The 111215-nt window shown below is 45.9% G+C and overlaps 2 protein-coding genes across 2 annotated transcripts; both read left to right on the forward strand.

Annotated features, from left to right (window-relative positions):
- Positions 1-427: 427 nt before the first annotated feature.
- On the forward strand, positions 428-61760 carry PINX1 (PIN2 (TERF1) interacting telomerase inhibitor 1). The gene is made up of 7 exons (XM_064709947.1): positions 428-461; positions 7380-7489; positions 9233-9325; positions 9645-9723; positions 13430-13522; positions 16029-16105; positions 60764-61760. The coding sequence occupies exons 1-7, from the start codon at positions 443-445 to the stop codon at positions 61367-61369; spliced, it is 1077 nt and encodes a 358-aa protein (XP_064566017.1). The 5' UTR covers positions 428-442; the 3' UTR covers positions 61370-61760.
- A 7869-nt stretch (positions 61761-69629) lies between these two features.
- On the forward strand, positions 69630-74020 carry SOX7 (SRY-box transcription factor 7). The gene is made up of 2 exons (XM_064707145.1): positions 69630-69858; positions 71856-74020. Exons 1-2 carry the CDS (start codon positions 69633-69635, stop codon positions 72779-72781), a joined length of 1152 nt encoding a protein of 383 aa, XP_064563215.1. The 5' UTR covers positions 69630-69632; the 3' UTR covers positions 72782-74020.
- The last annotated feature ends 37195 nt before the right edge of the window (positions 74021-111215 follow it).

The following is a 111215-nucleotide window of genomic DNA, read 5'->3' on the forward strand; positions in this document are numbered from 1 at the left end:
GTTCATTTCTTCTGATAATAGAGCAATAAATTCTCTTTCTCTGAAAGATTTAAGTGTCCTGTGGCTGCTATCTGGTATGAGTACCTCATTCCTTTCTTAAAAAAATATCTCACATATATAGTTTCTGTTTTAACATTATGCTATAACCTAAAACTGTATTTAACACACTATTTTAAAAAAATCATCCAGCATAACTGTCCAACATAACACATATAATATTCATTTTAATATTTGCGAAAAGCCAATCATATAATACGCATTTTTCACCATTAGAATTGTAGCAAATTTGCAAACTTTATGTTCCTTTTTTTTTCTAATTTTCACTTTGGCGGCCTCCGCGCTCTCCTGTTTTAAATTTTTTTTTAAATCAGGCGCTACTCACGCCGCCCTTTTTATGCGCCGGTAGTCACCAAAGTCCCCTGCACAGAGAAAGGCCCCCAAGATGGCGATGCTGGCAGAGCGTGAGTGCCCATCCCGGCGGGAATGCAGCGGGAATGGGGACGAGCCGGTGCCCCGGGAGCGGCCTCAGCCCCTCCCCACAGCCCTGCCTGAGGGCTCCGGGCCGCGCTGCCCCTCCCGATGGCTGCGGGGGTGTCCCAGGGCCGGATAAAGGGGTTCGGGGGGTTCCGGAGTTAATGCAAGGAGCGTGCAGGGACTGGGAGAGGTGGGATGAGGGGTCTCTCTGTCCGGGAAATTGGATTCCCTGTGTCAGGGGAATGGCGTCATGGCGAGGGGAGACCCCGGGATGGTGGGAAAGTGGTTCAGGAGCTCCCGGTGTTGAAGAAAGGCGGGAATGGGGGTTCAGAGGGGCTCGGTGTGGGAAATCGGAGGGGTCTGGGGCTGGGTGACCCAGTCTGGGGTGGCAAAAGGGGCTCAGGAGGTCCCCGATGTTGGAGAACGAGGGGATTGGGGTCTGAGAAAGGCGGGATGGGAGTGTGGGGGATCCCAGGGCCGAGCAAAAGGGGGGCTGGGGGGCTGAGGCACAGGAGGCGCTCCAGGGGTCCAGATTGGGGTCTGAGAAAGGTGGGATGGGAGTGTGGGGGATCCCATAGGAAAAGAGGGGCTGGGGGGGCTGAAGCAGAGGAGGCGCTCCAGGGGTCTCTGGGGGTGGGAAATGGAGGATCTGGGGGCTGGAAAGGCAGGAAGGGGCATCCACAGGGTCCCAGGGTAAGGAAAAGGTGGGGCCTGGAGGATGAGGGGGTGCAAAAGGGTACCAGGGGGACATTGGTGCAGAACTGGGGGTGCAGGGGGTTCTTTGTGGGGTCTGTGTGTCCCAGGCAGGGCAGGAGCAGTGGGAATGTCCCTTGGACACCTTTAGGGACAGCTCATCCTGTCAGTGCTTGGGACCATCTCTGGCCGTGTGTTTGAGGGGAGACACCTCCAGCATGGGGGTGTGGGTGCTGGGGACACCCAGGGGACATGGCAGGGCCAGGTGTGGGTGCTGGGGACACTGAGGGGAGGTGGCAGAGCTGTGTGTTGGGTGCTGGGGACACCCAAGGGAGGTGACAGAGCCAGGTGTGGGTGCTGGAGACGCCCATGGGACATGGCAGGACCGGGTGTCAGTGCTGGGGATATTGAGGGGACATGGCAGGGCTGGATGTGGGTGCTGGGGACACCCAGGAGATGTGTCAGGGCCAGATGTTGGTGACACTGAGGGGATGTGGCAGGGCCGGGTGTGGGTGCTGGGGACACTCAGGGGAGGTGGCAGAGCTGGGTGTAGGTGCTGGGGACACTGAGGGGACATGGCAGGGCCAGGTGTGGGTGCTGGGGACACTCAGGGGAGGTGGCAGAGCTGGGTGTGGGTGCTGGGGACACCCAGGGGACATGGCAGGGCCAGGTGTGGGTGCTGGGGACACCCAGGGGACACGGCAGGGCCAGGTGTGGGTGCTGGGGACACTCAGGGGAGGTGGCAGAGCTGGGTGTAGATGCTGGGGACACTGAGGGGACATGGCAGGGCCAGGTGTGGGTGCTGGCGACAGCTAGGGGATGTGACAGGTTTGGGTGTTGGTGCTGGGGACACCCAGGAGATGTGGCAGGGCCAGGTGTGGTGCTGGGGACACTGTGGGGACATGGCAGGGCCAGATGTGGCTTTTGAGTTTTGTTCTTGTGTCATTTCTGGGGCAGAGCTGGAGCTGAGCTCACCCTGTGCCAATCTCCAGCTTCTGGGGACTCTCCAGAGGAGGATTTGGAGGTGGGGAAGGGTCTGGAGGGACCAAATGAGCAGTGACCAAGCACACTGGGTTTGCTCAGGAGGGGACCAAGTGCAGAAAGAGGGGGTGGACTGAAGAGTTTAAAATACGATTTATTGCAAAATCAGTCATGGAAGGGTGGGACTGTGAGGTTGTTGTATCCAAATCCATGACATCAGAAACCATAATTCTAGTTATGATGCCTTTTATAAGGCATTTATTGTCCAGATTTCTGATTTCTGATCCAATCAGCTGCTTCCACAAAGTTCATTTGCATCTTCATAACCAATTGCTAATTGCTACTATAATGTTGCTACTATAATAGCCAATACTACAATAGCCAATGCTATAATAGGCAATTGCTAATTGCTATTATAATTCTAGTTATAATGCCTTTTATCAGGCATTTATTATCCAAATTTCTGATTTCTTTTATAAGGCTTTTTATAAGACTTTTATAAGGCTTTAGTTTTCCAGATTTCTGATTCATTAGCATCTTCATAACCAATTGCTAATTGCTACATTTTGCATGGTTTACCCCAATTTCTCTCTCTCTATCCATAGAAAAAGATAAATATCATCTCTATCATTATAGATATCATAAATATCTGTCATTTCTATCATATAACTACAGAAACTCCTGCTGTATCTTCTACTTTTTATCAACTCTACAACAAGTTCTATTGTTAAATTTGAATTGTTTTCTGCTACCTTGCTTAGCAGAAAGAGGGGGTGGACTGAAGAGTTTAAAAGATGATTTATTGCAAAATCAGTCATGGAAGGGTGGGACTGTGAGGTTCTTACATCCAAACCCATCACATCAGAAACCATAATTCTAGTTATATTGCCTTTTATAAGGCATTTATTATCCACATTTCTGATTTCTTTTATAAGGCTTTTTATAAGACTTTTATAAAGCTCTAGTTATCCTGATTTCTGATTCATTAGCATCTTCATAACCAATTGCTACATTTTACATGATTTACCCCAATTTATCTTTTTCTATCCATGGAAAAAGATAAATATAATATCTGTCATTATAGATATCATAAATATCATTTATTTCTATCATATAACTACAGAAACTCCTGCTGTATCTTCTACTTTTTATCAACTCTTCAACCAGTTCTATTGTTAAATTTGAATTTTTTTCTGCTGTCCTGCTTAGCATATTTGTTCACTTATATGAAGCCTATATCTACTTGCTTAAAACATATTTCTACTTAAACTGCAAATCTTTATTCTTATTTTGGGTCTGTTTCACTACTCTAAAGCTTTAAACCTTGTCCAAGGCCTTAAATCAAACTCTGTGTCCATCTCTGAGCCTCAGAGCTCCCCAGGGCTGCAGCTTCTCCTGAGGGACAGCTCCAATTTCTGTTCCCTGGGACAGGGACAGGAGCCAGGAATGGCTGGGGCTGTGTCAGGTTTGGGTTGGAGATCAGGGAAAGGAGGATGTGGGGCACTGGAACAGCTCCCCAGGGAATGGTGACATTCCCAAGGCTGCCAGAGCTCCAGGAGAGTTTGGACAATGCTCCCAGGGGGGGTTATTGAGGTGTCTGTGCAGGGCCAGGAGTTGGACTGGATGATCCTTGTGGGTCCCTTCCAGCTCAGGATATCCCATAATTCCGTGAATTTTGTTGAAATTTCCCCGATATTGGAAACAAAGAGCTTCAGTTTTGCCACTGAGGGGATTGGGAATTTTGGCTCCCCATTTCTGACAGAACACCCTTGACCAAGAGCTCAGGGTCTGGTGAGTTTCTTTGCTGAGCTGCAGGAAATATGGACAATGCAAATAACAAATATGGTGTACAGTGGGAAATAAAGGTGTGATTTTAGGGAAACAAATCTGCATTTGCACATGGAATCTTGAAGGTATTTTCAGTGCAAACTTTAGTGTAATTTTTTCAGAATTTGTTAATTATTTTTTATTGGACATGTCAATAATGGACTCATTTGGAGTGGAAGGGCCCTTAAAGCCCATCCAGTTCCACCCCCTGCCATGGGCAGGGACACCTTCCACTATCCCAGGGTGCTCCAAGCCCCATCCAGCCTGGCCTTGGACACTTCCAGGGATCCAGGGGCAGCCACAGCTCCTCTGGGCACCCTGTGCCAGGGCCTCACCTCCCTCACAGGGAACAATTCCTTCCCAATATCCCATCCATCCCTGCAATCTGGCAGTGTGCAGCCATTCCCTGTGTCCTGTTCCTCCATCCCTTGTCCCCAGTCCCTCTCCAGCTCTTCTGGAGCCCCTTTAGGCACTCTCAGGTCACCCTGGATCCTTCTCTTCTCCAGTTGAGCACCCCCAGTTCTCCCAGCCTGGTTCCAGAGCTTTGTCCTTCCTGTGCCCCCTCAGACCATCTCTGGCACACAGCAGGGGCTTGGATGGGAAATTTCATAAATTATAATTAAAAACATGCTCCAGGCATAGAATTCATCTTGGAAAAGGGATTAGTAACAGATCTTTTCCAGATCATAGAATATCTGAGTGATGGAGTTGAGTTGTCCAGCTCTGGCACAGCTGCCCAGGGCAGTGAGGGGTCCCCATCTCTGGATGGATTTAAAATCCATGTGGATGTGGCACTTGGGGATATGGCTCAGTGCTGGCCTTGACAGTGCTGGGGGGTGCTTGGACCTGGTGATCTCAGAGATATTTTCCAACCTCAGTGGTTCTGTGATTCACTAAAGAAATGTGGATTTTCTCCACTGGATGGTGCTGCTCTCCCAGAGTTCCATCACTGTCTGTGGCATCATTTTTGAAGCAGCCCAGAAAACTGGTGTTAAATTAGGAGCTGAATCTTGTACCTGGTTTCCTTGCCCACTCTAAAGACATCAGTGAACAAATTTACATTTCTGATAAATTATTGACTAATTAGTGGATTTTGTTGTTTGGAAAGGGAAGATGATTTTATGTTTTCTGTAGATAGCATGGAGCTGTTCCTGGCTTTCTTAATTACTTCTCTAAAGATGAAAGAAAGTTTGTTTGGGGTTTTTTCCTGCATCTAACTCACACTATTTAAAATTCAGAGTATGTTAACCTGGCAGAAACATGAGGATTAATCCCACAGTGTAGCTAAGAAGGTTGCAATGCTTAGATTGAAAGTGCTGGGAAAGTAAATGTCTCTTAATTTCAAGTTTGATGCCCTTGTGCTTTGTTACCAACAACCTCCGGGGAGTAAAACATCTCAGGGTCTTGTCCATAGGGAGAAATATTCAGGAAAAACCACAGAAATTCACTTTTGAAGCTGTGATTGAAAAGAAGGGCAGCTGCTCAGCTGGGGAATGTAAGATCTGCTGGAACCCTTGAACCAGAATCACTGAGGCTGGAAAAGATCTCCAAGACCACCAAGTCCAAGCATCTCCCAGCACTGCCAAGGCCACCACTGCCCCATGTCCCCAAGTGCCACATCCACAGGGCTCTGAAGTCCCTCCAGGGATGGGGACTCCACCACTGCCCTGGGCAGCTGTTCCAATGTCTGATCACCTTTTTCATGAAGGATTTTTTCCCTCATGTTCAGTCTGAACCTCCCCTGGCAGAACTTGAGGCCACTTCCTCTGCTCCTGTCCCTGTTCCCTGGGAGCAGAGCCTGACCCCTCTGGCTGTCCCCTCCTGTCAGGAGTTGTGCAGAGCCACAAGGTCCCCCCTGAGCCTCCTTTTCTCCAGGCTGAGCCCTGTGGTTCTCTATGGGGCAGCAGGGAATCCCAGTTTATTTGGGAGTTTAAAATTACAGACCACACTGCTGGTTCCCCATCTTTTTTTGGCACCACGGGCAGGGCTTGGAGGAGTTGCTGCTCTCAAGGTTTCCTGGTGGGAATAATCACAGAATCCCAGGATGGTTTGGGATGGAAGGGACCTTAAAGCTCATCCCATTCCACCCCTATCCATGGGCAGGGACACTTCCCACTATCCCAGGCTGCTCCAAACCCATCCAGCCTGGACTTGGACACTTGCAGGGACCCAGGAGCAGCCACAGCCCCTGAGGTTAATAAGTTGTTTCCTGTAGAGAAGTGAACCAGGCAAAGTTTGGATTCCCCTCACAGCCCTCAGGCCTTTAACCCAGTTAAAAACTGTTCAGGGACCGTTTGGAGCTTCAAAGTTTCGGAAGTAAAGATAAAAAAAGCCCCCACCTTGAATTCTGACAGTCTCAGTTCCTTAAAAATGAAACAAAACTGGGCAAAAAAATGAGTCAAACATCCCTGTAATATTCAATCCCTCTGGCCCAAATCCCAAATCTTGTCTTTTAGGGAACGATGACTTCCTGATTGCATTGAAAACACCTCGTTGGATTTGGCTTCTCCCTGCCTTGTGTGGCCTTGGGTTAAAAAGTCATTTTTGATCCAGCATTTCCCATGGTGTTTAATGAAGTTTGTGATCTTCCTGTCTCCCATTCTTTGTTTGTCTTGTTTATTTAGGTTCTCTTCCTGCCTGGGCTTAGGTGCACACGTGGAGTGACTGGTTAACTGGGCTGGCTGCTCTTCCTTGATTTCAAGGAAGCTCTTCCTGGTGGGAAAGGCAACATGTGGGTCTGGGAATCTGTCATTTCTATAGGAATCCACACAGGACAAAGGAGCTTTGATTCTTCTTTGGATCTCTTAATTCCTGCAATAATTTCTGGCAGCTTTTCAGTTTCCTCATAAATCATTTTTGAGAAATCCAAAAGCTGAAATCCCACAGTTTTCTGTTCTGTCATTCCCTTTCTCTGATCACTTACATTGGATTTTTCATTTGGCTTTTGTTAGGAAGCCACATATTAAAATTTCTGGGTTCTGGTTAAAGGGAATCCTGGAGAATTGATTTTGTCCAGAACTGGGAAAGCAGCTTCATAATTTCCTCCTCTGTAGACTCCATGCTGAAGCCAGATGTAAAACAAAATTGGAATCAATATGGAATTCACACCTAAATGTTAATCCTTAAAGCCTTCCCTAAACTGCAGCCCATCCTGAGGGACAGCAACTTCCACAGCAATCCCACTTTGGCATCTTCCCATTAATAATTAACATTTTCACTGTGCTTTTATTGTTGTTGGTGAGTTTTTTCATTTAGTAAAATTAACCCCCAAAATCTGTCATGTCTGATATAAGTTCTGGGGTGGGTTTTTTTTGCAATGAAGAGCAAAAATTTGACTGATTCAATGCCAAGAACTCTCTGGGAATGCCACTAAAGCCTGTGTGAATTTTCCCTTCCTGCTGCAGCCCGGAGAAAGCAGAAGTGGTCTGTGGATCCACGGAACAGCGCTTGGAGCAACGATGACTCCAAATTTGGCCAGAAGATGCTGGAAAAGATGGGCTGGTCCAAAGGAAAGGTAGGATCTAAAGGAGAACAGTGTAGCTGACGGGTCTAAAACTGCCAGGGGACAGTTTTGATGTATTCTCTTAAGTGCACAGGGAATTTGAGCAGTGATAGATTTCTACACTTTGTTACAAAGTCTTGTTTGTGCCTCTCCTGCTTTCCAGCTTCTCTCCATTCTTTGACAATCTAAATTCCCAAGTGAGAGCAGGAGCTGGAACATATAATCAGGTTAAAGGTTTTAAGCTACCTTTAAACCCTCAATTCTCTCCCTGCTTTTGATATTCTTTAAAATAACTCCAGTGACTTATTTAGTCTTTCAGTTTTAAGATTTTTTTTCTGATCTGTTCATTGAACCCCCAAAATGCTGTGAGCTGTGTCCCTTCCCAGCTCCAGCCAGGACCTGTGGGTGAGGGGACTGATTTCTGGCACTAATAAAGACCTCCAGGTCAGCACAGACACCTGCAGACTGCAGGTTTAATTCCACAGAGGTGCCTCAGCAAAACCTGGGGCTGCACATCAGAGTGTTTAGTGACAAGAATCCCCACAAAACCCCCACTACCTTTAATTATTCTTCTAGATTTCCTCTTCCAGACTTTCCTTAAAAGGCATAAAATTAGGATCATTCTCAATTATGTAAATGCTTTAAAACCTATTTTTGGATTTAAACTGTTGCCTCAGTTGTCTCACAACATTTCCCACTCAAGATAGTGGATCTTCCTGGCCAACAGTTGTACAAGAAGGATTTATGTCTCCATTCCATTCCAATCTTGGGCAAATGGAACTTTCTCTTGGTCCAATTAAGGGGCAAAAGCCCATCTGGGCAGTGAAATTAGGCTGCTTAACAACAATCCTGCAAATGGGGAATTGGGTCAGGGAAGGATGTGTGGCCAGGTGTCCTGTTTGCTTCCATACTTTTAAGTCAGCAGAAGTTCCAAGGCAAATTTTCCACTCCATTGACCAAATAAACTCTTCTTTGTTTGTAACAGCAACAGCATTTTCTAAATAGGCCTCATCCCTTCGAATCTTCCATATCCCAGGATGTGTCTGCAGGGCTTCTCTCCACTGCAGCACCTTATAAATGTTTATTAATTCCAACACATTTGGCTGTTGATTTGTGACAGATGAGGCAAAAAGCAGATCAATACCAGGAACAAAGTCTTAAACCCAAAGCTTTGCCTGTTAATTTTTAGCCTTGACCATACAGTTGGAAAGATAACCCTGGACCTGAATATTGCTGAATATTAAAAGCCCCAAAGTTGTTTGCTCCAATATTTTCATCCACTTATGAGGTGGAAGGAGTTGTGAATGCCCTGCTTCTCCCCTGCCTGCTCTCCTTCCATATAAATTTGGTTTGGATTGTGTGCTCTATGTGGATCTGCCTCGTTTGCATTACCCTTCCCAGTGGCAGAGACATTTTTGGGGTGAGGCACGTTCTCCTTATGTAGAGTCTTGTTTGAAAACTGTAAACAATTTGGGCTTGCATAGGAATGTCAGGTGGCTTCCTGATTAATCACCCAACTACTTAATGTTGTTGCTATTTTAGTGTTTATAATGCTTTGCTGGAGGCTTAAGTAGTAAATTTAAAAAAACTTTGTGTGTTGTGTGGTAATGCCTGTGAATGAATTCAGCTACAAGCAGGCAATCTAACAGGAAGTTGTTATTTTTTTGCTGTATTTCCTTGTGAACTGTCTCACAATCCAAAAGCTCAAATTGCTGCTGTGAAATCCTTACATTCTTACCCTCAAATCCTCCTTAGGGTCTCGGGGCTCAGGAGCAAGGAAATCCAGAACACATCAGGGTTAAGGTGAAAAATGACGTGCTGGGATTAGGAGCTACCATCAATCATGAGGTGAGCACGGGACCCAGGGCAGGGAATGGATCCCATTTTAGCAAAAATACAATTATTTGAATGGAATATTAGAGAAATCTGTAGTCACAGCTGCTGGTAGCATGTACCAAACAGGATTGTTTAGGATTTCCAAGACAACCCTTTTAATTTCATTTCACTTTGGGGTGACCGTAGGGGCTGTGGTTGGTGTTACCACTCCCACCAACAAGGATTGGATATAACCAATTAATTTAGTTCTAAGAGTCTTAATATCTGTTTTGTAAAACTTGTGTTATTTCTGAAGACTTCTGCCTTGTATTCATGTGGGTGATATTTACAGGACAACTGGATTGCTCATCAGGATGACTTCAACCAGCTTCTGGCTGAGCTGAATAACTGCCATGGACAGGGTGAAACAGGTAGGTTCATGCTTGGCTCAATCAGATGCTGGGAGCTCTGAAGCAGAGTTTCCATTCTGTGTCTTTAAAAAGTTCCTGAGGCCCAGTTTGTGATGCAAATAATATTTTGGATAGGATTGAGAACTCCTTCCCCAAAATCACTAGGAGCCAAAGGATGTGTTGCCATCCATGAGCATGGATTTGTGGATCTCAGTGGATCAGTTTTGCTCTCAGCACTCAAAGAAAGGCTTTTTCTTGAGGAAAGAAAACATAAAATGTTTAACCTGTTTATTTCATCCAGGATCACAATATTTGAGACATTTTCCCTGGGCTGTACCTAGAGGAATATTTCTTTCTTCATAAAGAGCCCAGATTCTGTCTGAAGGCTCACAATCACTCAGCACTGCAATGCTTTGCCCTCCTTTTGCTGATGAACTGTCACACTTTGCTTCCATGCTCCAGTGGCTTCTTAAATACCTCCTTTTCCTGTCCATGGAGAGCTGCTCTGTAGCTTTTGCCTCAGAGTTCTACGTCTCTGCTTTGAGTGTGGCATAAAGTGATTTTTGTAGCTCTGGTGTTGAGCACACAAGTGGGGAAACTTTCCCAAAAGGGCTATTTTTAAAGTTTTCTATTTTTGAAATGCTTCTTACAAACTTACCTTGCTTTGTGCATATGAAGTTAGGAAGTTGTGATGGGTGTGAACTTAGAGAAGGAATTGGTTTATCAAGTGATTTATCATCTCTCCTTTAGTTAAATGCAGTTTAAACTCTGGTTTTGTGTCTGAACACCTCTCTGGAGTGTTGTTAAACCAAAGGCTCCTGTTTGGACACAGCTTGTCCTTGTGCTGCTGGGGCAGAATTGCCAGATTAGTGAATTTAGCAACTCTTCATTCATTCATTCTTAACCTTTGAGCACTGACTTTTCTACGAGAGAAAAATGTAGAAAGAAGAGGAGGAAAACCAGTTAGCAAGGAAGTTTTCTAATCCTGGAGTAATAGGATTAAAATTTTGAGCCTGATGCCTCAAAACATCTTCTTGAACTTGCTGTGCAAGCTGTCCTTGTGAAATCATGAGGCCACCCAGGACTCGGTGCTGTCACTCAGCTCCTGGAGAGGTAGGAGAGCATTTCATGGGGAAATTCCACAAGTTCCTGTCTCTCTGGAGAACTAAATCCTGCCCAAGTTGCAACTTGAGCCCTGGGAAGATCAGGGAGGTGGAACTGGTGGGAAACCTGCAGATGAGCAGGGAGCCAAAATGACTTGCCCAGGGCCGCAGTGAGTCAGCAGAGGCAGGTTCAGGGAGCAAGGCTTGGCCCTAAGCTCTGCTCTCTTCCCTGGGTCACCTCATGCAAAGTGACCCTTGAGAGCTCTTACTTCTCCCTGTTTCACTCAGTTCCTTTGGTTCTTTTAGGAGGTGGGACAAGTTTTCAATCACTGAGAACAAATTTGGGTGCACCTTGGAAATTCCAGGTCAGAGTCACATTCGGTGATTTACAGAAAGGCATCGCTCTGAAACTTGTTTTTTTTGCAATTGTTGAAGCTGGCAAAACTCATCCAGGAAAAGACTCTCCCTGCAGCTGTGCTGCAGGAGCAAATGTAACATTATTGGCCCCCCTCCAGTTTCAAACTGCATTAAAAGTCAGCTGAAAAACTTCATTGTTCTTAAAGAACCGGTGCAGTTGCCAGAGCTGGATTGCAATTAGAGGTTGGAAAGGAAGGGCCCCGTGGAGGTTGATGCCAGCATTCAGATACCCTCAGTGTCTGTAGCTTTAGCTGTCTTTTCCTTTTTGTTTTCCCTAGCTGGGCACTGAGTGAGGGCAGGTTTAGATTAGATTAAATATTAGGAAGAAATTCAGCTGCTGGTGGTGGGGCCCTGGCACAGGTTGCCCAGAGAAGCTGTGGATCCCTGGAAGTGTCAAAGGACAGGGCTTGGAGCAACCTGGAAAAGTGGAAGAGATTTGGGACTCCGTGGTCTTTTCCTACCCAAACCACTTTATAATTCCTGGCTTTTTTGCTGGGATCCTCTGTGGTGGTGACTGTCCCTTTCCCATGGATAAAAAGTGGGAACAACACCCTGCAGTGCTTTGGTACATCCACCTTGATCACATTTCCTGCAGAAATGCCACTTTGGTGCTTGTATTTCCCTGACTAAATTGCTTTAAAAAGCACCTTAATACCTCTGCAGCGCTTGCTCAGTTTATCAGAGGATTTTCCAGCCCCTGGAAGACACAGGGATGTATTTCCCTGCCCACTGCAAGTGCCTGCACGTTCTGTAGTGAAATTCCTCCCTGCAGGCAGCAGGCGGTGCTGCTGCCCCTTTCCCTGTAGGAATAACGTGGAGGAGGAAGGCTCTGTGGAAACCTTTTGCTGTGTAATGCTCCTTTTGCTACCAGGAGATTGGAAACCAGGCTCAAAGTGCTGCATGGTTGTCAGGATATTTTAGTTGTGATCCTTACTTTTCCCACAGACCCTTTTTATTGAGGATTTTTTTTGTTACAAACTGAATTTGCTCGTCCTTTATCTTCCTATTAGTGTGGGAGACTGGGATTCAGCCTGCTGGCCCTCAGCTCTCCCACTGCAGGCTGAGGATTTCAGTTTTACCTCATGGATTCATCAGGTGGTACTGCCTTTCAAACAGGGAAATGCTGGAGTTCCAGTGTCAGAAAAGCTTGGGCAGCAGAGCTTTCCAGGGTGGGATCATGTGAAAAAGGTGACTCAACTTGGCCCTCAGGGTATGGGTTGATTTCCCTACCCATCCCACAGGCAGGAAAAAAACCACCTCACCATAGTAACCCTCTGTGGAGTTACAGAGCAGAGACTCCTGTGGTGCCTCTTTTCAAGACTAGTAAGGCAGTCATTAACTGTACTACAGGTTAGTTCTCTCTTTCTGGCAATGTTTTGTAAATTAGCAGGTTCTGTGGCTGCAAAGAGAACATTTGTACCCCCAAAATAACCTGCCACAGAAGAGGAACGTGATCTCTGTGCTGTTTAATAGTGAGCTTAATCCTTCACGTGGCCTTAACCTGCTCACAGTCTCCCAAAGTACTGCTGAGTGACTCTGGGACTGAGCCAGCCCCAGAAACCATTCCCAGAGGACAGTTTAGATGCAGTCCCTCTTCTGGAAGCCTGGAAAATGAGATAATAGGGATGTGGCAATTTGTTCTAGCTGGCCTTAGGGACAGAAAAGCTTTGTCACCATTCAGTTTCCTTACACAGATGCATCAGCTTATGTCCAAATAAAGGTATGTTGTGTAGGGTTAGAAATTAAAATCCTGTGCTTCCCCCCTTTTTATTTCTGCTCAGTCAATATTTCTAATGTTTCTTACATCTTTCTCAGACTCTGGTGCTGGAGATACTCTATGAAAAACAGCACTATTATTATTTTCATACCACAGAGATGGATTTACCTTTGACCTGGAGTACCTGTATCTGCATTTTCAAATTACATTTATTGGAAATGGGAAAGAAAGGGGATGGGGCAAAAAAAAAATCAAGCATTGACATATTTCAGACAAAACTTAAGAGTGCTTTCTTCAGTAATACTTTATGATATGTTGTTGACTGGATTTTGAGAGAGGGCATAGGTTGGACTTGATGATCTTTGGGGTCTCTTCCAACCTCATTATTCTTTGATTCTGTGAGAAAGTTAATTACACTGATGTTTGAATTTAGTGCTTAAGTGCCTCTAACAGAACTGGACTCTGTTTGCTTGGGGTCTGTTTTTTTTAGAGTCCTCAGTGAAAAAGCAGAAAAAGACATTCAGCCTCGAAGAAAAATCCAAATCTTCCAAGAAACGTGTCCATTATATGAAGTTTGCCAAAGGTAAGAGGAGTTTTGTTGTTTCATAAGCCCTGGCCAAGATTAGAGCAAACCCTGCTCAAGGTGATCTGTTGCCTTGTGCAGTCTAAATTTGGCAAGTAAAACCTGGGTTTAGAAACACTCCCCTGCAGCTACTTGCTTAAAGCTCTAATGTTGCTGTTCCTCTTTATTTTGGGCAATTTTGGGTGGCCTTAGGCTGCTGATGTTGGGAATAAAACAATTCCCTAGTGAAGGAACTGAATAAAGGAGCAGCAAATATTCCAAGTGGGCAGGGATGGGAGCAGAAGGCAAAGGTGAGATGGGAGTGACTTGGGCATCTGTGTGGCACTAACCCTGCAATCCCCAGTAACCCCCGCTCAGGGATCATGTGGATGGGATCAGGGATCAGATTAAACCTGCATGAAGGCAGAGGAAAGCCCTCTTACATCGACCAGGTACTTCATGGGATAAATTAGGGCAGCCAGAAAAACTGTCAAGAATTTGTAGAGTTTAGTAATTTCTTTCTTTCTTGGAGTGATGACATTATTTCAGTCAGGCCAGGTTCTGGCCCTTGACAGCTGTTGAGTCCTTTCCCTTTTGCTCTGTTCCCCTTTCACACGGTGTGTGCCCATTTCAGGGCATGGATAGGATCAGTTTCCACTAATGGCTGATTTATTAAACTGAAAGCTCTGTGTAATGTTTTCTGACAGCAAATGCCTCTGCTAAAACAGAGCTAATTGATACCTGAATGGAGGCCAAATTTTCATATCAGGCTTTGAGAGTTTTGGTGAAATAATTCGACCTTGAAGTCCAAGCTGTTAACATGAGCCTGCCACTTTATGACATTAAACAATTAAATTGGTTCAGGGCTTGCAAGTACAAAGGCCGTGGCCTGTGTGAGCAAAGAGGATTTATTTTGATTTGGATTTAACCTTTTACTAAATATAGAGGAAAAAAAGAAGTGTCTTTTGAGCATGTAAAATACAGCTCAAGGCTTTCATATTCACAATATCCCCAATTTGTTTGGTCACGTTTCCACAAGGCAGCCCCTCATTTGCTTGTACCTTCTGTGGCTGACACAGGGAAATTGTCCTTTTTCAGAGAAAGAGGAAAAGTTATTTGAGAAAGGCTCATGGTGTCGTGGCCCTTGTTGTTGAATCCAGTCCTGCTTCCTTTCAGACTAAACAAGACAAGCTCACACAAAAGGGGGAGAAGGGAACAGCGACGGCACCGAACGCGGCTTCCGCTCCCGGGGCTGCTTTGGAGCCTCTCTGCTGGAGGAACAGCCACCCCTGGGTCTGGGAAATACACCCCAAGTTCAGATTAAATCAGCTGCTTTTCTAGCAGCTGCTCCCCTGTGATGCTGCAGGAGATTGGGGCTGTGAGCTGAGCTGGTTTTCTGTTAGAGGAAAAATGGGGGTTATGTCCAGGGGGAGGCACGGAAAGGAAGCATAGCCTGAAAATGGGAGCAGGAGGATTTTAGGTGTCACATTCCAAGCCTTGGCCAAGAGAAAGCTGAGAGCAGCCCCAGTCACTTCCAGCTTGCTTGGATAAGGCCATTTTGAGGCAGTGCAGTGAGGCAGCAGGAAGCTGGGGAACACTTGCTCCTCTAGGCTGATGTGTCTCTTTACCCTCCAGGGACAGTTAAGGATCCTAGGAAAAAGAAGAAGTCAGATTTGGGAATTTTTTTTTTTTTGAGTTTTTTTTTGAGGTTTTTTTTGTTGTTTTTGTTTTGTTTTGTTTTGGGTTTTTTTGGCCATTACAAGATTCATTTTGAGGTCACTGATTTTCAAGTGACTGAGACCCCAGCAGAGTCTTAACAAGTTGACCTGTCTGGGTTAATTTTCTTTAACTTTTGCTGACCTTTTCCAAAAGAATTTTCTGACAGAGCCAGTGGACAACTCAACAACTCCTGCACTGTGGAATTGGTTAAACCCTTGCCTGTATCTCTGAATATCACATCACACTCTCCTGCTTCCCTCTCCTTGCTCCATGTCTGATATCCAGCTCACCACAATCAGATGGGAATAATGGCCCTCCTGGAAATCTTTGCTTCACCCTTTAAGTACTTTTGAGTTGGAATAACCCAGTGGGTGGCAGAGGTGGAGGTTTTGCTTTTCAGGAGCAACATCAGAAATCAGAGAAAAGTCCCCACTGAGTAAAAGTGGATCTTTTTTCATTGTGTGGAGGAGCTGTAACTCTCTAATTCTGTCAGAAATGGGGAATCCTCATGAGAATCCAAATGCATACACACATTTCTTCTTGTGTACCTTCATTTAGTGGCCTTGGCATAGAACCACAGCATGATTTGGGACTGAAGGGACCTTACAGTTCATCTAATTCCATCCTCCTGCCATGGCAGGGACACCTTCCACTATCCCAGGTTACTCCAAACCCCATCCAACCTGGACTTCCTGATTTTTGTTTATGTCCAAGAGCAGTTCCTCTCTGTCTGTGGGTCACCTGTTACCAAAATGCATCCTCAGGTGTGAAGGTTTTGGGGTGTTTCCCTCTCTTTTCCCCCTTCCAGGTAAGGATCTCTCATCTCGCACTGAACACGACCTGTCCTGCATTTTTGGGAGAAGGCAGAAGAGTGCCAAGACCCAGGTAAAGAAGAATCTTCTCCTTTCTCTTATTTCCTTGTTTATTATCCCAATAACAAAATGTCCAAATGTCTTATGCCAATTTGTTTTTTCTACTTGAAGTGCTGTGCTTGAATACTAAGGAAATAAGAGTAAATTTAATCCCTGTTTTTGTGGATTATCATGATATAACTTCTTTGGAGATGGGGAACTCCAGTATTTTAATTTTTTGGTAGGAAATGTACATCCCAAAGAAGAATTTTGCTTGACCTGAAAGGTCAGAGGTTGGACTTGATACTCTCAGAGGTCTTTTCCAACCTAAATGATTCTGTGAAAGATCCATGAATATCCAAAATAAAATTGGGCATTCAGTAGCAACTGGGCAATCTCCACAAACTGCCCTTGTTTTCATAAAAATTTGGAAAGGCTGAGCAGCTGCAAAAGATTCAGAAGTGGCCTGAAAAGTGATAAATATTTGATTAGAAGACCTTTCCCCGGACTTTGGGTAATGAGATCCAAGTTTGGACCGGTTTTTATTTTATTTATGTGTTAATTAGCATTTTCACTTGCAGAGCACAGACCAGCTCTATCAGTGGATAAAATAACTGTGACATGACCAACATAAGCAGAAAAATTCTTTGGAAAAAATAACATCTGGAAAAGCAGAAATGAATATATTGCAGGAATTGTCCAGTGGGTTCCAAGTTCTTGTAAATCTCTGGTTTAAGGGAAAGATAGGGCTTGAAATGGAGTGGAAATTTCTGGAATACCCTGCAGTGTGTGACACCTTGCTCCTTGTGCTCTTGGAAGTTGTTGTGGAACTTCACTGCAGGTCACTGGGAGCTGAAATAAGGATTTGGGAATTTGTCTGTGAGAGCTGTTGGAACTCTCACATCCTGTGGCTAAACTTGTACCAGGGATCCCTCTTGGTTCTGATCACATAAATACACCCTGGACCTTCTCCGTGACCCCCTTGCTGTCACAACTATGGAAAGCAAAACTGGGATTTAAAGGGACAAACTGGGATTTAAAGGGACAAATTGGGATTTAAATCTGCTCAGCACTGCTGGGGTTGAGGGAGCAGATTTTGCCCACTCATGAGTTGTCTCAAATAGTTGGTATTGTTTTCTCTCTATGTTCTACATCTTTTGAAATTCAGAGTTAGAAAGCTGCTTCTTCTGGGACTTTTTCCTGCAGATCAGTTGCTCTTTGGTGGATAAACACTGCAAATCACATGGATTTTATGAAGGGTGTCTAAGTTTGTGCATGTTTTTGCCAATCCTCTTGACAGATGCAGCGGTTGGCTGATGGCTGCTGTGCAGATTTCCTGAAATGGTTCAACATTCTGGCAGAAAAGTCACAGACTGTTCCCTCCTAAGCACCCAAATTTCCTCATGCAAATCCAGGCAGGAGGGCACAGAATTTGGAGCTGCATTGTTGTCTTCTGGGGAGGAAGCCAGAGGCAGCACAATTGCTTCCCCCAGCTCCCCCTTCTCCTTCTCTTCATGGATCAGAGATCTGTGGAGTTTGCACAGAACAGAAGTGCATTGCTCAGGCCCTCCAGCTCTGAGCAGTTTCATTGCACTGCACCCATGAACTCTTATGATCCCTTCCCATCATGTTCTGGGGCCTGCTCCTTAAGGTGGCACAGAGGGAAATGCCCTGTGAGGCTTTGCAGGAATTCTCTGTGTTTGCCTTCTGGTTTGAAATTCCTGAGGAATTTCCTTCCTGCAGGAGCAGGAGGGTGCTGCCATTCCCCTGGAATTGAGTTGTTCTTACATGGAGATGAGGTAGGAAGGGCCCTGGTGCCCAGCAGAGCCCTGGGTTTTCCTGTAGGTTGGACCCCAGTTCCCTTCAAATTTCAGCTCCTACAGCCCTGGGCTGCTTTCCTTGGTGACAGGATAAGTATTTCCATACTTCCAGAGGAGCCAGAGCTGCTCCTATCCATGAATCTGATTGCAGGTTCCCAGCTGTGGGTGCAATGGAGATGATCCATGGAAGTTCCCCTGTTGATCCTGGAAAAGCTGGAGCAGTGGCCACAGGAATCTCATGGATTTTAAAAGACCAAGTGCTGGTGCTGCATCTGGATCAGGGCAACCCCTGGGATCAATCCAGTCTGGGGATGAACGGATGGAGCAGCCCTGGAGAAAGGGTTGGGGGTGGTGGGAAGTGGAGCCAGCCCAGAACCCTGAGCTGTTGGAAATCCAGGGAGGACCAGATGATCAGAGGGATGGAGCAGCTGTGGGCAAAGACTGAGGAATGGATTGTTCACTGAGAGAGAACTTGTGAGCTGATTGTGCCTGCATACTGAAAGGACTACAGAGATGGAGAGAGACATTTACAGGACTGGGAAGACACAGAATGGCTTCAAACTTAAAAAAGACAGAATTAGATGGGATTTGGGAAGGAATTTTTCCCTGTGAGGCTGAGGAGGCCCTGGCACAGGTTGCTCAGAGAAGCTGTGGCTGCCCCTGGATCCCTGGAAGTATCCAAGGCCAGGTTGGATGGGGCTTGGAGCAACCTGGGATAGTGGAAGGTGTCTCCTGCCCATGGCAGGGGGTGGATCTGGATGATCTCTGAGGTCCCACCCAACCCAACCCATTCCATGATTTTATAGCTTCAAGTCCTGTCTCTGAGGCTCTTTCTGAGGCACCATCTCCCTCCTCTGTTCTCAGAGATGCAGTTTCAGCACACATTTGATGTGCATTGAATGACCCCAACAGAGCTACCATTCCACTCTTGATCTTTTGACAGAGATTTTCATCTTAAATCTTTTCCCCTTATTTCTATTTGTTTCTGTCTGGGATCAGAAAAACGTGAGTGTAACTTCATGGGAAGATACAGGAACTGCTTTTCACAGAATTACAGAATTGCTGGGGCTGGAGGAGACCTGGACATCTCCAGAGGAGTCACCTGCTCAGAGCAGGGGTGGCATGGCAATTTCTTCAGGAGTTTGTCCAGAGTTCTGGTTATCAGCCTTCCCTAATGCCTCCAGTTTAAACCCATGAAAAAATTTCAGTGGTGGATAAAAGAGGTCACTTAAGGGGCAGAAGAGATCATGGAATTGTTAAGGCTGGAAAAGACCTTTACAATCCTCAATTCCAACCCTGTTCACCACTTAGCCGTGTACTATAGCCACATTTCTTGAACACTTGCAGGGATGGTGACTCCTCCACTTCCCTGAGCAGCCTTTTCCAGTCCTAGACAAACCTTTTCCATGAAGAAATTTTTCATAAATCCATTCTAAGCCTCCCCACTGTTGCATTAGGCCTGGCTGGTTGGCTGGTGTCACACCAAACTACCTGTAGAGGTTAGGAAAAGAGAAGAAAAAAGCAAAACACAGGGAATTCCATCTGTGCTTATGCTCCAATGGGAATTAGTGGGAGAACTCAAGGCTCAGTGATGGTCTCTGGACCAAGAAGATAATCCTGGCTCTTGAAGTGCTTGTCAAAAATCTGTCACCCCTGAACTGCTGCAGGGATAAACAGGGTCTCAGCAAATCAGATGTGTCACTGTTCCAGTCAGTGCTGCCCACTCTTTTCCAGTGTGGTCATTAGCTGTCATTCCATGATCTTGACTGTGCAAGGAGCCTTTGACAGGAGATGCTCTGTGTGAGCTGAGTCTGAGCTCTCTGAACTGTGGGGCTGATCTCAAACTCCCTTTTTATCTGTCTCAGTGGCCAGGGATTGGCCTGGTAATGGATCCTTTCTCTGGTTCCACACCAGCTCTGCAGCAGTGAGTGGGGAATGCTGAAACTTGGATTATCTACCTTATCAAAGGAAGAGGGAGTTGGCCAGAGGACTGTAAAGATTGCAAAAGAGGGGAATTGCAAAGGATGTGGAAGGAAATGCTGTTTGCCCCCGAAGGTCAAAAGGAGTTTCTCTAGAAGTAATAAAACTACAATGCTGTTGTTTTGATGGTCCTGGGATATGTGTTACTAATCAGAGGCAATTGCAACCTTTAATTCTCCTGAATGTTCAACATAACAGTCCTTTTTTAAAAATTATTTTTGATAAATCATGTGTCCAACTCAAACCTCCTTAATAAACTACACAGGGACCTTTGTTTAAAACAGAAAAAAAAAATACAAGTCAAAAAAACGAGGTGGGGAAGAAAACAATGGCTGGGCTTCAGAGTGGACCTAAATTGAAAACGTCTGCAGTTTTTCCCAGGGAGAGCAAGTGATCGAAAATATTGAATTGTAATTATGATGCTCTCTGGAGACCTGCAGTGAGGACCTGTTTTGCAGGCTAAGATCTGCCAGACTTGTTTTTTTGCCACCACTTTTCCCCGTGATTTTCTCACTTGCTTAGGAACAACTGGGAGCTGGGGAGACAGAAAAACAAATTCCATTAGTTCCTATCTGGTTGAACTTCCTGGAACCCCCACTATTTTTTTTTTTTTGCTTCTCAGAATTTCCTTCCTCCATCCAGCTGTGTTTCCTGATGGAGCCTTATCACTGGAGAAAATGCTCCTGAGTGAAGCTGAGGATTTGGGAATGAGTTGCAGACAGTCCCAACTTGGTTGCTGAACAACATGATTCTGGCACTGATTTCACTCTGGGGGCTGGGGGAAGCAGCTCTGATTTGCTCAAACCCTTGTTGGAGATGCATAAAAACCTGAGTGTTTTGCATCCATCTCACACATGCATGGATCAGGCCATTCCATGAGTAATCTGCTTCCTCCAAGTTTGTGTAACTTGGATGGAAACCTGCGTAAGTTCCCTTCAGCCACCCAATCCAAGTAGCCCGAAAGTCTCAGGCTTGCAGTGATTTCTTCCTTGTTAGGCATTAGAAATGGAACTGTCCACCCCTGGTGCTTTTTCATTTTTTTTTTTTTTTTTTTAATCAGGAAATTGTCTTCTGACACATTTTGCAGAACTTCCTCAACTGATTTATATTTCCCAGCACTTATCAGAAAAGCATGTTGGCTAATCTTAAGGGACATAGCTGAAAATCCATTAAAGTCTGGCTTTGCCCTGGGCTCCCTGAAGTTATGGGTGAAGTGATACCATTCCCTGCACCTCAACTTTCTCTCTGCAAAATGCCAATCATGATATTGGTGTTTGTAGGGTTTCACAATTGTGACTTTTAGGCAAGTTGCAAGTTAAATCTTTTTTTTTTTTTTACCTGTGACCAAATTTGTTGCAGGGTTAGCACATAAATTAATTTGCTGCACCCTTTTTTGGCAATGTCAGGGAAGGGAAAAAAAGCCTGCAGAAGAGGAAAATGAGTTACAAATTAACACAGATTTTTCACTGTTCTGCTTTAGAGACCACAGTTAGCATGAGGTATTTGGGACTGAGAAGCAGAACAGAAAAAAAAAAAATACATCAAAAACCTGGAGAGAGTCCAAAAGGATTTAGTAAAATGGGAGACAGGGTTAGAGGGCATGTCCTAGAAGGAGAGAGTGGAGGAACTGGATACGTTCATCTCAGAAAAGAGGCAGAAAAAAGATGACCTCTCTGCCTATAAATACCTGGGGGTCATGGGGAGGGAGGAGCAGAGGAAGGGAAGGGACAGTAATCAGAGTAGGCAAAAGCCAGGAACGGGACTGGGGGGTGAGAACTTCAATTAGAAAAAGGAAGACTCGGACTTACTCTTCAGCAGGCTTCCTCACAGTGATGTCAGCAGGGCACTGGAGGAGTCTCCTGAGGGAAATCCCAGCTCCTCAGTGAGTGACGCCAAGAAAAAAGATGAGTTTAACACTTTTAGACCCGTTGGGATGGACAGAGATGGATCAGTTTAAGTAAAACAGCTCCCAGAAACTGTTCTGTGAGTGGCTCCAGTATTGAAGTTGGATTCCTGTGGTTGTTTGGATTCTTTGTGGCTAAAGAAGATGAGCTCATGCAGGAATCCCTGTCCTTGTGCACGTGGATCTCTTGGCCTTCCCTGTTCAGTCATGAAATATTTTGGAGTCTCAATATCTTTGAAACCTCTGCTGCTTCAACCAGCACATTTTACTTCCTTCAGAATTTTAGTCCCAAGTGGTAGGACAAGGGGAAATGATCTTGAGATGAGGCAGGGGAGGTTCAGATGAGATATGAGGAAAAATTGTTCCCTGTGAGGGTGGTGAGGCCCTGGCACAGGGTGCCCAGAGAAGCTGTGGCTGCCCCTGGATCCCTGGAAGTGTCCAAGGCCAGGTTGAATGGGGCTTGGAGCAACCTGGGATAGTGGGAGGTGTCCCTGCCTGTGGAAAAGGGTGGAATGGTTTAAGGTCCTTTCCCACCCAAACCATTCTGTGATTATTATCAAGGGATTTTTACAGCTTCTGCAGGAACTTTGGCCTCTCCAGTTCTGCTCTGCACCCCACCATGGACTCTTAACAGCCAAAAGGGTCAAAAAGAAGAGAAAAAACAACCCCAAACCAGATTCTGCCAGCACTGAGCAGTGCAAGGCATTTTCCTGTGCCTGAGGAGCAGCCAGGGCAGGCTGGTGACAGCAGGACAGTACAGCTGAAGGGCTAAATCACAGAACCACAGAATGGTTTGGGTTGGATGGAACCTTAGAGCTCATCCAGTTCCAACCCCCTGCACAGCTGGTACAGATAGAGCAAATCTGGCAGCACAGACCAGTGGAAAGCTGATCTAAAGCTCTAAAGCTTTGAGTTGGTAACTTGCAACGTCCTACATAGCAAATCATAAAATTAATTAGGCTCAAGGTGTTAATTTGGGCCTTATATTTAATATTTTTCCATGAATATGAGAGTGTTTCAAGAACACCAGGAAGAATTTCCTTTACCCAGCATTCTGTCCTAGTTGTGCTTTTGATAAAAAAAAAAGAGGAAGAGCAAAGTATTGATGTTTTGTTGCCTATTCTATAAGCACCTTGTTAATCAACTGGAGGATAAATTATTGCTGTCCAGATATCAGGAGAGAGGGAGAGGAGGAGATATCTCCCAATCTGGAAGTAAAGGTGCTTTTTCTTCTTCTCTTCATTGGAGAAGTCTTGCCTCCACATTTGTTCCTTGGGGGGGTTGTTAAGGAACAGAAACAAAACTGGGGGGAGCTCTTCTTGATTTATTTTCTCTCCTTCCCTTTTGGTCACTTCCAGAGGCTTAAAGAGCCAAGTTGGCTTTAATGTGTTACCATTAGAGACCAGGCATTAGCTGGAATAACCCATCCTGCCTCACAGTGAAAAATATCCCTTGATTGGCTAATTAATCAGTCAAAGGGGAATGACATGGCCCTCTGCTTGAGGGACTCTGCTGCACAGGTAAACAGGTCATTGATAAATGGTTTATCCACAAATTCATATATCAAGAAAACTTAGTCATTTTTTAACTACACTTGGTGTGAAAGCTGTGCTGTGTGTTTTTTGGAGGTGGATTTTTGCTGCCTTTGCTTTTTTTTTGCATCGTGGAAGCTTTTAGGCTGTGGTAGTTTGTGAGAGGAAAAGGCCAATCAGAACTTTGTCACAATTGGAGTATTTCTGGGTGTTTTGTTGTTTTTTTGGGGTTTTTTGTTGTTTTTTTTTTTGTTGTTTTTTTTTTTTTGTTTTTGGGGTTTTTTTTTGTTTGTTTTTTTTTGTTTTTTTTTTTTTTTTTTGGAAGAAAAAAAATCAGTAATTTTTTTCCCCTCTCAAAAAGAGGAAATCATTGACATGACTTTGTGTTGAGATTGAGTGGGTCTGAAATCAGGATGGCTCAGTTGCTTTTGTCATTTAAAAATCCTGAGGTTGCTCAGTTGGTCATATCCAGTCCTCAGGCACTGCATGGACAAATAAATATATCCATAAATGGATCTGATGAAATAATTGGGGAAAATCTGTGGTGTAAGAGGCAGATCTGTGTTGGTAAAAGGCTTTAACTGAGCTGATTTCCTATTGGCTTTTGGCATTTCTGTGCTGGACCTTGTCATCTGTATATTTTATAACACTTTATCCTGCAAAGGTGGTTCTCCAGTGGGATTTTTCACTGAGATTTAGAGAAAAAATGAGGGGAAAAGAAAGAAAATTAAAAGGGGAAGGAAGGAAATCCAGCTCTAAATGAAACTGCATAAAAATGTGATTTAGAAACACTTTTATCCATGAGGTAAATAGGGTTAAAGCAGTGGAATCGTGTAAGGGACCACAAAACAATGTTCGGCATAGCTGCCTAACTGGGTGCTCAAAACAAATCCTAATTGTGCTTTTTTTCTTGCAATTGTCTTTTTTTTCTCTTTTTTAAACTGTGTATTATGTGAGAAAGTAACACACCAGTACCTAAGAACATGGGTTTGGCTTCTAGGGAATAAACCTCACCTTATTTTTTGTCCTATGTAATCCCTTCCTCCCAAGCAGCCCTTGCCATGAGCCTGAGCTTTATAGACCAGCTTTGTTTTGTTTTTCCTTTTAAAAATATTTGTCTGATCAAAGAGCTTTCCTTAAAAATAAAAAAAAAAATTGAAAAAAAAATTGCAGTGCAGCAGTTCAAAACAAGGAAAAGTACCTTTTTTTGATCCTATCATAACAGGATTTGTATATGGAAGTGTGAAGTAAGCAGGTGGCTTCCTGTTGATTTTTAAGCCAGGTGGGCAAGTTCTTGATGATGAGTTGGTCTCCCTCCCTGCCCTGCTTTCCCTGGGGCAGGAATTTACTTATTCCTGTGTCTGGAGAAGTGGAATTTGGGCTGACAACTTGTGGGGATAATGCTGCTGTGGGAAACAGCAGCTTGGTCTCTCTCAGAAATCAGGGATTAGATACATTTTATTACCTCCATCTATTCAAGCAGCCTGCAAGGACTGGGTGTTCACAGCAATCTGATTTTTGCTGACTTAGTGTCATTAAAGGGTGTCTAACCTTCCTCCAAGGGTGTCTTCTGATTTTTGCCTCATCAAACTGGTTATGAAACTGCTGGTTGGTTCAGATGGGTTAAACAAACCAGAAGCTGGAGCAAAGGAAATGATTCAGCCTGAGAAAGTGCTTAAAATCTAAAGAAACAAGCTTTTCCACTTCCAATCCAGTATTTCAGCTTCTCTGCTGGATCATTCTTTCTTCAGCTGTGAAAATTTGATTTTTTAACTCTCTAGTAAGGAGAAATATCTGGTGCAGGACAGTAACTTGGTGGTAAAATTCCCCACCAGTGTCCAAACTGGTTCTTTGTCCTCTCTGAGCTCTCTCCAGCTCCCTGGCGTGTTTGCAAACTTGGCCATTTGAATTTAGTTTGGGTTTATTTGAGTTTTCCCAAGATTAAGACAAGGTTAAGAAATCCACTGTCTGTTTTTCACTAAATCTGCAGCCTCCCTCTGCAAACCACCATCAATCCCAGCGTGTTTCCTTTAAACAATTATGGTGTTGCCTTAGAGAGAGGGACAAATGTGACAAAAATGCTGATTAATGTCATTAATTTGACCTTCTGTTAATAACTGTGCATATCCCTGAGATAAGGAAAGAGGAAGAGGATGATGGGGAGGACAAATCATGCAGGGGGAAGGTGGTGCCTTCTCTGCTCAGGTGGCTTCAGCATCAGCTTTGAAAGTTGTGTCCCATGTCAGGATCCTGGTGATGAGGACTTGCTGTTCTCCCTCATGGGATATGCTGTGGGAAAGGTCTCAGATTTGGAATTACGGGTGAATATTGTCCTGGTTTGATTTGTTGAGAGGAGAGAGCAGGGACTTGTGGACCTGTTAGAATGTTAAAGTCATAAGGATGATCCCAGGGCTGGAGCCCCTCTGCTCTGGAGCCAGGCTGGGAGAGCTGGGGGTGCTCACCTGGAGAGGAGAAGGATCCAGGGAGAGCTCAGAGCCCCTTCCAGGGCCTAAAGGGGCTCCAGGAGAGCTGGAGAGGGACTGGGGACAAGGGATGGAGGGACAGGACACAGGGAATGGCTTCCCACTGCCAGAGGGCAGGGATGGATGGGATATTGGGAAGGAATCAATCCTTCCCTGTGAGGGTGGGGAGGCCCTGGAAAGGTTGGCCAGAGAAGCTGTGGCTGCCCCTGGATCCCTGGAAGTGTCCAAGGCCAGGTTGGAGCAACCTGGGACAGTGGGATGTGTCCCTGACCATGGCAGGGGGTGGAACTGGGTGATTTAAGGTCCTTTCCCACCCAACCCATTCCATGATAACAACTGAAATCAGCCACAGAAAACTCAAGAGTTTTGTGGGGTTGGACAGAGTTTGGATATTCTGCTGAAAAGATCCCAAAATTTCCATGCATGCAGCAGGGTCTGAAGTCTTCCCTGCACTGGATTAAGGGATGTGATCCATCTGTGGTGTGTAGTTTGTCCCTTCTCTCCTTGGGGACAGTTGGTTGTGCCCAAGGGTGTTTGGATTTGCAGACTCACAGCGCTATAAACCCAGTGGGTGTGGGGAGTAGAGGCTGGAGCTTGGTCTGGCTTTGGAGCAGGAGGTGCTGCTGTCTGTGATCACAGACACATTTTCTGAAAAATCCTTTGCTTAGGATTTTTCCTCCTGAGAAGCTGGGAGGCCTCAGGAACAAAATGTAAACAACAATTATCTGCTGCTGTGGAATGCAACAGGTGCAGCTGTGATTGGTCTCATGTGGTTGTTTCTAATTAATGGCCAATCACAGCCCAGCTGGCTCAGACTCTCTGTCCAAGCCACAAGCCTTTGTTATCATTCTTTCTTTTTCTATTCTTAGCCAGCCTTCTGATGAAGTCCTTGCTTCTATTCTTTTAGTATAGTTTTAATATAATATATATTATAAAATAATAAATCAGCCTTCTGAAACATGGAATCAGATCCTCGTCTCTTCCCTCATCCTAAGACCCCTGTGAACACCATCACAGTCTGTGATCATTAATCCTTCAGAAATTCTTGGTTGTAGCCTGGAGATTGACCTCCCAAAGGTTCTGCTTTGATGATCCTGGTGGAAAGTTCTGGAGTCCCTCAGGATCCAGAATTCCCAGGGTGGTTTGGTGGCCACCTTGCAACTGGCGTTAAAATCCAGCATGTGTTGGGTAAACTTTCAGCTCCCACAAAAAGTCAGGATCAAAGATAATTTCACCCCAAATAGTAGAGTGGACAGAGGCTGAGAAGTTTGCCTGTCCACAGCATTCAATTTTTCATTTTTTATTTACTGGGATTTATTTTAAACCTGCTCTGTTTCACCAGGAGCTGACTTTTCCCAAGTGCTGGGAAATGTTTTTGACATCAAAATCCAGCCCAGTAACACTGATCCTGTGTCACCTGTGTGGTACAGGTTGTTTTTTAACAAATGAAGGGAAGATCAAAAATATTGCATGCCCTAAAATCCTGTTTTCCAGAATATTGAAGAATTTAAATGTCACTCAGTGTTTCAATACTTGAAAGAAAATTATTTATTCTCAATATTTTTTACAAAGAAATATCTGAGCTTGGGAGCAGAAGAAAGTTTTCTGTAGTACAAGGTAGTCAAAGGCTAATGCTAATTAGGAAATGTTTTCTAGTTCACAGAAAACACAATTTCTTTTTCTTAAAATTTCTAAAAAATATATTTTAATTTCAAATTGTCAGCTTGTGTATTTTGCAATGAATATTTGCAGGTACAAAAATAGTAATTGCTACAAACTTCTTGTTGTGGTCAAGTGCAAGCTGGAAGGTGCTTTTTTATTATTCATTAAACCACTATCTCATAAGGGAGTAAAAAAATCTTAGATGAGGGAAAAAATCAAGCAATTTTATTATTTTAGGAAACCCTTTATTTATATATTTATTCTTTGATGTCTCATAATATGGATATGGGGTTTATGTTTAGTGGAGAAAAAGAGGAACAGTTCAGGTAAATAAACACAAGGTTTTTGTTGGTTCTCTCCAAATCTCATCTACTGCTTAAACTCTTAAAAATATTGAAAAAGCACCAAACACTCCGAGTGCCTGGAAAAATTCTCAGGTTTCATGAAATATTTGTGAAGTCCTCTGGGTATCAGTGGATGTGGAATTTCTCTCCAACTACTAATGGATTAAAGAAATTTAATATGAAATATGTCAAAGACAACATCCCAAATTCTGTCTTGGTGCATTTTGGGGTGGCTGACTCTCCATGTCCCTGATGTCACATCCAAGCAAAACCTGTTCCTCCAACAATTCCCAAATTATTTTAGAGCTTCAGATCTTTATTGACTTGCCTGGCTCAGCTCATCGCAGTATCAGCTCCTTAATCAGTTTGTAAACACCACATTTAGCCCAGTGGATCATTAAGTTTTCTAAATATCTCCTCTTTCTAAGGACTCAGTGCTGTGTAGTACCAGTTCAAAACTCCAGTTGTTCCATGAAGACCACCCTAATATATAAATTATATAAATTATATAAACATCCAGGTGCTGCTCAGCTCCAGTCTGGGGCAGTGATATAACAAAGCACTTGGCTCTCGAGTTATCCAACTCTCAAATTGCTTCCCCTAAAAATATTTCTCCTCCTGACTTAAAGAGTGAATGTTCTGTGGGGAACAGTTCAGCCTTGGCCAAAGTGACCTAAATTCAGCCTTTTAATATCTGTGTCTATGCTGATGCTGGGAGCTTAAGCATTCATTTACATTTCATCTTGAGAGCAATGAGAACGCTGGGCCAAGCTTTGAGGTGATGAGAGAAAATTGGGTAATCCTACACGTCAGCAAGCAGCTGGAAGAGGAAGTTTTTTGTTGGAACTTGCACACTGAGAAGGCACAATGTCCCTGTTTTAACTTCTGCTTGCTAAGCCTCCTATTAATCACTGCTTTAGAACTCCTCTCTGCCAGCCCCTCTGGATTTGGAGGATGGGATTTGTCTGTAGTGGATCCCAGGAATCTGGCTCAGGAGTTGGTTCCCTTTCACCACTTGCTGTGCAGCCTTGGGTCAAGTTTGCCTCTCAATTTCCCAACCATTAAACCCAGGGATTATTCACATGGTATCAGCCTAATTTGTGTTGTGTGTGGTTCTTCATGAAGTGCATTGAAATACTGACATGATAACTGAGAATTTTGAAGTGCAAAGTGTATCACCCAAGTTTCTCCCAATGGTTATTTCTGGCAGAGCTGTTAGAATTGTTCTTTGCTTCTTTATTTTAACTTCTGCCTTGCTAAGCCTCCTATTAATCACTGCTTTTGAACTTCTCTCTGCCAGCCCCTCTGGATTTTGAGGATGGGATTTGTCTGTAGTGGATCCCAGGAATCTGGTTCAGGTGAGCCACTGCCAGGCTTTGGTTCCTTTTCACCACCTGCTGGGCAGCCTTGGGTCAGGTTTGCATCCCAGTTTCCCAACCATTAAGCCCAGGGATTATTCTCATGGTATCAGCCTAATTTGTGTTGTGTGTGGTTCTCCATGAAGTGCATTGAAATACTGAGATGATAATTGAAAATTTTGAAGTGCAAAGTGTATCACCCAGGTTTCTCCCAGAGATTATTCACATGGTATCAGCCTAATTTGTGCTGTGTGTGGTTCTTCATAAAGTGCATTGAAATTCTGAGATGATAATTGAGAATTTTGAAGTGCAAATCGTATCACCCAGGTTTCTCCCAATGGTCATTTCTGGCAGAGCTGTTGGAAGTGTTCTGTGCTTCTCTATTTACCTTTTGAACTTTATAGCCACAGTGCCCATATTGTGGTTTTAAGACATTGCAGCTTAATTAAACTTTCACAGAGTCCTGGAGCGTGACTGTCTCCAGCTTTCCTGAAATCCCTGCAGAAGCAGGGCTGTTTACATAGAATCTGGGTGGGAGAGGGGTGCTGTGCTCCAGAGCATCCCCTGAGGGCACCGCTGAGGGTGAGGGTGTGTAACCCCAGAGATTTGTGGATCTTGGGAAGCTGAGCTCAGGCAAGAAGTGCAGGAGTATCTCACCTGCAGGAGTGTTTGTGTAAGTGGTCAAATGGAGCAACAGCCTTTTTTTTTTTTTTGACAGCCAGGACTTCATGCATCCCTTGTGCTGCTGATTCCCTGCCCTCCTTTCATTCCAGCAGTCCCCTCTGCCCAAGCTTTCCCACCTGGAGCGCTGCAGGCTCGGGGTTTTTTCCCCAACAGCAGGGTCAAGTTTTTTCCCCTTTTTTTTTAATAAGCCTGGTGTTTGTCAGTTACCAAATGGCAAAGGAATGCTGTGTGTAGCAACTGTGATGGATGTGGTCCAAAGGCAGGGAGCGTGGCCCGTTCCTTTTTCCGGCGTTGTCGTAGGGAAATGGGCGTCTCCAAGAGACGCCCAGCACTGAGCCCTCGCTCCGCAGCTCCGCCGGCCCGGGGCTTCTGATCTGAGCGCTTGCTCCTGGAAAACAGAGCTTTGTCACTCCTGGCAACTGGCTGTACAAAAACACTGATAACAATAAAGGGCTCCCTGCCCAGGCCAGGCTTGCTCTTGCTTTCTGGGAATCTTCCAGCTTAGAGGAGATGCTGCCCCTCTGCTTTAACCCGCAGTGGGTTTTTGTAGGGCCCTTCTGCTCCCAAATTCTCAGACATAAAACCTTTCAGGGCTGTGGCAGATCCTCTTCCAATCACAGAATTTTGAGTCTTGAACTCCTTTATTTCCTGTATCAGCAGAAGAAAATGCCTTTTACCTTTACAGAGTGTCTGAAGGGATGGGAACTGTTCACAATCTCAGAGGAAGCTTAGGAAATAGGAAAGTTATCTCAAGTTCATGTCAGGCAACAAAATATTAGAATTTTGCCATGACATCTGTAAAGCACTTTTGGTACTAATTTTCCAATAAGTTTTTATTGTTGAAAGTTTTGGACTGAAAGCTGCAAAACTCTTTTATCCTAATTAGTAACTGATTTTTCTGGAACTAAGATTGTCAGGCTGTCAGACTCTGTTTTCCTGAGTCTCAAGTCCTTGAAAGAAAAGATGAGATTGCACCCAAGGGGGAATTGTGGGGTTTGACACCACTTAAGAGCCCTGAAAAAAATCACCTTCAGGTGATGCAGGAGATGCCCACTTGGCTTCTTGTTTTGTCCTTCGGGATACCTTGTTGCTGTGGAGATTTGCTGATCCTGATTGATTCAAGGCAATATTCTCCAATTGTTGCAGAGTTAAGCTAAATGCCTGAAGGAGAGGGAGATTAATCCCCACTGAGAGGTTAAATACAGTGATGTAACATCTAAGTAGCAGGGGAAGAGAAAAGCTCCAGTGAAGGGCCATTTAACCTGCTTAAGGTGTGAGCTGTGCATTTGAGGGTCACCTCTCTCCACTGGATGTGAAGATTTGAGACTCCACATGTAAAGCTTCCACTAAATATTAAATATTTGTTTTGAGCTTAAGGTACAAAGCTCTTGGTTTATAATCATATATTGCAAATATATAAAAGCTTTATATTATTTTTATTTCCATATAGATACTTAGCAAGGCAATATGCTTTTGACAGTTTCTGTCTTATATTTTTGATAGAGCAGAATGGTTTGGGTTAGAAGGGACCTGAAAAATTATCTCATTCCAACCCCCTGCCATGGCCAGGGGTTCACATTTTTAGTGCTTCTAAAAGGATTCAGTCCCAGAACATGGCTAGGACCTAAAGGAACATTGGAAGGGATCACATGTACAGAAATTATTCTGTAGATTAATGCCACTTCCTAACTTATCCTTAGATAAATGATCTTTCTGTCACTTCTGATTGCTTTCCTTTTCCAAGTTCTGCAAATAAAAATACCTTTCTGTAGGAGATACAAGCAGAAATCCTTTTTAAGGCAGGAGTTTTATGTGTCCAGGAATTTATAGGCATCTTTTCCCCAGTGTGCAGCTCTAAATCGGTACCTGGCTCTTATTTAGGAGGGCATATTATTCACTTTCCTCCAATATTTGGGAAAACAGGACATGCTGCTCATTTGAAAATCATACCAGCTCCTTTATCACTGCCAGTCACAGTCAGCAACGCTGCATTCCCAGCTTGACACCGAGGAGGAGGTTTGCCCTGAATAAATAGAGGAGATAAATGGTCTTTCTGTTCCTCAGAGGAATTTGGGCCACTTCTCAAAGTTGGTGCCAGGAGTACAGTAGCAGAGTGGCATGGTTAAAGTTAATTGCCCTCAGATTTTAGTTAAAAGTCTAACTAGCTTGTCAGCTTTGAATTTATATTTTCACAGTTCACTAGGGAGTGATAATAGGGAGGCTTTGATGTAGCTGCCTGGTTTTTGCTTTGTACGAAATGCTCCCAAGTTTAGTAAATAAACTTTTATTGAGAGGGGGCAGGATTGGCAGCTTAGAGCCAGCCAGGAATCACAGATATCCCCTCACTGAGGGGCAGAGGGGCAGCAGGACATTGGGGCTTCGTGGCTGGAATGATAAAGGAGATTTTCGTGGAGCACTGTGCTGAGCTCTCTAAGAAACAGCTCATCAGAGATTTGTTAATTAGGTGTCACTCGAGACTTGCTGAAACAGTGAAGCTGCACAAAGCACTACCTAATTAACTCTTTAATAGCCCTGGAATACACTTGCTAGCTCCCTCCACCAGGGAAAGTGAGGAATGCTGGATTAATCCCCTAGGGCTGCCCAAGGTTGTCCTGAACAGTATTAGAGGGAATAGAGAGACTGATTCAGAACTTGTAACAGAAGACTGTGGTTTCTAAACCAAAAAAAAGCCTCACCAAATTAATTGATTACAAAGATGTTCATTCTGGCTTTAACTGGAAGCAACATATGTTTTCTTTTTTGTTGTTGGTTTTTTTTTTATTTTAATTTCTGATGACTCTTGCTCTATACTGTACCTCTGTCCTATAGCCAGCTAGGAGAGACCTGAGCTGTTCAGTAATTTTTCAAGTACAGAAGCAAAAAGGCACATTCAAAAGCATTTAAAGGATTTGCTACACCTTATTCTAATATTATTATCTTATTCAAGGTTACCTAATAATGTCACTCAGAGGGTGGTGAGGCCCTGGCACTGGTTGACCAGAGCAGCTGTGGCTTCCCCATCCCTGGGAGTGCCCAAGGTTGGATAGGGCTTGGAACAACCTGGGATGGTGGAAGATGTCCCTGCCCATGGTATGGGGCTGGAAATGGGTAATTTTTAAAGTCCCTTCCAACCCAAACCATTCTGGGATTCTGTTATTGGTTAACTTTCTAGTCACAACATTATTGGGGTTGATGCCTTCCAGGCAGCTGTTCTCTGGTTGAAGGGCAGATCGACTCCAAGAAATTGGAATGCTCCCCCTAATTCTTGCTAAAATCATTCTTGGGACACTTTTTAATTTTAATACATTTTTAATCCTTTCACATTAAATGAGTAGGAATAACTTACTCTCCTGTTTCACCTGGTGATATGCAATCAAACCATTGAGCTCCTTGGAGGTGCAAGTGGTTTTCTTGGCTTTGGAGCCAGGGTGGATGAATTCCATTGCCAGGATCTTGCTGCCATACAAACCTTGTCTCAGTGGGCTGCTGGTTTTTGTAATCTTTTTGTTTTGAGCTGCTCTTTTCACTGCAGGTGGTTCTGCAGAGTGAGCTGGCTGCATTTGGACACAGAGATAAACTTGTGCCTTTGTGCCTGAGCTTACACAAGCACAGATCACCTGCTGGCCACCAGGAATGTGGTCTGATCTTGTTCTGGCTGACCCCAGTGAAAATGGGAACTTGCATTGCCAAAACTATTGGAGCATCCAGTGGCTCCAAGGAGTCCCAACAGGCTGCACACAGGTTTGAACCGTCTGAGTGGGAAGGGACTTTATTTTTTTTCTTTCTTTCTTTTTGCAAGCCCTGCAGTATTGATTTCAGCACTGCCTGGCTGGGGCAGAGGAAATGTCAGCTCCTGGAGGAATAGCTGGGGCTCTGCCTGAAGGAAAACTTGGGGGTTTTCCACTCTGAAACCATAAAAGTAAAAATGGTATTTCCTTCAGAAAGTTCTTAAAGGAGCATTTGAAGAAAAGAATCCCATTTGTAAAGCAAACAATGAAATAGTTAAATGTAAAAAGCCATTATTGCTTTAACATAAAATCATGGAATCACAGGAAGGTTTGGGTTGGAACTGACCTTAAGTTAATCCAGTTCCACCCCCTGCCATGGGCAGGGGCACCTCCCACTATCCCAGGTTGTTCCAAGCTCCATCCAACCTGGCTTTGGATGTAAATGTCCTCCTAATTGGAAAATTACTAATTTTTAGTAAAGAGTATGTTTCAGTTTTGGTTGAACTCAAAATTCTGGACTGTTTCACAGTTTCTGCCTGGTGTCATAAGCACTGTATTTGAAAATTATTTGTTTGAGGGACAGGATGTTCCCCTTGGGTTTTTATGGCAAATTTTTGAAAGACATATCTCTTTAAATATGCCTTTGGACTGTCTTGAAAATACTTGATAAATACAATTCTGCAGTCCTGGAATGGTTTGGATTTCAGGGACCTTAAAGCTCCTCCAGTTCCACCCCTCTGCCATGGGCAGGGACACCTTCTGCTATCCCAGATTGCTCAGGGCCTCATCAAGCTGGGCCTTGGACACCAATTAATAAAATCCGTCAAAATTTTGGGGGATTTTCCTTTCATAAGGATCCCATACAAGGAATATTTAGGCCTCTGAGGCTTTCAGTGCTTGTACTTCCTTCAGGCTGGAATTGCAAGTTCTCCCAGAGAGATTTTGGGCTGCTTGTGCTGGAGTTGGTTGAGTGGATCAGGCCATGTCTCCTAGAGGCCTTTATACAGTGCCCTTCTTGTACAGTCAGGAGTTCGAGGTTTATTTTATCTTTTTTTTCTCTTCTCTGTAATGTCACTTCTCCACATATTATACTGAACCTTATTCAAGTACCAATTTGTGTAAAAAAAAAAGAAAAAAACACCAAACAAAAAGTCCCCTAGAAATGCTGAATCTGAGCTTGATCGTGTAACTCGACTCTCTCCAACCCTACAATGAGATTATTTAGACAATCATAATTGTTAATTACATAATTATGTGCTGTTCATTTCTCTGGAAATGGTACTCACATCATGAACAGCTATTGAGTTTTTTGGGTTTTTTTTTCTTTTTGGGTGTGCCCTTGGTCTTTATTTACTACATTCAATTCAAATGCTGTTTAGAAGACAGGATTTGGAATATTCTTGCTATGAGTTTGGGAATATTCTTTCTATGTTGTTTACTGCAGTTTTATCTTCATCCTTTCTGGTCTGGGGATGGTATCAGGTACTTGTAGAGGACAGTTTGTTAAGTGCTGAAGAACAAATCAAAATCTGGAATTTGGGTCCAGCTGCCCCACAAGACAATATAGATATTTACTGATTTTAGGTTTGCAGGTTGAGACGGCTGAGAACTCAGCTCTTTCTTCAAATGGTTGAGTTTGAGCCCAAATTCACACATCTGGAACTGAAAAAATTTGTATTTTCACTATCAATCTCTGGTGAGATAACTGAAGTACTAAAGAAGAGACAGTTGCTGATGTCAGCCCTGCTGCTTTGCTGTTCGTTTGTCATACATGGGAATGCTTTTCTCATCCTTCCACATACTCCTGGATTAAAGGAATAAGCATTACTTCAGGTGATATTATTCATGACAGCACAGTGGGAAGTTATTGTTTTATTAGAGAAGCAAATTATACCTCAGGGAAATATTCTGGTCATATCACCTTCCATTTAGAAAGCTATTGCATATCTGACATGTCTGCAAACAAAACAGACAAATTTGGATTTTTTTTTCCACTATTAAAATATTTTTTTTTATGTATTGACACTTCTGCCTTTTTTGGGAGGGATTACAGTCTCTTAGATCGGTAGAGTCAGCTGGCTCACAAGGGAAGGGATATAAATACCTGGCTGGGATCTCAGCCTCTGGAGTTGCTCTGTTAATTCATGCCATCCATCTGGGATGCTGCTGATGGATGTCACCTTGTGAACAATGCAGGTGGGAAAATGGAGCATGAGAGCTTTCCAGACAGAGTTTCCCGTGAAAATACCAGTTGATATTTTCAGGGGCCTTTGGCTACCTGAGCATAAATGATGTCCTTGTGTGTAACACACACAAGCCTGGTGCTTGTCTGTGTGCCTGGAAGTGCTTGTGAGCACAAATTCGCAGCTTGTGCCTTGCTGGCATGTTTAATTAATCAGATCCAATTCATGGCACTCACTGGGAATTCCCTGTGAGCACTTCAGAGTGCTCCATGCACAGATTTGGATTGCTCATACTTCCATCAGGCTGGAATTGTGTGTGTGTGTGATTCCTGGTGCATTCCATGTGGTGGTGTGGCCTGAAGGCTTCTGGAGTCTGCAGAGTTCCTCATTTGGGATGGACAAAGGTGCTCAGGTACAGAGGGATTCTGTCCTCTGCCCCACTCAGGTGAGACCTCACCTGCAGAGCTGCCCCAGCCCTGGGGCCCAGCACAGGAAGGACCTGGAGCTGCTGGAACAAGTCCAGAGGAGACACCAGGATGATCAGAAGGATGGAGCAGATCTGATGTGGGAAAGGCTGAGGGAACTGGGCTTGATCAGGAGAAGAGAAAGCTTCAAGGTCACCTGATTGTCCCTTCCAGTGCCTGAAGAGAGGCTACAGGAAAGATGGAGAGAGACTTTGGACAATGGCATGGAGGGAGAGGACACAGGGAGTGGTTTCCTACTAGCAGAGAACAGGGATGGATGGGATATTGAGAAGGAATTCTTCCCTGTGAGGGTGGGGAGGGCCTGACACAAGTTCCCCAGAGAAGCTGTGGCTGCCCCATCTCTGAAAATGTTCCAGGCCAGGTTGGATGGGGCTTGGAGCAACCTGGGGATAGTGGAAGTGTCCCTGCCTATGTCAGAGGGGAACTGAATGGTTTTCAAGGTCCCTTCCAACCCAAACCATTCTGGGATTCTGGGATTTTGGGACTCTGGGATTGATTCTGTGATCAAGCAAAGCACTTTGCTTGATGCACTTGGGTTACACAGAGAAAAGCATCTCTGTGTGTTTGCTCAGTGGTCTCTTCCTACTCTGATTTCCATGGTTGCACCCTAAACCTTTTTCCAGTTTCCCACCTTACCCATATTTCTAGCATTCCAATCATTTCTGATGTTCTCATTTAATATGAAACATGCCACAGTGGCAGTGTAGCAATCATACAGAGTTTAGACCTCACTGAAATACCTCAAAATATCCATTTTTGTGGATGCACAAACCATTTTCTTGTTATGAGTGTGGAGTATTTTAAGAGTAGCAGCAGGAGGAGTATCTGTGGGTCAGGTGAAAGTTTCTTGTGCCAGGGTGTAAAAGCATCAATTATTTGTCAGTATTATGAGATTCAGTATTCTCTACTGTGTCACATTCCTATGCCATACCTTGTCCTTTTTTCCAACTCTCCAGCCTGAGCTCTGCTTTTGGGGTGGATCAGGGCAGAAAAGGACAGCTTTGTGTTTCTTGGAGAGCCATTAAATTGACTCCTGGAGAGGCAGGAGCTGTCCAGGCTTTCTCCCCTTCAGATACATGTTATCACACATTAACTTATCTTGATTAATTCTGCAGCAGATATGGGAGCAGTTCCCTGGAGTTCTTGTGAAAATGAGAGGGACCTGCTATCTCCCCATCATCCTCCCTCGGCGTCAGAGTGTCTGTCTCTGGCATGACTGGGAGCCAAGGGAAATTGCTTGACATCACTTCAATTTCTGAATCTCAGTTTGGCACTGGGAAGGTGAATTCCAAAGCCAGTTTTATCCATTGGATGGTACAGATCATGTTGACACACTTCCTTTGCTCCTTGTATAAATCTTCCAGGAACACTTCCCCAGGTGAAGTTGCAGCAGCTTAAAAAATTGAGAATTTTCTTTTTTTTTTCCCTTTTTTCCTCCTCCGTTTTTTTTTTTTTTTTTTGTCAGAGGTGAGCAGATGCCACCCTCCTCCCCTCTAACCCCAGACTATTTCTGAACATCAAATTTTGATTCTGGTCACTGTAAGATCCAGATGGTTTTCCCAGTCTGAGGTAAAACCTCTTCTGCGTAATGCAAGCAAATTAATGAAATTTGGATAGAAAGTCACATTTCTGAGCCATGATTTCAGTATCATATCCAGGTAATAGGTCTGCATGTCTTCAAGACAGAATTTATTAAAACATGTCACTTTTGGCTCATTTTAGTTGATGGAAGCTTCCTTTAAAAAAAAAAATAGCCTAGTTTCTGCTGGGGAAGCTTTCTTCTGAATTGAGCATGAAATGCTTTTTTTTTTATTCAGAAAATCTGTTTCAGATGTGTTTCAGACTTTTCCTTTGATCAACAAATAACTTGCCAATCAGCCTATTGAAATTCACTTTTCCAAAGGAGACCAAAAGAAAAATTTAAAAAAATATTTTAGGAAGTTCATTCCGAGTTTTGTTTCTTCAGACAACACCTCAAAGCCACTTTACCAAACAGATTCCCCCTGAAATGGCTGGTGTCTGTCTTGCCTGTCTTTTTGTCCCTTTTTTTTTTTTTTGGCTTTTCATTTTTGTTGTTCTTCGACAAGATTATCTCAGCAGTGTCAGAAAGGACCTGACTTACCCAAAACAGCAGCAGTTAACAAAATCCAGCCTCTGATCCGGGTTTTCCTCCCGAGACTCTGCTGAGTTTATTTTGCCATTCTTGAGAGGTGGTTGCTTTTCCAGTCAGCTCTGCCTTTGATATCCCAGCTAAGTAAAGCTGCTAAATTTGTCCTGGCTGTGTTTTCTTTTTGAGCATTTTCTGGACAAGTGTTTCAACTCTTCCTTTCCTGTCCTGTCTGATATCCAGGGATAAACACACCCAGACACACAAACACACACACACACATGCTGGTTTATCCTGAACCCTGGACTCAGTGCTGCTTTCATGTGATTAGAGTCTTAAAATACTTCTTTCATTCCAGTTTGAAGGAATATTTGACATTTTTGATGCCATCACTATAATTCCTGTCTTGCCCAAAGAGCATTATATCATAATTTCCTTATTTTTATATCATTTCAGGAGGTTGGAGTGAGGAAAATTTTCTTTATTGTGGTAGGACTTAAAGAGAAATGGCAGAACAAAGTTGGAGAAATGCTGAGATCTCATGATTTGCCTTTTTAATTTTTTTACTCAATAGCAGTGGTGTGCCAGGTATACAGAACAGTGTTTTTCATTTAATGGGGACACTAAGTCATGTTAAAGGGTAAAAACATATCAGCAACACAATTATTTTAAAAGCAAAACTTTAGAAGCTTCTTTTAAGGAAGAGAGGGCACAGGAACTTCTAAGAGGAACGTTCTACTTTGCCTGAAATGCCAATAAATTGATTATTTCTTCATTGACCTTTGTTCATTTTGGGTCTCCACATGTTCCTCTGTATAGATACAGAGTAAACTCTTTCAATCATCTGTAAAACTAGTATATTTTAGGATCTTATGTGCTTTTAGAAATGAAACTAGACTGTTCTTTCAAATGTCTCCCCAAACAGCTTGTCCTAGAATGAACTGATAGCAGAAATAAGTCCAGAATTTGGGAATCTTGAAGTGCTCAAGAACTTTCTCTGCCCTGTCACATCCATGCAGTCCTCCCCCAGTTTTTTGGCACCCTGTGACATCTGTGACATGGATTTAACAGCTGCTGCAGTTACATGGGAGGTGTTTTCTAAAATTGTTTCAATTTATAAATTGACAGTGCAGACATTATTTCAATAATGATATTGAGGGCTGGGAAGGAACACAGGAGCAATTCTTGATGTTTCTAAAACAGCCATTTGGGAATTATATGTGGGTATTTGCTAGATGGTTTTTGGTTTTTTCTACATCAGTAGATCCAGGTGGGGCTTTGTGGAGAGCTGGACACTTGGTTTCCATCTGGAACATTTATTTATCACCTTTATGTTCAAGTCTTACTTGAAGGTGCCTCCTAAAGTGTTGTTGAGTCCATCTCACTTATGGCTGACAATGTTTCAACAAGAAGTAACTCCAGTTTTATAGAGGGTGGAGGCTGAAGCACCCATAAATTAAATCTTATGTGGGCAGGAGGTGGAAAGATGAGAGATAACCCAAAATCCTTGGAGGCTCTGTCTAGCCTGTCCTCTGCACACTAAGAAAATGAGGTGGCAGGACTGAAGGAACATAAAGAGAAGGATGGAGCAGTAGAGAGAGAAGGAAAAGCAAAAGAAACCCATTAAATAAAACTGTTATTTTATAGAATAGGTTTGGAGCAAAGGAAACCATGAAATAAAAATATTAAATTTATAGAATGGGGCTTGGAGAAACCTGGTCTAGTGGAAGGTGTCCCTGCACATGGCAAGGGGTGGAACAGGTTGATCTTTAAGGTCTCTTCCAACCCAAACCATTCTGTAACTCCATGATCATTTCCATATGCAGGGAATGTCCTTTTGCCAGCTAATTGGTTTTATTTGCAAGGGGAAGAATTCTCATGTAGTAAAGATTATTTAAGTCCTGAAATATCTTTTAAGCCCTAAGTCATCCTGGGTGTGTCAGAGTAGGTCAGTTTACACTGAGAATACAGAAGATTTTAGGTAGTTTTCAATACTCCTAAAAATCCTTACACAGTTTTTTTTTTCCCAAAACTTCAATCTTTTGAATTACAGTTATGAGAACTAATTCTCTTTTTTTTTTTTTTTTTTGTCCTCCTCTTGCTTAAGTTTAATTTTTACTGCCAGCCTTGGTGGTGTCTGTTCTGGAGAGTAGCAGGAAAAGCTGATAAGGGCATAGGACAGAAATCTTTGTGCTTATCTCCCTGCAACACATGGAGCTGAGAGTGCATCCTTTTCCTGTCCTAGGACAGGAGACGTAAACTGACCATCTCCTGACAGCAGGGACTTCAAACAGAGCCTCCAGCGTCCACAGGGTAGGAATCTTCTCTCAACTTCAGAGGCCAGCTAGGTGAAAGTGGGTCACTGGCTGTTTAGAAAGCTGGGTTTGTGCCAGAAAGAATAAAAATAAAATAAAAAACCCACCACAGTTCTGATAACTGCTGGGTCAATAGCCATCTCTGTAGATATTGTGATGATTTTTTTCCCCCAAAGGGCATAAATTCAGCCTGACTTGTGATTGTTTGTTTAGAGTTTCACCAGAAGGTGAATTAAGTTTAAAAGTAGGGAAAGAAAAAAGTGTATTCCAAGAGAGTTTTATAAAATCAGAATTTTGCTGTCAGATTTGGAACAAAGGTCAGACAGAAATTGTCCTCACAGGAGGGGTTATTTGGACAGTGTTGTCACAGATGAACATTCTTTTATGCATTGTCTTTTTGATAACAAAGTGACCTAAAAGTGAAGGGTCTGAGGCAGAGGGAGTGGGAATTGGAGCAAAGAGAACCTTCCACCAGGAATGCCTGAGCCTCGGTGTGCCTGGAGCTGTGCCAAGCCTGGGCTGTGACTCCAGGTTGGGAACCAATTCTTGGAAAACTGTAAACACAGTTAAGAATTGGCCAGAGCAACTTATTTTTACACTTAATAACAGTTTGGGTTCATTCCTAATTTTCACCATTAAGAGAGGCACAGAAAGTTCCAGCTCTTCTGGCTCCATGTGAAAATCTTCCTCAATGGCCAAAGCCAAGGAAGAGAAATGCAGGAAGAAAACCAGGAGTCCCCACATCAAATATTGGTGCTGAACAGTTTGGGACAAGCTGCTTCAGTGCTTCCCAGGCCTTGGTGTCCCTGCTGTAGGACAGCCCAAGAACTCCATGGCAATGCCAAGTTCAACACAGAGGATCACAATGGCAAAGAATCTTTGGAAGTGTTTTTCTTTGCATTAAGTGCCTGCCTGGCAGCCTGACCCTTTCCAGAGTGGCTTTGCTCTGGAGTGTCCCTTCAGGGGAGCTCAGCACCAAATCTTCATTTTCCCAGAAATCCTGGGACTCTGCAGGTTTCCCAGCTCTGACAGCAGCTCCCATCAGCTGAAGGTGCAACCTCATTCTCTGAACATTTATTTATTGCTCTGACATTGGCAGGCCTTGCTGAGGCAAGTCTCATCTGCTTCATATGTTCACTTGGAGACCTCACCAAGGCTGAAGAAACAGCGATGATCTCATCCTTTCCCTTTGTTTCAGGATTCACAGCAGTTCCTCCAGAATGATTGATTTGTTGTATTTTTTTTTTTTAACAGTCACTTCTAGTAAATGTGAGGGCTGGAGGAATTAGTAGCATTAAATCTCAAAAGTTTTCAGCTCTAGGCTGGGATTTGAGGTTTACTACAGTCCTTAATCTCAGCTCGTGGTCACATAACTTTGATAAAGGCTGGCTTTGAGTGGAAAACCAGTAAACTTTTATCTCTTCCCTCCTTGCAGTCTGATATTCCTGTCCCAGAAAACCTCAAATAACTTCCCAAATGCAGCTCAGGCAGTGCAGAGCAGCTCTAGGACCCTTCAGCAATGGGATGAATGGGGTCCCTGGAGTCGTGTGATTAATCCCATTATAATCCAAACTTCCTAGTTCTCTTCCAGTCCCTGTGAATCAGATGCAAATTGTACCCTGTGGGGTTGGCTACTCTCTCATCAATAGCAGGCTCCCAGCTGCCTCTGCAGGTCTTTCGGTATTTCCAAAATCATCCTCAAACCTTTACATTGTTGTTCTTCCACAACTTTCTGCTCTCCAGGATTCACATTATTGTCAGCTCTGCTTTAAAGACAAAGCACAGCTTCTGGGGAATGTTGTAAAAGCTTTTCCTAAAGTGCTGTGTATCTGAGACCAGGTTAAATTTGCTGAGATTTAGGCTTTTCTGCAGTCTTCAAACTAGTGATGGACTAAAGGCCAAAATTTTAGATTCAAAACCCAAATACAGAGGTGCTGAGTTTTCTGAGAAGCAGAGGAGCTGGAGCTGCGAGTTCAGCTCCCAGTTTACACCCACATCCCCTTTTCTCCAAGGCAGGAAAACTGGGAGCTGGTTTGAGCACAGGGTGTGAAGATCCCAGTCTGGGAGGGAACATTCTTGTACACAGCTCACCCTTCCCCTGGACTTGGCAAAATGAGCTCAGCTTCCTCCCTCTGAATCACTTTTACCTTCTGCACTGGCACAGAGTTGCCTGGTTAGGTGGTGAGCTGGGGTAGAAGATGCAGATGCAGAAATTAAAATTATGGATGGTTTAGATTGGAAGGGATCTTAAAGATGATCTAATTCCAAATCCCTGCCACGGGCAGGGACATCTTCCACTATCCCAGGTTGCTCCAAGCCCCATCCAGTAGCTCTTGTGTAAGAAATTTGCTGTCGAGCCTGAAGAAAAATTCAAGTAGCCGTTGGTTCTGCAAAAATTTCTGTCCTTTTAGAAGGACCCTGACCTGCAACTGGAATTTATCCCCAACCTTCCACATCACTTGGCCTCTGCCAGAAAGGCCACATTACCCGGTAATTCCTGTTGGATATTGCAGAGGCTGTCACTCATCTCTGGAGCTGCCCAGCAGCGTGGTAGGAGCCGTTGTTACGTGAGTCCCATCAGCTTTTCCGTGCCCCGGGACATTTGGGAAGCAAATCCCACCACCTGCCAGGGATTTCAGGGCTGTCAGTAAATTCCTTAGTTCCTGGAGAAGTGTTGCCATGGAAGGTGGCCTTTTATTCCTGTTTGTGCTGGCTTGTCTGCATGAGTGTCAATAGCAGCATCAGACTGGGCAAAATGAAACCTGTCAGTAGCTGCCTCCCGATGTTAACGTTGGCAGCAGCTCCTCGGAACTGTTGCAGGGAAGTAGCTCTGGTGGCCAAATTCTTTCAAAATTCTGAGATTACCTGTTTGAATGGTTAACTCCTTCAGGAGAGCTCTCAATCCATTTCCAAGCTGGTTTCTTTACATAGGAGGTAATTTAGGAAAGGATCTAAGAGCTCATGAAATCCATCACCTTTCCTCTGAGAGGGATCAGCTCTGCTCATGTGAGTCTTGACAGATGTATTCAAAAATCCCACTATGGTGCTCTTTTACATCAACCCCACAGGCTTTGCACAGGCTGTTGTGTGCCTGACTAAACTGGGAAAAGCTTCTCCAGCTCTATAAAAAATGCATTTCTGCTGCTTCTGTTTACAACCATTATTTCTTTACCACAGGGAGTAGAACATGGAGGTGAGACCATCGTTCTCTCCCAACCTTTGACATTCATGTTGCTCCAGGAATCATAAACCCCAAATCATGCATTCCTGCCTGTGTCCCTGGTTAAGGGTTTAATAGCTACTGGCACTTCAGGCAGAGATGAGGCTGGCAGATTTTCAGGTTTTCTCAATCATCAAGGCTAAATTACCATTTTTCTCCTTACAGTGAGTATAACCTGACCAGCCCTCAGTGTGAATCATGGCAGGCTCAGACTCTGAATCTGTAGTCTGGCATCTTAACCATTACTGTGACCCTGAACCAACAGATTGTTGCTGTGTCTGACCTTTCCTCTGAACATATTTTAGGGAGTTAAACCGGAAAAGACATTTAATATTGTTTAGAAAGTGTGTGTGGGAAGGGGGGAGAAGGTGGGTAGGGCAGGTTGAAAGATGAAGGTGCTGGAGCACCAGGAGGGGCTGAGGGAGCTGGGAAAGGGGCTCAGCCTGGAGAAAAGGAGGCTCAGGGGGACCCTGTGGCTCTACACAACTCCCTGAAAACAGATTGTAGCCAGGTGGGGGTCAGGCTCTTCTCCCAGGGAATAAGAACCAGGATCAGAGGAAATGGATCCTCCACAGAAGTAAATTCCCTCCTTAATTCTGCTTGGAAGTGAATGAGGAAACCCCCTCTGAATTTCTGGAGACAATGTCAGGAACCCATCCCATTCCAGCCATATGGACTAGACTGAACCAAGTCTGGCTCCTTCCACCCTTCCAGCTGTTCTTTAATTCCCAAACGTGGCCTTTCAGAGGATGTTGAGCGGGTACCTTCACTTGCACGTTGGGGAAGCAGTGATGCCCGGCTGTTCTGGGTGGGCTTTGCAACAATTACACTGTTATTAATTGAAACCCAGCTTGAATACACACACACAAAACTTGTAACAAGAATTCCCACAGCAGCATCCCATGGTGAACTCCCTCTGAGCCCAAGCAGAGAGATAAATCCAAGTTTGTGCTTTTTAACTCCTAGAGATGTGCAGCAAACAAGGGTAAGACTATTAAGGAATGAAGAATGTGGTCTCTCTCCAGGGAGTTTAATCTGCCCTGGTGACTCCAGGCTTAGCAGGAGATACAAATGGTTCTGTTTCACTGCTTTGTTTTAATGTTGATTTGTTTGTAGTCTGCCCGAGGTACTAATTGGTGTTTTACAAGTAGAAATACAAAGGTGTCTGCCCTGAAGAACTCACTAACAAAAAGCACTGCAGCACCGTCTTAATGACAGTGAAATTTTCTGCCTAATGAACCAATCGCTTTGATAAAATCTCTACCTCCTGGTGAATTCCCTGCTTTGATTTCCCCCTCGACTCCCATCTCCTTTTACACCTCACTTTGTATTCTTTTTTCCACTCTGCTTTAAATTTTGGGGGCGGTTCTCACTCTAATCAACATTTTACAGTGCAGCTCCTGGAAAGAAAGTGAATCACCTCTTTCATTAGGAACAAACAGCACCGGGCTGATGTTGCAACTGTGGATATTTCAGCTGAGAAAGTGGAAGCCCCTGGCCTGGCACTGCATTTTAAGAGGACGGTGGCCTGTCATTAGCTTTTAATCCCTTCAACATGCTGCGGTCCCCAACAGGTTGTAACACGGATGTCAGTGCCTGCATTTGCAATGCTCATACCCAGGATAATCATTGAACAATTCCTCCTCTTCAGTGCTGTGTTGGCTTCTTACCACCTATGACTTAGCATGGATTCTTGCTTTTTTTTTTCTTCGGGAGGTGTTCATTGCTGCAGAAATAGTCGTGTTAATGGTTGCCATCCTCACCTTACTCTCACTGCTTCCATTTGGATGTTTCCACTTTTCCAGAGGTGATTTCCTCTCTGGAAGAGGGTCTGTAGCTGTTTCTTGTCTGCTTCAGCACAAAATATTTTTCTAAATGGTCTTTAGTGGTCATTTATACTGTTGTTACTGTTTTCCTGTTTCTCATTGAGCCTCACTTCCACCTTAAATCAACACCTCCTTTTAGCACAAGTCGTGTTTGCATGAAGGAGAAAATGTCTGAGAAATCAGATTAAGGGTAGCTGGAATCAATAGTAAATAGTTCTGGCACACTTGATTTTGGGGAGCTTTGGACCAATTGGCATTATAGGGATTTCTTTTTAACCTTTAGCTGTGTGATAAAATTGCCCAGCTTCTTTTAGATACGGGTTTTTAGACATGCAGAAGTATCAATAACATCCAGTAACAGGCTGGATGAACGGCTGAAATACACTGACTTTATAATTTTATACTATTTCATATTAGGTCCTCTTTTACCCAGGTGCATTTCTTTTTATTCATCAACACTGAATTATTTTGGTTTTAGTTCAACTGTTTAAAAGAGTGCTTCATTTTTAGCCTGACTTTCAGGTCAGTTAAAGAGTAGATTTTTTTTTTTTTTACACTTACCATTCTTGGAAGTGTTTGGAAGACGTGGATGTGACACTTGAGGATGTGGTTTATGGGTGAACATGGTGGCACTGCTGGACTGACTTTTCCAGCCTTAATGATTCCATGATCCTGCGATTTTTTTTTTGTTCTATTCCATCCTCTCTCACTGATTTGAGGCACAATCCACAGGCAGACAAATATGAAGTTCCTACTCTTTGTGAAAATAAATGGTTGCATGAAAAGGAAAGACAAATTGTTTTCCCAGCTGGGTTCAACTGTGTCATTTGACATCAGAGAATCCACATGGAGAAAAGGTGTTAAAAACTCCATAACCACAGTTACATCTTCTATCAAAACCTGTTAGAAGCTTTATCAGGTCCAGGATTATCCAGCCACAATATCCAAAAGCACAGGAAGTGGAGCTACTTTGCTTAGAGTTACCACAACCTTTTCTAAATGAAAAACAGAGCTCCCACCTTGGATCAGCCATGACCTTCACCTGTGCTTGGAATAAATTCTTGGAGAACTCCATGGCTCCACCCTCCTGCTTTTCTCAGGGCATTAAGTGTGGGGTAATGAAGGGAATGAACGTGAGCTGGCATTGCTCAGTCACTGCAGGGATCTGAGATGGGATGGTTTGGTGGTGGAGGGACCACCCAGCTCTGGAGGCAACAGGAGGGATCGCCAGAGAGCAAACCCAAGGAAAGAACAGGGCAGTGGAGGGTTAACTGGAAGGAGGCAAAGCAAAATTAGCAAGGAGATTTAAGGTGGATTTTAGAGTGTAACTGGGGGTAAGCAACATCTCTTGAAGCTTCTGTGTTCCTGCTAAATGCGGGGCCACTCAGGTCTGCTGGATGAGGGAACACTCCCCATCCCTGGAAGTGTCTTAGCTCAGGTTGGACGAGGCTTGGAGCAACCTAGGATAGTGGAAGGTGTCCCTGCCCATGATTTTTAAGGTCCCTGCCAACCCAAACCATGTGATTCTTTATTTCCCTTTTTTCTACACTGTTTTAGTGCTCAGCATTGAGCAAGAATTTCTTTGCTCTTTGCAAAGAAATTTGCTCTTTGCTCTTCTCTTTCTTTCCTGGCACCTGGTTTTTTTCTCTGCTTCAGGACACTTAGAACTTCTTGCTGAGCTCTCCTGAGCCTTCCTTTATGGGTTTGAGACCCCAACCAACAGCACTTCCTTCTCAACAGAACAGCTTCTCACAGCTGAGGAACAGGAGGGTCTGGGGACAGCCAGCTCCATGTTGGGCTGATACATCCCTGACAGGAGGGTGCAGCCAGGTGGGGCTCAGGTTCTTCTCCCAGGTGACAAATGACCAGAGAAAATGGCCTCAAGCTGCACCAGGGGAGGTTTAGATTGGATATTAGGAAAAATGGAAAGTGTTGTCCAGCCCTGACACAGCTACCCAGGGCTGCGATGGATTTCCCATCCCTGCAGGGATTTAAAAGCTGTGTGCATGTGGCACTTGGGGACATGGGTCACTGGTGGCCTTGGCAGTGCTGGGGAATGGTTGGACTCGGTGATCTCTGAGGGCTTTTCCAACCTCAGTGCTTGCACAATTCAGTTTTCCTTTCCTTACCTGCAGACCGCAGAGCATTAGGAGCACATGAGACTTTGGGAACAAATTGGTTTTCCCTTTAATCTGACGTTTCCTCTTGAGTCTTCATTTTGCTGCTTATTTCTGGAGCAGTTTGCTGCTGAGCTGTGATAAGCATCCCATTCCCGCTCCTTTTCCTGAGCTCCTGTGCCAGGAGACGTTCCAGCTTGGAACGTGGGCGCTGCCTGCGGGGTCGCCTACCTGGCAATTATTTGTATTGCTTTGTACCCACTCAGAGCCTTTAACCTGCAAGTCCCTTGGGGCACAGGTTCTGTGTTTTGTGTGGTTCACTGGGCAACCAGAGAGCTCTTCACTTCCCTCAGGGCATTACACAAAGTGTTAATAATAAAATCCTAGGAAATCTATCTGGAATTGCAGGCACGGGGATTTTCTCGTTGTCGTTTTTTTGCATTGCTGCAGAACCTTTATGCAGTTCCATAAAGCTGGAATGAAAGAGAAGTGAGCCTTTAAAACTCAACCAGGTCAAAACCAGGGATGCAGTCATCACCAAAACAGTTAAAAAAAAGGGAAAACACCTCTGCTCTGGAGCCAGGCTGGGAGAGCTGGGAATGTTCACCTGGAGAAGAGAAGGATCCATGGAGAGCTCAGAGCCCCTTCCAGGGCCTAAAGGGGCTCCAGGAGATCTGGAGAGGGACTGGGGACAAGGGATGGAGGGACAGGACACAGGGAATGGCTTCCCACTGCCAGAGGGCAGGGATGGATGGGATATTGGGAAGGAATCCTTCCCTGTGAGGGTGGTGGGGCCCTGGCACAGGGTGCCCAGAGCAGCTGTGGCTGCCCCTGGATCCCTGGAAGTGTTCACAGCCAGACTGGACAGGGCTTGGATCAGCCTGGACTAGTGGAAGGTGTCCCTGCCCATGGCAGGGGGTGGAACTGGATGAGCTTTAGGTTCCCTCACAACCCAAACCATTCTGTGATTCCATGAAAAGCAGAGCAGAAACACAAAGGTTGGCCATGGAAAGCAGCCCAAAGGCAAAGTCCAAGGATGGGTTTGAAGGTGGAAAATGAGGCTCCTTACTCTCAGGAGAGGAATTCAGTATAAACCCAAGAGCAGGTTGGACAGATATGGATGTGAAACAAGAATAAATCAAATATTTTTACCTTTAATGCCTGGGAGATCAGGACAGTATTGCCCGTGAGCAGAAAAGCTGATCCTGACTGTGAGGCTACCAAGTGGCTCAACATTATAGGGTCAGAGAATCACAGAAGGGTTTGGGTTGGAAGGGTCCCTAAAGATCACTGAGTTTCAGCCATTCCATGGCTTTTTATCAGGTTTGAAGGACAAGACCTCTCCTCTTGGACATTTAAGACTTCCTTTACCACTAAAGCAGACCTGGGAAATTTCTATCCTTTATGTGCTGATCTGAGCTGTTCTCTCCTCAAATGACCTAAGGTTAAAGCAGGTGAGTTGTTCTGCAGGTTGGCAGAGCCAAAGTTGTGCCAGGGATGGCAGATTTCACCAAGTGACCATGAGGATCCTTTGTCCCAGGTCACAGCAGACGTGCTCTGTCTTGCTCAGGCTGCAGGGCTGGGTGAGACATTCTGGCACTCTCAGGCTCCAGGGATTTTTCATTAGTTAGTGCCAACTGCTCCATTACAGGTTTTCCAGCTGCTTTGTGGCTCAAATGTGCTGTTCATTTTCCTGTTCTCAGTGGGGATCACCTCAGTTTGGTGTTTCAGGAGAGGATCAGTGGTGAGTCGATCTAAAATCAGAATTTCAGAGTGTGGTCAACATTCTTGACCTACTCAAGGCTGTAAAATGTGGAGATTTAACCACATTCTTCCCCCCACCCCCCTTTCCTCAACATTATTCCTTCTCTGTACATTCCTAATGCCATCTTTCTCCATCCCAATAACCACTCCAAACTGATCATTTATCCTTTTCTTCCCTTTCTTCATCCTCCTTTATGCTTCCTTGGCTCCCCAGCAGCATTCTTCTTCAGCCTTATTAGAAACCTTTGCCTAATTGCTTTGGCACCTTATTTTTCAGTATTGAAGGGATACCCAGGATTCATAACACTCCCTAGGAAGTGTGCAGGAGCCTGGAAGAGCTGTCTTACAGTAGGAAGCCTCAGGAGTTGGAAATATTTTATTTGCTGCTGAAATAAGAGCGAGTTTTTAGGCTTTCCCTGATAATTGTTACCATTCCCTACAGGCTGTTGTGGGATGTGTGGATGGAAACCCAAGATTAGGTTCTGTCCTTGTCTCTTCCAGCAGTTTTTTTTTCATCCTAAATGATGTCATGATGTTGGTGTTGCATCTTGCTCATGGTTACAGTCATCCTGCCTTTCCTTCCTTCAGTGCTCCTGTTGCCAGAGTTAATTTAGAACCAAACTGTGTAAATACTCACAACTGGTCGTGTTAATGAGCAGGAAAAAGCAGAAAAGCCTGGAAATCCAAATAAAGTCCAAACATTTTATATCTCCTTTAAAACACAGCGTTCACCTTTGCTTTTGTGCTGCCTTGGAGGAGAATTTGTGCCTCCAGGAACTTGGAAGCTGCAAGCGAGCATGGAACAATGCAAGTCTCTGCAGAAATGGGGCTGTGATAACTTGGCTTTTTTGGCCTACATTTCTCAGTGGTTATTATTTGTTAATTATGTTGTAGAGTGCTCACAAGTGGGCTAATTGCTTCCCCAGAGAGCTTGCAAGGAAATGATGGACAGAACAAGGGCAGGATGTTACACATCTCAGATAGCGAAGAGGGTAAGGTAGGACACGGGCAAGATGGGTAGGGAAACACTTGGAGCAGCATTTTGAAGCTGAGAGGAGAAGAGTTGTGTTGGTTTTTGGAGGGGAGGATGAGTCCCAGTTGGAATTGATCTGAGGAGCTGATTGTCAGAAGAGTTGTTTAAGGAAGCACCAAAACTAAAGGCAGAAATGAAGAAGAAATGCAAGAATTTATCAAAAAAAAAAAAAAAGGCTGCAAAGAAGTTGTACCTGACTGGGTTGTAGTGAATCCTTGAAAACAAGGATAAGATCCTTATGAACAGTCAGCACGCTGCATGAATGATCTTCCTTAAAAAATAAATCCCATTCCTCAGACCAACTCTTTTCTTCAGGCCATTATAGATGGGAAAGAAGGAAAAAAATGTGCATATACAGCCCTGTTGTTGTATTTCAAATTTAATTCTAATTCTTGCTGTTTGTGTTTCTGCATCTTTCTTTTATCCTACACAGGAGGGTATTTATGGTATTTAAGGTATTTCTGGTCTGTCCTGCCCCAAATTGGGAAGTTCTGATTCATTTCCCTGTGCTCTGAGTCCCCCTTCACACCTGCTTAGAGGAAAGGAACCAAGCCTGAGGAAGGCACACTAAAAAGTGACAACAAAGTGACACAAGGTATTTCTCAGGCTCCTGGGCCACTGCTGGTGCTAAAAAACAGGAAATGTCTTTCTGCTTCCCCAGAGATCTGAGCTGGTTTGGATCCATGGATCAGCTCTCCCACAAATCACCCTCTCACTTCAGAGGAACAGAGGAGGCTCAAGTGTTGATTTTCCTTTTGAGAAGCATTTTCTGAGGGGAAGGGGAAAGGAGCAAAGTTTTGGTTTAAATTACCTGCTTCAAATGCTCCTGGAAGCACTTTATTTGTACACAGATCTGCTTTTCCACATTTATTATTAGAAAAGAGCCAGAAGAGGAGTTTGACATAGGCAGGTGTTGTTTTCAGGTTTTAAAGCATGTGCAGTTTCCTCTGCCAGAAGCCAAAGCTATGCTGCTGTGACTGTGCTTGCTCTTGGAATTGCTGCCACAACTCCTTTCTCTCCTCTGGGTGCTTCCAATGGTTTTTATTCCATTCTTTCTCTCAGCATCCCAAACCTTCAGAGCCCTTATTGATACCTTTGCTTGTATTCACAGTCTGGCTGGCCAAGCCCCCTTGTTGCTTCTTTTGGGGTTCTTCTCTATCTGTGGAGCACATGAAGAAATCCTAAACTGAAGAATCAGCAAGGGTTTGGTCTCCTGAATTCTTAATAGCATCTGCCCATTCCACACACATTGCAAAGGGATAATAAAAAGGTGCCCAGGACATGTGGAGAAGGCTTGGATTGCTTTTGAGCATGGCACAGTACCCACAGAACTGGGGACAGGGATAGGGATGACTGTCCTGGACTCTTGAAGACTTTTTAGACATTTAGAGTCTGGATTCAGGATTAACAAAACAATCTGCACTGATTTGCATCCTGGGCTGATCCCCAGTGTGGGCAGCAGGGGAGGGGAGGATTCTGCTGCTCTGCCCTGCTCAGGTGAGACCCCACCTGCAGAGCTGCCTCCAGCCCTGGGGCCAACAGCAGAAGGACGTGGAGCTGCTGGAGAGAGTCCAGAGGCCACAGAGATGCTCCAAGGGCTGGAGCCCCTCTGCTCTGGAGCCAGGCTGGGTGAGTTCACCTGGAGAAGGATCCAGGGAGAGCTCAGAGCCTCTTCCAGTGCCTAAAGGGACTCGAGGAGATCTGGAGAGGGACTGGGGACACGAGATGGAGGGACAGGACACAGGGAATGGCTTCCCACTGCCAGAGGGCAGGGATAGATGGGATATTGGGAAGGAATTCTTAGCTTTGAGGGTGATGAGGGTCTGGCACAGGTTGCCCAGAGAAGCTGTGGCTGCCCCTGGATCCCTGGAAGTTTTCACAGCCAGATTGGACAGGGCTTGGATCACCCTGGAATAATGGAAGGTGTCCCTGCCCATGGCAGGGGGTGGAACTGGATGAGCTTTAGGTTCCCAGCCAACCCAAACCATTGCATATTTTTTCTCTGCCCACTCCTTTAAAATACAGTATCTGAGACTCCTGGTGGTTTGATTTCTCACAGATCTGTCACAAAAGTGCTGGGTCAGGGCTGTGTTCAATGTCCCAGCCCCAGCTGCACATGAGTGGAATTCCAGGGTTATTTCCATCCTTGTTCATCTGGGATACCTCTGTGAAGGATCTCAGAGCACCATAGAAACACTTTATGAAGCTCTTAGCCCTGCTGTGAGTTTCATGCAGTTGATCAGGCATGTTCTGTGCTTTGATAACCTGTGCCAGAGCTGGAGGGAATAACTTCTCCAGGGTTTCCCAGCAGCTGGGAAGAGAACTTGGGAAACGTGACCTTCCCAGTCCTGTGCTTGCTTTGCTGGACTGCACTTCCTCTGTTATTCAAGGTGAGAACAGAACAGTTAGAATTGATTTAGGTGCTTTTTGGGGAGATGAAGTCACTGTGTTTGGATCTCTGCATCGTGCCAATAGAGAGATCCTAAGGGAAATCTCTCCTAGTAGTTTTGTTTATATCCAGTCTTAGGCACAGATGTAATTTGCAGGGAAATGTGAAGGAAGAGAGGCTGTGCTGGCCTCAGCAGAGGAGCTAGAGTGCAATGACATGTCACAGAGATATCTTAAGTGTCTCTCAAGATATGAAAAGGATTTTCTCTGCCATGTGCTGAGGTTTTTTAACTCATTCCTTATGTGCTTTCTGCCTTCTGCACCTCTTGGGAATTATCCCATGGTGTGTATTCCCCCTTAGCCTCAGCTCCTGGACTTTTCTCTCTGCCTTTGTTGTGCAATAACTTAAATAAATTGTGTTCTTTTTCCTGAAAAGTGTAAGAACAGTAGGAGGAAGTGTGTGTGTGTGCCCTGTGGGACACAGTGCCAGGATTCCCAAGCTGCCCTTGGAAATACAGGTGCTGTGGCCTGACCAGGATCTGCTCAGGACAGCTGGAATGAATCCCCAGGACTATCCTTGCAATCACGTCCCTGGCCAAAATTTAATCCGTTGCACTTTTGCAACCCTGTTGTTTCCTGTTCCTCTGGTGTTTGCAGGCTGGAGGCAAAACCTGGCTGAGTGTCACAGCTTTATTGTGAAGCTCCTGTTTCACTGATGGGATCAGGCTGGGCTCCAGCTCATCCTGCACCCCTGGAAATAGATTGTTTGTGTCACAAACAAATGGCATTTTGCATACCAGGACTATTCAGCAAGAGAGATGGGGGTTTTCTGGTGTGTGAATTGTAAGAATGAATGAAAATTGTTAAAATTGGCTACTTGCTGAGGTACAGGATGAGCTTTTGACAAAAATATAAAACAGAAGGACGAGACAGGCTGGGAGAATTTGAATTTGGTTTTAATAGAAACGCATCACCACAGAATTTAAAACTGAAATAAAAATGGAATCAGCAAATACAATGTAAATGAAAATCAAGCACCTGTAGATTGCTGCAGTGGGGTGAAATGGGTGTTATTAAATGGTGATAAAACCTCCTCATTAGGATGTGGTGCCACATCCAAGGCCAGGCTGGATGGAGCTTGGAGCAGCCTGGGATAGTGGGAGGTGTCCCTGCCCTGGCAGGAAGGTGGAATTGGGATGAGTTTTAAGGTCCCTTCCCACCATTCTGTGATTCTGTAGTCACAACAGGGATATCCTGAAGGGTGGTAAAACCTCTCTCTTTGGAGATTTAATTCCAAAAAAAGGTTTAACTCCACTAAAAAAAGCGGAGCTTGTCTAGCACTCACAGTAGTTCTGCTCCAGAGGTCAGTGATCCTATTAATAACCTCCAGATTATTTTAGGCATAAATATACTATAATAAAATTCCTCAGCCTTTTGATTGCTAGAGAAACAATCTGCTCTTTTGTAGTTGCAAGTGTAGCAAAAATGGGTCTTCATAATTCCATGGAAAACATTTTTCCTTGTCCCCTTTCCATTAATTACTTCCTTACCTCTCTTCTTGTCCTTGCTGGGTTAGAGACAGCTGATGGCTCATGTGGAGGGTAGAAGTTAATATCAACTGCAAGTTAATATCAACACAGCTGATGTTTCAATATATTCTGGCATAGAATTGATTTTATCAGTCAAACAGGAAAGTGCTTCTCTGTAGTTATTGCAACTTGTCCTTTTAACAAGTGTCATGTCACCCAGGTATTGGACATCCAGGATTCTCATTCCATTTCCCATCAGTGGATTCATTGTTCTATTGGTTCTCAGGATAAATCATAGTAAAATTAAACCTTCCTATGGATATGTGGCATGTCCTGGTGATTATACCACCATGGCCAACAAAAACCAGAAGTTGCAGGAGACCTGAATTTTTACCACTTTTGTCCAGGTTGAACATCCCTGCTTCTCATTTCTTTCATTAAACCCTCATTTATTTTAACAGGCTGCCCCTAGAAGTGGTGAAAACATCATCCCAGGAGGGATTTAAAAATCTGTGTGGATGTGGCACTTGGGGACATGGGTTGGTGATGGCCTTGGCAGTGCTGGGGAATTTTTGGACTCAATGGTCTGAGAAGGCTTTTCCAACCTTAACAATTCCGTGATCACCAGGAGGTCAAATTGCATCCCTGTTCAGGTTTTTGAAGTATTACAGGACTGAAAGTTGCTTCTGGAGTGCAGATCTTACATTTTCCATTTCAAGCAAGAATTAACTCTGCCTAACACTTCCCTGGTAGCTGAGTTGTTTTCAGTGGTTGAGACTCCCAATGATTGTTAAGGCTTCACAAATATACTGATTTCTCCTACTGGCAAAGTTTTCCTGTGGATAATTTCCATCTGCTGCTTGTCCTTTTCCTCATGAGCACCAGGGCGATTGTCCTGTTTTCCCTTTGCATCAGCCCTGTCTGTGTTGGGACTGTGTTCTCATCACCTCTTCACAAGATGCTGTCTGCAATAAACCAATTTTAATCAGGTAAATTAAAAGCATTAGAGCCTCCTGGGTACCTGTTCTGATGCCAGAATCGACTGCAGAACTGTTGGTATGTGGCCTTATTTATGCATGTATTTATTTTAATCCTGCTTAAACTCATCAGGCTACAGGTCTTTGTTCACCCTCTCGCCTGTTTGATCCCAATCCAAATGTTAATGCTTGTACTTAGCTCGAAGTTGTCAGCTCCTTAAAGCAAGGCTCTGTCATCCTTGATGTCTGCAAAGCTCCAGAGTGACTCTTGAGGAATCATCTGCAGCCATTCCTGGGATGGAAAGATACAGGGATGCCCTCAGCTCTTGCCTCTCAAGTTTTGTGCACTGCATGGGGGTCCTGCCAACCTCTCGGTGAGGATCTGAAGCAGCAGGAACAGGACAGGATTATTTTAATCTTATTGTTACAGTTTCTCAGCAAAGAAGTTGGTAAGAAAGGTGGAACAGCGGTGGCTGCAGTTTAAAGCTAAGAGTGATCCTGTATTTTCCATGGAACTCAGGCTCCATGTGCTTCATCCAGCCCATTTTCTGTCATTTAAGTGAGAGCCTACTGAAATAGTTTAGCTTTATTCTGCCTTTTTGCTCATCCCTTCTGGACTTTGCCTTTTGTGTCTTTTTTGTGAATCAGATTTCACAAAATCATTGTGAATTAGTACCAATAAAGCAAAGTCATGTGAAATTACTGGGCTTGAGTAATAGTAGTTCATATGTAGCAGACAGAGATTATATAAGAGATTATTTTATTCCCCTGTTTTATGATTTTAAGTGTGAAAAAGGAAATACTTGAATTCTGAAGAGGAGGGAAACTTCTCTGAATTAATCCAGGCTGCTTCTCTTGCTCCTATATGTTGCCAAAGAACCCTTTGCTTTGCCCATGAGTTCTGTCTCACTTTTCCTCCCAGGATAACATGCAGGTGCAGCTCTTATTTTTGAATATTAATTATAATAATCCCAGAATGGTTTGGGTTGGAATAGACCTTAAAGCTCATCCCATTCCTACCTCTGCCATGGACACCTTCCACTAGACCAGGCTGGATTTCAAACCCATTTGATTTCATGATGTGTCCAAATCCGTCCCACTTTTGGCTTCCTCTCTTCATGTTTTCACTGATGTGAATTCCTTTGATAATTGACCATAACTCCCTGTTTTTCCTTTCACCAAATAACTGAAAGGTGCTCTGAGAGTGGGATGCCCTAGAAATGCAATCCTGATCCTGACGGATTCAAGGGAACCAGGATTTCCCTCTGTAAGTTTAGTGCACTCCCTTAATGATTTAATCAGCAAGCAAAGAAAGGCAGAGAAAAACACGGTGGTACATGGAGTGCTTTATGTCCTTTGGATTATTTTCCATACATTTCACTAATTACATAAACAGATGATATTTACAGGGAACTTCTGCCTGTAATTGACCTTCATCTCTTCCTGTGCACTTCCCAACCTCTCCTTGAATTTTCCTATTGTTTCCTCTTACTCATTCCACGTTTAACATCGTGTTTCAAGCAGTCCTTTTGTTTTGCTTGGGACCATCCTACCAATTCCCTATTCCCAATTCCTTTTAACTTCATCTCAGGCAATTTTGGAACTCATGGCATGGCCAAACATAATTTCCAAAGCTCAATCTTCAGGTTTCCCTCCACATCCAGCCCAATTGCTCTTTTCCTTTTACTTGATCATCAGTTCTCTGGAGGAAGAATATTTCTTTCTGTCTTTTATCTGGTGAAAATTTTGTCTTTCAGAATATTCAGCAGCACAATCCACTTTTAGGGATATCTACCTTTTTTTATTTTTTTTTTTCTCTGCGTTGGGTCATGCAGGGGAGGAATTACATAAACTGTGAGGGGTTAGAGAAAACCCCTGGTCAGAGTTCAGCAGTGTTCCCATGGCTACTGGGACAGGTACACCACAGAAGCAGGAATACCTTGGCATTTAACAGCCCTTCCAGGTGATTTATAGTTTTACATAAGCTTTTCCTAAACTCAGAGGTTTTCTAGGGTTGGCACCTCTTTGCTTGTCTCCATGCCCTGTTAATTCTGTGCTCAGTGGCCCGTGGTTATTAAAATTCTTATCAATAAAGGAGTTTCTGAGCAAGGTTCTTATTTTCTAAACTTGTACATACCTTTGGAACTCCTCTGCTTAACCAAAGGAACATTTGTTTTTATGCCTAATGTACTTCATGAAAAGAAAGAAATGTGTAGAGTTCAAGTAATATTTGCCTTCAATTACAGTAATTAAGTTGTCAGGACTTGAAGTCACCAAGGCAATGAGAAAATCCTTTCCTGGTTGGCCAGGGAGCAATGGGTGTTCTGGGCCCGAGTGTGTTTTACACATTGGGGTGGGGAGGGAAACGGTCCTGGCTGAAAACCTGGGAGTCTGTTTGTCCTGTTGCAATCCAGGGTGTCAAAGTCCTGCTGTGGGGGGAAGGAGAATGACCCTGTTTGCCTGGGCTTCAGCAGGACCAGGGAAGTGATTGTCCCTCTGTGCTGGCACTGCTGGGGCTCCTCCAGTGCTGGGGACAGCTCTGGGACCCTCCCAGCAAGAGAGACCTGGAGGGGCTGGAGTGTGTCCAGGGAAGGGAACAGAGCTGGGAAGGAGCTGGAGCACCAGGAGGGGCTGAGGGAGCTGGAAAGGGGCTCAGCCTGGAGAAAAGGAGGCTCAGGGGGGACCTTGTGGCTCTGCACAACTCCTGACAGGAGGGGACAGCCAGGAGGGTCAGGCTCTGCTCCCAGGGAACAGGGACAGGAGGAGAGGAAAGAGCCTCAAGTTGCACCAGAGGAGGTTCAGGTTGAACATCAGGAGGAATTTCTTCACAGAAAGAGTTGTTAAACATTGGAAGGGGCTGTCCAGGGAGGTTTGGAGTCCCCATGCCTGAAGGTGTCCAAGGAAGGCCTGTACGTGGCTCTCAGTGCTTTGGGTTGGGTGACAAGATGGTCACTTGATGGTGTTGGAGCTCTTTTCCAACCTAAATGATCCTGTGATGGCATGGGATTCTCTGCTTGTTGGTTTGGGTCTTACTAAAAAAATTTAATATAAATATAGCTCAACCCATTTATCCTGGGAATTCTGTCCTGTTAAACTTCTGCTCCCCTTTCAACCTGTGCGGATACATCCTGTTTTTCCTCATGTTCCACATCCCTTTTCAGGCTTCTTTGCCAGAAGTCAAATAGTTTCAGTTACTTCATAACCCTTCAGGAACACTACAACATATCCCTACAAGAAAAGTCCCTAATTTTGATAAGTGCCCACACAAACATCACTGGAATCTCAAGTGCAGCCTTACTTTCGTTCCACTGGAATAGCTCTCTTGAAAGCAGATGGATGAGGAAATCACCACTCGTAATGCATCACTAATGACACCAATTTTTGCATTCCTGCTCCTGGGAGTAAAGGTTATGGATGCATAAGGAGCCAGATCTGGAAAACCTTACTCACAAACCCTAATAAACCCAGCTTCAGCCAGCAAGTTTAATGATGCCCTCAAGAGAGCCAGGTCCCTTATCTGCAGCATCACACAATAACTATAAAGTGTTGAGATAAGTGGGGTTTTATCTCCCAGCTCTTTGCTGGCCTTCCCTGAGTATCAGGTTATGGCAGTGAAAGTGGCTGTAAAATCTGACTGCTCTGATTTGGGCAGGCAGGATTCAGGATGTGTGGGCAGAGTGGATGCTCTTACCCATCTGTGCATTTATGAGTGGGAAATCAGGGAATTATCTCTGACTGTAATCCTGTGGATCCCCTTTCCTTCAGGATGGGGTTGTAGGGCAGATGTTGGTGAGGATTCTACATCAGCTTTTGAGGATCCTTCCCAGCTTTTCCCATCCACAGGGGGTACCTGGTTCCCTGTGGTTTGTACAAGGCTTTAAAAAAACAATTAATATGCTGAGGGAGTTGAGAAAGGGGCTCTGCCTGGAGAAAAGGAGGCTCAGGGAGGATCTTGTGGCTCTGCACAACTCCTGACAGGAGGGGACAGCCAGGGGGGTCAGGCTCTGCTCCCAGGGAACAGGGACAGGATGAGAGGGAATGGCCTCAAATTGTGCCAGGGAAGGTTCAGGTTGGATATCAGGAGGAATTTCTCCATGGAAAAGGGCAGTCAGGCATTGGAAGGAGCTGCCCAAGAAGGTTTGGAGTCCCCACCCCTGGAGGTGTCCAAGGTGTGACTGGATGTGGCACTCAGTGCTCTGGGCTGGTGACAAAGTGGGGATCAGTCACAGCTTGGACTCTATAGTCTTGGAGCTCTTTTGCAACCTGAATGATTCTGTGATTCTATGAAAATTTGGGACATTTCCAAGAGTCATTTGTGACTTTTGCCAAGCAAAAGGCTATACCACAAAGGCTTTGTTTTGAGTGCTTTGGTATGTATGTGAACAAGCCTTAATTTCAGCTGCCTTTCTGGTTTGTTTCTTTTGTAAATGTCAGATAATTTAACAAATTATACATTTCCATCTTGTGGCATTTGTTGCTTTCTCAGTCAATTCTCTTCATGCCATCCATAACATCCAGCTCCAGAGCTGTACTTTGCTTTTAGTTTGGTATTTCTTAGTTTGATAATTCCTTTTAAGAAAGGAGACTCTTCACCTGCAGCTGGAGATGGGCAGCTCTTTATTTCATATCTGCAGAAACCTTGTAAGATGTAACCTGTGATGTTGTTTGTGCCATCTGATAACGTGTGATCAAATGGAGCCTGTTTAAATAACAACATCTGGGACACCCTGACAGCAGAGCAGCTCTGAAACAAACATTTCCAAAGATCAGATAAGATGGGAGAGATGCCTCAATGCTGGATTGCTCCCTGGATTACAAGTTCTTTGCTGAAGAGTTATTCCAGGCATGGGATTTCCTTTGTGCCACAGGCTAATGGATTGCAGTGGATCATTTTTCATGCTGGTTTGTGTCTTGCAGAGACATGTGCTTTGTAAAGTCAGTGTAATGCACTGAGTATGGCAGTGGTAGACATGAGTTACGTAGGAGTAGGTAAACTAAGGAACTTAAAACAACTGAAAATTGGCTTGGTTTGTGTTCTCTTGCTACCTTCCCTCCTTCCACCTCTTTTCCCTAAACCTACAGCATCTTTCACATTAAGGGCTGCCTCACTTCCACCCAAATCTGTACTTTCATAGTTAATTTTCAAAGCTCCACATTGCTTTTCAGTATTTTCCTTATTAGTGTGCAAAAAAACAGCATTATGTTTAAAGCCATGACTCCTAACTCACTCCTGCTCCTCTCTGTTCTCTTGCAGGAGGATATTCAGGCTGATCCTCACTCCCAAGAAGAGGAGAGGACCAAGTGTCTCTCCAGCCCTGGAGATGATTCCAACACAGTGAAGAGTGCTCTCACTGTCCAGGAATATTTTGCCAAGCGCATGGCAAAGCTGAAGGGATCCCAGCAGGAAACAGAACCAAAGGTGGATCATTCCAGCCCAGCAGCTGAAGAAGCTATGGAGCCTTCAGAAGAGCTGGAAACCAAAGTCAAAAAGAAAAAGAAGAAGCAGAAGAGAGATGATGAGGCAGAAAGGACAGAGGACTGTGAGAAACCAGGGAAAAAGCCCAAGACAGGGAGCTTGAATGGAAAAGAACTGGATGATCCACTAAATGAATGTCACAAAAGGAAAAAAAAGAGGAAACATAAAGAGGAGAACGAAGGAGAAAACATCAGTTGTGATGAGAATACAGGCAATGGAGAAATTTCTGTGGGAATGTGTGAGGGGGAGGAACTCAGCACAGAGGAGCAGGAGGAAAAGCAGAAGAAACGCCACAAGAAGAAGCACAAAAAGCAAAAAGAGGAGAGAGGGGAGTGTGGGGAAGAAACACCCAGAAAGAAAAAGAAGCACTGCAAGAACATTTAACCTTTCAGGCTCAGGGATGATGAGTCTGTGTTGTAGGAGGCTCTGTGTAAACACAGCACCAATCCAGTCTTGGACATTGCTCTAGCTCCAGATGGGACAGACTGAATCTAGACACAGGTTGGATCTAAACACAGGCTGGATCTAAACTCATACTGGATCTAAACTCAGACTCTATGTAAACCCAGCTCTCCCAAAGGAAAACATGATAGGCTAACAGGAGCTTCAGTCCATGTTCAAAAGGGACCCACATAGAGGATCAACACATCAAGACTGTGAAAGGCAGGGAATGACTTCCTGCTGCTTCACCTGACTGTGTTTTTCTCAATCCAGGAAAAAAAAAATTAAAACCACCCTTGTACTATCTTTTTATTAAAATTGTTTTGGCTTGTGAGAGCCCAGCTCTGTTTCTGGAAGCAGGAGGGGGTTTGCAAAGCTGTTTGTGTTTTTTCATTGATTTTTGAAAAGTGCTGTCTAATTTTTACATTTATCTCTTTTTACATATAAAATGAATGTTGTTTCTTCCCAAAGTGCTTACTCTGATTAAAAGTTTTCTCAAAAAAGTGTCAACACTTAAGGGTGAAATAAAAAGACCTCCCTGTGCCTCCAAACCATTGTCAAACAGTTTTAACTTTGCACCAAAGCCGAAGGAAACGTGTATTTACCTTATCATTTATTAACCATACCTAAATCTTTGATTTCCAGGCCATACTCAGGATCTCTTCACTGGTACCTCTGGAATCCAGAAAGCTGCCTTGGACAGAGCAAGGCTTTTCCCTGAAACTGGGACACCAATAGATTTTAAAAGCACAGTCAGATTGCTGTTGCCATTCACGCATTGAAAACTTGCAATTTGGATTTATAACCAAACTAGAGCTTGTTTCTCATTGTAAGCCTGAAAATAAGGAATGCTGGGACTGGGCACTGCCACAAGCAGTTTTGTGGGAGATCTGAAGCATTCAGCATGAATTTTGGCATTTTAATGTCATTTAGAGCTGTCATGAGAGATGGGTGGGCTTGGAAGTGGTGGAATGGGAGGAAGGATTCCCCTTCCTGGTGTTCTGATATTTCTTTGGCCACAGCAAACTGACAGCACAACCCTGAAGACCAGGGAGTTATCCTGGCAGAATCCAGAATCCAAATCCATGAGCTGCTCATTTCATCCAGGCCTAGCTGGGTTTCATCAGTGTAAATCTAAAACATCCCATTGGCTGCTCTGCTGAAGAAAATGGGTACATTTTTATATTGTCTCAGCTCAGTGGAGTTGCTTAACATGGTCTGAGGAACATTGTCAAGATGCAGATGTTAATAGGGAAAAAAATTTCCTTAAGCTGCCTTTATTGTGCAGTGGAGGAAGCTCCATCTGCAGCACCCAGACCACATGGATGGTTTGGTTGCAGCTCAGCTCTGGTTTTTTAAGATCTCTTGGTTTCCAAAGCACCTTTTTTTCCCCCTGCCTTCAGGACATGCTCATTCACTGCAGCAAAATGAAGTTTCACTTCTTGCATAGGAGAACAAGATGCCTTTCCCTGGATTTCACATGCCAGGGGTTTGAACCCTTGTTGCATCTCCTTTTCAGGCTGTACAATTATTATTCACCATAATCTGCTTGTCCTTGGCTTCCTTAAATGAAATAGCACCAAATACCGTCAGTTATTGTCAAACTGGGAGGAAACTCCATGCTTGAGGTGAAAAAAATCATCTTCTCAGTGAAAGAAGACAGCAAAATAATGTTTTATGTTAAACTGAAGCATCCCTCTTGATTTCTTGCTCACCACAAGTTGGAATTTTTGTTATTAGAATCCAAAAGCATGATTGTTTCCAATTATTATTTTTTTAACTCTTAAGCCGACTAAACTTTACAGCCTCTCTGGGATTTCAGTTTAAAAAGGTGCTACTCAAGGAATAAGGTTTCCTTCCCCAAATATTGCTGGGCTTGTTTGTTTGTTCCCTCTGTGAATTTTCATGTGTTTCTGTGTGCTAATTCTTGTGGGTGCTTGGCCACATTCCAGTGTCAGTTACAGGAAGAATAAAACCAGGAATAAACCTTTAAATTTGTGCTGTTGCTCCTGTTAAATTCAGGATACCCAACACTGAAATCTGGCTCAGATGGAAGTATCAGCTACCAATGGAAGATTTTCTATTTCTGCAATAAATACACGGCACTTTACCCTGGGAAATGTGGAATTTTAATGTGCCCCAAGCTCTGCATGTGGTTGTAGGAGGGGAAAATCATAATAAATAAATAATCATAAATCATAAATTGCTTGTATTTGACAGAAACAATTTATTTAACTGCTCTGTTCTGTGTTTGTGGTCAACATTACTCAGTGAAAAGCTCTTCTTACCAGATACTGTCCAGTGAAATGGATGATTGGAACAAGAGAAACATGTCTCAGAGTAATAAATTACATATATATTTTTTGTTTGTTTGCTTCTAGTGGGTTTTGAGTTCTGTTTTAACCCAACTCTGGGTTTGGCAAGAAGGCCTTTTTTAGAAAGCACAAGAAAAAGAATTACGTCAGTGCCCAGATGGTGGAATTAGCAGAATGCGAGCACAAAGGAGCGACTTGGTTTCATTTCCGCGAAAATCAGACTTTCAAACTCCGAGGCCTTTTGTTATAAATTCATCCATTGTCCTCACAGAATGAGGTGGCTCCCAGTGAAATTACCTGGACACCAAGGAAAATGAGAATCCCTGCTCTGCTGTCGCTCTACAACGGGGAACGAGGCGCTCGCAGCACAGATATTAAAATGTTTTCAGTTTTGGTAACCCCGGGTCAGCAGTGACTGGAGGAAATTTTCCTTTTTGCTTTGGGAACGTTCCAACACTGGTTTCTCCTGAGCTCTTCCATTCTTTGCAGGGATAGGGCTGTTCTTGGCTTTGAGGCTCGGAATTCGCTGCGGGATCCACGGCCAAGGACGTGATTGGCAAGTGCAAGGTTAGAGCAGCAATAATGGAGGTTGAATTGTGCTTGTAAGTACCTGCAGGCACCAAACCACCCTGGGAAGGAGAGACCATGGAAAAATAGTCCTGGTACCATTGTTGGACCTAAATCTGCATGAACTTTGTGGGCTTTTGGAGTTTTGTTTGACTGGAGTTTTTCTTGGTTCACAGATGGGAGATGGCACTGGAGCACCTCAAATGACAGCCCAGACATGTAAAGGCAGAATTCCTTGAATTTCCTTGGATTCCTTGAAATTCCTCCCACGATGTGAAGCTCTGATGCTTCACACACAGCCAGCGTAAAGCAGAGGTAGAATTATAAAATCATGGAATCATTAAGATTGGAAAACTCCTCTAAAACCATCAAGTCCAACCATTCCCTCAGCACTGCCAGACCACCACTCACCCATGTCCCCAAGTGCCCCTTGGTAACAACCAGGGGTTTGTAAGGCATAAATGCAAGACACCATTAAAGATTTCAGAACCACCTGTGCTTGTGTTTAAGTGAATTTGAGTCCATTGGGATGCAGCTGCTTTGTGACTGTTGTGAATTGAAGAGGCTGAAGGCTGTCCAGGGAAGGGAACAGAGCTGGGAAGGGTCTGGAGCACCAGGAGGGGCTGAGGGAGCTGGAAAGGGGCTCAGCCTGGAGAAAAGGAGGCTCAGGGGGGACCTTGTGGCTCTGCACAACTCCTGACAGGAGGGGACAGCCAGGGGGGTCAGGCTCTGCTCCCAGGGAACAGGGACAGGAGGAGAGGGAACGGCCTCAAGCTGTGCCAGGGGAGGCTCAGGTTGGACATCAGGAGGAATTTGTTTGGAAGGAGCTTCCCAGGGCAGTGTTGGAGTCCCCATCCCAGCAGGGATTTCAAAGCCCTGTGGATGTGGCACTTGGGGACATGGGTCAGAGGTGGCCTTGGCAATGCTGGGGAATGGTTGGACTCGATGATCTCTAAGGGATTTTCCATCCTAAACCATTCTGTGGCTCTGTGGAGTGTTTGGGGACAGCTCAGCATCATGCCCATGGCTGCAGTTCTCCTTTCAGCTGCCCTGGTGCTCTCTGCCTCCAGCTCCTCAGTTCTTAGCAAGGACAATTAGCTGCATTCATCAGTGTAATTAACCAATTTTCTCCTGTTTAAACACACGAGACTGAAGGTGTTGCAGCATCCACCTTCAAAAGACACAAGTTACGTCACGAAACCTCCAAACCTGCCAACACCAAGGGAAGGAAGGAAGCTCCAAGAAGAGAGGGAAACCACACAAAATCTGTCGGAAGCACTGCCCAGCATCACACCTGGCTGGAAAAAAAAGATCTGGGAATAGTGCATCCTACTGGATACAGGGTGAGGATTGTGGGCATCCAAAGCCATCCTTTCCTAATTCCCCCTCACTCCTGGGCAGGAACCCCCAGGAAGGATCTGAGCTCAGAGAACTTGGGGCAATAACCAAGACTTTTTTTTCTGTATCTATTCCATCCAATAATAAACCAATTTTGTCTTGGATCAGCAAACTTTTAGTGATGTAGGACTGGGAAATGCAGCACAAATACATAATTTGTGGTGGCAGAAGTGGGAATATTGAAAAACAAATTGAAGCTTCATTTCTCAGCAAGTCAAAATCTGCTTCTGAATCACACAAATACATTTTTTTTCTTATCTTAATCCATCTTCATAAATTTAAAGGTGTAAGAGGGAAACTCCTCCTAGTTCCTTTTAACCTAAAGGCACTAAAATATATATTTTTGTAACCTTTCAACTGCATTTTAAAAGTAGTAAGAGCAGAACTATTCAGCACAATGCTGAAAATTTTAGCATTTCAAGGGGCGGGGAGGGGGAGCTTTTCTGCTTTTTTTGTAAAATGGGAAAGCTCTGGGGTTTTTTACCTAGAAAATAAATGGTCCAGGTAGCAATCCCTGGGGAAAACCTGGTGGAATCAAGGAGGATGGGCAGTGGGGTGAGTTGGGAACTGCAGCACTGAGGGAATCTTCTGCTGGGAACCCCCAGCTCTCTCTGCAAAAACTTCCCTTGGGAGCCAAGAGTTTCATCAATAATTAAGGAACATGTGAATATTGAGCTAATTTAGGATTTGCACTTTCTCACATATTGTAATGTCCCTGAAGGTTGGTGGGGTGCGAGATGGAGGTGGGGGGAGTAAAAATAAACCCTCTCTTTGCAGGGATAAAATTCCAGATGTCAGATCCACCCCAAAAAAAACCTAAAAAAAAGAGGGATATTTTTAAAGAGGTGCTCATTCCATATAGGGTTCAGCCACTCATTTTCTGCCTGGCCCATGGGAGTTGTTGCCACTGTTCCCCATCCATGAAAATGGGGGAGAACAAAGCTTTCTTCCCCCCTTTGTCTGCTCCATCTATTTTCGCTCGCGGCTTTTTCACCGTAATTTCCCTGTTCCCAAAGCCCTGGGAGAGCTCTGCTGCTTCCTGTGCCCCAGATACAGGTGAAGCCTCGCAGCAGAGAGGGGAAGGTGAGCACACACACACACACAAAAAGAAAAAAAATGGTAATCCCGAGTTTTTTCCAGACTAATTACTCCAATCCGGTGGTAATTAGGAGGTGGCATTTTCACATGGCCCCAGCCTCCTTTATGTAACGTGGGAGCTTCCGACAGGACAGGTTTGACCAGCATTTTAGGCAGGGTGCAGAATGAAACCCTCCTTACTAATGCCATCAGAATGCCAGGTGCTGCAGGAAAGAGGGAGAAGGGGAAAAAAAATGGTTATTAATAATAGTAGCAGTGTTTGCACTTAAAATTCTGTGTGGGGGCCCTGGGAAGGGAGGAAATCCAAATGAGGAATATTCTGCTGGATTTCTTTGTGCTGTAAGCACACAGGAGCCCCAGATTGGGTCTCAGGAGGGTCTGAAAAGCCACAGAGTTGACCCCTGTGATGCCTTTGGGAGGTCAAATGTTACTCCCAGGATGTGGAGGGAATAATGAGGATCAGGAACACCCAGAGAGGTGCTCTGAGAGCTTCCAGGCTTTGGCAGCAGAGGCAGGAGTGGGTGCAGGTCCTGTCCTTGCTCAGGGTTTTTTCCTCTCCCAAACCTATCCACCCATCCTGCAAAATGTGGAAACACAGGGCAAGGTGAAGCAGTCCTGTAAAAGGCATCAACTGGAATTCACCCATCTCTTTCCTTTTCCCAAGGAGGGAAATTCTGCTGCTGCTACTAAAAATTCCTGGCCTCTGGGGCCTCCACAGAGGTGGTTTTGTATTCATGATAGCCAGGTCCTGAGCATCCTGAGGGTTAAAAAGTTACAGTGAGCCATGCAACACATTCACCATACCCAAACTACCATCCTGTTCAAAATAAAACCTTTGCAACCCTGGCAGCCTCCTTTACAGAGCACTTCCACCCTTCCTAAAGGGAGCTAAACAAAATTAAGGTTTTCTTCCCAAAATATCACTGCCAACCTCTGCAGCAGCTCCAGCCTGCAAATTGCACCGGGTTGACCTGTGCAGGGCAGGGTGGGGAGTTTGACATCCTCCCTCCCTGCCCCATCCCGGCACTTCAAGGCGTGAGACAGGATTTTAGGAGAGATCTGGAGCTGCTGGGACAGAACAAGCTGTCCCCAGGAGCGTGCCGAGCTCCAAACCCCAGATAAAAGGCAGCTCCTCCATGTGTGTGTGTGTGTGTGTGTGTGTGTGGAAAGGGTTTATAAATCTGTCCCGAGACCAGGAAATCTCCTGCGCCTTTTAGATTTAAGAGAAGTTGCCTTCCTGTTGTATTCCCAGATAACAGCAGCTCTGATGGAGCCCACTTGTAAATAGCTTAATAGATTTAATCAGTTCCTTTGGAAAATGTTGTTGCTTCCGCAGGGTTTTAGTTCAGTCCCGGGGAAAAGCTCGGGCAGGGCAGTCGCTGCTTCTGCTGCGAGCAAAGTTGCGGATTCTCCTGACCCCAAAATCGCTGCAATCCACAAGAAACCAGAACCATCCCGCTCCTGTGCGGAGGGGAGGGAGAGACCAGGAAGCCCAGGCGGATCCTGCCCGGCTCACATTTACATGAGCGCTCTCCATCACTCCTAATCTGACAAGAGTCAATAGGAACACCCAGGCACGTGGGAAACCTGCCCGAACGCCCCGGCCTGGGATCCGCGCCGTGGTTTTCCCCCCAGCCTTGGGGTCAGATGGGGCAGCCTCGGCCAGCCCCATCCTGCCCATCCCAAAACCCCGTCCCGCTGCTTTTCTGGCAGCACCGAGAGGAAACCCACGGTTTCTCTGCAGACCCGTATCTGCGGGTCAAAATCATACAGGAATCCAGGCACCAAATGCATTCCCCAGGGCAAATCCCCAAGGGGATTTTCGGTGCCATCACCTTCCTGGAGATCCTTTGTCCTAGTGAGAGGAATGCTGCTTGGATGAGTTTCCCCCCCAGCTGGGGTTAGTGGGGGACACCGTTGTGTGGCTTTGGGACTTCCATCCCATCCTGCCTTTTTGGGTTGGGGCAGCACTCCATAAAAAGCAGCAGCAAGGGAAAGATCCTTTGTCTCCCAGTGTCCAGCGGAGACCGACTGGAGATGTTTCATCCTCTTTGAGCTCCATCCCTGCCTTGTTTTCCCCTAAAAGCTCCCTTAGGAGTCCGACCAGGCTGGACAAGCACCCGCCAGCAGGTTCACTGTGTCCCAACTTCCATCCCATACAAAGGGATCTGGAAATTTGGGGTGAAAACCCACATGGGGTGGGCAAAGCACAGCCTGAGCTGGTGGTTTAAGCAGAAACGGGGGAAAGTTGTCCCTGTCTGTGCCATTGCTGCCTCAATCTTCCTTGGCAAACAGGGTTCCTTCAGCTTGTCAAAGCCTGGAGAGGGAACTTTTGCAGCCCAGTGGGATCTTCCTTTCAGTGCCATTTTCCTTCTTCCCCCCAGCTTTCAGTGCTTTTATCTCCTCTCTCTGTGTTACCCCCCAGCCTTTAAAGTTTGAAGCTCTCTGAGGTGCAGGAGGGCAGCGGGGCTGTTTGGGGGCGGGACATCTCCAGCTCTCTCCTCACTCCCTTTCAGCGAGCGAAATAAAGAAAAAATAATAATAAAAGAGGGGGAGGGGGGAGTGGGAAGGAGAAAAAGGGGGGTGCAGGGGGTGCTGCTTCCCCGGGGGGGTGCCGGGCAGAAGGGGTGGGGAGAACTTTCCTCGCAGCACCATCCCGGCCGGGGCTGAGGAGTTTGCAAACAAGGAGGAGCAGCGAGTCCCTTCGGTGTCATTGGAGGAGGCTTTTTCCAAGGAGCTCATAAATACGGGAGAGGCCGGGCAGGAGGCTGGGACTGCGCGGGGACCCCGAGGGCAGCGCGGCGGGGCCGGGGGGGCCGGGGGGGGCCATGGCTGCGCTGCTCAGCACATTCCCCTGGCCGGAGCGGCTGGAGGGGGACGGGGGAGAGGGGCTGTCCCCAGGGCCGCCCCCCCGAGCGTCGCAGGGCGAGAAGGGCTCCGAGAGCCGCATCCGCCGGCCCATGAACGCGTTCATGGTGTGGGCGAAGGACGAGAGGAAGAGGCTGGCGGTGCAGAACCCCGACCTGCACAACGCGGAGCTCAGCAAGATGCTCGGTGAGCAGCGCGGGGGGCGCGGGGTTGGGGAGGGGGGAAATCGGGGACCCAGCCGGGCATCCCCGGGGGTGCAAACCCCGCCTGGATCCGGTGGGAGCACACGGGCACCCACTTGGCAATCCAGGGGGGATTCAGTGCCCAGGGGCACTCACCGGAGATCCCTGCGGGTGCAAACCTTGTTCGGATTCGGTGCCCATGAGTCCAGCAGGGCATTCCCGGGGGTGCAAACCCTGCCCGGATCCGGTGCCCAGGAGGGAGAACCCCGGCACCCACTTGGCAATCCAGGTGCAAATCCTGACGGGATTCGGTGACACCGGAGATCCCTGCGGGTGCAAACCTTGTTCGGATTCGGTGCCCATGAGCCCAGCAGGGCATTCCCGGGGGTGCACATCCTGCCCGGATCCGGTGGCACGGGGGATCCGGCACCCAGCCGGGATTGGGATGCACACCCTGCTGGGATCCAGCGCTCCGGGCTTGGTCCCCAGGCACTCACCTGCGGTCCAGGGAGTGAAAACCCGAATTCAGTGCGTTGAGGTGGGGATCCAGGCACTCTCTGGCCATTCCTGGGGTGCAAATCCCATTGGGATCCAGTGCCCCATGTTGGTCACCATGCACCCATCCGGTCATCCCGCGGTGCAAATCCCACCCAGATCCAGCGCCCCGGATTGGGAATGCCAGCTCCACTGGCCATCCCTGGGGGTGCCAACCCTGCCCAGGTGGGAACCCGGTCTGGCACGCAGCAGGAGGGCACCCCTACACCTTTCTGGGTGGTTTTGGGGTGCAAAGCCAGCCCGGGTGAAGCACTTTGGGGCTGCAATACCTGATGGAGTTTAGCAGCACCGTGCACCCACCCTGTCACCCACGGGGTCCCACACTCCAGGTGTGCAGCCTCTCCTCGGGGTGCAAAGCCTGATGGTGTCCTGCATCCCAGGGCACAGGCACCCTGCCACCCCTCTGCTGCAAGCCCTGAGGGTGCTGCCCTGCTGTGCAAGGAGGGACCCCCCAATTTTCCTGGCCTGTCTTTGCTGTGTCACTTTGTGCCAGTATTACATGTCTGGGGGCTGTGTGTGTGTATTTCTGCTGTTACTTTTGGGGGATCACATCCCATTTTGAGCACACATTTGTTTCCCACTCCCCATCTACTATTTCTTTCTTCCTCCCAATCCCCATTTTGATGTGAAACTGAGAGGGCAAACCAAAATTATCAGCCCAGACAGCCTGAGAAAGAGCTGCCCGAATTGCAACATAGCTTTGCTGCCCAACCTCTTATCCAAAGTTGGTGTTTCCCTGGACACTTCTGTGGTGTTTTCTTTGGTGGTTTGGGTTTTCTCCTCTCTGCTTTGCCATGCAGCATCTCAGCTTATTAGTGTTATTTTTGCTGTCTCAGACCATGGGAAGGCATCAAAGGCTTTGATGTATATCCTCATTTCTCCTCCTTACCCTGAAGAGCAGCCTGGGACAACCTCACTGTGGGATAAAACCCCCCCTACCCAATGCTGCTTCTCTGTGCTGTGTCTTGGGGACATTTTATCTCAAACAGGGAGGCACAAGGTCATAGGATTACGGAATCATGGAATGGTTTGGATTGGAAGGGACCTTAAAAACCATTTAATCCATGGGCAGAGACACCTTCCACCATCCAGACGAGCTGTCACAGTGCCCAGGTCTCCTTGTGCCCTGCTGCAAGCTCTGGCAGGGCACAAACTGGGGCACCTTAAAGGACAGCACGTCCTGACCTCTGCTTAGCCAGGCACGGCCTTGGCTGTCCCTGCTCCACAGGGAGCTGGGAGAGTTTGTCTGCCTGGATTTATTTACTAACTCCAAACCCACCTTGTGTGGCAGCTTGGGATGAAGGGAGTCAGAAACCCTATAGCAGCCTCAATTCCCTCCTTCTTCTCCCACCCCTGTGGGGTTTTTGGGATGTGTCCTCTGCCAGGTGGGACACTGGGCACCCTTGGGAGGCTGTGGGTGCTAACGGAGCGTGTCCTCCGTTTCAGGGAAGTCCTGGAAGGCGCTGAGCCTGTCTCAGAAGCGTCCCTACGTGGAGGAGGCCGAGCGGCTGCGGGTGAAGCACATGCAAGATTATCCCAACTACAAGTACCGGCCCCGTCGGAAGAAGCAGGTCAAGCGCATCGGGAAGCGGGTGGATCCCGGCTTTCTGCTGGGCAGCCTCACACGGGGGGACCAGAACTCTGTGCCGGAAAAGCGGACCTGCAGCCGGGCCGGGGGGGACAAAGAGGGTCCGGGTGAGTACCCCCCCCGCCCGGGGCTGCCGGCAGTGCGGGCGTACCGGGAGCCTCCAGGCAGCAGCAGCGGCAGCAGCACCAGCGTGGACACCTACCCCTACGGGCTGCCCACCCCGCCGGAGATGTCCCCTCTGGATGCCATAGACCCCGAGCAGAGCTTCTTCTCCTCGCCCTGCCCCGAGGAGCATCACCGCTCCCACCTGGCCGGCGCCACCTTCTCCCCACCGGAGTTTGCAGGTGGTTCCCTGCCCTGTGGCCACCACGCGCTCAGCCCCATGCCACCACAGCCGGCCACCTGCATGATCCCCCCGGCCTCCAGCTGCCCTTCCCTTCCTCCTCCTCCTCCTCCTCCTCCCAGCTACTACACACCCGCCTTCCCCTCCCTGCCCCCTCCCAACCTCCATGCCCACCTGGGCCAGCTCTCCCCGCCACCAGACCACCATGGCTTTGACACCTTGGACCAGCTGAGCCAAGCGGAGCTGCTGGGGGAGATGGACCGCAACGAGTTTGACCAATATCTCAACAACCCCGGCCACGGTGACCAACACCACCACGGAGGGGCCTTGGCCAATGGGCATATCCCAAGCTCTGGCAGCTCCCACAGCTCTGAGAACAGCCTCATCTCCGTCCTGGCTGATGCCACAGCCACCTACTACAATAACTACAGCGTGTCTTAGGAGCCCAGCCGGAGCCGCCTGGAGTGGCCCAGGAAGGACCCGACACTGTTCCGAGGCGTTGCTCCCTCAGGGTGATCGAAGCACAGGGCCCTGGAGTCTCCTCGGTGCTGTAGGTAAAGGATTTGGGTTGTTGAGTCACCACCGTGCAAAGCCTGGAGTGCTCTGCTCCCACCGTGGCCAGGGGGCACTTCCCAACGCCAAAGCCCTTTGGCCAAGTCCCTCTTCCAAAGCAGGGATGCTCCTGGGAGCACAGGAAAGCTGCCCTTCATTTTGGGATATCCCCAGCTCTGCTTTGGAGTCAGGAGTGCTGCAGCACCCCGCAAACGTCAGGTCTGAATTCCCCCTGGAAGGGGGAAAGGCAGGGATGGGAGAAGGGAAGATTTTGGTGAAGGTCCATGAGCTATGTTTGGGTTCTGGTGGTGGCGTTGCTGCCTGACCACCCTGACCTGCCTGAGCACTCCAATGGGGATTAAAGCCCCCATCCCCTGCCCCAGAGCATGGATTGGGGGTTTCATCTCTCGGGAAACCCCAGAGAGGATGAGACACCAACCAGGAGAGCGCTGAGCCTGCTCTGGAGTGGGGTAAGATCAGGGCTTGGAAAGGCAGGATCCAGCCGGCATCCACCCATGGGAGCAGGTCCTGGGATGAACATTTTGGCCAAGAGGTGATGATGTAGCAGACTGTTCTTTTTTTATCAAACATCCTTTGAAGGGGAAGGCTCCGTGTTTGGAGCCACAGTGCCCAATGCCTCTCCTAACTCTGGCATTTTATTGCTTGTAATAAAGCTGTACATTGATTTATTCCTTCCATTATTCCTCCCGCCCCCCCACCTCGGATTTTGTATTGCTCGAGTTCTCTTCCTTTCCATAAAAATGAAGCTTTATTTTAAATCAGTTATATGACATGATTAATCTTAGTGTTTACTGTATGGCACTTGGTAATGATTAGTTAGTAACGTGGTTATGATTTCCTGGTTTCAGTCCCCAAAATGTATTAATAATAATTGCAAAGAAAACTTTTAAAAAAACCCCAAAAGTTTGCCGGTTTTTAAGCTACTACATTCCATCTCTTTTGTGTGACTCTATGCATTTTGAATGAGTGTAGATACGAGTTTGCATAAAATATTTAATTTAAATAAATGTTTTTATATGATGATTGTTCAATGATTTAAATTGCTGTCGCTATTGACAACAGTTTTCAAAACAGAAACATTTCCCGTGCAAGTGCTATTTTTTTATATTTTTGTTGTCATCGTTGTTGTTGGTATTTTCAGCCAAATTTTTCTACTTCCATTTTTTTATAAATAAAACAAAGATCTGTGGTTATCTTTACAAATTGTGGATTGCTTTCTAACAAACAGACTCAGGGCATGATGAGTGCCTACCCTCGCTTTTCATGGAGTGTCCTGGGGCTCAGGTCACTGTGCTGGCCTTGATTCTGCTTTTGCCATCTCTCAGATGTGATCTTTGTAATCCTGTTTCCATATTAGAGTGAAGTCAAGAACTTTGCCTTTGGTGTCTTGGTGAGCACAGATGATGTTGCCAATTTATGGAGTGCCTGGAGCGTGGGTTTTAGTTGCATTTAAGGTTCTCTTTTCTTTCACTGTTTGGGTAATTCACCTTTTAAGGTGTTCCACAGTGTGGGGATCTTGAAAAGGGTCCTCATTTCAGGTGCAGATCGAGGCAGTGAGGCCTCAGAAATATGTGGGGGTCAAATTTGGGGAGGCACATGAAGATGATGTTGAATGATGGTCTTCAGGCCTGGCCAGCAAAGAGAAAACCTTAACCCATGTTGTTGTGGAAAAGCATCACAGCCTGCTCTTGCCAGACTTTAAATCAGGCTGTGTCCCTGCTGTCCTTGAGGTTAAGCCAGGCACAGAGAATCCCAGAGTTGTTAGGGCTGGAAGGGACCTCTGGAGATCCAAGGCAGGGTAAACATCTCCCAAGGCAGTGTCTCCCAGGCTGGGTCCTCCTGCTTGGCCCCAAAAAATGGAGGAGCATGTTTCTTAGTGCACTTTATGGTGATGCCATCTCTGTCTGGTGGCTGGGAGGGGTCTTCAGAGGTCACCCAATCCAACCCAATCCAACCCAATCCTGTCCTTTGTCCCCCACAAATGACATCACTGATCCACAAAGCCCATGGTCCCAGAAGGTGGAGGCTGTGTGAGTATTTGGGGAGGCACCAACATGACCCTGGCATGTTATCCTTTATCCCCCACTTGTATCCCCTGGATTCAGCTCTCCCATCCTGCCTCTTCCTTCTTCCATCTCTCAGGCATCCAAATTCACCCTTGGTCTTTCCTTTTAGAAAGGAAATGGATGCCTTGGGGTGTCCTGCCAGCCCCAGGTACTGTGGTGGCTCCCTGACTGAGGTGGCTCAGCCCAAATGTGACTCTTCCAAGAGGATTTTGGAGCTGGAGGGAGGGAGGTGCCAGGATCCTGTTTGGCCTCTCTGCCCAGCAGCGTTGACTCACGTGGGACCATGCCAGGAGCAGGAGTGGGGCTGCTTTTCCCTTCTCCATCTCTCCCTGCAATCCCTGTGCTGCCCCAGGCCTGAGGGACAGCAGAGAATGGTGAAACTGCCCTGGGAAGGAGGTTCAGCTGTCCCAGCTTCCTCAGAAATTCAGCTCTGGGTATTGCCACCAGCCTGCTGTGGGATGTCACATTCTTATCCTATAGGACCCTTTCTCCAGGACATTGGCTGTTACTTCTGGTCCTTCTCCTTATTCCCATGCCCTAAGCAACAATGGGATCAACTACACCACCCTATGGGCCTTTTCCCTCCTTGCTTTCATCCCATGCAGGGCTGCTGAAAACAAACCCAGGGTCTGATTTCCCCAGGAACAGGGGTTTCTCCACACACCCCATCCCCAAAGAACCCATCGTGCCCGGATGAACAGAGATCCCCGCCAGCCAAGCTTGTCCCCACTTGCTCAACCCAGAGCCACGTGAGGAGAGCTGGGAGCTTGTCCCTGTGCTCTCTGCACGCCAGGAACAGCTACAGGCCCCAACCGGGAGCTGGGGCCCCCCGAGGGCGTTGGGAGCCGCAGCCAAGGCGAGGTGCGGCTCCCTGGGAGCCACGGCCGGATCCGGGCACACGCCCAGCGCCCGGAGCAGCCGGCTCCCACCTCCAGGACACTGCAGCTGAGAGCAGATTCAGGAGCTTTCCATCCCTCTGGGGAGATGGAAAATGAGGTGCTATGGGTCAATTCCCTCTACCCACAGCAATCTTTTCCCTGGATCTGGGCACACACCCAGTGCCCGGAGCAGCCAGCTCCCACCTCCAGGACACTGCAGCTGAGATGAGATTCAGGAGCACCAAACCTCCCTTCTCTAGAGGGATGGAAAATGAGGTGCTATGGGTCAATCCCCTCTACCCACAGCAAATTTTTCCCTGGGAGCCACAGCTGGATCTGGGCACATGCCCAGCACCCAGAGCAGCTGGTTCCCACTGCCAGGACACTGCAGCTGAGATCAGATTCAGGAGCACCAGCCCTTCTCTGGGGGGATGTAAAATGAGGTGCTATGGGTGAACCCCCTCTACCCACAGCAATTTTTTCCCTGGGAGCCACATCTGGATCCAGTCATGCAGTCAGTGCCTGGAGCAGCCGGTTCCCACTGCCAGGACACTGCAGCTGAGAGCAGATTCAGGAGCTTTCCATCCCGCTGGGGGGATGTAAAATGAGGTGCTATGGGTCAACCCCCTCTACTCACAGCAATTTTTTCCCTGGGAGCCACGGCTGGATCTGAGCACACACCCAGAGCAGCCAGCTCCCACCTCCAAGACACTGCAGTTGAGATGAGATGACATTCAGGAGCACCAGGAGCTCTCTTCTCTGGGGGGATGGAAAATGAGGTGCTATGGGTCAATTCCCTCTAGCCACAGCAATTTTTTGGGATTCAGGGCGTTGCTGCAGGGAGCAGATGGAAAATAAGTGGCTGGCAGAGGTGGGAAGGAGCGGTTTTGCTTGGAGAGTGGGCATCCATATGAAAGACTAGTGGCCATCACTGTTTATGGATGTTGGAGGGGGTCTAGAGCCCAAGCAGGATTTATTCTGCATCAGTCCTGGGCATGTTTCTCCTCCCTCCCCATCCCAAATCCAGGAGCCCATGGCTGTCTCTGTGCATGCTGAGGAGTCTTGAGGTGTAGCCTGCTGTCCCCAGCCTGGGAACCAACAGGAAAATCAAATCAGGGCTGAAGGAAGGGATAAAACATCCTCCCACCACATTTGGGCTCCTCTCAGGGGTGTCAGCTTGGGCCAGGACAGGGGTATCTCCTTGGCACGAGGTGAGCAGGGTGTGAGCCCTCTGCCCCTGGTGGCCTTGGCCAGCCCTTGGCCCCCATGGCTGTGCAGGTCATGGTAGGAGGCATGGGGAGCAGGGATGAGGTCACCTTCCTGGATATCTGGGATTTGGGCTGGCCAGGAGCTGCCTGCCCTGTGTGTCATGCCCTGGGCAATTTCCCTTGCATCCCTTGAGCAGGTGGTGACTCCTCTGTGCTCTCTCTGCTTGTCCCAGTGCCACTGGACAGGGGTGAGCCCTGGTGACAAACAGCCACGTGGATGTTCCATGCCTCAGTTTCCCTGTCTGTAAAACAGAGATAATTCTTCCTTCCCTCCCACCCTTCTTCCAACCATGGGAAGGGTTGGACATGACCTGTCTCTTCCTCAGAATTTGAACAGGACCAAGTGCTTGTGCTGCCTTTAGCATGAGGGGTCCCTGCACTATTTGAGGAGTCTGGATTCTGCTATGAAATCAGCTGGGAGACAATTTTCCCTGATTTTTTAAAGCAGATTTAGGTGAGGGAAGTAGAGGCAGAGAAGGGGGTGAGGTGACTGGACTGAGCTCACCCTACAAAACAGCAACAAAGCCTAGAGAGAGACCCTCAACACATCCAACTCCCCCAAATCCCCACATCCTAAATCCCTTTTTTCCCCCTTTTTTTTGCTCACCTTCCCCTTCCATCCCTTTTTTTCCCCGTACCCCACCCTGACTCCGAACCCTGCTGCACCCCACGGCGGGGAGGGCAGGATCAGACCCTCCCTCCTGTCTCTCTCTCCAGAGGAGGGAATGAGACAAGCTGCTGAGTGGTTTCCTGCCCAGCACTGCCAATGGGAGCTGCTTGGGGTGCCGGGAGCAGGGGAGGATGTATCCGGAGCTGAGTGTTTCCTGGCAGATAAGGCCAACCCCTCCTGCCGGATGTTATGAGTCCAGGTCCTACCTCCACGTTTCAAGAGAAGGGGCCGAGGAAAGGCTTGGATGTTTATGTCAAGGAAAAATAACTTCTCCCTCTGTGTACAATCCTCTGGCTCCCCCAGGGCTACGTGCAGCAGGGTAAATGCTGGGAATAGGAAAACGGGCGAGGAGGAGGGTGATGGGGAGCAAGGAGGGATGTGGGCAGGCTGTGGGTCTCTCCCTGCTTGGGAATGTGCCAAAGAGAGGATGGATGTGGGGAGAAGAGCCTGAGGATGGATGGTGCATGCTCAGCACTGTGGGGTCAGGCTCATCATCAATCCACAGTCACCATGGCTGAACCCCATGTGTCACCCCAGTGTCCATCTGGAGCAGATCCAGGCTCAATCAGGATTTCTCCTCATCCTTCAGGTGAGCCCCTTCAAGGCCAGAGCCAAGGCAGCCCCCACAGCTGGAGATCAGGGTCATCCTGTGCATCCCTGACATCCAGGATGCTGGCAGAGGGAGGCAGAGTTGGGTCTGTGCAGTGGGTATGGAGGGAATGAGGAAAACACCGATTTTCTCCATGTTTTTTGCAATGAATAAGTGGAATCCGGCGCTGGCCAGAGCCTCCTCTTTGACTTGAAACTGTCCTATTCTAATACCCTTCTGGGAACATCCCCAAGGCTCAAGCCAGAGCCTGTGCACTGCCTGAGGGCTGGTACATGTCCAGGGCCACCTCTGGATGATGGAAGGAACATGGAAAGACCTGCACTAGACTTAGATTGATGAAAAAAAAGATTGATGAAAAAATTAGGACAAGGAAGACTCCCAGCTCCCAAGCATTACCATTCCCACTGAAATTGCACCAGATCCCAGCACAACCATGCCCAGGCCACAAATCCTGCCCCAGGCCTAGCACAGGGGAAGTGAGAACATTCCTGATGAGGGTTTGGATGTGATCAATATTTGGATGGGTCCTGATACTGAACAGCTTTTCATGGAGAGTTTAGTCTTCATCACCAACACGGAGAGTTCTGAAATTAGACAAAATCTGACAATCTCCTGTCCAGGGTGATTAACAAGAGCTGAGCTGCCTCCTACTCCCATCTCATTCCAAGAGGGACTGCTGGAGGTCCCATTCCCCACCCAGTGGATCCAAGAGAGGACTGGAAGACAAATTGAGAAGAAAGGAGAGAGGGAAAAGCCCTGGTTTTCCTCCTTTGAGCTTGAGGAGCTCAGGGAAAAGGCCTGTTCTTCCTCCTCTGAGCTTGAGGAGCCCATGAGGGCTCCCACTGATATCTGAAGGGCATCCAGGGAGTGCTGCTACCTTCAGGGAGAATTTTGGGACAAGAAGCCTGGTGCTGGAGCCCTGACCTGTGCCCTCCTCCAGTGCCCCTCTTCCCTGAGGCCCTGGAATTCCCCCGTGTCTCATCCAGCCAGGACACCGCCTCAGCCAGGCCCAAGATGTTGTTTCTTTTCCCTTTGAATTCCAGGAGCTCCCACTCGGCCCCCAGAGCTCCACGGCAAACAAAACATCAGAAGGGCAGGCCTGGCGGTGCAGGAAGGAAACCGGCTCATGTGGGGCTGAGTCACGATCCCGCTGCTCCTCCCGGCATCCCAGGGAGCAGGATCGGGATCGGGGATCAAGGGACGCCAGGTCCCACCGACCCCTGACGGGCTGGGCCACCAAAAATCCTCCTGCAGCACCATCATCATCACCACCCTGCTATATTTGTTTTGATAAACAAAGCATGGCTTGTGGGCTTTTTTTCCATTAAGTTGCAGTGGGAAAGGCTGGATTTGCTTCCCTGTTGAGGGAAAAGTCTCCACACTGCCCGTTTGGGCCCCGGCCAAAATTCAGGGAGGCTGCCAAAAAGCTGAGCTTAAAAGAGGCTCCTCAGCACCCCTGACCTGGGACCAGCTTATTGATTTTCTCCTCTCTGGGCCAGACTTCTTGTCTAGAGCTTCATATGGTTGTGATTGACACCACTCAGATATTTCCAACTCTCCCCCTCATATAAATGTAGATTAAAAAAAAAATTAAAATAATAAAAAATGCACACACACACACACACACACACACACACAGATATATGTGTGTATATATATATAAAAGATACATACTCCCAACTCTAAGCCTCTCATTTACTGGAGATATCAAACATAAATAAATAAATAAATAAATAAAACAATATTATAATAGCCAATAATAACAAAACACAAATTAATATAATATAATATAATATAATATAATATAATATAATATAAATATATAGATTAATATATAAATATAAATATAGAAATAAATATGAATATATGGCTAAATATAGCCATAACTGTGCATAAATATATAAATATAAACACATACAGGAGATATGACACATACATGTACATATATATATGTGTATATGCATATACATATGTATAAGAGATTCTTGTATATATATATATTAGAAAAACTAGTTCAAACTTTTTAGCAAGGCCAGTCATGATAGAATAAAGTGTAATTGTTTTAAACTAAGGGAGGGTAGATTTAGATTAAATATCAGAAAGAAACCTGGTCTAGTAGAAGGTGTCCCTGCCCATGGCAGGGGGTAGAATGAGAGGAGTTTTGAGGTCTCTTCCAACCCAAGCCATTCTTACATTCCATGATTTTATGATTTTATAAATATTTGTGTGTGTACACACAGAGGACATAGGACACACGGCTTAGAGACTGCAGCATCCCTTGGTCTCCTTTGCAACAGCTCTGAGCACAGTCTGGTGGAACTCTCAGCAGAGTCCATGTCTCATGGACATGGATTTTTAGGGTGGATATCAGGAAAAGGTTCCTCCCTCAGAGGATGTTTGGGCACTGCCCAGGCTCCCCAGGGAGTGTGCAGAGCCCCAAGGCTGCAACAACTCCAGGAGTGTTTGGACAACACTCACAGGGTGGGATTGTTTGGGTGTCTGTGCAGGACCAGGAGTTCAATTTGATGATCTTTATGTGTCCTTACCAAATTAGGATCTTTTATGATTCCAGGATTCTGTGATTCTCATCCTCTTCAGCACTGGCCTGGCAGAGGTGATAGCCTCTGGCTGTGCCTCGATGGCCTGGTGGTTCCAGAGGCTCCAACACCTCTCATGGAGTCACTTATGCAGGAAAATAAAGGGATCAGCTCTGAACTCCACTGGTCCCTTCTCTCAGCCTCCCAAAAGAGGACAACAGCACCCAAACAGTGTCCTGGGAATGATCCCTGGCCTTTGCTCACCTTGAACCTTACCTAGAAAATGGTTGGATCCCTGCCACTTGATCTGGGCCACAATCACCCCCAACAACAGCAAGGTCATTGGGAAACCTCTGACTCTGCTCCTATTCCTTGATGGGCTCTTCTGGAGCATGGATTTGTCTGCTGGGCTTTTACCACCTTAGAAAACATTCCTGCTTCCCTCCCTCGTGCCCAGGGAGATGGAAGGTGTGTTGCAGTTGCAGAACTGTGAGCTCCAGGATTAGGAAAGGCCCTTTGTGCAACCTCCCTGCTCCTTCCAGGTGCCAGGAATTGCAGGAGAGCTGGAGTTGCAGAAGTTCCCAGGATGTGACAGTGCATTGGAAGGCACTGGTGGATCTTATGGTTGCAGGATCACAATGAACTTTTCTCCCCCCTTGGACCACTCTCAGCTCAGGCATATTTGGGTGCATCCATTTAAGTTTAATGAGGCTGATCAGTGATTAAAGGTGGGATTTAACTCCCAGGTATGCCCAGCTGTGTCCACTCTGATTTGGAGGTCAAATCCATCCTGGTTCAGTTTTCTCAATTGGTTGGAACATGGTGCCAACAATGCCATAGTTGTGGGTGTGATCCCTCTGTGGGAAATTCACTTAAAAGTTGGACTTGATGATCTTTGTGGGTCTCTTTCAACTGAGAATATTCTGTGGATCTGTGCTTCTCACAGAAATGCTGAGGTTCTCAGAGACCTCTGGAGATCCCATATGGGATCTGAGACAATCTTTTCCTAGATGGAGGCCTGGCTTGGAGGCAGAAGGAGGTGGGACTCTCCTGGGGTTGGCTGTCCCTCTCCAAATCAGCATTGCATTCCAAAATGCCTTTTCCTGGTGGCCTGGAGGCCCTTCACTTGAAACAGAACCCACATCTCCACTAGAAACAAACAGGTTGGGTATCTCAGCACCGTAGTCCCATAGAGGATCCTTGGAGGTCCCAACTCTCCGAGCATCTCCCATGCCAGAGCTCCTCCCAATCCAGGCTCCTCTTCCCTTCTTTTACTCAAGGGAAAGAAGAGAAGGAAACGCACACCACCCTGCCTGCCTTCCACCCCCAAACTCCTGAAAAGCACCAAAATCTACTCCAAGGGAATTTCCCCAAGGCATGGGGCTCCCCTGTAAAGGACCTGCTGTATTAAATGACCCATCACACCTTCCTGGTTGCTCTTCCCCGCTGCCTTCCCAGGTTCAAAAGGTGATTTAGGATGACATGCTCTGCTCTGCATGAACTTACCAGCTATTGCCAGCTCTTGCCAGCAGCGTGACGAGACACCCCTTCACTGTACATTAATTCCAGCAGGCGTACGGCCCAGCAATCAAAGTGCCTCATTAAACTTTAATTAAATTTCCCAAGTGATTTGCTCCCGGGCGGAGAACCTGCAAGGCAAGCCCAAGCAAGTCTCTCTGTGTGTGTGTACATGTATGTGTGTGTGTGTGTGTGTGAGAGAGTCTGGGCTTTTGGGGTCTTTTTGGTCTTTTTTTTCCCCCAAAATGTTATCAACACCTCATGGCTGGGGTATGAAATAAAGCCAGAGGTGGAAATGCAGGCCAGAGGTGAAAATCCAGGTCAGACTAGGAAGAAAAGCCAAACTGAACAGACATTCTGCTCCTGCCACTCCTGCTGAGTGCTGATCTCCTGGAAGGAGAGTCTCCAGGGCCTTCTCTTCTCCAGGCTGAACAATTTAAACTTTCCCTGCTGTTCTCCTGGAAGATCAGGAAGATTTTGCACTACAGTCCTTTTGTAGGATATGGACAGGAGATAGAAAGGTCAGGAATTAGAATTCACCCTCAGATCAGTTGCCACAATCAAAGCTTGGCAAAGAAAACAGAGGGACAAAGGAATTCCAAATTTGAAATGGATGGAAAACAAGACTAGATCTCTTTCTATCAATGACAAGTCTTAGGATCAGAGGGTGAGAGTTAGAAGGGACCTTAAAGACCATCCATTTCCACCCCCTGCCATGGGCAGGGACATCTTCCACTATCCCAAGTTGCTCCAAGCCCTGTCCAGCCTGGCCTTGGACACTTCCAGGGATCCAGGGGCAGCCACAGCTTCTCACATGAACCTGTGCCCATCCTCTGCCTTCATGACCAGCTGGCCTGGTCTGGTCAAAACTCTTTCCAGAGCAAGGTGGCTGCACCTGAACACCCCAGGAATGGCTCTTGGGCCCTGCTGACTCCTGGGATCATTTGGGCTCACTCCAGCAGACTCAAACCCAAGCCAGGAGCGCAAACGAGCAACATGCACTCCACATCCAGACATATCCAGGTTGTCTCTGTCATTTCCTGCAAGCTGCAAGTTGATCTCCAGATTCAAATTCCCTGAAGGCTCCAGCAGGAGCCAAACCCAAGGCTGTGTTCAGGGTACTGCACAAAACCGACCCAGCACCAACTCCCCAGGTCCCTGTGCTGGGATCCTGCACAAAGTGAAATTTCCCTGTGTTTTTCCTTGGGCTGGAGTGGATGGATAGCAAACAAAAGCAAATACTGGAGCACTTATTCCCATCGAAAGAGGCACGAGCACAAAACCCAGTCACCCCCTTGAAACTTGGAGTGAGGTGGGGATTTCCATGTATTGCCTGCGCTTCCAGATCTGCAGATAAGGGTACAGCTGGTCAAACATTTTCCATTGATGATTTCCTTGCAGAAAACATCCTTCTAAGGAAAAAAAAAAGGCCCAGTAACTTAAAGAAAACTTAGAGTTTAGCTTTGTTTCCCTTAAGCACACTTAAAAAGAAGGCGCATTTTATGCAACTTTTCAGGTTTTTCTCATAGAAAAGAAAAATAAAAGTGATGAGGGACCAGTCAGAGTGAGACTGTTTGATTGTTTTTTTAAATGACAAGATGTATATTTTTTCAGTGTTTTTCATAGCAATATGCAAACTCTCCCAAAATATCCATAGAAAACTGACCTGGTTTTTTTCATGTTCTGTGCTTTTTCCTTTCCTTTAGCTGTACTTAACAGTTTCTTGGTCAAGTTAAGTTTCATCCTCATTACAAGATTCTACCAGTTTGAAGACCTATTTAGTTTTAATGATCAGAATAGATGATCTTCAAAGATCCCTTGCAGCCCTGTAATTCTGTAATTTAAACACTTTCTACTTTAATATTAACTATATTCAGGTGTATAACTGTGAGTAAAAACAAGAGATTTTTCAATAAAATTGATAGATTACTACTCTCAATTAAACAAAGATAAATCTGAAATGAAGAAGATGATTTTCACTATAAAAAAGATATTTTAATAAGATTTTTTTTTTTTACAAAAATCAATTTTTTTATTGAGCATATAAAGATGAGAATCTCAGCTGGGAAAACAACTGGGATTTTCCTGTTGTTTGTTGCTGATTTTGCCTGTCCCTTCAGTCAAACAGGATAAAATATTATTATGAATGTTCCCTATTTTCTAGAAATAGGGAATATTCATAAAAAATATGTTTGGAAGCTGAAGGGAAACAGGGATCTGCTTCCTAACTCTGCAGCCTGCATTATGTTAATGGAAGAGAATAATTAGTAATGGAACCAGATCTCTGCATTTACATGATTTTGCTCCTGCCAGCAAATCATTCCACACCCTCTGCCACATCCCTTAACCCCAGTGAGCTCTGTCTAACCTGTGAGCAGTGCTGGGATGATAATTCCTCTCTTAAGGGACCTGGGAACATCTTTTATTCCCTGCAAGCCCCTAAAGTAAGCACAGGCTCCAAGGTGACACGAACGAGTTGGAGAGAGCTCGGTGTTTTAGGAAGAGATGTCTGTAGGAATAGGATGAGCCCTGGGAGATGAGTCTGTTAGCATGGAAATATTTGTCTGGGAAGGCAAATCCATGGCAAAAACCTGGCAAAAGCCCAGCCCAGCCCACTTGGGAAGTGTTGGATAAACTCATATGGTGATTAAGCCCAACATTCCCTTGATGCCTTTTTGGTGGGGAATATCAGAGACAGCTTAATTACAGGAGGCTGGAGGAGCCTGATGCCCACTGATTCCACTTGGAGGCTCATTCCTGGGCTTTTTTTTCAGGCTGGATGTCCAAAAATGAGTCATGTCCCGGGAATGGGGTTGGGGGGTGAGACCAGGAATTGACTGGGTACGCCTCGTCCTGCCTAGGCATGAAAAATCTTTCAGGGATCCTGTGGGATGAAGAGGAACAGGTTATTGTTGTGCAAAGTGCCTGGCTACCTCTCTCCAGCCTTTTGCAATTATAGCTTCAGTAAAAGTGTGTAAAAGAGTAAAAGTGGAGTCTGCATCCTTTGTGCCTTTATACAGGAAAAACTTGCAGGAATGAAGTCCCCAAATCCTACAGCTTTGAGCACATCTCCCAGCAGACTAGGAGCAATATTATTTCTGGGGAACTGAAGGCCAGAGAGCCACCCCCTGCTTCTGATTTGTGCACAGCATTGCTGAATTCCCCTGTAGTGAAAATGGCAGGATAACCCTCAGCATATGTCTATTGATCACAATTTTGGAGGTCTTTTCCAACCTTAAGGATGCTATGGATTCTGTGAGCACAGAATAAAAGGCAGGGTGCTGTTTTTCCCACCTAAACCATGGAAACTCAGAACTTTATCTCCATTAGTCGTCTAAATATTCTAGGGAAAAGTATCCCTACCTATGGTCTTTATAGTTTCTCCAACCCAAACTCTTTTATGATTCTATGATTTTACTGTGATTATTTCCTGCCCAAATAATCATAATATTAAAGATTTTAGGATGGTACACCTATTTTTGCCTGTTGGGAATCAACCTAGGAAATGCAAACTCCCAAAATCTTCACAGGAATACACTGGGTTTGTGCAAGAAAAAACAGGGTTTTCCAAGAAAAAAAACATTTCAGTGCCTTTGCTCTCTATCAGACAGGACAGCAGTACTCCAGCACTGGTGCCTTGGGATTTCCTGGTTTGCTGGAAGATGAATCAGCAAAAAACCCAGGTCTCAACTAATTTAATTTGTCTCTAGTCCAAAAGGAGGGCTGACAACCTCCAGACATGGTGAGGATATTTTATACAGCTATTTTAAAATAAGTCAACTTGTCCTTTTGAAAAGCAAAAACTAAGAACTTTGTTCTTACTCCATTTTTCAATTTTGTTCTCCAGAAGGTGTAAAGGGAAGCAAGAGCTTGGATTTCTCCAGCTCCAGGCTGTTTCCTGCAGTTCAGTTCAATCCAAACAACACACAAAGAGCCTGGCAGCCTGTGCCAGGGCTTGACAACCCTCTCAGAGGGCACATTTTCCTAATATCCAATCTAAACCTCCTTTCTTCCCAATATCCCATCCATCCCTGCCCTCTGGCAGTAGGAAGCCATTCCCTGTGTCCTGTCCCTCCATCCCTTGTCCCCAGTCCCTCTCCAGCTCTCCTGGAGCCCCTTTAGGCTCTGGAAGGGGCTCTGAGCTCTCCCTGGATCCTTCTCCTCTCCAGGTGAGCACCCCCAGCTCTCCCAGCCTGGCTCCAGCCCTTGGAGCATCTCCGTGGATCCTCTGGACTCTCCCCAGCTGCTCCATGTCTCTCCCGTGCTGAGGACCCAGAACTGGACACAATTTAATGAGCCTCATCCCAGAGACTGATCATCCTGCCTTTTCCTTGCAGGAAGACATGACAGATCAGAGAATGAACCAGAAATGTTGTGTTTCTACTTCTCACTCATTCCCTTTTTCATCCAATTTCATCTAAACATTGGCTGCTGGAAGCTTTGAGCTTCTTGTGCTCCAGCTGACTTTGCTCTTCCAGCCTCTCACTGGAGATTTCCCTCGCTGGAGCAAAGCAGGAAGAGCCTTTGTGCTCTCTAAATATGAAATAATTTAGGGTGGCTTAAAATTCCCATCTAATCAAAGCCATACACTGTGGTTGCAGTCATTAACTTCGGGATTTCTGTTAAAAAACCCTTCTAGAAAGGGATAATTTCAAGGCTTGCAGGGGGAATACCCAAGCAAGTCCTGTCAGAGCCCTCCAGCCCCCAATTTTCATTGCTCCTGACCCCTCAGAGCTTCTCTCATTCCCCCATTGCCCCCTCCACTGGTCCCTCAGTTTGTGGGGATGTGTGAGAACAAGAGCTGCCTCAGGATTTATTTTTGAGTATTAATTCTTCTGTTACAGGAGAGGAAGTGCAGGACCAGCGTGAGAGCCCAGAAGGCAATTCCTGAAATTGCCCCCTCAAAAAATGCACCTCCAGAAATTCATCAGGAACTTACAAACCCCTCAAGGCTATGCTTTCCATCCTCATTTCATAACTGAAATTAATTTTTATTTAAATTGCCATCTCCCCACCTCCTCTCAAAAAGGAGTTGTGGAAGTACATCCTGGCTCCTCTGCAGGACTTTGGATTGTCATTAGCATCTCATGCATTATTCAGTGAGCTGATTATGAATGAATCAGCATAGATCCCTCCCCTTGGAAGGCTGAGAAAAGCTGCAGCTCTGTCAGAATGCCCCATGGCCCTTCCTGACCCAGCTGGCTGCAGAGGGAGATGTAATTTCTTAGTGACGTTTAATTAAAATTTAATTAATTTCTGAAGAAGCAGTGGATGTCCTGAATAGATTTCTATTTCAAAGGGAATGCTTGAGAATTGGTGCCCTGATCCTGTGTAGTGCTGGGAAAGTACTGAATGGACACTTTTTAAAAAAGATTGGGAGATCAGTGGGGCAAAAAGCACCTGGAGGAGGGTTGGATGTTTGATCCATGGCTGAATTTGTGTTATTTGCAAAATAATTAAGGGATTAATGATTATTTAGCATCTTCTGATTAGGAACATCATCAAGAAGCAAAGATCCCCTCCAAGTTATAAAGCCTGGGATAAAGTTCCCCTAAACCCAGCAAATACCACAGTGAAATCCAGCTGCTTTTCCATTTTCCTTTTTCCTCCCTCTAAAAATTCAGCCTGTGATGATTTCCTCAGCCTGAGAGCTAATCCCCATATCGAATGTGCTGAATGGATAAAATCTGCAGCAGCAACAAGTTGTCTGTGGGATTAATTTGTCTCTGAAATCAACATTATGCAAACGGGACCCACCCTAATTTGTGTGAACAGGCTGTGTATGTTATCTTATGATTAAACCGCTTTGTAAGCATCAAAATATCTCACCTGGCTTCCCTGAGCAGGGTCTGATCCAGGACAGGATCTTCCCTTCAGCTCTGCTCTGCACCTCCAGCCTGATCCTCAGGGCTTAGAAGGTCCCAGCACTTTTTTTAGGGAGAGGAACCAATTCTGGGTCAAGTTATAAATGAGTGGCATCTTAATTTTATTTTGGAGGAGCCCTAAAAGCCCAGTGGGCAAAGGTTTAACCAGCATCAGCATAACCCCCTGTTATCCCTCTTTAGCCATGCCATGGACATGGACCACCTCCCAAACGTGGGTGAGGTGGGAAGAAAACCAGAATATTGTGCAAAATTCCATGGTGTTGTATCACAATCCCCTCTTTTCTCTGCATTCTGTGCAGGAGATGTTTTCTCACCCAACTGTTTTGTGGAAATCTTTTGAGTTGATTGATGGGGCCTCACTGGTTCCTCTCATCATTTGCTCTCTTCTCATTCTCCATGGAGGCACAAAGGGAAAAGAGATCATCCTCACCCTTCTCTTAGCTTGGATCTGATTCCTGCCTTACATGCTTCAATTCAAATAAGAAAACAAATCAAAAATACCAAAAATATGGATATGGAAGAGTCCAAGAGGAGGAGAATCCTTGTTACACTTTCTGGAGTGCAGTGGGGTGTAACAGAACAACATCAGTGTGTCAGAGAGGACTTTTCTCCTTTTTATAGGAGGCTTTGGTACAGGTGGGACACATCCAGAAATACTGTGCCTGGTTGGAGACTTCCAGTTTTGAGCTTTTCCACAAGGAAGGGATTGACAAACTGAAGAGAGTCAGACAGAAGGTCAGGGCATTCGCATATATTTGTATTTATATTATTTATAATTGTATTTATAGTTATATGTATATTTGTGCTATACATTATATTCATAATTTATATATTTATATTTAGATGGGTATATATTTATATTTATTATTTATAATTATAAATTATATTTATATTTGGTTTTTGTTTTTGTTTTTTATATATACTGCCATGTTTAGGGAAACAAAGAGCAGGATTTAGAAGCAGAGGCTGAGGGATCTGAGTTTGTTCAGCCATTGGAGGGTATAGAGAATGTCGAGTCAGATTTTCCTGGGATATCCAGAGTAAAAGGAGAAGAGACAATTGGCTTTAATAGCAAGAGCAGAAATCCCAGTTAGATGTTAGGGGATTGAAGAGAATGAAAAATGGGAGGGGTGATCCAGAGATGCTGCAGGGGGGTCTCCATCCTTGGAGATAAAATATTGCTGAGTATGACCCTGAGCAGTCTAATTTTAAACTAGCATCTAACTTGGAACTGGGTTTTGGATCAGACACCTCCTGTCTGTGAGGAGCCTGGACATGGCTCCAGCTGCAGCTGTCCTGCCCAGCCCTGGAGGTGAGGGAAGCTCCAAGGAAGCTCCCACCAGGCTCCATGGCCACAGGTGATGTCCCCAGGTGAGGGAAGCTCCAAGGAAGCTCCCACCAGGCTCCAAGGTTACAGGTGATGTCCCCAGGTGAGGGAAGCTCTAAGGAAGCTCTCACAGGCTCCATGGTCACAGGTGATGTCCCCAGGTGAGGGAAGCTCTACTGAAGCTCCCACCAGGCTCCACAGTCACAGGTGATGTCCCCAGGTGAGGGAAGCTCCAAGGAAGCTCTCACAGGCTCCATGGTCACAGGTGATGTCCCCGGGTGATAGGAGCTCTAAAGAAGCTCCCACCAGGCTCCATGACCAGAGGTGATGATGTCCCCACGACCACAGAGAGCCAAGTTGGGGCACACCCCATGCTCTGAAGCTGCTCTGTTATCTCACAGGCAAACAAGGGAAATGTTAACTTGGGATTATTTCTTGGCAGTGTGTGCAGGAGAGAAAGAATCAAACTGATGATGGTTTTGAATGGCCCAACAATGCGGATACTTCAAGGCACTGAAGGACTGAGTGGATTCAGCCTGAAGCCATTAACACAAGAAAACTGAGGCTCTTGCAGGGGGAAGCCCTCAGGATACTCTTATCTGTCTGTACCTAAGATATTCTTATTCAACAACCCACAAACCAACAGAGGCAACATAAAAAACCTTTATTCAGTTTATATCAGCAATATTTGTAGATCAAACAGTGCCTCTTCCATTCTCTGGGACTTCACCCACCTGACACGGTTTGGACATATCCATCCTGTCAAGTTCAGCCTTCAAAACAGGGTGGACCTGTGCTGACTCCTGATCCACACCTGGGATTTGTTCCTGAGAGTGGTGCAAGGTCATGCTGAAACCCTGGCAGGGATTTGACACTGGGTTTGGAGGTAGCCAAAGTTCCCATGACTCAAGTCAGCAGTCAGGTTATCCATGCACAGGCAGGACACACTGCAGGGCTAATTCATTCCTTAAAATTACCAGTGCATTCCTGATGATCCTCAGGGATCACCACTGGAAGGGAGTAGAAAATGCTCCATTAAGAGTTATCCCACCTCTCATTAAAGAGTTGGGACCACTTCAGTGGAGAGTCAGAGCTGGGCAAAGTGGTGACATTTGGACAGCACCAGGGATGGAGGCTCAGCATATCAAGACATGGGGTTTGGAAGAGAAAAAAGGCAAATGCAAGCCATGTTCTCTGAGTAAAAAATGCAAATGCAAGCCTTGTTCTCTGGGAAGAATCCATCTGCACTGGGATTTGCAGCAATGGCATAGCCAGGCTCCTGCAAACTCCAACTAGCAGAGCCAATTTCTCTCCTCTGGACAGACTGTAATGCCCAATATGGATATAATGATCAGCATCAAGTAAGGGGTTGAATTCTGGATTTATTTTAATTTCTGGGTTTATTTTAATGATTTTAAAGCCACAGTAGCTCCTTCATCTTCACTCTGCTCAGATCAATGCTGCTGTGATGGAGAATCTGTATCCAGACCTGATGCCCAAGCATATCTATAAGTCCAAAGCAATACAAGATACAAGTAAAATCAGTAGCAATATTTTTTACTGCCATACAGAGGGCTAAAGTCTCAGGGTTTTTACTTAATTTTTCATTTCTGACGTGGTCCTAATCCCAAAAGGATTAGTACAGAAGGTCTCTCATCTCCTGTGCTTGTGTTGTGCAGCGCACCCTTGCATTTGCTGCACCTTGTGAATGTGCTCTGAAAAGGCTGGGACAAGGAAAGGAGCTGGATAAAACCCAAGACCTGAGTGCAAAGCTGGAGTTAAGAGCCAGTTTAGCCAGGAATCCTCACAGAGCTCTGTCTGGGAGGTGTGTGTGTGTTGAGTAGAGCCCCACAGGTACCCAGAGGTGTGCAGGGGCCGTGGGCAGGACCCCTCCAGCCCAGCACCACGGGATGTTTTCCCTGCCACTCTCAGATCCCTGCTTGGCAGGGCACAGATGGATGTTGTCATCCCTGTTACAACACAGGGAAGCTCTTCACAGCTCACTGGGAGGTAGGGTGAGGGCAGGCAGGATTTCATGCCAGTGTGAGCACACCAGCAACCCCACCAGACTCGTTCTGCTGGGCTGCGCTCCCAGACGCTTCACCCAGAGCATGACTGCTCCCGGTGTCCCCAGCAACCACAGATCCAACAAACCCTTCCCTCCTGGGCTTATCCCAGCCTGGGGCCACTCTCAGCCTGCCATGGAGCTTTTCTGCCTGTGTTTACACTTCCTCTCTGAAACAACACTGGATGGTTTGGGGTTAGGACAAGAGGATACAGACTTAAGGTGCACCAGGGGAGGTTTAGGTTGGATGTTAGGAATTTCTTCATGGAAATGGTGATTGGGCATTGGAATGGGCTGCACTGGGAGGTGGTGGAGTCACAGACCCTGGAGGTGTTTAAGAAAAGACTGGATGTGGCACTCAGTGCCGTGATCTGGTTGACAAGGTGGTGTTTGGTCGCAGGAGGAACTCGATGATCTCACAGGTGTTTTCCAGCATAGTTAATTCTGGATTTGAAGGAGCCTTCAAGACCATCTCATTCCACACCCCCTCCACCTGCTGTGGCCTGGATTTTGGGCTGAACACCCCACATTCTTTATGTAAAACCTCTCTTGAGGCATCTTTCCTCTCTGCTCTCCCCACTTCCCCTCACCTCAGGAGACACAATGAGCAAACAGCTCATGCTGGACCACACAATTCAGTCCTCTATAGGCTTGAGGAGCTTTACATCTTCCTCACTGCTGTAGCAAAGGACAGCACTGAAGATGCCAAATCTGTTTGCAGTGGCACCTTTTGTGCTTGGGAGGGGTCTTCAGGCTCTGCAAGAGGCTTTGGAGAAGGCACAGCAAAGATCTGGAGCCCCATTAGAAAATCATAGTAGATGATCCCAATGTATTTTATTTAGCCCAATGTATTTCATAAATTACAGTAGATGATCCAGAGTAGCCACTCCTGAGTACTTCCAAAGAAAAAGAAAATAAATTCTTTCCTGAAGGTGGAAGAAAAGTGAAAGGGAGGGGAAAAAAGAGGAAAGAATGCCTGGGAAGAGCAGAGTGAATTAACTGGGAGAGTGGATTTTGAATCCCAAAAGAACACATGGCCCATCCTGTAACATTGTCATGTTAGGAAGTTTTAAGACATTGCCCTTTTCAGCAAAGCCAGGAGAAATCCAAGCCACTTTCCCTGAGTTGTCACATCCCACAGTTGTGATTAAATCTCCAAATCTCATCCCCTGAAAGTTTTTCCGAGAGGACCAGAGTTGGGTGGTGGGTAGGGAAGGAACCTCCACTTTGCACACAGTGTCATTTCCTTGGGGAAGCGTTTCTGCCCTGATTCACATCCCCTCCAGCACTTGAGGACCTCAGCAGAGCCAGATTTCCTTTTCCTCAAGGTTCTCCACCCTCTCCATCATGCTCCTGGCTTTCCTTTCATCTCCAGCTTTTTCTGCTCTCTGAATCCAGCAAAGTGGTGATGCTGAGAAGAACAGTCAGGGACAAGCACTGGGTTAATGGGTCTGTAAAAGCTGTTTGACCAAAATCCCAGGTCTGTCCCAAACTGGTACCAAAGCCCATCCCTGATCCCAGACAGGAAGCATTCACTTCATTTTGGAGGAAGTTCAACACTGTGGGCATTGCCAGCTCTGACAATTGTCAGGACCAGAAAATTTCTCCAAGCACTGGTTGGTTTCCTGGTAGAGATGTCACCTTCCTGGCCTGTATCAGTATCCCATTCCAAAAACCAAGGTATGAAAAGGCTGGAGTGAGCAAATCATGGTTGTCATCACCCATCCTCTCTAAACCAAAAAATCTGTTGTGGTTTTATCTGAATTCTGAGATTATTACCCACCTCTCCCTTCCCAGCCTCCTGTGGTCATTTGTGGGACAATCCCAGAGAACACAAGACATGCTCCAGCATTCACAAAGGTGTCTTCAACTCCTACATCCTCTGGTTAAGCATGGCTGCTGGTCAGGTGAGATGAAATAGGAGTTTGTGCCCCAGGTTTAGCAGATTTGCTAAAGCATTCCCAGCCTGTGGCCCAACCAGGAGAGCACCAGAGCTTTAAACTTCCTCCTCATCATTTCCATCACTGTATTTTGGACATTAAAGTGTTCAAACAAACAGATCCTGGATGAGTGGGAGAGGTTTTCCCATGTGCTGACATGACAGGCCAGATCTTCAGTTTAAGATTTAAGGAAGTTGCATCATTCCTCAGAATACAGAGATTTCCACATTTCTCCCACCTCCACCTCCCCTGCATGGCCTGAGATTTTTCCCAGCAAATATCTCCCCTAAGGAAGATCTCCGTCTACTCTTTAAATACCTACAGCATGATTGGATGAATTCAGGCTGATCAAGCTGAAATTGTGGGGAAAAAAGAGCCATGAAAAGCTCTGCTTTGCAGAAATTCCCTTTGGATTGAAGGCAAGGCCTCAGAGTGGAAGTGTTGGGTTATGGCTACAGCAACCAAACAAAGCAGCTGATTCCTGCTGGAAAATTGTATCACCTGAGGAGAATGGGAAATGCCAGGCTGGCCCATGGCTGTGTTTCAGTGCAGCTGCATATTGGGGGTGATCCAGTTGAGGCCTTCCAGAACATGAAGGGAGCCAACAGGAAAGATGGAGAGGGAATTTTTACAAATGCATGGAGTAACAGGGCAAGGAAGAATGGCTTCAAACTGCCAGAGGGCAGGATTAGATGGGATTCTTTCCTGTGAGGGTGGTGAGGCCCTGGCACAGGGTGCCCAGAGGAGCTGTGGCTGCCCCTGGATCCCTGGAAGTGTCCAAGGCCAGGCTGGACAGGGCTTGGATCAACCTGGGATAGTGGATGGTGTCTCTGCCTATGGCAGGGGTTTGGAAAGAGATGAACTTGAAGATCCCTTCCAACCCAAACAATTTCATGATTCTGAGACTCTAGAAGATGAGAAATGAGTGCTGGAAGGCACAAGGAGCAGGCAAGGATGGAGCCCTTTAAAGGCCGGGGGCATGGATGTTGCATCATTAATCAAGTCCCTAATGCTCTTAATGCTAATCCATTAATGCCTCAGCATATAAAGCAGTTACTCCTCTCTTAGACCAATTTTGGGCCCAAGGGGATTAGGATAGAAGGTCTCTCATCTCCTATGTTTGTGTTGTGCAGCACACCCTTGCATCTTGCTGCACCTTGGAAGGTGAAAAAATGCAGTCCTAAAACTGCATTGCCCATTGCAGGTGCAACTGTGGCAAGGCCAGAGATTTATTCTCAGATGGCTCCCAAAGCAAGGTGAGACCCTGAAACAGAGCCCACCCCACTGCAAGCGTGGTCAGGGCAGGGATGTCACCCTGTGCATCTGCTGCTCGTGTCCCAGCACCCAGAGATGGAGCCCTGAGGAGATAGCAGACGATGCTCTCCACGTGAGATGAGTGCAGCCAAGGCTGGCAAAGCTCCAGATCTCCTTCAGGCTCACCTAGAAGAGCTGTTGATGATGGAGGGTTCTGCTCAGACCACTCTGGGGAGCCTGGGGTTGGTTTTAAAGAGGGGCCCAGGCAGGAGGTGAGGTCTGGAAGATGCTTGAGCATCCCACAGTTGTCTCTTACATCTGTGATGGACCAAAGCAAGGTAATATCACTGTCCTGCCAGTCAAACCTCCACACAATCCATGTTTTGAGACCAGTGCTTTTGGCCTCTTACTCCTGACCCATCCCAACAATCCCACCCTGTGCCCCAGAGCATTGTCCAAACCCTCCTGGAGCTCTGGCAGCCTTGGGGCCCTGGCCATTCACTGGGGAGCCTCGTCAGTGCCCAACCATCCTTTTTTCATAGCTTAATGCATTCATGCAGCTGCATTTCAGGACAAAACACAGTTTTCAGGCTTGTTTGATTTTCAGGTGTTTCTATTTTTGTAAAAATTCCAGAGCAAATTAAGAGCTCTCTCAAGTGACCCTGCAAGGCTGAAGCAGGATCTGTGTTTGGTGAGGAAAGAGGAGAGATTTGGCAAAGAAATAACTTCAGTCTCAATGGCAAAGAGGAGTCTGCCTGCAGCTGCATTCCTCAGGTTTCTTGACTCTCCTTGTGCAGTCCTATAGAATAGAACCATGGGATGGTTTGGGTGGAAAGGGACCTTTAAGGTTCATCAAGTCCAACCTCCTGCAACAAACAGGCCCATTTTCAACTAGATCAGGACAGTCTTGGTAGCACCCAGACCTCCTAGACCTCCTAGAAGTTGATCACACACTATTGGGATCATCTGAGGAAAGCAGTCCTTAAGTGCAGTCTGCCTAAAATTGTACAATTCTGATGTGTCACCATGCACACAGTGAGAATTTAATTTTCTCTGGCAATTATTTTGGTAGAGAGCAGAAACTGATAACTGGCACAGAGAGGTCTAGGCTTGTTCCCTTTTCCTGGGCAGCACAGTCACCTCTTGATGAACACCTCTGGGAGGCTGAGGTCCTTTCACTACATGGAAAATAACTCCATAGGGAGAAGGTGAGGCCTTGTTCAGAAGAGGAAAACACAGGAGGAGGTTAAATATTGCCTGGAAATGAGGTGCTGGCTCATATTCCTATGGGAACAGGGGCTAAGTGATTTCCCCAAAATAATCCCAGTTGTACCACACTCAGTTTTTCTGAGTGAGATCCAACAGTCTTGGCAATTTCACTGTTAAGTGTAAAACCTTTCAATAATGGATTAGAAACAGGTGCTAATCATATCCAAACATAAGAAGGGGTTTATGGGAGTCAAAGGGATTAGGTTCTCCCTGTGTGTCAGTCAGCAAATTTCTCCTGTCTTCTGCTAAATTGCTCCTTGAGGGGCAGGAGGTGTTTAATAGGGGAGGAGGGGATTAGAAAAGGGGACCCCTGGGTTTGTTGCTGCTGTTGTCATGTTCACTGGGTGTTTGAGCTCAAGACCTTACAGAACTCTTTATCTGGGGAGGAAATAGGGTCAGAACAGCCACTGTGGTGAAGAGCTGGGACCTACAGCTTTAATTTATTAAAAAGGCTGAAATCTAGGTTAGCAGTTATGCACTCTGGTGCTTTCTCTCCCCTGTAGATTTTACTGAGGTTCAGCCTTGAATTTTAGCAGTGGTCCCTGCAGGAGTTTTTTTCAAGCCTAACACATTTTCCAAAATGCCTTTTCCCCCCTGCATTCTCCGTTAACACTTAATAAAAGCTCCTCAGCCACCTTCGTGGGTGAGTCTATTTTCATTAATTCCTTGAAGTTACACAGAGATTTGCAGGTAAAATAGTCCAGGGAGGCTGCCAAAATGTAATTAATTATAATAAACAATTAATTATTGAGACGGTCTCGGAGGAGAAAAGTGCTGGAAATCCCACTCTGAGCAACTCTGTGTGTAATCTCCTTTTGGAAAAAACCCCAGTCAACCACAGCAGTGTGAGGTCAAGCTGATCATGTGCAGCTTTAGGTGATGAAGACATTGCACGGGGTAAAGCTGGAGAGATTCCCCCTGTTCTGATGATAAACAGCCACCAATCCCTGTGGAGATTTAACATGACACCTGCCTGCAGTTACAGCCTGCAATGTGTAGAATCCTCACACATGGCTGAAATCAGCTCCATTTTTTGGGTCTCAGAAGGGATGGGGTGAGGAAGGAGGTGGGAGTGCAACGCACCAAGGGAGAATCTTTTTACACCACAGTTCTTGTGGCCTTGTCTTTTGGGGTGTTCTTTTGGGCCAATCATGCAGAATTTTAGATTTTTCTGTGATGGAATTTAGATTTTTACAACCATTGAATAATTGCAAGTAGCCTCTGGTCCGTCATTAGTGGGACAAGAGTCACTCTGTAATTCAGAGCTGGCTGAGCTTTCCCTGTTTCCCCCTAGAAGAAACAGAAGCACCTGAATGTAGGTAAGAACTTCTGGGACTTTTTATTTACAGCCACACCTCATTTAGGATTATAGGATTCATTGAATAAACTCAAACATTGAACTGTTAATCTTTCTACTGCATGTGTTTTGCATATGCTGATATTCCTTCTGGATGAGACATGGCCAACAGCGCCTGGGAAATGGTTCAGCTCTTTCTAAAGCAGGGATTCCAGAGGTGTCTGTCTTTCCCTGGAAGGAATATTACTACTTATTCCATGGCTTGGAGCAACCTGGGATAGTGGAAGGTGTCTCTGACCATAGCAGGGGGTGGAATAAGATTAATTTTAAGGTCTTTCCCAATCCAAACTGTTCTAGGGTTCTGTGGTAGCTGTTCTGTGCTACAGTCAGTTTTCTCTATAGGATGAGAAAGATTTTGCAAAGTTCTTATTCTCCTAAATGACTGGGTATGATGAGAGGATTCATCCATCCTCCATGTAATTCCAGTTGTCCATTCCAGAGGTCAGTATCTGAGTGAAAATCTCAAATTTCACTTATTCCCTGAACTGATGAAGTCGTTCTTGAGGGTGAATCATGGAATCACAGAATATCCTGAGTTGGACAGGACCCACCAGGATCATAGATCCAACACCTGACCCTGCACAGACACTCCAACCATCCCATCCTGTGCATTCCTGAGAGTGTTGTCCAAACACTCCTGGAGCTCTGGCAGCCCTGGGAATGTCACCATTCCCTGGGGAGCCTGGTCAGTGCCCAAGTGGGAATGAAGCCTAAGAAAACACAAGAATTTTGGCATGGAGGCATCATCTGGGGTGAGGGTGTTGAGCTTAGCATTAGGACATTGGGGTCTGCATGTGGCCTTACTGTGGGGAAAAATACCAGAATCTGAAGATTCCTCTTCTCCACTTAAAGGATGAAACAAATGAAGGAAGAAAAACACTCACCCTCACCTCTCTGGGGTTGTTTTTGTCATTCCTTATAGCTTATAATACAATTTTAGAGTCCCTGATGAAATATTTGAAACTTTGTCCTGGATACTGAATTTTTCTTTTTGCCATCCATGAGAGTTTTTCAGGTCGGGAGAGGCTTTTGCATTCACTTAATCTGATTTAATTATTGCATATCAGAGTCTGGAGACTTAAAACATGGGCTTGGTGATCAGAGAAGGCAAGAAAGCCTTTGCCACCCAGCAGGAGCCAGCTTTTCCCTGTGCTCCAGCTCCTGGCTGGAATACACATGGACAGAGGAGGAGGAGGAGGAGGAGGCACTGGGTCAGGCTGCTGCTCACAGTGATGCAAAATTCTCCATCACCAAACCTGCATGGGGAACAGGGGAAAAAAAAAACCCCACAACTTTAAAACCTCATTAGCTAATCATCATCACCACAGATGGTGCCCAGCTCTAAGCTCCTTTCTGCTTATCCTAATCCCATTCCAAGCAGCTCCCCTTGGCAGAGGAGCCTGCTGGCTTTGTTATCTGCAGAAGTGGCCGAGCATGGGAGCACCTGGCACTGGGGAGAGCTGCAGGAAGGGGAGAGATGTAAAGATTTAGGAAGGGAGGTGGGGGCCCATCTCCCTGTGCAGGCAGGGACTGAGCAGAAGCATCCCACCCTTCACTTGCAGAGGAGCAGCAGCCAGAGGAATTCTCTGCTTGGCTTTTGATCTCCAGTGCTCGAGGAAGGCCTGGCCTGGGATGGATTATTGACCTGAGCAAAGCTATGTACCTGGATTACCTTTGTTGTGGTGAGTAGAACGGGCTTCTCTCTGTGCCTCTACGAGATTTTAAACCAACACTGGGAAAAGGAGTGACAAGGGAGGTGCTGGAGGAGTGATGTTAGTACTACTTGTCTTTTTCAGCAGCTCTGTCATCCTTTTTAATTTGTTTCTTACTAGGAAACTGAGGTGTTGTTGGTTACGTGGGAGACATAGGTGCCTGTGATCAACAGGAATTCTGCTTGCAGGGAAAGGTTCTGATGGGAACAAGCCATAGCTGGTGGCAGTGCTTTGCTCTGTTGAGCAATGCAGATGTTATTCCTGGAAAGCCTCCAAGGGCTGTGTTTGTGTTTTCCTGGGAGGCTTTGCAGGACTCTGGGTCCATCCTTTTTGAGGCATTTCCCAGGCAAACAGGTCTCCTTTCTGACCAGAGCTGGATTCTGGTTTTCCTGATGGAGCTTGCCGCAGCCACTTAAAGCCTCTGCTGCTATTTAGGGACAGCAGGAGATTGAGTGGATCAATCCCATAAGAAGATCCATGCTCCTGTGCACAAAGAGGGGACTCCTGACCATTTTAAGGCAGTGCTGCCCAGGCAGGGAGCCAGGTTTTCCCCAGGCCCTGATGGGAGAGATGTCACTGTCACCACAGCCCCAGCTGGAGTCTAAACCAGAATTTTTGCTCTGATTTTCTCTGTAAGAACTGAATAACCACAAGGCCTTTTTTTCCCCTCTTCTCTTTTTCTTTTCTTGGCAGCCCCTCAGTCTCTCTAAGCACAAACTAAAAGGGGGGCCTTGTGTTTTTCTGGCTAATGTGAGTCTCAGGTCATTAACCCTTGACAGTTCTTTAATGAATTACTATTAAAAAATGAATTGATTTCTTGGGCTGAAGAGAGATTCATACTGTTGGTCACATAAGGGTAATTTAGATCATCAAATGTGACTATTTGTATAGAAAATGGAATTGAATTTCATCCTTTGCTTTCTGATCTTTTCACATTGTGTTGAGAAACTCATGGCAGGACCCCATAAACTGAATTAATACAGAAGGGAATGTGAGAACTGATATAAATTCACCAGGGGGCCACAGGTCAGCATCCCACTGAGCTTTGAAGAGAAGAACCTGGCAATTCATGGTTGTTTCTGCTGAAAACCCAGCTGGTTCCACCTGCCTGTTATGGGAGGATGTTTTCTGGTGGCCATGCCCCTCATCTGGAAATTTCTGCACCTCTGTGACTCCTCTAGGGTTTGGATCAAGATTTGCTTTTGAAAATCTGAAACTTGAGTAGGTTCTTGGCCTGGCTGCAATCACTAGGAACTATTGGTTGTGCTGGTGTTGTTTTCTCTTCATCTTCCACATCTTCTACTACCCCCAAATTGCTCCTTACAGCAACTGAGGGCACAAGATAGCATTTTCATCTCTTGCTGCTTTTATGATTTTGGGTTTTTCCTCCCTGCTTCATTGGATCTCCCTTGGCTCTCCTTTGGAACTTCAATATGTCTTTTTCTCCTCTCTTTTAATCTATTTCCCTGTAATGCTGGCTGTCTTCTTATTTTGCTTTGAAGAAACACAAACCTTTGGCCAAAAGGTGAGTTTTATTGCTATCAGTCGTTATTGTAACTGTAATTTGTGCCAATTAATTTAGAAGAGGGACAAACTGCACATTTAAGTATAAAATGGCATTTATAAGGCTTAGGTGGTTTAAATATATTTAAAATAATTTTTGAGAAATAAACAAGGCATCTTTTAATCTCTTCCCTTCACAGTGTGATTCTTTCCCCCCTGCCAGAAAACAAAACAATCTCTTTTTTCCCCACTCAGTCTAGTTTTAAATAACCTGTGGGAAGGGGCTTCCGCTCCTTCATTTGAAGATTATTCCAATCTCAATGACCTCACTTGCCCTTTTCTCAGTTTTATCCCATCACATCTATTTTTACCCTCTTGCTCTACATTAAGCTGTTCCTCTGCACGCCTGGGAAGAGGAAGAATTAGAGCCTTAACATTTTTGACCACTTAGAGAATAAAAAAAATACAGGAGAAAATCAAGACCCAGGTGCCAGGCTGCTGCCAGAAATGCCCCAGAAAAGACCTGATTTCATCTCTCTGTGCAGTGCCTCCATTCCTCAGCTTCCCCTCAGCCTAACTTATCTCCTGGCTCCCAGTCGTTCCTCATTGTTCACTTCCAAGGGCTGTGAGCTCTCAACAATGGAGATCCTACTTCTTCCTTGGCTCTTGGCTCCCTCCTGCCTGCCAGCTCTTGAATTTTCCCTTGGGCATTAGCTGGCCAAGCAGTGTATATTTAGTTCTTTCAACATTTTGTTTTCTCCCTCCTTCATCTCACCAACCCCTCAATCACTCTGCTGGTTTTCCCCAAAACCTCCCAAAATTGGCGGCATCCTGCAGGCTTGTGGTTGTCCAGCACTGCCCTCAGTCTTCCTCCTCCTGCAGAGCATAGAAATTGAGTTTGTTGCCTGGCTTTTTCAGTGTTTCCACTGATGTTGCTGCCCTGGATGGTGTGAGAAGGATCCTGCGTGTGCTCAGAGGGAAAAGTGGGCTATGGGGAAGGGAGAGAAAATCCTCCCATGGCTGTTTCCAAGCAGATCACCTGGAGACAGTGGAATTGTGTCAGATATTGCATTTGTGTCACTCTTTGCTTTTATGCAGAAATGTAAATCAAAATATCAGGGCCAAGGGGACAAAGGTCATGTTCCTATTGCTGTCCCAATGGCCAAGCAAGTGGTACTGAGCACATTACTTGATCCACCAGAACCTCAGGTTTCCCTTCAACCTGTCTGTGTCTTCTGTGTCATGCTCTGAGAAAATGTGGATACCTAATCCTGGAAGTGTCCAAGGCCTGGTTTAACAGGGCTTGGATCAGCCTGGGATAGTGGAAGGTGTCCCTGCCCATGGCAGGGGGTGGGATGGGATAAGCTTTAAGGTCCCTTCCCACCCAACCCATTCCAGGATTTTATGACTATCTCTTAGGTTTCTGTCTCCACAGCTCTGAGATGGGGAGGCCCATAGCCCTTCAGGCTCCCCAGGCTTTCTGTGGTATGTGCTGGATTTCAGCTGGGTCTCAGCATCCACCATGTGCTTGGAAGGATCCATGCATGGATACAGGGAGAGTGGAGAACTTGGAGAAGAGAAAGCTCCAGGGAGGTCCTAGAGCCCCTTCCAGTACCTAAAGGGGCTCCAGAAGAGCCAGGAAAGGACTTGGGACAAGAGCCTGGAGGGGCAGCTAAAGGAAAATAGATTTAGAGTAGATGTTGGGAAGAAACTTTTGGCTGTGCTGATCAAGAACTGGCTCAGGTTTCTCAGAGAAGCTGTGGCTGCCCCTGGATCCCTGGAAGTGTCCAAGGCCAGGTTGGACAGGGCTTGCAGCAGCCTGGGATAGTCGAAGGTGTCCCTGCCCATGGCAGGGGTGGAACTGGATGATCTTTAAGGTCCCTTCCAACCCAAACCATTCTGATTCCACAGGCTGAACAGGAGGTTCAGAGGGCACCTCGTCACTCCCTCCAACTCCCTGACAGGAGGCTGCAGTGAGGTGGGGTCAGGTTCTCCTACCATGACTGCACTGAGAGGACCAGAACAAATGGCCTAAAGCTGAGACAGGGGAGATTCAGATTGGATATCAGAGAAAACAGTATTTTCATGGTTTGGCTGGTCACAGGTTGAAGGGTGCTGTCCAGAGTCACCATCACTGGAGGTGTTTAAGAGGCATCTGAACCTGGCACGGATGTGGTTTGGTGGTTTAGGTGTTACAGTGGCAGTGCTGGGCTGATAGTTGGACTGGATGACCTCAAAAATCATGTCCAACCTGTCCTTGGACACTTCCAGGGATCCAGGGGTAGCCACAGCTTCTCTGAGAAACCTGAGCCAGCTCTTGATCAGCACAGCAAAAAGTTTCTTCCTAACATCTAATCTAAATCTACTTTCCTTCAGCTGTCCCTCCAGGCCCTTGTCCTAAGTCCTTCCCCAGCTCTCCTGGTGCCCCTTTGGGCACTGGAAGGGGCTCTAAGATCTTCCTGGAGCTTTCTCTTCTCCAGGTTCTCCATTCTCCCTGTATCCATGGATCCTTCCAAGCAAGACCTGGATGTTAGCCAGCAGAGGGAGGCTGGCTCACGCTGTGGCACCTGGGGAGCAGAGGTGACTCCGTGTGTGCTCAGGCCTGATCACAGCAAGTCTGCTCCTGCCAGCAGGCCTGGGCCTGTGCTGCTGGCTGTGTCCATGTCCCAGTGTGTGCACTCCCCATCCAGCCTTGGAGCACTGCTGGAACCCAATCGACCAATAAATCTGTGCAAATTGTGCCTGCTTGCTCAACAGATACAGTGCTCATCCCAGAGCCACGTTGTGCCAGTTCTTCTCTTTAAACAAACATGGGGGTTTTTTTTGGTTTTTTTTTTTCAATTTTTTTACCCAGGTGCAGCTAGTAAAGCTGTCAGAATTAGAAAAGGACTCTGCTGCCTGATGGAGTCGTTTGTACAGATTCCAGTTAACTTCCAGTTTCTGTGCTGGGTTGAACTGGGTTGTTGAATTTGCAGGTCACTCTGACATGGGAAGGGATAAGAATTTTGACTTCATGTTTCAGAAGGCTGATTTATTATTTTATGATATATATTATAGTAAAAGAAAATTATATACTAAAAGTATATATTAAAAGGAAATTATATACTAAAACTATATTAAAGAATAGAAGAAAGGATTTCATTAGAAAGCTAGAAAGGAATAGACTGGAATGATAATAAAATCTTGTGACTGACTAGAGAGTCTGAGACAGCTGGACTGTGATTGGTTATTAATTAAAAACAACTACATGGGACTAATCAAAGATGCACTTGTTGCATTCCACAGCAGCAGATAATTGTTGTTTACATTTTGTTCCTGAGGTCTCTCAGCCTCTCAGGAGAAAAGATCTTAGCAAAAGGATTTTTCATAAAATATGTCCATGACACTGGGTGATTCTGGGAGTGACAGCAGAGGAGACCCTCCCTACAGCCCAGAGAGCAGCGGGGCTTTGGCAGGTAACAAAAATAACCTGCAAAGCTGTAAACTGGGGAAGGGGCTGCAGCCCCAGGAGTGGCTGAGGGAGCTGGGAAAGGCTAAATCTGGAGAAAAGGAGGCTCAGGGGGCACCTTCTGGCTCTGCACAACCCCCTGAAAACAGATTGTAGCCAAGTGGGGGTCAGGTTCTGTTACTGGATGAGAGGGATAGGTCTCAAAGTGTGCCAGGAGAGGTTTAGATCAGAGAATAGGAACAATTTCTTCACCCCACAGGGTTGTCCAGCCCTGGCACAGCTGCCCAGGGCAGTGCTGGAGTCTCTATCTCTGAAGAGACTTAAAAGCTGTGTGCATGTGGCACTTGGGGACCTGGGTCAGTGGTGGCCTTGGCAGTGCTGGAGGAAAAGTTGGACTGGATGATATTTGAGGGCTTTTTCCAACCTAAACGATTCTGTGACCTAAATGTAGAATATTTGATCAAGAGGTACTAGGAAGAAACACATTTGCAGCAACTTTTGGTGCTAAAACTGCACCTAAGAATAATGAGGCCACCACAGCTGCTTCAATAAGTTACAACAGCCTGGTAGAACTTTTTGTCCTACTTCTGGGAACATTCCCAGCTGCACCAAAGTTTGTTTAAAGTTGTCCCATACCAACTGCTCCCAGGTTTCTCTTGCATTTCGCATTCTTTCTGCATTAGAGGACCAGACTTATTCACCAGGTGTCATCCTGGATTCTTGACTGCACAAGCCAATCTTGTGTCACTGAGATGTGGCCACGAGGCCTGGCAGGGAGGGAGTTCTGACTTGCCCTCCATGAACACCTCAGCGAGCCCACGAGCGCATTTGGCAGGTGCCCTTGCCATTTAAAGCTCAGGCAAAGTGAACACTGAAGTCAGGAAAACGTGGCCCTTGGCCAACCCATGGAAAAAAAAAGAAATCAGCACAGATAATCCCAGGTATTTTTTTGCTGTACTTTTCCAGATCTGTTCCCATACTGCTGGCAATCCACTCACCAATTTCAACACACTGTCACTTTCAGGCTTCCTCAAAGGCATGCAAAGCCTCTTAATAAAGAATCTTGCTATTCCTTATCACATTTGCTTTTGAGTGAGAGGCAGGACCAATGGAACAGTGTTCCCATCTGAATCCAGGTCAGGATCAGATATCAGCTGGCAAATGGTGGAGTTGAGGAGCTGAGTGATCACTGCAGTGTTATATAAGCTTTGCTTTAATTCCAAGATGTTTTAGAAGATCTGTGGGTTTGGGATGAGTTTGGGGCCAGGGAAAGGAGGTGAATGACAGCAAGGACTGTATCTATCCCTAAACCTTCACTTGCTGCCCATTCCCATGGTATGAAAACAATTCCTGCTCCATGGATTGAGAGGTGTGAGTGGGACTGGCCAACCTTTGCAGTTCTCAGGACAGGCAGGAGAAGGAAATTCCCTAAATCTTCACTTGCTGCCTATTCCCATAGTGTGAAAAAAAAATCCTGCTCCATGTATTGAGACGTTTGAGCTGGATTAGCCAAACCTTGCAGTCCTCAGGACAGGCAGGAGTAAGAAAGATCTTCAGATCAGCTGAGCATGGTAAGAGCAAAGGTGAAAACATGGAGAAAAGCAGAAAATTAAGCACTGGAAGGGGCTGCCCAGGGAGGTGTTGAAGCTCCCAACCCTGATAATGTTCAATGAACCACTGGATGTGACACTCAGTACTGTGGTCTCCTTGATGAGATGGTGTTTGGTGACAGGTCTTAATGATCTTGGAGAGGTCTTTTCCAACCTAACCGATTCTGGGATTCTGTGACTGCAGAAGTGAAGAATTTTATAGGCAGGATTTTGAATGGATCTTCTATAATAATGTGAAAACTGACAAGAAGTTTATGTAGGCTGAGATAAGGTCACTCAGAAACAGGTGTTTTACAAGAAGAGATGGCAGGGAGTTTGGGAGCAATTTCAGCCAGGAATCTATATGATTTGGCAACATTCCAGATGGGAGTGTTTGGTGTGAAGGAGACGAAGGTGTTGAACATGACATGGAGGTTGTGAGCTTGGGTGTTGTGTGAGTGAGGGTTATTCCAGTTGGGAGGAGGGAGCTGTGCTGGGAGATAAGGAGCTGTTCTTTTAGCTGTGATCAATAATGCCCAGGGATTTCATGGAGTCTCCCTCTCTGGAGGCACTTCAAACCCACCTGGATGTGTTCCTGTGTCACCTGCTCCAGGTGACCCTGCCCTGGTGGTGTGGTTGGACTGGAGCATCTCCAGAGGTCCCTTCCAAACCAGATTATTCCATGATTCTGTGAGAAGTGTTGACAGAGCCACCTCTGGGGAAGCTCAGGAAGGAAAGGAGAGACCCAGCAGTGGAGGGCTGCTCCTGACACCATGAATGTCAAGGCTGTGGTCACCAAATGGCATCAGGGGGATCACAATGTCAGCAGAGAGGGAATGAGGAGGAGGAAGAAGCACCAGGACATTCAGATCCTACCCTGGGGTGAAGGCAACAAAGCAGAACTGTGGTGGTGTTCATAGGGGTCCCAGGATGAGGGAAGAGATGAGAATCTTGACTCCATGTTTCAGAAGGCTGATTTATTATTTTATGATTTATATTATATTATATCTATACTAAAAGAATAGGAGAAAGGATTTCATCAGAAGGCAAGCAAGGAAAGGAATAGAAAAGAATGGAAAGAAATGGAATGATAATAAAATCTTGTGACTGACCAGACAGTACAAGACAGCTGGATTGTGATTGGCCATTAATTAGAAACAATCACATGAGACCAATCACAGATGCACCTCTTGCATTCCACAGCAGCAGATAATCATTGTTTACATTTTGTTCCTGAGGCCTCTCAGCTTCTCAGGGGAAAAAACCTGGCAAAGGGCTTTTTCGGAAAATATCATGGCTACACATAATAAGTGTCAAAAATGTGGTGTCCATTGCTATGGAGGAGAACTGGATCTCAACTGCAGCAAACATGGAGGAGGAGGAGCAGGAGGTGCCTTTTTTAGCTGTTTTGGTTTTAAATCACAAGTTCAAATGTGGAATCTTTTAAAGACCCCAAACCATGTATCAATATGATATTTCTATTCTTTTTCAAAAATTCTTTTGAATGCTTTGAAAGAGTAATTAAGGTGAAGCAAAACTTTTCCTTTAATTTAATGTACTTTTTTGTTTTTGTTTTTGTTTTTTTTTACTTTCTCATCTCTCAAGAATATCAAAGGAATGTTATTTGAAGGGTCAGCTCAGGAGGAAATGCAATGCTGTTGAGGGGCTTTTTCCCCTTCCTTCTCAGTGTTTCAGGTGTTCATTCTCAGTAGTCCTTTGCAATTCAATTAAAAAAAATATTTTAAACATGTTCTTTGAAGGGTTAACAAGGAGCCATTCAAGCACTCATTTCTCATAATTTAGATCCAGGACACAGGGAATGAGACAAAAGGGATGAAACAACCTTATAGTAACCCTCTGTGTTCATCACCTTGAACTTCTTCTCCAGACAGTGGAGAAAAGCAACAGTTCTAAGATAGAGTTAATTTGAAACTTCCAGTGAAGAATTAAGGATGTGGAGCTGCTGGAATGAGTCCAGAAGAGGCCATGGAGATGCTCCAGGGGGTGGAGCCAGGCTGGGAGAGCTGGGGGTGCTCACCTGGAGAAGCGAAGGCTCCAGGGAGAGCTCAGAGCCCCTTCCAGGGCCTAAAGGGGCTCCAGGAGAGCTGGAGAGGGACTGGGACAAAGGATGGAGGGACAGGACACAGGGAATGGCTCCCACTGCCAGAGGGCAGGGATGGATGGGATATTGAGAAGGAATTCTTGGCTGGGAGGGTGGGGAGGCCTTGGCTGTGGTTTCCCAGAGAAACTGTGGCTGCCCCTGGATCCCTGGAAGTGTCCAAGGCCAGGCTGGATGGGCCTTGGATCAGCCTGGGATAGTGGAAGGTGTCCCTGGCCATGGCAGGGAGTGGGACTGGATGAGCTTTAAGGTCCCTTCCAACCCAAACCATTCCATGGGTTGAACACAGCCTGACAGACATCCTGTCTTTCTGGTGGCCCTCAAGGAGAGTTGGAGTGACATTCTCAGTCAGATCCACATCCAGCCTTGAGTACCCTGCACAGCAGGATTTATTTGCCTCACATTATCTATGCACAGGCTGATTCTTGTCCCAGTTCCCTGGCTGCATAGGATCCCCCTGACCCTGTTTAGGGTTTGAGCAGTTGTGGGACTGTGACAGTGTTCACAGGGGTTTCAGGCTGACGAAAGAGATGAGAATGTTGACTCCATGTTTCAGAAGGTTTGATTTATTATTTTATGATATGTATTATATTAAAACTATACTAAAAGAATAGAAGAAAGGATTTCATCAGAAGGCTGGCTAAGAATAGAAAAAGAAAGAATGATAACAAAGGCTTGTGACTCGGACAGAGAGTCCCAGCCAGCTCACTGTGATTGGTCATTAATTAGAAACAACCACATGAGACCAATCACAGATGCACCTGTTGCACTCCACAGTAGCAGATAATCAACGTTTACATTTTGCTCCTGAGGCCTCTTAGCTTCTCAGGAGGAAAAATCGTAAAAAAAGGATTTTTCATAAAAGATGTCTGTGACATGGGACCACCTGACTGTACAACCCCACCAGGACATTTTGTCCTCCCAGAAAATGACAACACCACCAGGACACTTTGTTCTCTCCAAAACATCTGGAAAGGAGTGTTTGTGTCAGAAATACCCCCCATTGTCCCACAGCTGGCAGCGAAGGGGAAGCATTGTCCCTTCTGCTCCTGCACAGTGCCCGAGCAGAGCAGGTGTTCAACCCCAAGGGATCCCCTGAGCTCTTGCTGGCTCATCTGATCAGAGAGTCTGGCACTGGGATTCAATAGATGGGGGAAATTAAGAACAGTTTAATTGTGCTGAAAGTGTAGGCAAGCAAAAATCGCAGAAAACACCAAATTTAAACTTTGGCCAGGGTGCCGGTATTAGCAATGTTACTCTGCATGAGAGGTCAGAGTTTTGCTGACATGAACTAAAATTGAGAAAGAACTGGAAGGATATAAATCTTGGGAGTAGAGGAAAAGTAGCAGAAAAAGCAGGACTAATAATAAATTAATAAGGAGGACAATAATTCAAAACTGGCTGAGTCATTGAACACCTTAAAAAAAGTCTCCTGAAGAAGAAAACTATAAGAGAGTGATTTGGACTGGATTTGAAGTGAGGAAGGAAGTATAAAATATTAAAATTACAGTTGATAAAGAACAAATGGAGGAATCCTTAAAAAAAAATGGAAAAAACACAGATCAGCTTTGCTGATCTTGACAAGTTGGATGCTAGAGAATGAACTGAGAAACAAATTCTGTCACTTCCCAAAGGCAGCTAATGTGAACTGGGATGAATAAAGGAGAAAAAACTGGGATAATATCCCTGATAATTTTTTTCTTCCTATTACCCAAAACCAAAAGGAGTCACTCCAGGTGAGAAATTGTGTCTTCTAATACAATGGAGCAAATGTTGAGGCCCAAATAAGAGTACAGCTGCATGGCAGAAGAATTCCAGAAAAAAGGCCAGATAAATTATTCTAGAGAAATTTGACTCTTTCTACTGTTTATCAGATTTTACACAGTGCTGGATTTGGCTTGGAAAATTATTTAAAAGCATTTTTAGAAAGAGATATTGTTGGATGAATAAATGCTGTCCTTGGATTCAATAATACACATTGAAAAAGTGAGATAGAAAGGATATATATGTTGGATTGTGGAGGGAGCTGATTTGATTTAATATATTTTAAAACAACTTTTTTTAAGAATGTAAAAGGCACATTAATAAAAATAAAAATTGATAACCATTTGGAAGGAGCTGAAGATATAAGAAAGGAAAGAGAAATCATATAAAGAGGCCTGGAAATGTTAACAATGGTCAGAAAAATGAGATCTGTACTGAGGGAAAAAAAGCCAATGTTCCATTCAAAGGCTTAATAATCTCAGGTAAATGTCTTATTGGAAATGGAAAATAGGGAAATTATGGTGGTGTAGAGGAAATTGACTTGTGCCTCATGGAGATGGAAACTCTGGGATGCAAATGGTTGTTGGACATATGGAGAACCCCATGCTGAACTCCAAGGTCTGGGCAATAAAATGTCTGTGTATTTCAAAAGTTGCCTGTTGTCCTGAGGAAGGACTGGAGTGTTTTTTGTGGAAACTGGGAGAAAAAACCTTCCAACACCTGCAGTTTCTGTAACCCGTGGTGAGTTCCTTCTCCTGATGTACAGCCTTGAGCTGGCAGGCCAGACCCAGCTGCAGACTGGAACCTCTCCAAAGCTCATGGGGACTCTCTCAGCAATCAGCTTCTGGGTGGCAATTTCTAGGCAGGGCTTGCCTCAGGTCCTGGGTTTTGTGCATATTCCTGGTTCTTCAGCTTCTCACCCCAGCCGTCTGGTTTGCTTCCCTGGATGCTGAACTTTCTCAGCTTCTTCCATCATTCTCTGTTACAGAGAGGCATTCCCTGTTAGAGGAATTCCCTGTTACAGAGGAGCTCCCCAGCTCAGGAGAGCTCAGCTCCTTCTCTATAAACTCCTTGTGTGCCTGAGCTTCCTCCTCTGAGCTGGAAACAGCCCTGGGATGAGAGGTGGGACATACAGGAGCCACATTGTGTGTCTATAATTAAAGGACATCCCTACCAGACAGTGCCTATGGAGAGGAAGAAGATCTGCCAACATCTGCTCAGCCCATTCCTGATCTTTGTAATCCATGTGTGTTTTTGGGATCCTGTTCCTTTCATGTAATTGTACAATTTCAGGCTTGAGTTGGGCAAGATGCTCCAGTTTTGCCATGCTCTCTCCTCTGTCTGATGTGACAAATGGAATCAGGAATCAGAGAATCTTCTGAGATGGAAGGGACCCACAAAAGTCATTGATCCAATTCCTGGCCCTGCCCTGGACTCCTCCACAATGCCATCCTGTGCCTGAGAGCATTGTCTAAATGCTCCTGGAGCTCTGGCAGCCTTGGGGCTGTTTCAGTGCCCAACAC

The sequence above is a fragment of the Zonotrichia leucophrys genome, chromosome 3 (assembly GCF_028769735.1).
Source record: "Zonotrichia leucophrys gambelii isolate GWCS_2022_RI chromosome 3, RI_Zleu_2.0, whole genome shotgun sequence".
Classification (NCBI taxonomy): domain Eukaryota; kingdom Metazoa; phylum Chordata; class Aves; order Passeriformes; family Passerellidae; genus Zonotrichia; species Zonotrichia leucophrys.

Bases quoted from the DNA above. Each gene is read 5' to 3' on its own strand.
- PINX1 (XM_064709947.1), top strand. The intron at 7,490-9,232 runs GTAGGATCTAAA...AATCCTCCTTAG, and splicing joins TGGGCTGGTCCAAAGGAAAG to GGTCTCGGGGCTCAGGAGCA. The intron at 9,724-13,429 runs GTAGGTTCATGC...TGTTTTTTTTAG, and splicing joins CCATGGACAGGGTGAAACAG to AGTCCTCAGTGAAAAAGCAG.
- SOX7 (XM_064707145.1), top strand. From the start codon at position 69,633: ATGGCTGCGCTGCTCAGCACATTCCCCTGGCCGGAGCGGCTGGAGGGG. The intron at 69,859-71,855 runs GTGAGCAGCGCG...CCTCCGTTTCAG, and splicing joins GGAGCTCAGCAAGATGCTCG to GGAAGTCCTGGAAGGCGCTG.